Raw genomic sequence first — 144,179 nt, 5'->3', positions numbered from 1 at the left:
CTCATGTAAAAACACACTGATTCCCGGACCATACTTGGGCTGGATTTAGAAGGCGGTTGGGCCGGATCCAGCCCCCGGGCCTTAGTTTGCCTACCCATGCTGTAGACAGCCCCCTGCTGGAAGTACCCTAAAGCAGATCACCTGTTGACATTGATGAAGGTAGCTTTGCTACCTTCACTTACAAAAAAAATCTAACACATGGGGGATGACTGCCTCTGAGCATGGGCCAAGTTCAAGATAAAGAAGTGTGTGTTTTTTTTAAAAAAGGACCTAAAGGCAAAGTACCTCAAAGCATGCACAAAGTGCCGGGGGGGGGGGAGAGAAACTTGTTTTCTCACCTGTCTAAGGTGTGCTGTGGAAGCTACTACCATGCACTGCTCTCCAGTGGTGTAGCATGGGGGAGAGTGTTACTGGGGTGATTGCCCTGGGTGCATTTTTTAGGGGTGTGCCTCTGAAGCTGCCGCCCCAACAGGAAATGCTCTCCATCCTACCCCCCACCTCACCTGAGCAGCGCACCGAGCAGGAGTTAGGAGAGAATTGGCCCTTGCATCCCTTGGCCACACGGCGTCCTGTGGCAATCACACAGGGTCCCCGGATGTTTGACAGTCTATTGATCCCTGTGCCACCACTGTGATTGCCTCCTCGCTGCCACCAACCCGTTTCTCTCTGTCTGGACACGGAGTCCAGACAGTTGTTAACATTAACAAATAATCAAGTTTATTTTATAGGCACGAACAAGTTTGTGGCTTCAGATAATTTTTCTTGTCAGATTCTTAATCTTAGTTTCTTTACTGACCTATACGTTCCTACCAACTTCAAACTGATTATCCCAACTATCTATCTGACTCCACCTAACAGTTCCTCTCACTCTCTCACAACACAACTCGACCAACCCACAGACTTATCTTCCCTCTTACTTCTCCAACTCCCAACTCTCAACTGACTTTCCAACAACTCCAACTCTAACTCTAACTCCTCCCCTTGGGTTTCCACTGGCTAATCACTTCACACCCATTTAACCCTTTCCTTATGACCCACCTAGGAGGCAAACGCCACAGTCCTCTGCTGGTGGGGGGAGTTGGGCAGACGGCGAGATTTGTGGTGGCAGTGCCCCAGCCTTAGGGTACACAATACTTTCCTTGTCCTGGGCACTGGCAACCCATGCTATACCACTGCCTCTCTCTCTGTCCCTGCTTGCTTGTCTAGGGTGGCAGTGGCCCCAGATGCAGCACGGCCTGAGGCCCTCTTTGCTCACACTTCTGACACCACCCCGCACCGTTCCCTCCGTGCTGAAGGCACAGCTGTCCCATCCCTTCGGTTGCTGGCATCTGTCTGTCTCAGGAGACCATGGAGGAGTGCGCCTTTGGGGGTGAAGTCAAACTGTTGGAAGGTCGCAGCACCTGCTGTGGCTGTAGAGACCGATACAGGAGAGACATGTTTCGTTGCAGCTGGGGCAGTTGAAGGTGTCCGGTTGTGCTGCTTGCAGATGGATCATGGCCTTTCTTCTTTCCATGCTCCTCCCTTCCGTACTGTGGGAAAATCCTAGAATCGTAGTAATAAAGATTGCTTACACACACACACACACACACACACACACACCCTTTCATTCCTGCTTGCAGTCTTTCAAGAAAAGAAATATTGAGAAAAACCAGGGGTTGAAGTGTGGGACGAAGTTGGAGGCTGAGGCCATTCCAGGTGCAGGAAGAGGAGAGAGAGTTTTGGTGTCATGCATCCATGTTAGGAAACCCACTGGAAGGGGCAATTAGCATAGACAATGGAGTATCTTTTTCAGCGAGGGAGGGAGGATAATTAAATGTTCCTTCATCAAAGCCATGACAGTTTGCAAGCTGCTCTCCCTTGTAACTCTATCACGTTCACCTCCTGAGAGGGACTTTTCAGGTGGGCCAATTGTCCCCCAGGCTGCAGATGCATTTGAGTGCCGGGGGGCCGCCTGCGAGGGGTATGAATTCTGCTCTCAGAGGTGAGCGCGAAAGGTATGACGTGCTGGGTGGCGGCGGGGGAAGGATGCCAGTTGTCACAAGGTGGAGGGCAAGAGTTTAAAGAACGATCCAGTCACGGGGGTGGGGTGGGGGGACGGACACAGGTGGTTGGTGACAACGGGAGGACTGCAAGGTCTCCAGTTCTTATTGCAGCCTAACTTATTACTCTCTGCCATTGTGAGCTCAGGTCAAAGGTCAAGGAAGCTCACCTCTTTGTCAGTCTCTGACCAGGGCATGCTAAGAATAACTAGGAAGGGGGAAACAGCTCAAATCGTGGCTCCTCCAAAGGTTTTGAAGGGACAGTCCCGAATTTTCAGAAGCCATTCTGCTTTCTGCTTTGATCCTGGAATGTCCCGATTTTCCTTAGGATGTTCCTATTTACATCAGAGCAATGTATGGAGGTAATGAGTTATGCAACCCCCAAGGCAAGGAGATGAACAACTATTTAACCTGTAGAAGACATCTGAAGTTTTATAGGGAAGTTTTATTATACGCGCGTCTGCGCACGTGCGGGTTGTGATTCGGTGTTTCTGCACATGCACAAAGTGTGACTTAGAGCTTCTGCGCATGCGTGACCGCCAAAACCCGGAAGTAACCCATTCTGGTACTTCCGGGTTTCAGTGGGTCCGTGTCTGTAACCCGAGGTATGACTGTATAGGGAAGTTTTATTATGTTTTTATATATGTTAGAAGCCACCTAGAGTGGCCCATTCAGATGGGCAGGGTATAAATAATAAAATTATTACTATTATTATTATTATTATTATTATTATTATTATTATTATTATTATTATTGAATAGGATATCCCTATTTTCATCATATCCCCATGGTTTTCCCAGTAGTAATGTAAGGAAGTGAGAGCTGGACGATAAAGAAGGCTGATCGCCAAAGAATTGATGCTTTGGAATTATGGTGCTGGAGGAGACTCTTGAGAGTCCCATGGACTGCAAGAAGATCAAACCTCTCCATTCTGAAGGAAATCAGCCCTGAGTGCTCACTGGAAGGACAGATCCTGAAGCTGAGACTCCAATACTTTGGCCACCTCATGAGAAGAGAGGACTCCCTGGAAAAGACCCTGATGCTGGGAAAGATGGAGGGCACAAGGAGAAGGGGATGACAGAGGATGAGATGGTTGAACAGTGTTCTCGAAGCTACCAGCATGAGTTTGACCAAACTGCGGGAGGCAGTGGAAGACAGGAGTGCCTGGCATGCTCTGGTCCATGGGGTCACGAAGAGTCGGACACGACTAAACGGCTAAACAACAACAACAATTTTCATCAGAGTCATGTTGCAGGGTATGAAATCCAGCCTTCACTAATCACAATATTCTGTTGTTGCTTTTTTTTGCCACATCAACAAGCCCTGGATGAAGGGGTGATGGAGAGGTGTGTGTTTGTCATGCTGAAATCTCCTTGCTGCCAGACTCCCGAGGAAAGACCTGAAGAGGTGTCTGTTTACTCAAGGCATGACAATGCAGTAAGTGCCCTAATGTACTGCTGAGGCCCTTGAAGTAATGAAGAGGAATAAAGCCATCGTAAAGAGAAAGAAGGGAGGCTTTTAAAAACGCTCATTTCCTCTTCCTTCAAGAAGAAGCTGGGATGCTAGCTGAGCCAGGGAGAACGAGGGAGGAAAACGTTTTAGCACCTGCCTGTTAATGTTTTCCCTGGCTAGGATTGCAGAAAGTGCCGTCTGCGGCAAATGATTTGTGTTCAGAAGCACCCTCACATTCCCTTGTGATAGTTTCTGTCCTCTCTCCATAGGACCTTCATGGAACACAAGGGCTAATCTTGGCTGGATTGTTAAGGAACCCACCCTTCGAGGTGGATTTGTGTAAAAGTTTCTCAGAAAAGAGAAATGTTGCTACGTGCGGTTTTCCTCTCACGGTGCTGCCGTTTTGGAAGCCAGTGCTATCGCCGAAGAATAATTTTTGTTTGGTGAGTTGAAGGGGTGTGGGTTTTTCCCACCTGAGAGAGAAATTATTTGGAGCCTTCAAACAGGGATCTTTGTTGAGAGTTTGCAATTTAATACATTTCACTTCAGCTGCTGGAATGATTGATAAGCTGTTGGAAAAAGCTGTTTAATTAAAGCTGGTGTTTTTTTGGTTGTTGTTTTTTTAAAAAGCTCTAATTTGTTTATGGTGCTGCTACAGCTGAAGCCACAGTTAAACTATGTGGCTTGTCTCATACAACATCCATTTCTCAGGCTTGGAGAACTACAGACCCAAACCCCAAATGTGACTCTTCAGAACTCCCTATCAGGCCCTTAGGACTCTCCCAAGGCCACACCCCTTCTTCTCAGGCCACACCCCTCTTCCCAAGCCACACCCCTCTCCAGCTCTATTTCACAGCATTGAGTGCTTTCACCTGTCTGGAATGTGTCCTTTGACTCAGATAAATGCCTCTTGGTTGTGTGATTGGAGGGCAGAGAGGGGTGTGAGTTTGTGCAGAAATGAGCCTGTTGAACAAAGCGTGTTCTCCATCACGGAGAGCACGTGTTGCGGTTGGGGATTCCAAGACACCTTGCTGTTTCTGGGCAGATGGTTTGGCCAACTCGTAAGCAGGGGCGGGCTGTTACTGGGGAAAAGTACATGTTGCCATTTAGTGATTGACAGCCCTATTTGTTAAATACAAGGCACGCAGCAACGGACATCCTCTTTCGCTGCGTGCTTCGGATCACCCGCCCTCCCTTCCCTAATGTTAGGCTGTTTGCTTGACCTTGCTATTGCCTGTCATGGGGTCGTCTGCTTTGGGGCAGGGGCCCGGTAGGAATTTTGCCATTTGGCTGATTAGTGTGTGCCACTTGGTTTTCGCCTACCGTGTAGCAAAGCGTCACAACTTGTAAGGTTTGCGGTTAGGCATTGGTCTGGAATTGGTTGCTGGGGGGGGTATGGATTTGGCTATGCCTGCCCCCCCAAATGCTGCTGCTGGTGAAGGGGTATGGATTCGGCTGTGCCTGCCCCTCCAAAATGCTGCTGCTGCTGCTGAAGGGTTTTACCGTTAAAGGAACCCAGGGGCTCCCCCATGCTTTTGTCCGAAAACCCCTGGCAAGGGGCTAGGGCCACGCAAGCCCCTGGGAGCATGCTGGGGAGAGGTGAGGCATGGTTCCCAGTCCCGTCTCTCTCCCCAGGTGACTTACCCTTCCTGACTTCGCGGGGGGTGCGAATGTCAGAGGTGTCCCCGTGCGGGGGCAGTTAGTGCTACCAATGCCTAAGCAACCATTGCTGTATTTGAACAAAGTTGTGGCCAAAATTATGCCAAGAAAATTAAACAAAAATTAAGTGTCAATTGTGTTTTCCTTTGGGGTGTATTGGGGACCTCGACACGCAAAGATTAAAAATTACACCCACGTCCAAGTCTTAAAACAGGAGAATCGGTTTAATATAGAAGTTTTGTCTCCAATGTGAGAAGAGAGTCCCAAATGTGAACATCCAAGTACATAATGTCTATGTGGCCTTGGATAAATGGCGCTATATCATTGATCCTGGGTTTCTCTGCGTTTAGAGTGGACAGGCTGGTATTTACTAGCCCCGCAGGGCATGGAGAGCTCATTAAAGTTTAAGAACTGCTCCAGGACACTTGGCACTTAAGGAGGCCCAAGCTACCGTAGTCTGTTGTGTGCCAATTCACCATATGGCTAGGCTGGAAATGGAGTTGGTACGCTGCCAGGCTTTTGGACAAGAGTCTCTGTTGTGCCATTAGCCACAGGAAGCGACAGAACCGAGATCACAGGGACAGCGTTTCTTTGAACCCTAGGAGATCAATGTTATCAGGTTTCATCTCTGAAAACCAGTGTGGTGTAGTAGTTAGCAGGTCAGATTAGAATAATACAAATAGCAGAGTTGGAAGGGACCATGAAAGTCATCTAGTCTAACCACTTGCGGTGTAGGAATCTTTTGCCCAGGGCGGGGCTCAAACCCATGATCTTGAGTTAAAGCATCTCAGGAGCTCCCAAAAGGAACAGACCAGAAAAACCCAGGTTCTTTGGGGGAATTATAGGGACAGAACTACCTAAATATTGCATGTTACTACAGCAGCAAGAGGGACACAGGTGGCGCTGTGGATTAAACCACAGAGCCTAGGGCTTGCCGATCAGAAGGTCGGCGGTTCAAATCCCCGTGACGGGGTGAGCTCCTGTTGCTCGGTCCCTGTTCCTGCCAACCTAGCAGTACAAAAGCACGTCAAAGTGCAAGTAGATAAATAGGTACCGCTCCGGCGGGAAGGTAAACAGCGTTTCCGTGTGCTGCTCTGGTTTGCCAGAAGCGGCTTAGTCATGCTGGCCACATGATCCGGAAGCTGTATGCCGGCTCCCTTGGCCAATAAAGCGAGATGCGCGCCACAACCCCAGAGTCGGCCACGACTGGACCTAATGGTCAGGGGTCCCTTTACCTTTACCTTTTACAGCAGCAAGAATGCTATTTGCCCCAGAGTGGAAAGAAGCAGAAGTCCCAGCAAAAGAAGAATGGATACAAAAACTTATGGAATATGCAGAAATGGCGAAACTTACCGGAAGAATAAGAAATCAAGATCACAAACTTTTTATAAAAGAATGGAAATGGTTTTATTGAATATTTACAGATAAATTGCAAACAGATAAAAACATTGGCAGGATTATTGTAATAGCCTGCAGCTTTATAGGAGTATATATTTAAAGTAGATAATTAAATGAGCAAATTAAATGAATTTGGATCTGCAAAAGATGTTAAAAAATAAATTTAAGGAATTACAGAAAGAGAAGGAAGGAAGTCAAGTTTTGAAATGTTAAAATGATTGTAAAATTAGTGAAATATATAAACCTGAAAAGCAAAAATATTTTTTTTCAAAAAGTAAAAAAACATAAAAAGCAGATTGCAGTGACTTGATTTGATTTTTTATATTACTATGCCACAATTCATTCGAATGAATCCCAAAGTGGCCTACAAATAATGAATAACAATAACATGATAGAACATAATGGAACATCGCTAGTACAGCATAAATCAGAGGGGGAAGGGAGTCAAACTTGGAAATGTTAAATTGATTGTAAAATTAATGAAATGTATAGACTTGAAAAGTCACAAAACACAACAAACCCAGGTTCAAAACCCCACTCGGCCATGAAGCACACCCAAGAGACCACATTTACCCAACCACTGAAACTGAATGTACATCAAAATACACCTTGTTGCTTGGCAGGACTATTCTGTGGCAAACTACACATGGGGGCAACAGACCCCTCTGTATAAACTCAAGCCCTCTGCAATCACATAGAAAGCAGCGGGTGGGACATACACTTCTCCTGGAAAAACTTTCCAGTGTTTGTGACTTGAAGTACAATCCTGATTGTTCAGGGTTCTAAATTGCAAGGAGAATCGGAGGAGTTTACAGGGCCATGTAGCTCACGTCTTCAAGCTCAGGAAAGGAGAGGGTGTACTGGAGAGGGTGAAATTTGGTAATGCACCTCTTCCCCTCCTACATTCATTTACACATGAGTAGGGGCGCGGATGGCACTGTGGGTTAAACCACAGAGCCTAGGACTTGCCGATCAGAAGGTTGGTGGTTCGAATCCCCGCAACGGGGTGAGCTCCTGTTGCTCGGTCCCTGCTCCTGCCAACCTAGCAGTTCAAAAACACAAAAGTGCAAGGAAATAAATAGGTGGGAAGGTAAACGGCGTTTCCGTGCGCTGCTCTGGTTTGTCAGAAGCGGCTTAGTCATGCTGGCCACATGACCCGGAAGCTGTACACCGGCTCCCTTGGCCAATAAAGCGAGATGAGCGCTGCAACCCCAGAGTCGGCCACGACTGGATCTAATGGTCAGGGGTTGCTTTACCTTCACCTAGAGCTAACGCTCATTTTTTTGCTGTGGTCAGTGGCGCAGTTAATAACGTGGTTCTTGGTGCCCCATCATTCTGCAACTCCCCTTCTTGCAATTCATGACTGCACTGCCATTATAACAGTTGCTTTTGCTCTAAAGTGCAAAGGCAAAAATGAAAACGATGGATCAATGTTTCATTCCATTTCCCCACCTCCACCAAAACACAACTGTGCAAATAAAATATAAGGAAAGAAGAATGAAGGTCCCAATACAAAAAAAAAATAATGTTTTGGTGGCTGGAATGGATGCAGGAGACAGCTGCTTAAAGGGCTTTTAGCTAAAAAATAAAAATAAAATTCTCTTGTCTTTAATCAGGACGGGTCCCTAACTCACCACATGCTTTTCATCCGGGTTCAATACTGGCTTTCCCAGCTAAATGTGAAAGACCTCTCTGCCTGGAGCCCTGGAGATCTGTTACCATCAGGAAGAGTAGACAACCTGTGTGTAATTACTCATTTCCTCAAGTGACGCAGGAAGGAACTAGTTGAGTAAATGACTAATGAAAGGACTGGTATCTGGGAAAAGCAAGAGCCACCCCTCCCTTCTCAAAACACCTAAATCCTAGCCACACTTCCTAGGGAATAAATCCCACTGAACCGATTGGGACTTACCTCTGAGTACACAGACTTAGGGTCTTGCCTCGGGCGACAGGCATGGCTCAATGGTTAACGGGGCTATTGTATTACTTTAAGCGTCAGGAGGAACTGCTTTTTTAATTATACCTCTAGCTTTCACTGTAGGAGCAGCGCCCAAATGCCGGAAAAACCTTGTCCCCAAAGGGAAAAGGGGCAATTCCCTAAAACGGAGGTGGCCAATAGAGTTACCACCCATCCCTAGAAAAACATGATCTTTTCTTTTGGAGAAAAGTATCCAGTGTCCTGTTTGGACTTCAAACGGGATGCCTTTTTTCATGTATTTGAGCTCCTGTGTCTCCTCCTCGAAGCTGCCTAGGCAGAAGATGGGTCCAGCAGCAGAGCAAGAACCTGAGCAGGAGTTTGTGCAGGCAGAGGTCCATGGGGAGGAGAGCTGAGAGTGACAGCGAGAGCTATCACAGGATACGGGCAGAGGGTGTGTTAGGGCAGGGCTGGGAGGAGAATTTTCAGAGAGAGTATTTGCGCAGGCAGAGAATGGGTCACGGAAATTGAGAGAGGGTTTTCCTGCACACAGGCCTACTGGGCTGGGGTCTCGGGTTCTGCGTGGGCAGTGGGGGCGGCCGGTGGGTCAGACTTGGAGAGTGAGGGGCGGGGGTTCCACAGCCCTGGTGAAGAACGGGGGCAAGAGAATTTTGTGTGGGCAGGGGCTGGTGGGAAAGAAGACAAAGTCCCTACCAGAGAAGAATGGCAGATCAAGTTGATGGATTATGCCGAAATGGCTAAAATGACCAGAAGAATCAGGAAGACCAAAATTTTAATAAGCAATGGGGGGATTTTATAATTTATCTTAAAAACCATTGTAAGCAGCTAAAATTGTTGGTAGGATTGGAACGACACTTGTAGTTGAATTTTGGACATAATGGAGATGTAAAAGATTTGGATTATCATAAAAGATGTAGGAGGAAATGATTAAGAATAGGACCCACAAAGTCCAGGAGATTCTTTGGAATCTTGTTTCTATGTTGTATGTTGGAAATGTGATTGTAAAATTTTAATCTGAAAAAAACAAACAAACAAATAAATTTAATAATGAGGCTGGTGGGTCAGAAATGGAGACTCTGAGTAAGACAGCCAGGGGTTTGGATTTTTTTGCACGGACCTGGTCCATCCATCTAGGGTAGAGCAGGAATCTATGAAATCATTTCTGCACCAGGTAAAGTAATTTTCAGTCATCCCCCTCCCAACCTTTCCTATATTTTGCCCAACCAAAGGTGGCAACCATAGTGACTAACCCTCCATCTGTTGTTGAACTACAGTTTGCAATAGCCCCAGCCAGCACACCCACTAGTCAGGATGGATGGGAGTTGTAGTTTGGCAACATGTAGAGACCCGCAGACTAGCCAACGCAGCCCTGAAACCTCAGCCTTGATGTCCACAGCCTCCTCCAACCAGGTCTTGTTGGCTGTGGGTGATGGGAACATCGTCTGAAACAACGTTGTGCAATGGAGGTTGGGGGAGGATGTTCTAGAGCAGCCTTTCTCAACCTGTGGGTCCCCAGATGTTGTTGAACTACAACTCCCATCACCCCTAGCTAGCAAGGTCAGAGCTCAGGGATGATGGGAGTTGTAGTCCAACAACATCTGGGGACCTGCAGGTTGAGAACTGCTGTTCTAGAGGCATGTCTTTAATTCTAGTGACTATACCCAGCAACCAAAAAAATAAAATCCCCTTCTGATCTCATCTAGTATTCTCTGCTTATGAGACTTTGAAGACTAAGAAGGAGGACTGACTGGGCAGTCAAGCCATTGCATGCCTTAGTGCTTCATAATATCCACCATTCTCCATGGTTGACTCTGCTTCTGATCTAAACCGCCACATGGCGTGTTACAGAGATGTAATTTTCTGTCCTTTGCTACGACCCCTTGCTAATGCCTCTTTCTCTCATCCTTAACTAATAGTGATGGGAGATACTCCCCCTTTTGGGGTGCTTGAATGTGGTCCCTGAGTAGATGGAAGTGTGGCTTTTATCACAAGTCCAAACCTGGTAACTGTCCCAGGCAGGGTTTTTTTTTTTCTCTTTCAACTGGAGCTCACTGGAGCTCAGCAACTGCTATCTCTCAGGTTGGCTCCATTGCCATTTGAAGAGAACAAGGGAGAAGTTCATGGTGAGCTCTGGCACCTCTGTTTCTAGAAAAATAGAACTGGTCACAAGCACCTTCAATTTGGGGGCTCTGTGTTGCTACACCAGACCCAATAACACCAAACAAGAGAAACAACTCTAGCAGAGAAATGGCAAGCTATTCTAGACAGCATCTTAAAAAGCAGAGACATCACCTTGCCAACAAAGGTCCGTATAGTTAAAGCTATGGTTTTCCCAGTAGTGATGTATGGAAGTGAGAGCTGGACCATAAACAAGGCTGATCGCCGAAGAATTGATGCCTTTGAATTATGGTGCTGGAGGAGACTCTTGAGAGTCCCATGGACTGCAAGAAGATCAAACCTATCCATTCTGAAGGAAATCAGCCCTGAGTGCTCACTGGAAGGGCAGATCGTGAAGCTAAGGCTCCAATACTTTGGCCACCTCATGAGAAGAGAAGACTCCTTGGAAAAGACCCTGATGCTGGGAAAGATTGAGGGCACAAGGAGAATGGGACGACAGAGGATGAGGTGGTTGGACAGTGTTCTCGAAGCTACCAGCATGAGTTTGACCCAACTGCGGGAGGCAGTGGAAGACAGGAGTGCCTGGCGTGCTCTGGTCCATGGGGTCATGAAGAGTCGGACATGACTAAACGACTAAACAACAACAACCATTCTTCATTTATGACTCCGGTTCTGACCTGAACCCAGGGAGGAATTCCCAAAGAGGAAAAATGAGGTTTATTGCCCATAGAGGGGAAAATAAGGAAGAGGCAGTGCTTTTTTCAGCCAGAGGGTGCCGGAGCGCCAGTGCCGGATTTATGTATAGACTAAGTAGGCTGAAGCCTAGGGCCTCTAAATCTAGAGGGCCTCACCAGCCTGCCAGCTCCCCAATGGGCAACCTCTCCTCTCCCAAAATTGCAAAGCCAAGACTTCATGCGAGGGCAGGGCAACTCAGGCCTCTGAATCTAGGGGGCCTCACCAGCCTGCCTGCTCCCCAGTGCTGCAGTCTCCCCTCTCCCAAAATAGTAAACCCAAGACTTCATGCAAGGGCAGGGCAACTCAGGCCCAGCAACTATGAGACTCAGGGCTAGCCTGTGGGGCCCAATTTGAAGCAGGAGGCCCAATGTGAATTTGTTTTGTTTTTGACAAACGCTGGCTCCCTCAGTCTGAAGCGAGGTGAGCGTCGCACCCCAAAGTCGCCTTTGACTGGACGTAACCATCCAGGGGTCCTTTACCTTTTACCTTACTTCTGAGAAGCCCAAAATGAACATTTCAAATCAAAACGGAAGCTGTGTGAGCCTATACTCTTTTTAGATCTATGACTCCACCTAGCTCCTACCCACAATTGGTCCTTTACTTCAATCCATCTCCCATGTAGGGAAAGTGGGTTTTAAGCTTTCCATTCATGTCTCTAGGGTTGCATGCATGCGTGTTTGCACGAATGCCCTTCTGAGCTGCTCTAGCCATATGCCTGAATCTAGGAGAACGAGCATTTATTTGACCTGCAGCATAACCAGGGGATACCCCACCAAACCAGCAAGGGACATGGCTTTCCATAGTTTTTAGCAGGTCATCTTCTTGTTGTTGTTGTTTAGTCGTTTAGTCATGTCCGACTCTTCGTGACCCCATGGACCAGAGCACGCCAGGCACTCCTGTCTTCCACTGCCTCCTGCAGTTTGGTCAAACTCATGCTGGTAGCTTTGAGAGCACTATCCAACCATCTCATCCTCTGTCTTTCCCTTCTCCTTGTGCCCTCCATCTTTCCCAACATCAGGGTCTTTTCCAGGGAGTCTTCTCTTCTCATGAGGTGGCCAAAGTATTGGAGTCTCAGCTTCACGATCTGTCCTTCCAGTGAGCACTCAGGGCTGGTTTCCTTCAGAATGGAGAGGTTTGATCTTCTTGCAGTCCACGGGACTCTCAAGAGTCTCCTCCAGCACCAGAATTCAAAAGCATCAATTCTTTGGTGGCCAGCCTTCTTGATGGTCCAGCTCTCACTTCCATACATCACTACTGGGAAAACCTCTACAGGCGGTGAATGCATCTGTTGTCAAACCAGCATTGGTTCAGGGCTGCTCCGATTCACCCGGTGACTTACTGTAACCATGGTGAGTTCTGGCAATATTTTTCCTTTGGAAAAGGCACTGGGGAGAGGCATGAAGGCTCTCTCTACCAGAAAGCTCTGTCTACCATCAAGACAGAGGTAAAGGATGGCAATGGGATACAACTGAGGCTTAAACTTGCATTTATATGCAAAATTCAATTGCACTATTAATCCAAGCGGGAGGGGGGTGTTCGTCTACCATTGACAACCCCAGCATTAATTACCATGGGGTTCCTCCCCCAAGACACACACGCTGACCTTCATCTAGCCCTGATCCAACTCTGCGCCTCTCTCCCTCTGGGAACCACCTCTTGGTCCTCAATAGCATTTCCCTCAGTGCCTGTAGAAGTCTGCAAAGTGTCAACCTCAGCTTAGTTTTTAACCTGGAGTGATAGCTTTACTGATTTGCCACTTTACTACTCTTGTTAATGAATTTTTAATCTTCTTAATGACATTAAACACGGAAAGTAATTAAGGAAAACAAGTTTGAAACTGCTGACTTAAACCCTTTATTCAGAACTATTTAATGTAGAATTAATTTGATTTTGCCCATTATTCAAATGAACGCATTACCTTCCCAGGCATTGGGCTTTTTCTTCTCTTCACCTCCCCCCCCCCCCCAAGCAAACTATTTTATTAAATATATCATACCACAGAGTTTGTTCTTTCCCTGGTGAGCTCTGACATCTACTGAAGGCCGGGGCAGATGCCTCCAGGGTCTCATAATCCTGCTGCAGAAAGGATTCGATCGTTGTAAGTAGCAGAGGAAATGTGCCCAGGCCAATGCCAGCTTGGCACGATCTTGAAGTGGCCTAGGCCAGGAGGAAAACAGCATTTGACGCTTTAAAATTTTATCTGGGGGAGAGAGAGAGCAGAACCAATTCATTCCAGGTGGTGATCTGCAGAGGCTCTGCGGATGGAAAAGCCTTTCCCTAAAGAGATGCAAGACTGAATGGCATTTGCATGCCTCTGATATAGACTACCAACCGTACAGTCTGTTTCGTTGAACCTGACAGCATCTTAGAAATCTCCGGGTTTCATTTTCTTTTCACCCTCCTGTGGTCGCACAGCAACAACAACAACCCTAAAATATGTGAGCAGTTTACACCAGGGCCAAAAGAAATATGTTCTTTTGAGATATTGAACGGCCCTCACTTATCCCCCCTGTATTTGTATGGGAATGTCACCGTCTGGGAAAAACAAAACATTGCTATCTTTTGAGAAAATGCCTGGGAATTGAGTGTTTTCTGCGGACGTGGCTTCACCTTTTCCACATGAAAGCGTCCAAACGTCCCCCAAAAGTAGCAGGGCAATGCCACGGACGGAGAACTATACCACTTAAAAATAATTTCTAAAGACAGAATGGAGCTTGGCTGGTTGAGGTTTCTAGTGGATAGGGGCAATTTTTTTTGCTCAGTACAGCTCTTGATCCACCTACTCTCAGCCACCAGAAACATCATAGCCAGACACTGGAGATGTGTGCTTTTATTTAAAAAGCATCTCTGGGTTATTTGTGAGGCATAGGAATTCGTTCATTTCCCCAAAAAAATATAGTCTGGCCCCCCATGAGGTCTGAGGGACAGTGGACTGGCCCACTGCTGAAAAAGTGTCTGGCTCTGTCCAGTGTGATGTTTCTGGCGGCTATGATGTTTCTGGCGGCTGAAGAAGAAGAGGAGTTCAGATTTGATATCCTGCTTTATCACTACCCAAAGGACTCTCAAAGTGGCTAACATTCTCCTTTCCCTTCTTCCCCCACAACAAACACTCTGTGGGGTGAGTGGGGCTGAGAGACTTCAGAGAAGTGTGACTAGCTCAAGGTCACCCAGCAGCTGCATGTGGAGGAGCGGAGACACGAACCCGGTTCCCCAGATTACGAGTCCACCGCTCTTAACCACTACACCACACTGGAGAGACCTGTCAGGAGTAAACATGGACCAATGGTACCAAGTAGTATGGGAAACAGCCCTATTAGAAAAAATAACCAATAAGCTGAAACTGACATGGGGACAAATGGAAGAAGATGCCTTCACCCCAGTATGGCTCCCCTTTATCACATACACAGCCCAACAAGATGACAAGAATCCACCAACAGCATATGAATCAATATGGCTAACCTGATTCAAAACTCCCAACCCCCCAACTCACACATGAAAATAAAGTTCACCACCGCCAGTCACAAACAAATAACCACACCCTAGGCCAGGGGTCAGCAAACTTTTTCAGCAGGGGGTCCCTCAGACCTTGTGGGGGGCCGGACTATGTTTTTTGGGGGGAAATGAACGAATGCCCCACAAATAACCCAGAGATGAATTTTAAATAAAAGCACACATTCTACACATGTGAAAACACCAGGCAGGCCCCACAAATAACCCAGAGATGCATTCTAAATAAAAAGGGCACATTCTACTCGTGTAAAAACACGCTGATTCCCGCGGGCTGGATTTAGAAGGTGATTGGGCCGGATCCGGCCCCTGGGCCCTAGGTTGCCTTCCCATGCCCTAGGCCAACCCCAACCTCTCTCACCACCAAAGGAACACAAGCGAATAGTAAAGAGAACCTGCACAAGCAATGCTGACACAAAACCCCACAGATACATTAAGTAAAACATCGTCACCTGACCCCAACCCCACTCACCTTGGCCCCCTCCACCTCTTTCCCCCTTTTCTTCCTAATGCAACGCTAATGTCTCAGCAAATGAAACTGATCTGTAGAAAATGTAACTTGAAAAAAGAGACATTGCGCATACTTTTGTAAACCAAGAAATCTTTAATACAAAATTCATTTTAAAAATATACAGCTCTTGATCTCCAAGCCCCTCCTCTCAGTGCCCCTTCAAACGCCATTCTTATTTGTGCTGCTCTCCATGAAAATATATAAACCCGCCCAAACTCAGAAAGCAGCAAATTATCATTATTTCATCGTTTTCTAATGTATTGTTATTGCATAAAGTGAGTTTTCTGACTGCAGATTTGCCCCGAGAGAGGCAGAACAAAGTTGTACCCGTAGGAACCAACTCCTAGGGGTAGAGGTATCTCTCTGTATCTATCTATGTGATGTGTGTGTGTAACAATACTTTATTATATATCAACTATGGCATGGGAAATATCCTTTATTTAAACAATGTAAAGAAGATGACATTTGGACATCCACTGAAAGCATTCAGTTGGCTTTGACGTTTATTGGTAAACGTCAGATTTTTTTAATTTTTAATTTTCATTTAACAACTACAACAAAAAATGACAGTAATTTAACATTTCAAACCTCAACTTCCCTCCCCCTCTTTCTGCGGTTCCATAAATTTATTTTCATCTTTACCTGCACATCCCAATTATCTCTAGTTATTCTTTTCTTCGTCTATTTACATATATGTTTTGGAAAAACTGCAAATTTTTACAATGATCTTGCTAATGTCTTAATTTGTTTGTAAAATACCAATACAGTGGTACCTCAGGTTAAGTACTTAATTCGTTTTGGAGGTCCGTTCTTAACCTGAAACTGTTCTTAACCTGAAGCACCACTTTAGCTAATGGGGCCTCCCGTTGCTGCCACACCACCGGAGCACGATTTCTGTTCTTATCCTGAAGCAAAGTTCTTAACCTGAAGCACTATTTCTGGGTTAGCAGAATGTGTAACCTGAAGCGTATGTAACCTGAAGCATATGTAACCCGAGGTACCACTGTAAACAATTTCCATTCCTTAATAAAAAGTTTGTTATCTTGATTTCTTATTCTTCCGGTAAGTTTCACCATTTCTGCATAGTCCGTTAATTTCTGTAGCCATTCTTCTCTCATCGGAACTTCTTTCTATTTTGAGGCAATTTCTATATTGTTCAGGTAGCTCTGATTCGATAATCTCTAAAAGGAAAGCTTCTGGGTTATTTATTTTTTAAAATGTAATCTTAAAGATCTTTTTCAAGTCGTTATATATCATTTCCCAGTAAGCTTTAACCTTAATGCATGATCACCGATAAATGGCAGAATTTATTGATATTACCCTCTTAATATCATAAGAGTTACTGGTAAAATGACTATGATTATCAAAAATTGGACACATTGTAACATTTACCTAATAGCCAGTTTCCACCTTTTTCTCTCATTTTTAAAAGTCCAGGTTCTGTTAAGCTCTAGCATTAAACAAGGAATACCAGACTAGAACAAGCATATATAAGTGATGTTCTGGGACTCTGTAATTAGAAGCTGTTCTGTTCTCAATAACTCTCATTGAATTCTACAGAACTGGGGACATTTCTCACCTAGCTGTTTAGTTTTGGATTGCTATCATTCATTCACTCACTTTTAATGGATAATCCAGATAATATTATTATCATCATGCTGCTTCTCTTTTTTTTCTTCTTGTCCATACTAAATCCACTTAGCTGGATTATAAAGCTGGACTATAAAGAAGGCTGATCGCTGAAGAATTGATACTTTTGAATTATGGTGCTGGAGGAGACTCTTGAGAGTCCCATGGACTGCAAGAAGATCAAACCTCTCCATTCTGAAGGAAATCAACCCTGAGTGCTCACTGGAAGGACAAATCCTGAAGCTGAGGCTCCAATACTTTGGCCACCTCATGAGAAGAGAAGACTCCCTGGAAAAGACCCTGATGTTGGGAAAGATGGAGGGCACAAGGAGAAGGGGACGACAGAGGATAAGATGGTTGGACACTGTTCTTGAAGCTACCAGCATGAGTTTGACCAAACTGCGGGAGGCAGTGGAAAACAGGAGTGCCTGGCGTGCTCTGGTCCAAGGGGTCACGAAGAGTCGGACATGACTAAACGACTAAACAACAACAAAATCCACTTAAAACTGAGACTGTTGCCTGATATAAAACAGTTTATAAATCATATAAGTTTTAGTTGATTAATCGTCCAATTAATCAACTAAATACATACAATTTTGCATATAAAAAATATGATGGGTTGTATCTAAAGGGAGCTTTTTGCCTCGGCAGAAATCACTTCGGCTCATGGAAGTTACTTTTGCAGATTCCATTACTTCCCACATTGTGCCCCCCCCCCCAAAAAAAATGTTCCTGAAGATTGGAAGATTCTATTAGGATAGGTTATGGCATAGAGGACTACAGAAAATAGGGAACTGACAAAATTTGGGTAGTCCATTTTCAACAAACAGATGCACTTTTTGCTAAGTCAAAGGCACAACTGGATACAAGAGAGTAAAAAAAATCATGTTTCAACAGTCATCATTGTGGAAGAGGCACCTCACTTTCTCACACAGGGTGGAAAGCCAAGTTTAATGTAAATTTTTGCGTAAATTTTCAGCACTTACTTTTTTCTTTAAGTATCTACTGACTTTTTAGTTGCTCAGAATGCTACCAATCCAGTAATTCTGCAGCCCAACTTAAAAAGAAGATTCTTTTGGGAATTATAGGGACAGAACTACCTAAACAGTATAGAAATGTATTCTTGTATGCAACTACAGTGGCAAGAATGTTACTTGCCCCAAAATGAAAAGAGGCAGAAGTCGTCCCAGGAAAGGAAGAATGGATACAAAAACTTGTGGAATGTGCAGAAATGGCAAAACATACTGGGGGGGGGGGAGAGAAATCAAGGTAACAAACTTTTTAATAAAAGAATGGAAATGCTTTATTGAATATTTACAGATAAATTGTAAACAGATAAGAACATGGGCAGGATTAATGTAATAACCTGCAGTTTCATAAGAGTATATATGATGTACAAATAAGATGTACATAAGATGTACAAATAAGATGTACATAAGATGTACAAATGAGCAAATTAAGTTAATTTGGATATGCAGAAGATATTAAAAATAAATTTAAGGAATTGCAGAAAGAGGGGGAAGGAAGTCAAGTTTTGAAATGTTAAAATGATTGTAAAATTAGTGAAATGTATAAACCTGAAAAGCATAAATATTTTAATAATAATAATAATAATAAACATAAAAAGCAGATTGCCGTGATTTGATTTGATTTTTAATAATAATAATAATAATAATAATATCTTTATTGTCATTGCCCCCTCTCGGGGACAACGAAATTACTTGGCTGCTCCGTCCACCCAGGTAGGGCACTCCACTCAAAATCAGAACAACTATAAAAACACTAATTAAAACAATACAGTATAATACAGCAAGGAAGATTAGATGACTTTCAAAGTCCAGGTTTCCCATTCAGGGCTGAGATCGCTCTGGAGAAGAAGCTGTTCTTGAGACGGCTCGTTCTTGTCTTCATCGTCCTGTATCTCCGTCCCGACGGCAGGAGCTCAAAGAGACAGTGACCAGGATGCGATGGATCTGTTACTATGTCCAGTGCCTTCCTATGGCACCTTGTGGCATAAATCTGCTCTAAGGTGGAAAGTGGATATTTATATTACTATGCTGCATTTAATAACAATAGCATGATAGAACACAATGGAACATCGCAAATACAGCATAAATCAGATAGAGTAATTAAAAAATCGCCAATAAGACAGTTACAATTTATAAATCACTCTTAATGAAGCAACAATGAACACATAGGCAAAACGTCACAATTAAACCAAACATCATATTATATAGGTTTTGGTATAGGGACTATAGCACCCTTAATTAGAACATTCCTGTTCACTACTGCTGCTTATAATTGCTCCCTATTCAGCATGGCAGGGGTATGAATGATGAATTGCCCCTTAATTAGTTTCCTTTTTTTATGAAACGGAGTAATTTCTAGTTTCTTTGAATAATGTATTCTTTTCTTGTTATGGAAAAGTAGTGCTGTTTTGCAATTTTTTAAAAAATAAAAAAGCAAGAAGAGGAATCCAGTAATTAAATTTTCCTCCAAGGGAAACAGGAACTGATTAATTAGAAGTCAATTCATCACTGCCTCCAAATAGCACAGAATAAGAAGCAATTAGAGGTAGAAATAACAAAGAGAGAGCTTCTGAACGTGTGTTGCAGGGGAACTTTTCAAGATGGAATTTCTTTTGATTAAAATTTACAGAAAGATCTCGGCCATCATGATGGATACTGATGGGAAATACAGTGCCATGCAGAGAGCCATATGGAACGATCATTCAAAATCTACTTCCAGATGACCAAAGAAAAGCAATGCCTCAGGTGGACAAAAGGATCCTAGTGCAGAAGAAGCCAAAATAAACATGGCTCTGTCTGGGGCACAGGAGAACAGCTCTTCTGGATCAGACCACGTTTGTTCAGTTGTTGTTGTTGTTTAGTCGTTTAGTCGTGTCCGACTCTTCGTGACCCTATGGACCAGAACACCCCAGACACTCCTGTCTTCCACTGCCTCCCGCAGTTTGGTCAAACTCACACTGGTAGCTTTGAGAACACTGTCCAACCATCTCGTCCTCTGCCATCCCCTTCTCCTTGTGCCCTCCATCTTTCCCAACATCAGGGTCTTTTCCAGGGAGTCTTCTCATGAGGTGGCCAAAGTATTTGAGCCTCAGCTTCAGGATCTGTCCTTCCAGTGAGCACTCAGGGCTGATTTCCTTAAGAATGGAGAGGTCTGATCTTCTTGCAGTCCATGGGACTCTCAAGAGTCTCCTCCAGCACCATAATTCAAAGGCATCAATTCTTCGGCAATCAGCCTTCTTGATGGTCCAGCTCTCACTTCCATACATCACTACTGGGAAAACCATAGCTTTTACTATACGGACCTTTGATGTCTCTGCTTTTTAAGATGCTGTCTAGGTTTCTCATTGCTTTTCTCCCAAGAAGCATGCGTCTTTTAATTTTGTGGCTGCTGTCACCATCTGCAGTGATCATGGAGCCCAAGAAAGTAAAATCTCTCACTGCCTCCATTTCTTCCCCTTCTATTTGCCAGGAGGTGAGTTTGTTCAGTAGCCTTTGGTAAAAGTCCAAATAAATAATTCTCAGAGTAGTGAAAACAGAGTTAAGACTATATAAGTTTAAACTATATATATGGCTGACACCTTTGGAAATTAAACCAATGTCCAGACTTTAACATTCAAAAACTTTACCTGCAGGAACTTATAGATGAATTAAAACATAATATTTACAGTCATGCTTCTCCAAGCATGGGCTTGCAGTCTCTTCTTCCAACTTCCAAAAAACTGTATTTTCTTCTCTTTCCAGAACTCAGCACTCAGTCTTCTGTATCCCATGCCTCTCAGCTCCTATGAGAAATTTCTGCTTTTGCCTTCTCCTGCAGTTTTGCTCTCTTTCTTCCAAACAGAGAAGAAACACCGCAACCCTCTATTCAACTTAGCAGTGTTCACAGTGGATCCTAAAACACGGCCATCTTGCTTCACATAAAAATGGAGGCTCTCCTTCACTAGATGTGAAGTGACCAACATTACATGTGACCAACATTAGCCGATCACATGAGAACTGCTAAAGAACCCTATAGAATTCAGTTACCAACTACTCAAATTTAAACACATCGTAATGCGTACAGGCATTTACAATTTCAGTGAATTAAATTACTGTACTTAACAATAATGTCTACCAGGCACTCTCAAGAACTCTAAAAGGTTATTGATGTACCTTTGTGGAAGCCATGCTGGTTCTTCCTCATCAAGACTTGTCACTCGAAATGCTTGATAACTTAATATTTAGTCATGCTTTCCACTAATTTACACAGAAATGTTAAGGTAAGTGGTTTTTAATTTCCTGGATTGTCCAGGAACCTTTAAATAATAATAATAATAATAATAATAATAATAATAATAATAATAATAATAATAATAATGGTGTTACTTTGTCTGGTACAGAGGCTGACCTAACAATATCTTATAGTTAGGAGTTTCTACTAAATCTGCCCCCTGGCCCTGATGAGATGAGAACGCAACTGCAGAGTCCTTCGCGACTGGACCTAACAGTCAGGGGTACCTTTAACTTTACCTTGACTGAGCAGGGGGTTTATGTAGCTGAATTTGGATTGTCTTGGAAATAATTCAAGCCATTCCCCCTGCCCTCGCCCCCAAAGTAGGTTGGCTTATTTTGAGCCAATCCAACACAAACTATGAGGTACTCACCATTTGCTACCCTGAAGTACTTTCCTATGTTCTTGCATGAGCGACTCTAGCTAGCTTGAGAGCTGCTTCTAGAGCTTTCCGTCATCTATCCATCAGCAAAAAGGGGACATGGGGCCTTGAAGTTGCCCATCAGAAGCTAGTATCTTGACAGCAGCCTGAGCAGGCAGGTTCTCCTAGACTGTTCTCCTAGTCACCATCTTCCCTCCCTCTGGTGAGACGTATTATTTTTCTATTAAAATTATAGTAATTATTTCTGAATTTGCATCTATACATATAAATTCACACCTGCAAAATTGTCACATTTTGACCTTTTTGGCATTGCATAAGTGGACAATTTCACGAAAGAGGAGAAAACTATTCGATAGAGTGTTCCATCACCTTAACGGACTGGAGAACTGGGCCAAAACAAACAAAATGAATGGGGACAAATGTCAGATTCTGCACTTAGGAATAATCAGATGCACAGATATAAGATGAGGAAGACCCAGATTGGTCTTGGTGGACCACAAGCTTAACAGTGTGATGCAGCTGCAAAAAAACACACCAGTGGCACTTCTCTATTTTCTCAGACTTTGAACTTTTGAGGATAACGTTTTAGTGCTGCTGCTTGACCTTTTGTATAATTTCTCTGATCTTTTGCTGGTTCTATTATTCTGATTACCTTGTCGATCACACTGGAAATATTCATATGGAAGGGCAGTTTACAAATCATTGAAATAAACAAACGCCTATATTGGCATTCAGAAATATCAGAGTGTACTACCTGGGAGCAGAGTTCTGTGATTCTTCTTTCAAGATTATCACACCATTCTGTCACTTAGGCCCTATTCGTATGCTTGAATTTGAGGTAGTACGCTCTTCTTTTTTCATAAGGGCACAAATGTCTCTTCAAATGAAAATGACTGCCACCAGCCCTGCTCTGCGGTCTCTCCTTAAGTGCTTTTGACCAGCTGGAAGACACACAAAGAAAGAGGTTCACTGGTGGGTATAAACCTCTGGATTTTTTGCACCTAGAATGTAGAGGTAAAGGGACCCCTGACCGTTAAGTCCAATCATGGACGACTCTGGGGTTGCAGCGCTCATCTCACTTTAGTGGCCAAGGAAGCGGGATGTGGCCAGCATGACTAAGTCGTTTCTGATGAACCAGAGCAGCACACAGAAAGGCCTTTACCTTCCCGCTGGAGTGGTACTTATTTATCTACCTGCACTTTGACGTGCTTTTGAACTGCTAGGTTGGCAGGAGCTGGGACTGAACAACAGGAGCTCACCCTGTCGTGGGGATTCGAACCACTGACCTTCTGATTGGCAAGCACTAGGCTCTGTGGTTTAACCCACAGCGCCACCCGCGTCCCTATTTCTCAAGAAACTACAGGCTATATATGGATTGTGGCTGGCACCGGGTGTCCTCAGTTTCAAACACGGGGTAGGGGGGACACACTGGAACCAAAGCAAAGGGTAATGCACAGGATAGCTCAGTCGGTAGAACATTGTTGTTGTTGTTTAGTCATTTAGTCGTGTCTGACTCTTCATGACCCCATGGACCGGAGCACGCCAGGCACTCCTGTCTTCCACTGCCTCCCGCAGTTTGGTTAAACTCATGTTAGTAGCTTCGAGAACACTGTCCAACCATCTCATCCTCTGTCATCCCCTTCTCCCCTCCATCTTTCCCAACATCAGGGTCTTTTCCAGTCTTCTCTTCTCATGAGGTGGCCCAAGTATTGGAGCCTCTGCTTCAGGATCTGTCCTTCCAGTGAGCACTCAGGGCTGATTTGCTCAAGAATGGATCGGTTTGATCTTCTTGCAGTCCATGGGACTCTCAAGAGTCTCCTCCAGCACCATAATTCAAAAGCATCAATTCTTCGGCGATCAGCCTTCTTTATGGTCCAGCTCTCACTTCCATACATCACTACTGGGAAAACCATAGCTTTAACTATACGGACCTTTGTTGGCAAGGTGATGTCTCTGCTTTTTAAGATGCTGTCTATGTTTGTCATTGCTTTTCTCTCAAGAAGCAGGCGTCTTTTAATTTCGTGGCTGCTGTCACCCATAAGACCTTTAATCTCAGGATCATGTGTTTGAGCCCACACTGGGGAAAAATATTCCTGCATTGCATGGGGTTAGACTAAATGACTGTTGTGGTCTCTTCCAGTTCTACAATTCTGTGATTCTATGGTTCTCCCTTTTCTCAGGCTTCTTAGGGTCAGCTCGCAATATCCCAACCGTTTCGTCTCCTCCATGCTAGCCATAATAACCAAAATGACAGGAGGGTACTTTTCCCCCTCCAGGAAAGAAAGCAAAATTCATTATTTTACATTTTCTTCAAGAAGCAGGTCCAAACTTCCACTCTGCAGCAGGGAAGCTTGCCTCTTCTCTGGTACTGGCACACACTGTCCCTTCTCACCCACACTTGTCAGAAACATGGAGAGGAATTAATCTTCAAACATATAGGAAACAATGAAAAAAAAAGTGAGAAAGAAATTATGTTTCTCTCCTCCGGCAAAGGGGGGGGGAGTAGGGTGGGTACTTGATGGGGCGGGGGCTTGCGGAGGGAGGAGGGTTGCTTTGTTTTATTGATTAAAAAAAAGCAGCCCCACGCGCGCACACACACACACACACACACATCCCAGAGGCGCCCAAAAGCACAGGGCAATGATTAATGTCCCCTCAGAAAAAGAAATTATATAGAATAAATTAAACTACTGTGGCAGCAAATTGAAAAATAAGGATGTAAATGAGGTTTGAATACTTAATATCTGAGAAGGGGAAGCTAGTCAGGGGCATGGGTAGAATGAGCAGATTTTGTTAGGGACTGTATATTAGTTCCTCTATAGGGAGAAGGACTTGGGGTAAGGGGAGGGGTGGGGGTGAATGGGAAGAAGACAAACCCAGTCCGTACCGACCTCAGTCCTCCTCCACCTAGGACAGAAAACCTGTGCACTGCGCACACGCAATGTTTGTTCATCACTTATCCTGGCGAGGGTCAGGGGGAACTGACATTGGTCCTAACGTTCTGCTGCAGGCGCTTCCATGTTTTCTTCAAGAGGTTTCCGTCCAGTAACTAGTGCAAGAATGAGGCCGCTGCTTCTTGGTCTGGAGAAGTTTGCCGAGAGTTTGGGGTCTGTGCGACGTGCCCACACATCCCATTGCTGTCTCCTCAGCGTCCATTTGGAAATGAACGAAACGGCTCAGAGGGCTACTCGCCCTCCCTCACAGGGAGCACTTACAAAGGAAACACCATTGTAACAGAGGGGTTACCTCTGTGCAACTGAACTCTGTGTCAGGGTGTGATGGCCTGGGACTCAGGCTCGGACTCGGAACCAGAGGAGTCTCAGTCTGCACCGGATCCTTTGCCTCAGGAGTCATCTGAACCAAGTCTGGGGCCTGATCCTGAAGAGCCCCAGTCTGCACAGGTCCCCCTGCAACAAGCACCAGCTGGGCCGATTCAGGGGCCTGAGCCTGCCCTGGCTCCAGATGCAGGGATTACCTCGTTGCCTTCAGCTGGGCCATCGCTTACAGCTGCTCCACTACCGTTTGGGTCAAGGATGCCTGAGGCGGCCCCTGGGTCTAGTAGCCCACTGACATCTCCCGAGCTGCAGAGACTAAGGTCTGAGAGGAGATACAGTGGTACCTCAGGTTAAGTACTTAATTCGTTCTGGAGGTCCGTTCTTAACCTGAAACTGTTCTTAACCTGAAGCACCACTTTAGCCAATGGGGCCTCTTGCTGCTGCTGCGTCGCCGGAGCCTGATTTCTGTACTTATCCTGAAGCAAAGTTCTTAACCTGAAGCACTATTTCTGGGTTAGCGGAGTGTGTAATCTGAAGCGTATGTAACCCGAGGTACCACTGTACCTGAGTACTCGCAGGAGGAGTGCTCGCCTTCAGGTGAGACAGGGAGGTGAGTCACCAGGGGATCAGGACCGGCCGTTACCCCGACTAAGATAAAAGGCTGTCGCACCCCACCCCAGGTTGTGGGAGCAACATTGCTGTTTGCCAGATCCTGCCTGAGAGTCTGTACCTGACCTTGCCTGGGTTCCTGCCTCGTGTCTTGCTTAGACCCTGTTGGACCGGACCTGGACTGCGGTGCTCAGGTTACCCCTGGGCCCAGCACACAGGGACTGGTCAGAGGAGGAATGATGGAGATTGCCTCCCCAGCCTGACCCTTCTAGAGAAGACGGAGACAGTTCAGGGGTTTGAGGGAGGTCACAGCTCAGAGGCAGAGGAAAAGCTGTGAAATAATGGGAAAGGAGGAGGAAGAAGCAGCACCAGGGGAGAGACAGCTGATGGACTCGGTGTCTTTAGAAAGCATTCCAGACCACCTTCTCCCAGAACACGGCAGGCCTTGAAAGTAGGAGAGCAAAGAGCTCAAAGGCAGAGGGCACTGTCCAGCACAGTGGGGTGCCACAGGGTTCTGTCTTGGGCCCGGTCTTATTCAACAACTTTATCAACGACTTGGATGATGGACTCAAGGGCATCCTGATCAAATTTGCAGGTGACACCAAACTGGGAGGGGTGGCTAACACCCCAGAGGACAGGATCACACTTCAAAACGACCTTGACAGATTAGAGAACTGGGCCAAAACAAACAAGATGAATTTTAATAGGGAGAAATGTAAAGTATTGCACTTGGGCAAAAAAAATGAGAGGCACAAATACAAGATGGGGGACACCTGGCTTGAGAGCAGTACATGTGAAAAGGATCTAGGAGTCTTGGTTGACCACAAAAAGCTCGACAGGAGGGAGAAAGGTTGTTTTCTGCTGCTCCAGAGAAGCAGACACGGAGCAATGGATCCAAACTACAAGAAAGAAGATTCCACCTAAACATTAGGAAGAACTTCCTGACAGTAAGAGCTGTTCGACAGTGGAATTTGCTGCCAAGGAGTGTGGTGGAGTCTCCTTCTTTGGAGTTCTTTAAGCAGAGGCTTGACAACCATATGTCAGGAGTGCTCTGATGGTGTTTCCTGCTTGGCAGGGGGTTGGACTCGATGGCCCTTGTGGTCTCTTCCAACTCTATGATTCTATGATTCTATGATTCTATGATTCTATGATTCTATGACCTGTAGCGATGACTCATGAAGAAGTGGGAGGGGTGGAGATTCACTCTCATGAATGAATGAGCCAGCTCCCAAGGAAAGGTTGCTGCCAACTGAAGAAAGCAGCCAAGTACAGAGAGGGTTAACTGCCCGGCAGGATGAGCATCGACTAGCGCCAACTCCCCCGCCCCTCGGAATGCCGGCTGATAAGGGAATGGCGGGGAGCAAGCGAGAACACAGTCAAAGCTAGCCGGAAGCACAAACAGGCAGGAAAGTGTTAAGAGACAGCCTCTCAGAGAATGGGGATAAGGAGGGAGGCTGAGCCACTCAGTCCGAGGTCTCGACGAATGGGAGGACTGCAAGACAGGAAGCAAAACGAAAGGCGTACGAAGCGAAAGTTCAGTTGCTTCTGGTCACACCGAAAGCAGTCTTCAGAAGGGTCGTCTTGATTGATGAGGGCAAAGGCTGTGTTAAGCCGTCCGGAGCTATCTGTTTGTTTTGACAATGAATCTTCCGTTTTAATTAACTATGCTCACTGTGTTATCAAGCGGGGGACTGGACATTCACTCAGAGCAACGCCATTATTCAGAGAGGCCGCATTCCCAAGCCTCTCTCTGTGAATATTGAATAAAAGCAGATGGTAAGGATTTTTCACTGTCCTGTCCGTTCATGGCAACCTGCTGTGGGGGTTGGTTCCTCTGCTGCCTGACACTGTGGTACCTGCACTGACCTCAGGTGCAGAATGGAGCCAGTGGTGGCACAGCGGTTAGAGTGTCAGACTAGGACCTGGGAGAGCTGGGTTCGATTCCTGACTTAGCCATGAAGCTCATTGGGCGACCTTGGGCCAGTCACTAACTCTCAGCCTAACGTACCTCACAGGGTTTAAATAAGGAGCAGGGAAACTCTGTAAGCCACCTTGAGCTTCGTGGAGGGAGGGAAAGTTGGGAGATAAATGCAACAAATAATAAATAAATAAGGTGGGTGCAGAGGAGACTGTGGAGTTGACAAGGGAGTGCTGCTGGGAATAATAATAATAATAATGATAAATTTTTATTTATACCCCGCCCTTCCCAGTTCAAAAACTGGGCTCAGGGTGGCTAACAACAAATTGAAAACACTTTAAAACACTTAATTATAAAAGCAGCATAAAATACAGCATAAAAACATGAATAACAATAAAAATCAAAAATCAATTAGATAATGCCCAGGGCTAGCTGGCTGAATTGGTCCTACTTGGGCCAGCGAGGAGGCCGGGGAGAATTAGATATGGGATCCCAGAGCGGGTGATCTTCATAAAAGGGGAGGGGGAAGGAAGAGAAGGGAAATAAAAGATCAGGCTGAATTCAAATTAAAGGCCAGGTGGAATAGCTCTGTCTTACAGGCCCGACGGAAGGAGGTTAAATCCTGAAGGGCCCTAGTCTCATGGGACAGAGCATTCCACCAGGTCGGAGCCATCACTGAAAAGGCCCTGGCCCTGGTGGAGGAATGTACTGATAGTAAGCCATATTACATTAAAATGTTTGTTCATTAGGCAAAATAAATTAAAAAATTGTCCAGCAGCACCTTAGAGACCACACTTCTTCAGATACACTGAAACAGAAGTCATCAGACTCTCCCACTATATATATAAGAGTCTGGTGACTTCTGTTTCATTATATCTAAAGAAATGTGCATGCACATGAAAGCTTTTACCCAGAACAAACTTAGTTGGTCTCTAAGGTGCTGCTGGACATTTTTTTTAATTTGTTCATTAGGCAGGCAGCATGACTTCAGATGCACTATCTCGAAGGGCTGGATGGGTTAAATTTTAAAATAGACAATGAAAACAACATTTTAAAATAAATAAATGAAACAAAACTATCTTTCAAGTGAAGCTGAAATAAATTTGTTCCTGGGGTGGGGTGGGGGAATCCTTTGCGAATTTTGATAGCGAATATTATCCGAACACTCTGCAGGCACGCAAATATTCTCCAGTAATTTCAGATTATTTCAGAGACGACATGGCAGCCACCGGGTGATACTTTGTTGTCACAACTGCAGACAAAAAGGAATGATATGTACCAGCTGCTGCTGCTGCCAGGACATGGCAAAGTGATTTTCAGGGTCTGCTCTAGAGAATAAGGAGATCAGGCATTTGCCAGATTCCCAAGTCCAGTAAAATGTTCCGTGAGGAGCCTTGCTTGCTGATCTACAAAATATTGGGTGCTGGTACAGTGGTACCTCAGGTTACAGACGCTTCAGGTTACAGACTCCACTAACCCAGAAATAGTACCTTGGGTTAAAAATTTTGCTTCAGGATGAGAACAGAAATTGCACGGCGGCAGTGGGAGGCCCCATTAGCTAAAGTGGTACCTCAGGTTAACAACAGTTTCATGTTAAGAACGGACCTCCAGAACGAATTAAGTTCTTAACCCAAGGTACCACCATATTAGGGATGTCATAACTACTCAATTTCAGTGAGTCAGTTGAGACATGAGGCCTGTAAATCACACAAGACAGACTTACGCAATAGACCCCTTTTTCAGACGTGACAGGGGAATATTATTTGATGGGTCCAAGCAGTTTTTCGTTTGTCCCCTCACTCTCCCTAGGAAAACCAGCTGTTTTAATGCTGAATAGGAACAGATGTCAATCCTACAAAACCTGATTGACGTTTATTCTGATTCAGCAGTAAACAGAAGTTTTTTTCTGGGCGAAAACAGTGACACAAGTGGAAGTCTGGATGAGACCATCAGTTAGAAGTTGCTTTGATGTGGAGCAGATACAGAAACTAACAGTTGAAACGGCCCCCAAAATGCCCAGCCCACATTCACAACCAATAACCCTCACTAATTCATATCATTCCCCCCCCCCATCCACTATATTACCTGGGTGGGCTGAGTACTTGGTTCTGTATAAATTGAAGCAACAGTAGAAAAGAAAGGGAACAGCCCTCAGGTGTAGCAGGCAAACTTGTGCAAATTAAACTTGCCTTTGGGTTACATGAAGATGCACTTTTGCTGCAATTCCTTTGCACAGAATTTTTCAGTGCAAAAAAACAAGAGCCACTCTGGCCATGTTACACAGACCTGTTTACAAAGCATGCTTTCCTTTTCTGGAATGATGAATCTGGAAGAGATGCTTCTCCTTGCTTCTCATTTCACTTCGCATAACCAAAGACAAACATCATCAGTTTATATGTTAAAGGTGGCGGATGTTCTCAAAAGAGCGTATTGTGAATGAACAAAACCTGCCCAGTCTCAAGCACAATTTATACAGTCAAGGTTCTCCTTCACACACTCATTTTTCCATGATATACAAACATGCAGATATGAGCATTTTTGCAACGATTAAAGCGCATTTTGAACCATCAACACCTTTCCATTTTGCTACAGTCACCAAGGCTATATGAAGAAGGTGATGGATGTGTGTGAGGAACAAATTAATCCATATTTATCTGTACATGCATACTTGACTATGTCTCTCACACACATTAGATGACAAACACTGCATGAATCTTTTCACACTTTTGCAAATTGAAAGTATTTCTACGTCCTTTAGGATAGTCCAGGTCACACTCACTTTTCCTACAGCCCAGCAATACAGTCGTACCTCGGAAGTCAAATGGAATCCATTCCGGAAGTCTCTTTGACTTCAAAACCGTTCAGCTTCTGGGTCATGTGGCCAGCATGACTAAGCCACTTCTGGCGAACCAGAGCAGCACACGGAAACACTGCTTACCTTCCCGCCGGAGCGGTACCTATTTATCTACTTGCACTTTGATGTGCTTTCGAACTGCTACGTGGGCAGGAGCTGGGACCGAACAACTGGAGCTCACTCCATCGAGGGGATTTGAACCGCCAACCTTCTGATTGGCAAGCCCTAGGCTCTGTGGTTTAGACCACAGCACCACCCAAGTCCCCTCAGTGGGACTTAGTTCTGAGTGAAATGCTTAGGATTGCAGTGTAAGGTGACACAGTCATTACCCAGTTACCCAGGAGTAAGCTTCATTGAATACCACAGGACTTACTTCTGAGTAGACAGCTTAAGGCTCCACTGCCAATGACAGAATCAACACTCCCTGCATTTCCTAAGAAAAGGCTGGCTGCTGGAGCACTGCAATTAAAGGAAGCAGGTGATTTATCATCTTGCCCAACCCCCTGCAATGTAGGAATATGCACTGTTCCTTACGGGGATCGAACCTGCAACCTTGGCGTTATCAGCACCATGCTCTAACTAGCTGAGTTATCCTGCATCTTTCCCTCCATTGCAACATGCAGAATCAAGCGATCCTTTAGCACTTTTGTGCAGGGCTGCATTTGACAGTTAGTGAAGATGGAAAGTTGTGTGCTTATAGAAAAAACCTCAACATCCATCCCAAGGAGAAAAGTACAGTTGAAGTTTTTGACCATTGGCCAGGACCCTCAAAGACTCCAGTTCTTGTTTAAAGAGTGATCCACGTCGTATTATATTTTATTTTATGCTATGGCTAGATAAGGGTTCACACACACTCAAAAATGGCATGTGGGGAAAATCTGACTCCCCTCCCCTCAACATTGTTGCTACTGCTGCCATCCAAAATTCTAGCTAAAGTCCCCCCCCCATATTTTTTTTATTGATTTTCCAAATTTATCACAAAAATGACATAACAAAACACACAACCAAAAAAAACACATTACACTACAATAAACTAAACACAAAGAAAAATGGTTTCTTCAAATACCTAATTCTCATTACATTGATAACTGACTTCCTCAAATCCCCTCTAACTGAATTTCATTATGTCACCTGTATAACAGTTTTCCAAATTCATATTTCTAATAATATTAACTCCTTTCATTTACTAACCTCTTCTCTTTTATTAATATTTTAATCCTTAATATTTACTACCACATATTCTTATTCTACCCCTAAGCCTATTTATTATTTCCAAGAATTTTCTATTTATCTTATATCGCAATATTTAGCTAAATATTCTTTAAATTTCTTCCTATCCTCTTGTATCTCCTCTTCTTTCTGGTCACGGATTCTTCCAGTCAGGTCGGTCAGCTCCAAAAAGTCCAACATCTTCATCTGCCATTCTTCTATTGTTGGTATTTCTTGCGATTTCCAGTTTTTGGCTAATAAAAGTCTTGCCACTAGTGGCATACAAAAACAGTCTAACATCTTTTTTGGGCAATTCCAGTCCTAGTATTCCAAGTAGGCTTCTGGTTTTTTAATAAATGTATTTTTCAACATTTTTTTCAACTTATTATAAATCTTTTCCCAGAAGTCTTTCACCTTAGGACACGTCCACCACATATGATAAAAGTACCTTCTTTTTCTTAAGTGATTCCAGTCCTTTAAAGAAGCCCAGAAGTACCTTTCCCAAGCCAAGCAAGAGCAAAAGTCCACAGCTTCCCCCATCCTTTGCTCATTCTCTTTTTAGTGAGAGAGCAGTTGCTGTTTTCAACTTGTCAATATCTGTTTCCACGTTCTTTATTTCTATGTCCAAAGAATTGCAGTAATACCTAACTGCTGTTCCAGCCTATTCGGCGAGCATAGAAAAGCGTTACTGAAGTATTGCCTTTAATTTAAAATATCCTGTCTGCAGTTCTTGACTGTTGACCACAGCTAGGTAATTTGGGATGAATAACCTGCTAATTGTGCTCCAGAGTTGCTTCTTATTCCGGGGGTAGTTAGCAGCCTTAATTTCTGGTTTCCTCTTATTATTCCCCTGTGCCCCCCCCCTGCATAGTGAAATAGTGGCTTTTGTTGTAAAAAATGAAAAGAAAAAAGTAATGCAAGAAAACCAGTAATTAAAGGTTTCCCGACCTGTCTGAGAACAAAAATTGGGGCAATTTAGTGTTGTTGTTGTTGTTACAATTACTTTTTAAATAATCTTCTAAACCACCATTTCAAGGCAATTTGCCCATAAAAACAGTTAAAAATGCAAAAACAATAGACATTTGAAACAGGAATAAAGCCCTAACAAGTAGACACTTGTGATAAATTAGTATTAGTAGTATTAGTATTAGTATTAGTATTAGTATTAGTATTAGTATTAGTATTAGTATTAGTATTAGTATTAGTATTAGTAACTCGTCTTTTCCCTGACAGGACTCAAACAGAAACAACTAAAAACATACAAAAGGAAAAAAACAATTGAAGAGTCAAGTGTGGCTGGTTCTTGCTTCTCCTGCCATGGAAAGCTGTCGAGTGCGAGAGAGGAATAGCTGTCCGCTATCTCCATCCCCTGGTTCCTCCCCAAATATCATGTGATGTCATATGCCACGGGTGTGACATCACACACAATACCACACATCACATGTGTGACATCACAAACAACACTGAGCATTGTGGCATCATCCGGCCCTCTCCATCTTTGGCACAAGTTGGTGCCTCTGGCACATATTACAGAAGATCTTAGCGTTGCTGGGTAACATAGAGCTATTATATTAAGCGATCTGTGGTACCTCTGTTTTCAATCCCAGTCACAGCTAATTGCAGAACAACAGTGCCTCAGCAGTTGAAAGGGCTTGAGTGTGGAAGCAGCCCAAGGCAGGTTCAAATAAAAACACCATAGAAGTAATCTGTTTGGGATAATTAGTCATTACATTTTTATCCCACTCCTCAGCCAAGGAGTTCTCAATTGCTTATACTGCTCACCCAGCCAACTACCCTTTTTATCCTTCAACCAGCTCTCTGATGTAGGTTAGGCTGAGAATGAATGGCCCATTTTAGAGGGTGAAACTTAAATTTGGCCAATTTCTTCAGTGAGGGGGGTCTTAAAAATAAGTTTTTAGGTCTGAGGAATTCAAATCTGCTGTTAGTTTTGTGATTGGGAAGCATTTTGCTTGGTAAGTCTACGTCTGATGAAGAAGCACTGCTTTTGGAGAACCAAATAATTTTAATTTTGCCTTCTGAATATGTCAGCTAATGCTAAATAATAATAACAACAACAACAACAACAACAACAACATACATTATAATTGCAAGTACTTGGCCATTGTTTTTAATACAATTTTTCGCACATTTCACTTACCAAGCAAAGCTAAATTATATTAATCCAAATATATTTTGAATTCCCAAGTCATATTACAGTATTTTAGCACCCTTCATTTGGGGAATGTGAAAGTAGAAAAAAAAACCCCAGCAAGTCCTACTGGCCCAACATTACCTGGTTTGCTTCATAGTGGCATGGAGATTTGAACCCATGTTTTTCTAGCTTTATTTTGCTAAAGACTTTACTACCCTGGCTCTCCTGGTTAATATGACAACAAGAGGCCCAATGACAAGACAGAAATATCTCTGCAGCCGGATGGCTGATGCGATGGTCTTCTCAGAATCATGGAATTTTTGCAGAGTCCTTTGCAGAATTGCGAAAAGCTCTGGGGGAAGAAAAGCTCTGCGTTGAGAGCAACAGGCGTCAGAACAGAAGTGAAAACAAGGAAGAATGAATTTTTAATATGTCCCCCCCCCCTTTTGTCCGTGTATCGGAGAAGAGGATGAGACTGGACAGAGCTGGTCCCAAGGGGTGTGTTATAAGGCACTTCTCCAACTCGGGGGTAGCATATTTTGTTCGCATTAGCAAAACCAAGGGGCCTTTTCGCTGCCGCCCTCATTCCAGTGGGTTACTAAGGAACAAGATGAGAGAGGCCACATTGGCTGAAACTGGAGACAACAAACAGCCATTGTGGTTTCTGGTTCGAGCAATAAGCCAGGTTGCCATTGATGGCTGAATCAGTGGGGTGTGGAGGAAGAGACCTTGCTTGCACCTGGGGAAATGGCACGAGAGGAAGGCAAACGGCAGGTTACAGGAACGAGAAGGGAGAATAGCGAAACAATGAGATGCGGGGAACCAGATCCTCCGTAAATCTGGTCCGCCTAATTGGCTCTGTGCCATGTGACAACAGCTGAGAGAGCCTGGCCCTTTGGGCAGTTTAGCAAACAAAAGGCGAAGGATAAGGCAGAAGGAGAGGGGAGGAAATGTCCCATAGAGAACATTTCGGGTTGGGCTGGGGGGGGAGAGGGGGACAGTAATTGCACAAAGCTCCTTCCTTCCGACCTTTCAGCCATCACGGCAGCTTCACCTCAAGCATGGCTTTTCCCAGTGCATTTTTTCTTTAAAATATAAAAATAAAAATGTTGAGAGGTACTCTCATTTTGACTCAAGAAAACTGCCATTTCATCATTCAAATTGGGAAAAATAAAGACAGTAAATGGACAAAAGTACAAAGATTCACAAGGGATGTGGGTGGCACTGTGGGTTAAACCACAGAGCCTAGGACTTGCCGATCAGAAGTCCGGCGGTTCGAATCCCTGCGACGGGGTGAGCTCCCGTTGCTCGGTCTCTGCTCCTGCCAACGTAGCAGTTCGAAAGCACGTCAAAGTACAAGTAGATAAATAGGTACCGCTCCGGTGGGAAGGTAAACGGCATTTCCATGCGCTGCTCTGGTTCGCCAAAAGCGGCTTAGTCATGCTGGCCACATGACCCGGAAGCTGTACGCTGGCTCCCTCAGCCAGTAAAGCGAGATGAGCGCCGCAACCCCAGAATTGGCCATGACTGGACCTAATGGTCAGGGGTCCCTTTACCTTTTTACAAAGATTCACAAAATGTTTAGGGGTATCGGTCCCCCCAGAATAAAAGCACTCAATGTTCCCCTAACCCAATGGGAAATTCACAGCTCACATTTTGCCACAGAGCTGCTGTTAACCATTGCTGTTACTTCACATCTGGCTGGGGTAGAAAATTACCTGTCTCTTCAGGTCCCGCGCCCCAGCCTTCTCCTCTCCCTCCTGTTGCGAGTTGTGTACATGCTTTCCTTCCTTGCCGCCCTTGTCTTCTTCTCTTCTCCTCCGTCGTTTTCCACCTGCATCCTTCTCTCCCCCCCGCCCCCAATACACACAAGAGAGAGACACTTCTTTTCCTCCCTCCGCCTCATTTTCCTGTGTATATTTGCATGCTCTTTCAAGCACTCTCCTCTTCTGTCTTTTCCGTTCATATATATTTAGTATTTATTTACAAGCTTGGTTTTTTCCCCCCCTGGATGTGAAGCCAGGCATGTACAGAAATCCTTAAGATGCTATAAAGCTGCTGAGGTATAAAATGGAAAGTGCTTACCCTGCCTGTATAGAAATATCTCACTGCATGGCAATGGGAGCCACCAGTGCTGGGCACAGTAAATCTCGCAGAGTTTAGCCTGTTTGTTTACACCATGACGAGGAGGCTGGGGGAGAGAGAGAGAGAGAAAGAGAGATTCTGCTTCCCTGTCAAGCCCACTGAACATGTCGGCCCTTGCATTTGGCATCGCCTTCATTGCATGCACGGGGTCCTAACTAACAGTCAGGAGAACGCTCTTGCTCCATAGCCCGTTGCATGAGAAGGGGTGTGCGTTATCCAGGTAGCAACAGTGTTGGTTTCTCTCCTCACCCTCGAACAACTTTAAAACACTCAGGGCCCCCTTTTTTATTAAAGATTTTCTTGTTTTACAGAAGTATGTGTAATGCATAACTGTCAAGCATCCCTTATTTGGTGGGACAGTCCCTTATTCCAGCACCATGTCCCACTGCTGTCCCTTATTGATGATGTCTCTTAAATAAGCTACTGAAGGTAATGGGGCCCATTCTATGTCCAGCTTGCTTTGTCAACAACAAATTGTTGCTGTTTTTTTTGTGTTGAATATATGCTATATGGTAATTTATGGACCTAATAGGTATCTAAAGCCATTTGCACGCAACAAAATATGTAGTAGCAGTATCAGTCAATTTCCTTTATTCGACTGATAGTCAGAGATAAAACACAATACAGAATTATAAACTAAAACATCATAGGGGTACATAAATAAGGTAGGGCCACAGTACTAAACCTCTCACAGATAACCCACATCAAAGCATTCAGTTATACGTTTCCGACACTTGAGTGCCAGGAAAAGGAATTTAGCCACTGACAAAGTTGTTTTCCCAGAAGACTTATTTAGCAGATATGCTGTCTGCTTTCCTCTTTGTCGGGGACTGAGCTGGGGTAAGTATGGAGTTATAAGATACTGTATTTTATCAAAGTAATTGTTGATCCCTTATTTTGGCTGCTGATCCCTTATTTTCGAGGCTGCTGGTCCCTTATTTTCAAATCTGTAAGTTGACAGCTATGGTGTAATGTCTCTCATATTTTTTCCATGTAACATTTTTACAAATCAGTTTCATTTGTTGGGACATTAGGGGGTGGAGGGGGGGGGAGAAGGGTGGGGATGGGGTTGGGTGGCGATGTTTCTATTTTGCTTAATGTATGTAGGGTTTGGTGTCAGCGTTGCTCGTGCTAACCAGGCACTGGAGAGACCTGTCTGGAGTAAGCCTGGACCAATGGTACCAAATAGTATGGGAAACAGCCCTACTAGAAAAATTAACCAAGAATGTATTAGAAAAATTATATAGAAAGGTTTATTGTTTTGTGTACATTCAAATGTAAGATAAAACATACGCAAAGGGACTTGACAGGAAGTCAAAGTTGAAGAAAAGATTTTGGAAGATAAAAGGGGGAAAATATTTACTTTCATTATTATCTTTTTGTGTGCGGGTGTGGGTATGTGGGCGTCTGCACATATGTGTGTTGTATGTAATGTTTGGGAGGAAATAAGATGGTAAATAACAAATAACAAGCTAAATATCGATGTATGTAATTTTTATTTCTTGATTATGTTTGGTGGTAGTATGGCTGTATTGTTTTTTGTGGCATAGAATCATTCAATAAAAATTATTTTTAAAAAAAGAAAGAAAAATTAACCAATAAACTGAAAGTGACACAGGGACAAACAGAAGAAGACGCCTTTACCCCAGTATGGCTCCCCTTTATCACATACACAGCCCAACAAGACAAAGACAATAATCCACCAACAGCATACATATTAATATGGCTAACCTGATCCAAAACGCCCACCCACCCCACTCACACATGAAAACAAAGATCACCACAGCCAATCACAAACAAACAACCACACCCTAGGCCAACCCCAACCTCTCTCACCACCAAAGGGCCCCCTTTTTTATAGCCGGAACTAAGTTCTGGCACATCTCCTGTGGGTGTTATTGCCATTCTAAGTAGGGCTGCCATATCCCAGGATTTCCCTAGACATTATCGGGATTTCAAAGGCGGAATTGACGTCCGGGGGGATTTCCAAAAGTCGGCGCTTTGTCCTGGATTTTAGACACATCAAAAAAACAACAACAACAATGCATTGTTTTAGGGGGTTTCCTTTTAAAAAGCTCAACAATTTTTGGGGGTGTCCCAGTCTGAAATGTGCACTGCTAATTCTAAGAAAACAAGGGAGGTGTTCATGGTGAATTCTGGCACCTCTTTTTCTAGAAAAAGTGCACACAGTGCTTTTTTCTGGGGGGACGCAGGGGGACGCATACCCCTAAACATTTTGGGAATCTAAGTTTGGCCTCATTGAGGGGCGGTATTTCAAGATGAGCAGGAGAATGAGAGTACCGCTAAACACATATTTTTAAAGAAAAAAAGCACAGCATACATACACCCTTTTTTTAAGCAGGGCACAAAAACCTCACCCAAAGTTGTGGGCGAATTCTGGAAACATTCTAGGGCCGTCGAAGTTTCACCTCAACATCTGTATGTGTCGGAATGGAACAAAGCAACCTGCATCAAGTTCTAGGAATAGACAAATCTGTCCAGTTTTGTTTCTGCCATTTTCCCAATCTTAAATGCGCTTCTCCACATTTCCGCAGCTTATTTGTTTTTGAAATCATCATCACTTTTAATTTGTATACCATTTTTCTATCTTACAATACCCAAGGTGGTTTGCAAGCTGAGGAAGCAAAGAATGTACACGCTAAAACATAACTTTAAAATACGCAACCTACACCAATTAAAGTATCATCGAAGATTCATTAGAATAGTATAGAATAATATTAAATATTGGTGTATAAAAATAAAACAGAAATTCACTCTTTAGCCATTACAATAAACAATTTCTAAACTACAATCGATAAAACAATGGCAAGCCACAGCGCATAAAATAATATTTGTTTTTGAAATCCTCAAATGGAACTGCACTTCGGAACTCCTGGCCTGTTTACATCAGGCATGTCCCTTGGCTGTACTCTTTACAGCACCTGCTTAAAGCCTTTTTGTTTAGGCAAGCCTGGGAGAGGATAGCTCAGTTGGTAGAGCCTGAGACACTTAATCTCAGGGTGATGAGTTCAAGCCCCATGTTGGGCAAAAGATTGCTGCATTACATGGGGGTTTGACTAGATGATCCTTGTGGGGCCTTCCAACTCTACCTTTCAATAATAATAATAATAATAATAATAATAATAATATTTATTATTTATACCCCGCCCATCTGGCTGGGTTTCCCCAGCCACTCTGGGTGGCTTCCAACACAACACTAAAATACAATAACCTATTAAACATTAAAAGCTTCCCTAAACAGGGCTGCCTTCAGATGCCTTATAAAAGTCTGGTAGTTGTTGTTCCCTTTGACATCTGGTGGGAGGGCGTTCCCCAGGGTGGGTGCCACCACCGAGAAGGCCCTCTGCCTGGTTCCCTGTAACTTGACTTCTCGCAGTGAGGGAACCGCCAGAAGGCCCTCGGCGCTGGACCTCAGTGCCCAGGCAGAACGATGGGGGTGATGATGCTCCTTCAGGTCCTTTCTATGACTCACATTCTATGTAGATATTGATGTGCTTTGATCTCTCCTTAGCCTGCTGTTGATTTTGATCATCCTTTAAATGTCTTTAACTATTTGCAACTGATAATTTTAAATGTTTATTCTAAACAGCTTAGGGGTTGTTGTCTTGTTTCACAGTCAAGCGGCATGTAGCTTTTCTTAAAGAAATAAAATGAAAACCCATTTCACCGCAGATTTCTCCTAAGGAATGCCATTTTGACTAATATGTACATTTTTGCAAACTGTTCTCCCCAATGCATAGCGTTTTTGCGTGTTATTTTCCTGAATGGAAGCATCTTTGTGCATTTTCCTGTACTATATACATTTGGTACATGTTGGCTGGTTGGAGAAGCACTTTGCAAAATTCAGCACGAATTTTGAAGAATAGCTGTGTTTTGTTTGCATATTGGTTCACGAAGTGTGAGTTAGGTAGATTTACAAAGAAGTGCAAACAAAGCCCAACTTCTTCCTCATCCCCTATCTAGGTCTGACAGGAGCCCAGATTCCCATTCTAGGGAAGGAGAAATTTGCAAGGAGCAGCCAGTGCAATGGATCGTGGATGTCCCACCTGCTGCTCTCAGATCCCTGGACCTGCTGAGTGGCATTTCCCATCGGGTCCTTGGCTAACATAACCTGATTCCTAACACTCCCTCATGCCCATGGTGAGCTAAAAGTTCCAGGCTGGTCTAGAACCAGTAGCAGCTGGTGAGAGGGCATGGGTAGGGCACAGTTCCCCAGTTCCCAACACAGTTGGCCATTGGCGCTTGCTGAGAGGGAAGGGGCAAAGTTTGGGGCACCCAGTGTGGGGCAATGCACCCAGTGTGGAGCATTGTGGCAGGAGTATTAGATTGCATCCACCAGACACTACACTGGGCCAGACTCCCCACACCTTGCCTCTCCCCTCTCCTTCTCAGTAAGGTAAAGGACCCCTGGACAGTTAAGGCCAGTCAAAGGCGGCTATGGGGTTGGGACGCTCATCTCGCTTCAGGCTGAGGGAACTGGCATTTGTCCGCAGACAGCTTTCCGGGTCATGTGGCCAGCATGACTAAACCGCTTCTGGCACAACAGGACACTGTGATGGAAACCAGAGTGCATGGAAACATCGATTACCTTCCCGCCAGAGCGGTACCTATTTATCTACTTGCACTGGTGTGCTTTTGAACTGCTAGGTTGGCAGGAGCTGGGGCAGAGCAATGGGAGCTCACCCCCTTGCGGGGATTCGAACTGCTGATCTTCCAATCAGCAAGCCCAAGAGGCTCAGTGGTTTAGACCACAGCGCCACCCGTGTCCCTCTCAGTAAGCAGCAGCGACTCACTGGGAAAGCAATGGTGCCTTGCCTGCACCTCCTCACAGGCTGCTACTGCCTAGAGCTCATTCTGGGATAGGGAAGAAAGGATATGCTCAGATTCAGGAGAAGATTAGAGCAGTGGGGGGGTCTAGGGGAGCCCTGAGCATAGTGTCCTCTGGTGGGGACCTTCCTCCATTAGTGGGCCCCAATGGGCTTACCCGGCCACTCTGGGTGATGCTGGCAGCTGGGTCTAGCCACCCTTTCCATTTGTCACAATGCCCCAAAGCAACACTAGGTCGGAGTCATTGCGGTAAAGTAAAAAAATGGACAGAACCAGTTGCCTGGTGCTTCAGGGAACACTGGGCCTGAAAGAAATCTAAGGAGGACCCAAGGTGGGCACTCTTTGCGAAGGACCCTGTCAGGGTGCTGGGCACCTGAGACTGCCCAAGTTTGGATTTGATATCCCGCTTTATCACAAGGGACACGGGTGGCGCTGTGGGTAAAACCTCAGTGCCTAGGGCTTGCCGATTGCATGGTCGGTGGTTCGAATCCCCGCAGCAGGGTGAGCTCCCGTTGTTCGGTCCCAGCTCCTGGTCACCTAGCAGTTCGAAAGCACCCCTAAGTGCAAGTAGATAAATAGGTACCGCTTTATAGCGGGAAGGTAAACGGTGATTCTGTGTGCTGCGCTGGTGCCGGCTCGCCAGAGCAGCTTTGTCACGCTGGCCACGTGACCCGGAAGTGTCTGGCCACGTGACCCCGGCCTCTTAAGTGAGATGGGCACACAACCCTAGAGTCGGACACGACTGGCCCATACGAGCAGGGGTACCTTTACCTTTACCTTTATCACTACCCGAAGGAGTCTCAAAGCGGCTAACATTCTCCTTTCCCTTCCTCCCCCACAACAAACACTCTGTGAGATGAGTGGGGCTGAGAGACTTCAGAGAAGTGTGACTGGCCCAAGGTCACCCAGCAGCTGCATGTGGAGGAGCAGAGACGCGAACCTGGTTCACCAGATTATGAGTCCACTGCTCTTAACCACTACACCACACTGGCTCTCGGCGAAAATTGTCAGACGCTAGGCAGCTTCCTCTCTAACCAACCCCAGAAGGAGCTACTGCTGCCTCTACTGTGCTGCACATTGAATGGGGGTTCATTCTTTTTGGGAATGGGGTGGTAAGTGGGGGCCCTCCTGGTGGGCTTTGGTTCCCAGGCAGCTTCCCGAGCTGCCAATGTGTTAAGAGCATTCCTTGAGAGAGAAAGCGAACGCCAGATTTACCCGCCAATTTCCTGGTCAAATGAGCCCGTCTTCCTCCTGCTGGTTGTCTTAGCTTCCCCTTTAAGAGATTGGGAAGGTTGTCAAGAGGATGGGGAGGTCAGGGCCGCTCTGGCATTAGGAACCAGGCCTGAGACAGCTGCAGGGAAAGGGGATGGTGCACTTCTAAATGTCCTGTGCGCTCTACATATTGTGAAAAAAGCTGTTGCATTCATCAATGTCAGGCACAGAGTTTGAATAAATTTGAATGCACTCAAGCGTGCTCCCTGCAGCTTTCTATAATATCACTTTCCAGTTTGAATATTTCACTTACTTTTTTTTCAAATTTCTTTTTATCCACCTTTTCATCTCCTTTCTCTCTCCCTCCTCCCTCCCCACCATTTTCCCAGGACGCAGAAAGGGGCCTGCAGATGCGTTTGCCTCTCAGCGATGCCCATGTGTGCCAGCCAGATTGTGTTGCCGGGGTCTCTGCGCAGCGGACTTCTTCCTACCAGGCTGTGGGGAATTAAAGCCGTAGGAGATGAAGGCACTACCTGGCTCACAGAAAGAAAGGTGCAATGGGCCACCTTCACACGAGAGGCTTTAACCTTTCATTGGCTTGTGCAGTGCTGTGAATGTAGAACTGTAGAATGTGGCCCCCATCTCTCTTCTGCGTATTCTCCCTCACTGGGAAAGGTCGTATGTGGCATAGAAACATGAGAAACTCACATGTCGTGCAAGATAACTAAAGCATTCTGGGAAATGATCTACAATGAGCTGAAATGGCGAACCTGACTGGGAAAATTAGAACCCAGGAAGAGAAGAACTTTAAGAAGGAATGGAGGAATTTCATAATGTACTTAAGAGAACACTGCAAACAACTAAAAACCTTCGCAGGATTTGAGAAATGCTTGTGATGTACAAAAAGCTATGGGAAAACGGATTACTATTCTTTTAACAAATTAGAGAAAATAAGATAAGCAGATGAAAAGAAAGATTGGTAATGGTAACCATGGAAGGGCAGGGGGGAGGGGAATCAAAGGGATTCAGAGAAGCCTAAATGAGAAGGTGAATGATATGATTGAAATTAAATTTGTTATGTACAACTTAATAAAAATATATTTTTTTAAAAAAGAGAGGAACTCACATGTCACATTTTAATCCTATTTGTGAAAATGGTCTTAGCCATGAACTGCCCATTCCACTCGGTCGGGTCACTCTGATTTCCCATCCATCAGAAGTCCTCCCTTGAAACCCCCCACAAATAAGTGCAAATTATGCCACTGCCATGTATTTAGAACGACTATCTAATTCATGACACATATTGATGCATTCAGGCACACGGCCTTATTTTATGCCAGCAAATTTTGATCTCCAGCTGATCACGAACACCCCATGGCCTGAACTTTGGGCATTGCATTGCAATGGCCCCGGCTGAAAGTTGCGTGGCAAGGGGGGAGTGACACATGGGAAACATTTGTGCAGACCAAAGCCACAGGAAAACAAGGGTCACTAAGAGGCTTACCTACTTAGCAAGCCACAGGACTCCAAAGGGATGTAAGACGGCATCGTTTTCCCTTTCATTCTGCACTCATCACATGCAACACTGGAGTTCAACTTCCACTGCAGTTCAACTTCTACTGAAAACTACTGTATTTTGCCGTGTATAAGACGAGATATTTTTATTTAAAAATAATACTAAAAATTGGGAACTGGTGACTGGGAGCGGCCGCCAAGACCATATAACACCGGTCTTGAAAGACCTACACTGGCTCCCAGTACGTTTCCGAGCCCAATTCATAGTGTTGGTGCTGACCTTTAAAGCCCTAAATGGCCTCGGTCCAGTATACCCGAAGGAGCGTCTCCACCTCCATCGTTCAGCCCAGACACTGAGATCCAGCTCCGAGGGCCTTCTGGCAGTTCCCTCACTGAGAGAAGCCAAGTTACAGGGAACCAGGTAGAGGGCCTTCTCGGTGGTGGCACCCGCCCTGTGGAACGCCCTCGCACCAGATGTCAAAGAGAAAAATAACTACCAAACTTTTAGAAGACATCTGAAGGCAGCCCTGTTTAGGGAAGTTTTTAATGTTTAATAGGTTATTGTATTTTAGTGTTTTGTTGGAAGCCGCCCAGAGTGGCTGGGGAAACCCAGCCAGATGGGTGGGGAATAAATAAATAAATTATTATTATTATTATTATTATTATTATTATTATTATTATTATTATTATTATACACAGATAGTGGAGAGTTGGCTTGGGCAATCGGTGGCTGCCGCAACTAGGAGATTGTCAGCGGCATTTTTGCGGGTTATTGGTGGGTACGTCAAGGTCTATTGACGCTATTGGCTGCTGCTATTGGCTGCTGCTATTGGCTGCTGCGGCAATTGGGCGGGCAATTGGCACTTGCTTTCAGTGAGTGTGCAGGCTATTGATGGCTTTGTTGATGTGTGAGCGATTGGCTGTGGCGGTCCTGTGGGTGAGCGATTTTCAGCAACTTCCCCCCCCCCCAAAAAAGCTCAACAAGTCTGGGCAATCCCCCCCCCCCCGACAAAAAGCTGTGGGTAATCTCCCCCCAATTTTCTCAATTTTTAGTCCCAAAAAAGAGGGGGCATGTTAAACACGGGTGTGTGTTATACATGGGAAAATATGGTATGTTGTTTGTCTTGCTGCATGCAGTTGTGAAATTGCGTAACATGTCAATTACATAATTATGCAAGTTACATTGTCATGATTCCGCCCCACACATTTCAGTGGGGGGGGGGGGATGCAGTGCAAAGTAGGGTGGGAAATAGGATGCAAAAACCGGATGCAAAATATTGTTCATGGATTGAAAGTTTCAGTCCCAGACATGGGACAAATAAGCAAACACTGGCAATTTCTGTTTTTGTTGGAATTTCCCAACAACCCCAGCTCAAGCCCAGGGAGCAGGGAAATTTCATTTTGTATTTTGATGCAAAAGTCCTTGATTCACACTTCACTAAAGAGTATGTGACCCAAAACACAAAATTCGCCCTTCTCCGAAATTTGCTACGCAAATGAAAAAAAATGTGTATACTAAAGGGAAGTGTGCATGAAAGAACGTGAAAATAATATGCAAAAATGGGTTACGTGAAGGAAAAATGTGTGCAGAAATGTGTATATCAGGATAAATGCACACTAAAATGCTGACAAATTCTTGCAATGGCTTATTATTATTATTATTATTATTATTATTATTATTATTATTATTATTCGAAACTGATGTGGAAATGCAGAGAGCCGAACTGAAGTCTGAAAAATGAGGAAACTGAAATAACTCAACATTTAAAATTTAGCCATCGCTACTGGAGAGAGAAGGGACGCAGGTGGCGCTGTGGGTTAAACCATAGAGCCTAGGACTTGCTGATCAGAAGGTTGGTGGTTCAAATCCCTGCGACGGGGTGAGCTCCCGTTGCTCGGTCCCTGCTCCTGTCAACCTAGCAGTTCGAAAGCACGTCAAAGTGCAAGTAGATAAATAGGTACCACTCCGGCAGGAAGGTAAACGGCGTTTCCGTGCGCTACTCTGGTTCGCCAAAAGTGGCTTAGTCATGCTGGCCACATGACCCGGAAGCTGTACGCCGGCTCCCTCGGTCAATAAAGTGAGATGAGCGCCGCAATCCCAGTGTCGGCCACGACTGGACCTAATGGTCAGGGGTCCCTTTACCTTTACCTTTACTGGAGAGAGAGTTGAATTGGATTTAGCAGATGATAGGGGGAAGTCATTGTTCTTAACCGCAACTTCAGATTGACAGACAACAAAAACAACAAAAGCCACCCTGGTACTATTCTGGCTGAGTGGGACGTATCAGACACCCATATGATGTTCCTGGAATTTTGTTTCGCAGCGTGTATTAACAGAATGTATTGGAAAGGGATCAGAGAGTGGTAACATGTCACAGAGAAGTTATAGATGCTGCAGCTTGGACTGAACATTTCTTTCTCTCCCTGATTGTGAAAACTCTCCGATGGTGTGCATCTCTCCCTTGCTTTCCCTCTCTCTGTTTTTGATTTATATCCCATTACTTTGCCTGTTTGTGCCTTGCAGACATGAATTTTCCCCCTGACATCCTCTACACCGCTGCCGCCACATCAAAACGTTTGATAAAATAATAGCGGCGAGGAGGTTTGTATGGCTGTCTTTATATTTTCAGGGGATATAGACATCAATTAAAAACACTTCACAAGATCTGATCCATCGTTATTAACAGCATTAATACTGCCACACCCCTCATATTAAGTGCTGTTTGCTGGGCAATGCAAGAATTGTTGGTCTCGCTGTCCACGTGAGGCTCGTATAGAAGCTACCAGAGGAACATGATTAAAAGGAAAAAGGGGTGTCTGGAAAAAACATAGGGGGCCCATGTAGGTGACGCTTGTTCACTCCGCAACAAATAAGTTTATACCGGAAGCCTCTGAGGCAAGAAAATGACTACAATCACACCATTGACAACTGGGGAGCCAGTTTCATAGTGTATACATGGCTGGCAATGTGCTTTCTGCCTTCGAGTTTCATAGCCTCATTTTAGCAACAGCTGAAAAAAGAAACATCCCATACATTCAATGTCTCGTGAATGTTACAAAATTCAGATCAGGGCTTTCAAAATGCAGAAAAATAAACGGGAGTGACTCCATATTGAACAAAATCTGATGTTAAAGACTCTTGGTGCACTTCCCAAATTTAACACATCCGCATTCTTCACGGGCAACGCTCTAATTATTTTTTCTAAAACGTTTCCAAATATCTCGAATTCGGAAATCCAAATGTTCCAGGTGTGAATTTTGGATTTGAGAAGCAAACGTTACAAAGCACAAATTTTGCATTGGACTGAAAACGCCTGCCCTCATCCTAAATTTATTTCAGCTCCAGTTCACAGCTAGGTTGATCCGAATGTGGCTGCTCTGTGCAAATGTTCAGAACTGCAGTCAAGTTACTCTTGCAGCTCAAACTGGTATTTTTGTTTGTTTTCACAGTCTGTTCTCCTGGTACAATTGTACATGTGTAGAGCCTGTTCTCATGTTTCATCCACAACATCAAGCGTGGGTCCAATGAAATTCATATTGGGGGGGGGGGGGAAGGATGTGTTTCCTGGAGCATGAGAAGAAGACTATAGACTCTCCCACTCCAAACCTGAAGAAACCTCAACATTTGTGTGTTGCACAAGCTGTATGTAACTGTGTAGAAGCTGCACTGTGGTGTGGACAGTCATATGTTGAATCTGCCTGGAAGATAGCCTGGTTCGTATACTCCCACAATGCTATATGTTGATAGAAAGCACACACACCCATATATTCTCTGCCATGGCATCCAAGCTTCTACCTTGGCAGGTGGTAAGTTCTTGGCATTAGGCTAATCTATCTCCTTTACCATTTCGCCAGATGTCCTCTTTTTCATGGTGTGTAAAATGAGAGTCGTCATAGAGGTCCATGGTTTAAACAAGAAGTCGGCAAAAGTGTCCTCATTTTTGTTGGCTATTTGCAGTTTAGTAGCGCTGCAGAGAGCTTGCTGGGGAGACCATGCATAACAAGGAACTAAAAAATAACTTTAACAAGGTTTTAATAACAAAACAAAAACTCCTTTTACACTAAAGATAACAACAACAAACATGACCCAACCACCAACCCATCCCCCAGGGTAATGGGAGAGCTAGGTGCTGCTCCTCCTGTGCCCAAATGCTGCCACAGCTTAATTAACACAACCTAGCAGCACCTGCTATGTTTCACAGCTGCAAGACTGGGTCTTGTTATTTGCCCTGGCCCTTAAAGACATACACAACTTGTGAAACAATAACGAACCTTCACATTTTACAGTGACCATTCAATATTTTTTGCTCTTCAAAATATGGCAACCCTAAAATGTTGAGCTCAAATTCTGCCCTTTCCTTCTTGCCTAAAACCTTTCTCACACAGCACTAGGGATATTTTTCATGATAGCTTTCTAAACAACAAATTCTGAAAATCAAAGCAAGCTTTACAGAGGTTCAGACATTACATTACATCAAATCAGAGCAAGAGTCCAGTTAGTTATCACAGACAAGATAACTCGGAAGATTTCAGTGGCAATAAGATTGCGCTGCCAAGAAACAAGAATCTCCTTCTAGAGCACATTAGATACCACAAACAAGCAGAACTCGTTTTATTCACAATTTGAGTTCAGTGTGTAAAATTCTCCTCTACTTCTTCCCACTGTCTTCCTGGCTCGAGCTCCCACAGCCTTTAGAGCACCCTCACTTTCCAAGCAAAAAATTTACCTGGCAATGCTGAACCTGCCCTTTGCTGAAGACGATCAGTGGTTTGTGATGAAGTCGTGTCTTTGGTGAGCATAGATGAACAGCTAGCTATTCGTTAAGACACACCCACAAGATTAAGAAACACAGTTTGAGGTGCCAGTGAGGGAGAGAGAAATCTGGGTTTAGCAATGGGCTGGAATAAGGGATTCCAAGCATATCCTGTTTTATTGTTTACTATTTAATAAATTTATATACTGCCTTTCAGCTGAAGAGCTCAGGGCAGTTTAAAGTAAAAAACCACAAAATTTGAAGAAGAAGAGGAAGAAGAAGAGGAGGAGAAGAAGAAGAAGGAGAGTTTGGATTTGATATCCCGCTTTATCACTACCCGAAGAAGTCTCAAAGTGGCTAACATTCTCCTTTCCCTTCCTCCCCCACAACAAACACTCTGTGAGGTGAGTGAGGCTGGGAGACTTCAAAGAAGTGTGACTAGCCCAAAGTCACCCAGCAGCTGCATGTGGAGGAGCGGAGACGTGAACCCGGTTCACCAGATTTCGAGTCTACTGCTCTTAACCATTACAGAAGAAGAAGAAGAAGAAGAAGAAGAAGAAGAAGAAGAGGAGGAGGAGGAGGAGGAGGAGGAGGAGGAGGAGGAGGAAGAAGAAGAAGAAGAAGAAGAAGAAGAAGAAGAAGAAGAAGAAGAAGAAGAAGAAGAAGAAGACTGGAAACTAAGCTTTATGAAGAATGGTTAAAGGAGCTGGGTATGTTTAGCCTGGAAAAGAGAAGACTGAGAGGAGATATGATAGCCATCTTCAAATATCCAAAGGACTGTCACATGGAAGATGGAGCAAGCTTCTTTTCTCCTGTTCCAGAGGGTAGGACTTGAACCAATCGCTTTAAGTTACAAGAAAGGATATTCCCAGTAAACATCAGTAAGACATTAAGAGCTGCTGGGCAGTGGAACAGTCTCCTCGTGAGGTTGTAGACTTTCCTTCCTTGCAGGTTTTTAAGCAAAGGTTGGATGGCCATCCACCATGGATGGTTTAGCTGAGATTCCTGCATTGCAGGGGGTTGGACTAGATAACCATTGAGCTCCCTTCCAATTCTATCAGGAGGAGGAGGAGGAGGAGGAGGAGGAGGAGGAGGAGGAGGAGAAGAAGAAGAAGAAGAAGAAGAAGAAGAAGAAGAAGAAGAAGACGACAGTTTGCACAATCTGCCTGAGTGCTTGGCCAAGTCTATGATGCTGATATTTTCAGTAAACAAATACCACAAAAATGCCCAGTGAGGCAGCCATCTCTTTGTCCCCAAGCAGGCCTCTGGAAAGAATTCTGCAGCATAACATAGCATTTTTGCCTTGGGACGTGGTGTCTCCAGTTATAAAGGGAATGTCAATGGGCTTCTGAGGGCAGATGAGTCACTGTCTGAAGGCTCCTTTCAGTTTGAGATCAACTATCACGTATTGTATGTATATTATATCTACATGACATCATAAATATCATACTGGACGGGCCTCTTCATCACTCTTGTTTCTTGCCATCATCCCCCAACGACTAGGCAAACCTGGCTGTCCGTGGGTTTTGCTGCCACAGAATGTACAACCCCCCACTGCCGTTGCTCAAATCACCTCTCTAAAGGAAATGAAATGCATGAGATTTAAGAATATGACTTTCTCAGTAATAGCTCCGAGGCTCTGGAATTCTCTTCCTGTCCCAATACGCCAGAGTTTATATTTGCTGAGGTTTATAAATCTGTACATTTCGGCTCATTTACACCTCAAATGTTATTATTAAAAAAACACCAAATCGCACCCACTTCTTAAATCGGCAGTAGAATCGCTCTCTCACTGTAGCCCAAACCCTGGGCAAAAAAAGAAGCACCTGTACCAGAGTGACCCCTTTTGACCTCCCCGTCAGGATTCCCCACCACCTCTGACAGGCCTCCCCTCCAAAAAGCAACGTCTGCCTTAGAAGAGTCTGCCAAAACATCTGGATATAGCTAAGTCCCTCAAAGGGATGAGGTTTGCTTCTTGACTCAATGCCAGTTCCTGGCTCCCTAACTCAGCTCCAAGCACCCCAAAAGGTCAGCTGTGCCCACGCCTCCCCTGGCACTGATTTTCCTGCTACCGCTCCTGCCTGCTGTCTAATATTTAGTGGTAATAAATCAGGAATTCCACGCAGCAGACATTCATCAAAAAGCCACTTGTCTTCGGTGGCACAGAAATCAAGAAATTCAAAAGGGGGGACATTTTCTTGGAGGGTGGGCATGTTTCAGTCTGAATATCCTCATTCGGATGTTTGGCTCTCTTTCCTTAGATTCCCCCCTTCATTAAATGGAGCCTATCTCCCCCCAAACATTTCTCCTATATGTTCGAAGCAAAACATAAACCACTGTTTTCCCCCTTCTCCTCAGCTGCAGTTTCATTCAGGTTTGAGGGGGAAGTTGGTACATTTGGTCTGTGTCCCACTTACGCACTCTGATTTTTAAGCACTAAGGTGGCTTTTTGTTGTTGTTGTCGTTGTTGTCGTTGTTGCCTGGGGGAGTTTTGAGGGAGCATGTGTCTCTCAGGCACATGGCAGCCCTGACTGGGTAACGGTGCAGAACATAAAGTGTTGTCTATTAGGTAGAGAGACTGGTTAATACAAAGAGTTGTTGGTAATAACAATGTCCTTTCAGCGTTGACAGAGATAAAGCACCTGCATGTGGTGTCTACCACTGCGTGCAGCGACTGATGGTCGCAGGGAAGCATTGGAGAGCATTTGAATTTCACATCCAGGGAGAGTCGGCCTATCATTAAAAAACCCTAATTTCAGTGTCAGGTGGAGTTCCAGGTAATCGATCATGGTGTCAGCAGACACAGCCTCTTCCTAGCTGCCTCTCCTCCAAGTCAGCCTTGGGGTTTCCAATTAAACTTATGGCACAAATCTGGAAGGAAGGCGAAGAGAAGCCGGCCGGAGAGATGTGGAACTGGAAGCATTCCGCACCGGGACTGGGAAGGTGGAAAGGCAGGTAGGCAAGCGACACAGGTATGGGCCGCACAAGGTGCTACGAAAACCCACAACCTGGTAGAAAGAAAAGTACAGCGAAAGGGAGCGGTGTTTGATAGGTGGAAGCGAACGATTCTTGTGCCCCGATTTTGCCATTCACCACCACACCCCAATGATCTTCTTATGGTTTGGCTCATATGCTGCTTGAAGCAGACTGCCACAGAATTCAATGGGATTACTCAAGAGGAGGGTTTAAACACACCTGGCAATTTCAGCATCTTGTTTTTCCAACCTTCAGTATAGTTCATTTCCAAGTCAGTTTGCGATTTGTTAGTTTGCTTACAAAAATGTTCTCACAAAAAATAGAACAGCATTGCAGGACCCGTTTCTTATAATATACACATATTTCAATGGCGGATTTATGTATAAGCTAAACAAGCTACAGCTTAGGGCTCCACTCTCTTGGGGCCCCCCAAAAAATTAAAGGAAAAGAACCTGAATGTACATTTCCAAAATATAAGATAAAAACAAATAAAATAAAACCTACATACAGCAACAGTGTTTTGTGTTGTGTAGGCTCCTGTGATGTAAATAATGGGCCCCGCCTGCTAGCCTGCTCCCTAAAATATCACTGGTTTGCTCATTTCTATATATAGGGTGCCTACATTCTGCATGTGCAAATGGCTTTAGATACCTATTAGGTCCATAAATTACCATATAGCATATATTCAACACAAAAACCAGCGATAGTTTGTTGTTGACAAAGGACAGCTGGACATATAAAGGGCCCCATTACTTTAGGGCCTCATCAAACCTAAATCCGGCCCTGACATATTTGTATGCAATTTTCTCTAACATACACATTTTGCAAGCAATTTCCCCTAATATAATTTTATATGTTATATTCGCTAATGCACGCATCTTTATACAAATTTATGTACGCATTATTTGGGTGGAGAACTGCATCACAAAATCCCGGGAAGTGTGACTTTCTTGGGATTGTAGGGATACTGTTTTGGAAAATGTGGAAAATTAGTTTGGTTCACAATCTTAGAATCTGAACTGACCACATCCCCACCCCCATTCCTTCTCAGTCCCTACATCGTACCTAATCAGCTATCTCAGAGTCTCTGACGGTGATGTCAGACAAGGTTTTTTTTCTTGAAATCAGGGGGAATATAGCAAATTCCCGCAAGTCCATTGACAGAAGGAACGTTGCAATTGTCTGATGCTTTTAGTTGCACTCCTACACCCATTTACTTGGAGGCAAGTCTTCCTGAAATCATTGGGATGCCTATCTCAGTAGACACAGGCCCCAAGTATCTGACAGATCATCTCCTTCCTTGGAGACCCATGTGGGTGCTAAGATCAGCAAAGGGAGCCCTCTTGGTGGTCCTGTGTTACGGACAGCTGAGCTAGAGCAGAGCCTTGTGGTGCAGTGCCTCAGAATTCCACCAGAGGGCTGGAGACTCTCTGTGATTGGCTACCAAGACAGCTAGTCAGAGGGGGTGGAGCCAGAACTTTGGGAGGGGATATAAAAGGAGCCATTTCTGAGAGAGCGTTCATATGGTTTGGGGAGGGAGAGCTGGTGAACTGGTTCTGGTCTGCGTGTGTAACATCCACTCTGAGGAAGATATTTGGAGCTGGAGAAAGGAGTCTCTGAGCTTAGATAGAAAGGCGGTGTGGGAGGCTGAGTTTGAGGGTAGGACTAGAACCAGTGCCTTCAATCTACAGGAAAGGAGATTCCGACTAAATATTCTCATCCACTTGGAGTGCGCTTCTCTTTTAGGGAAAACTTTGTGCAGGCAGAAATGGGTATAATTTGCTACAAAATATGAGCCTTACAAAAAAATTGACATCATCAAGTTGCTTAGCAAGCACTTCCCAGAACAATTCATGGATTGTTGCATTTTAGTCTGTTTCCTAATCTTAATTCTGAATTAATAAACCCTTATTTGCAGGGTTTTCTGAACTGTGTTTTCTCAAGTTCTCTTTAATTCAAGAAGATAGCTCCTCGCACCTCCCCAAGTGTAACTAAAACAAGCAAAAGACAGCTGTCTCAACTTTGGAAGACTATTTCAAGGCAAGCTAAACCAAAGGTGTGGGGGGGGGGAGAGAAGAGGAAGACCGTGTAGATCCAGAGCAGATTTATGGTTGAGAGGAGCCCAAAGAGAGCCCAAAGACCATGAAATTTAGGCTGTTGCCCTGTTGCCCCCAGCAATATCAATCAACAAAAGTGTGAGTTTTTTGGGGAAGGGCAGGAAAACAACTGCCCACACAGCTTCTCAAGTTGCACTGATTAGGAAGGAACGGGTGAGGGGTTAACATGGCTCCACATCAGTCAGGAGGTGGCCCAAATGCAATTGTTCCTTGACTGACAACAGTCTGCATCTGTGAAGACTACCCAGCTCACGGCTTTTGATCTACTTCTGCCTCCAGATATTGCCTGGACAGTGAAACGTAGGACGCGATGGCCACAAACTCCACCTGTATTTCAACTTTTGGTGTGCCACTTTGAAAGCCTTTATGGAAAAAAGTGACATAAAATGGAAGTTCATTTCTTTAAATATTTAAAACTTGCACATTCATCGAGTGTATCAAGGCAGCTGACGGCATATGGAATTTAATAAAAACCAACCCATAAACACCTACAAAACGTCCCTGGAAAAACATCAACAAAACATCAGTAGATGCCGGCTGGTTAGAATGATAAATTCATATTGTGAAGGTCTGTCTGTATGGTACACTTTTCAGAAGCAGTCTGAAAAGAAGGCAGGGGTGGTTTCTGCTGAACTTCTATTTGCAAGGAGTTCCACAGGGCAGAGCCTGACATGCTAAAGCCTCGGTCTCTAGTGAAGGCCAACTGAACTCAACGGGTGTGGGGAACCAACAGTATATGGAATCAGGTCCTTGGGGTACTTTGGGCCAAGGTTGTTATGTCTGTGAATTAATTGAATTTCACATTATTGCCAAGACCAGCATAAACAGTCCAAGCTAATGCAGTTCCCTGAGATCAGCAAAGCCATTGTCTCTGTTGTTTCCAGTTATTTCCAGTTTTCTCTGATGAAGATGGGTTGAACAGCTACTGCCGCCTTCTTCTTCTTCTTCTTCTTCTTCTTCTTCTTCTTCTTCTTCTTCTTCTTCTTCTTCTTATCATAGAGTTGGAAGAGACCACAAGGGCCATCGAGTCCAACCCCCTGCCAAGCAGGAAACACTATCAGAGCACTCCTGACATATGGTTGTCAAGCCTCTGCTTAAAGACCTCCAAAGAAGGAGACTCCACCACACTCCTTGGCAGCAAATTCCACTGTTGAACAGCTCTTACTGTCAGGAAGTTCTTCCTAATGTTTAGGTGGAATCTTCTTTCTTGTAGTTTGGATCCATTACTCCATGTCCGCTTCTCTGGAGCAGCAGAAAACAACCTTTCTCCCTCCTTTATATGACATCCGTTTATATATTTGAACATGGCTATATCATATCACCCCTTAACCTCCTCTTCTCCAGGCTAAACATGCCCAGCTCCCTTAGCCATTCCTCATAAAGCTTCTTCTCCTCTTCTTCTTCTTCTTCTTCTTCTTCTTCTTCTTCTTCTTCTTCTGTGATCACTCATAGCCGAGTAAGATTGTCTTCCATAAACACAGTTTTAACAAGTCCGTAAGTGACTGTGGAGGCCAATTCTGGACCCACACATCCTTCCACAGTGGGGACACTGGTTTCTGGGCGGGAGTTGATCATGGTGTGGATTTGCCAAGTGTGCCTTCCTCTTAGCATATTTCTCCCTTGCGTCCTGAGTTTGAGTGTCTTCAAAGCCCATGACACCTTTGGTAAAGGCTGTTTTCCAACTGGAGCACTCACAGGCCAGTGTTTCCCAGTTGTTGGTGCTTATACTACATTTTTTAAAAAATTGCCTTCTAGGTAGTGAGTGGCTTTGCTTCTGAGCTGTTCCTGCTCACATGAGGAATATCCCAGCCTGTCCTCCCACCCCAAGAGACAAGATGCTCTGCTTGCCTGCAGGAGTTACTGATGTGCTGCACACTTTGATGACCCCTTTCTCTCCATTCACAACATGTGGCCATTTCAGTGAGCTGGACCGGTCTCTTTCGGGAGCTCTGAAAGTCAAAGGATGTTCCCCCAGCCTGGTGCCTTCATGACCGTTCCAGAACATAGTGATACTTGGTCCTTCTGTAATTCAAGTTTCCCACCTCAGATGTCGGGCAAGAGAACCAGTGGGGCAAAAGAGATTGCTACTCTGTAGAATGCGAACTGCTCTGGTGATGAGTCAAGGCAATCCAGATGGAATCTCCTTCTTACGGGCAAATAATGGCCTTCACATTGGTTAAGAAGATGCTCGATTCCTATGCGTGCTTATCCTTTGGTCAGTAAAACCCCACCACTGTTTCTGGGTCATCTTAACGCTGCCTCAGGACAGTGAGTTTTCTTGCAACTCCTTCAAAACCGTACCCTCCAACATTTCTCCAGTGAAAATAGAGATGTCCAATTCCATTTTGATAATTTTACTATTTATACCCCATACATCTGACTGCATTGCTGCAGCCACTCTGGGCAGCTTCCAACATACATAAAAACATACTAAAACATTGAACTTTTTTTTAAAAAAAATACTTCCATATACAGGATTGCCTTCAGACGGCTCAGGGGCCGGATAACTCCATACCCTCCAACATTTCTCCAATGAAAATAGGAACATCCTAAGGGAAAGCGGGACATTCTGGGATCAAATCAGAAACTGGGATGGCTTCTCTAAATCAGGGGTGTTCCTGGAAAACAAGGGACACTTGGAGGGTCTGCAAAATTGCAGTGTGTACAACAAGTTTGCTCTACTAGGGTTGCCATATTTCAAAAGGTGAAAATCTGGATACAGAAGTTTTTTTCATTTTGCCCAAAGTTGTTGAGCTTTTCATGCAAAATCTCAAGGGAAAAAAGAGAGGTTTTGGTCTATTTTTAATGAAATTTACGGAAATCTACACTATCAACGGGATGCGGGTGGCGCTGTGGGTTAAACCACAGAGCCTAGGACTTGCCGATCAGAAGGTCGGTGGTTCGAATCCCTGTGCCGGGGTGAGCTCCCATTGCTCGGTCCCTGCTCCTGCCAACCTAGCAGTTCGAAAGCATGTCAAAGTGCAAGTAGATAAACAGGGACCACTCCGGCGGGAAGGTAAACGGTGTTTCTGTGTGCTGCTCTGGTTCGTCAGAAGCAGCTTAGTCATGCTGGTCACATGAACCGGAAGCTGCTCCCTCGGCCAGTAAAGCGAGATGAGCGCCGCAACCCCAGAGTCAGCCACGACTGGACCTAATGGTCTGGGGTCCCTTTACCCTTTACCTTTACACTTTCAACATGGGCAAGTCATACGTCCGGATTTACCAGGACATTTCAGTGATGTCCAACCAGATGCTGTTTACGAGGGCTGAATACCGGCTATGTCTGGAAAATTCTGGGCCTATGGCAACCCTAGCCTCCACGATACTTCATTTCCTTTTCTTAATGCACGTTCAGTGCCTCCAGCATCTGTCTGATGTATCTTGCAACTAGATGCACGTGGTAAACATAAACTGCAATATCACAACCACCTCAGAGGGTATGTTGTTTTCATTATTCCTGTTTTACTGATGGGGAACTGAGGCCGCAACGCTTTCCATCTGAGCAAACACAAAGGATCTGAATTGCAGATGTCCTAACCAGTGGCAGCAGGCTTGAATCGGAGATGATGGTATGGAGAGATATAATAGGAAGGGGAGGGGCCAAGGACACTGCTCACCGCAGCTCCCCTTCCTCTGAATCAGACTTTCTTTGACGTACTTCCTGGAAGATCCTGTTCAAGCAAATGAACCAAGCCTCAAACTGCACATCAAGGCCAAAAACCTACAGGGTCGCTAGTCTGAAAGTGCCAATATTTCCACCTCAATGTGTCAGTTTCTGATAGAAAACCTATGATTTTTGAACCCATTTGCCTCGCCCAGCAGGCTGCCTCTCTAAATCAGGTACATTTATTACATTTTCATGGGTCGTAAGATGTTGGAATGTGTAGTCAAAAACAGGTCTCGATATATGTGATCGCTGTGTCCTCCGACCTCGATATGAACTAAGGTGAGATTACAGACCCTCCTAGTGTCCCTATTTTCCGGGGACAGTCCCAGATTTACAGAAGCTCTCCTGGTTTATGATTTGATCCCAGAATGTCCCACTTTTCCTTAGGACATCCCTATTTTCATCAGAGAAATGTTGGAGGGCATGGAGTTATATGACCCCCGAGCCAAGGACATAACCTTTAGAAGGCATCTAAACGCAGCCCTGTTCAATGGAACCTCTACTTACAGACGTAATCAGTTCCGGAGGTCAGTCTGTAAGTCGATTCGGGTCGCTGGTAGAAGAACCATTGTGTGCATGTGCAGATGGCGGCAGCCGCTTCTGCACGTGTGCGAATGGCGGAAAACCCGGTATTTACTTCTGGGTTTGCCGCAGTCGCAACTTCGCAACTTGGGTCAGGCGGTCGTAAGTAGAGGTTCTACTGTATAGGAAACTTTTTCAACGAACACTTCAATCTCCCAGGACATTCTATACAAGATCTCAAAGTAGCTGTTTTACTACAAAGGAATTTCAGAAATAGACTGGAAAGAGAAGCTGCTGAATTACAACTTATCACCAAACTTAAAACCATGGAGAAACCTGGTCTGAACAAAGACCTTGGATTCTTATCTCATTATACATGACAAAGCCATTTTTCACCTTCTCACCCCTTGCTTTTTCCTGTAAGACCTATTGCAGTCGTTAAGAGTTGTCAACAGGCTCATCACAGCTATCTGCCAATCACCCATTCCCACCACCCTTCTGAGTAATACCCCTCCCCACCTTCTCACTATATAGAAGGGTCTGGAAACTTCTGTTTCAGTGTATCTGAAGAAGTGTGCATGCACACGAAAGCTCATACCAAGAACTGACTTAGTTGGTCTTTAAGGTGCTACTGGAAGGAATTTGTTTTGTTTTGATGTTTTATTGTTATTATTTTATATGTTGGAAACTGTCCAGAGTGACTGGGGCAATTCAGTCAGATGTTTGGGGTATAAATAATCAAATTATTGTTATTATTATTATTATGGAATAGAACGTCCCTATTTTCACCAGATAAATGTTGGAGGGTATGATAGGGTGGGACTTTTCCTCATGAGAAGTCAATGTGTGTCACCCACCATTTTCAAATATGCTGTTTGGATTGACCTCTCTTAGGGTAGATCTACACAAAGAGAGAAAAACCGCTGTAAATTAGCCATTAATTAAATTATAACCAAAGGGGGGGGGGAAACGCTATGTAAAATCACATAGAAAAGTTTTGTGCTCTACAGTGCCATCTTGTGTTGCATGTTTATAACACATTCAACCCCCCCCTTTTTTTACTAATGTAGCTGAGTCCTTACATTCATAGGTGCTGCAAGTACAGATAGAAACTTACAGCACAAATACAGATTCAGTGGACAGTGGGCCCTTTCCTTATCTGCTGCAAGAGCCACCGTGGAAACCCAACACAAAGTCAGGGTTGGTTGGTGTTTGCCCTAGACTCAGCTACATTAGTAAAGAAAAAGCGTTATGAATGTGTTATAACATTGTGACACCAGATGGCGCTGTAGAGTTCCATCTTTCATCGATGTGATTTCCCATAATGAGGTTAATAATGCATTTTCCAGAATCTTTTTTTTTTTTTTTTTTAATATGTCTAGATCCAGTCCCAGCCAGCTGCAGCAGTTTCCCTATGAGGGACCAGTGTTCACTCAAAAGGTGTTTCACATTATTTCCAATATTACGCCGCAATCCCTTCCAGCCAATTTGGCTCTGGCCTTGTTATCATTAGACTCAAATTTAGGCAATAACCTTAAATGCAGAGATTTGGTATCCCCCCCCCCCCCTAGTATCAGCTGGCCACTTAACAATAGGCCAATACTGGAAACAATTGCTGAAATAATATTTGGAATCTGCCTCTATTGGAACGCTTTACTCACCACAGAAGGGCAATTAATGACATTTCAGGAATAGAGGCATTTTACCTTCCTTCCTCTTCCTTTATAAATGAGACAGAAAATACTTTTATTCTACCCACAACACAAGAATGTCTGTGGAGAGGATATTTGAACTGATAAGAAATTTTAAAAATAAATAAATAAATTATGCCTTAAGTTTTACATTTTTTATCACAATAACATCATATCAAATAACACAAAATGCAATCCCCAAATTCCCCCCTCCCCCTGACTTCCCTCAACTTCTTCTTCTGTTTTTTTTACATATTAACTTCTCCTGCTTGCTTTATTATATCTTAATATTAAATTCTTTATATTAAGTATCTTTAGGCTCTTATCGTTTTAACATTCTCTTTATAATTTCTGCATTTGTTTTGTTAATTGTAAGTGTTTACTCAAATCCTGCTAGTGAGTCCATTTCTTTACATTGTTTCTGTAGATACAACGCAAATGGTTCCCATTCTTTTTTAAAGTCTCTGTTGTCCTTGTCTCTAAGTCTCTAAGGTAGCTTCGCCATTTCAGCGTATTCCATCAAATTTTGTTGCCATTCTTCTTTAGTTGGTAATTCGTCACTTTTCCATCTTTGGGTAGCGATATCCTGGCCGCAGTTGTAGCATACATAAAAAGTTTCTTCTTTTTTTTGGCAAGTCTTGATAAGACAAAAATAAATGTTTTTTCTTGTGCACTGTGTATTGCATATGAAACTTAATAAGAATGTACCACTGGCAAATTACTGTAGTTATATGTTGTTCTTGTATTTCCATGAAAACCAATAACAATCATTTGGGAGGAAATAGTTAATAGACCAAACACAGTGACATTCCTAAAAAGTTTTTTAAAAACGAGTAAGTTGTGTGAATTACCCGTATTTTTCACTCTATAAGACGCACCAGACCACAAGACTCACCTAGTTTTTGGAGGAGGAAAACAAGAAAAAAAATATTCGGAATCTCAGAATCCAGAACAGCAAGAGGGATTGCTGCGCAGTGAAAGCAGCAATCCCTCTTGCTGTTCTGGCTTCTGGGATAGCTGCGCAGCCTGCATTCGCTCCATAAGACGCACACACATTTCTCCTTACTTTTTAGGAGGGAAAAAGTGAGTCTTATAGAGCAAAAAATACGGTAAGTAGAGGGAGCAGCAGTGAGGTCTTGGAGTTTTCTGTGCTACACAGCCTGCCCTGCACTTGCTGATGGTCTCCTATATATATAATTTTTATTGGTTTTTACACATGTAAAACATAACATCCCATTTTAAACGACATAACAAACCTTTGGAAATCAGAGCCCAAGACTTCCAGCAACCTCGACTGATAGTTTTTTAACTTCCTTTCTAATTTTGCATTTTATTATTATAGTTATTGCTATTAAATCCAAATCCTAAATAAACTCCTCCTTAGCCCTCTTTTGCAATCATTCATATAGTTCTCCTTACAAAACTTCTTGAACCCTGCAAGCGATGTCAATGGATTACAATTGTCTTTCAAATATATCGTGAATTTCTCCCAGTCCTTCAGGAAAGGCACAATCCAGCAATTTCATCTGCCACTCCTCTTTTGTTGGCAATTCTTCCTCCTTCCAATGTTGGGCTAATAGTATTCTTGCTGCAGTTGTCGCATATAAAAACAATTTTTTATCACACTTATGAGTACCCACAATACCAAGTAAAAGGGCTTCTGGTTGTTTTTTTACAAGTGGACCATAAAGAAGGCTGATCGTGGAAGAATTGATGCTTTTGATTTATGGTGCTGGAGGAGACTCTTGAGAGTCCCATGGACTGCAAGAAGATCAAACCTATCCATTCTGAAGGAAATCAGCCCTGAGTGCTCACTGGAAGAGCAGATCCTGAAGCTGAGGCTCCAATACTTTGGCCACCTCATGAGAAGAGAAGACTCCCTGGAAAAGACTCTGATGTTGGGAAAGATGGAGGGCACAAGGAGAAGGGGATGACAGAGGACGAGACAGTGGACAGTGTTCTCGAAGCTACCAGCATGAGTTTGACCAAACTGTGGGAGGCAGTGGAAGACAGGAGTGCCTGGTGTGCTCTGGTCCATGGGGTCACGAAGAGTCGGACACGACTAAATGACTAAACAAAAACAACAATATTGCTAAGATGGTCTCCTGTCCTCTGGCGCAGCAGAGGACGTTGCCTCATCTCCAGAGCTGAAGTAAATGTCAGCTGCCAATCTGGTCAAGTTCTGTATCGTAAAAAGGAGAGGTGGCACTGGCACTTAAACTAGTAATCATAGGATGCATCAGGGAGGGATAGCATGTCTCCAGCAACAAAACTGGACAGCTTCAGACCCGGTGCTGGGAAATGGCAGTCTCCCCATAAAAGAAGTGGATAAACATCTGGATTACCCTTCCCCACATGATCTGAATTGTAGAAGCCCACCGGTGTGTATGCTACACTGCAATGAAACTGCAATTTCATATTCATTTGACTGATTGTGCACCGTGCATTAGTAATGACTGAACTGGAGCTGATATCTCATGCCGCGCACATTTTACGGCAGAAGAACCTGGGAATTGTTATTTATTTGGCTGCATTTTGTTCATGATCCTATGGAATCCAGAATATTTGAGGTGTAAAGGCGCCAAGGCCAGTGGCGTAGCGTGGGGGGTGCAGGGGGGGCCGGCCGCACCGGGCGCAACATCTGGGGGTTAGGGTTAGGGGGCGCATATCCACGGGTTAGGGGGCACAAATCCACGGGTTAGGGGGTGCAAATTACTTGCCTTGCCCCGGGTGCTGACAACCCACGCTACGCCACTGGCCAAGGTTGTCCTGTCCTGTCCCCCCCCCCCAGCACTTATTTTTGCTCTCAGATCTGCTCATAAAAACCTGTCATCCAACTTTGTTCTTATTTACATCCTGCCTTTCCTCCATTCCTGTTCCTATTTTATCCATACAACAACCCTTTGGGTAGGCTAAACTGAGATATAGTAGTATTATGAGTAGCATTTAGAGGTCCCAAGGTGGGTTACAACATTAGAACATAATAGTAGTAGTAGTAATAATAATAATAATAATAATAATAATAATAATAAATAAAAATAAAAATAAATTTTATTTATACCCTGCCCTTCCCGGTTCAGGAAACCGGGCTCAGGGTAGCTAACAACAAATTTAAAACACTTAATTGATGCTACCAAAAAAACCAGCATAAAATACTGTATAAAGCGTAAATAATAATAAAATCAAAAATCAATTTAGGGGGGAAATCCATCCAATAAACATTAGATGATCACCAGGGCTAGCTGGCTAAATTAGTCCCACTTGGGCCAGCAAAGAGACCAGGGGAGAATTAGATGTGGGATCCCAGAGCGGGTAATATTCACAAAAAGGGGAGGGGGAGGGAAGGAAGGGGAACAAAAGATCAGGCCAGGTTCAAATTGAAAGCCAGGCGGAATGGTTCTGTCTTTCAGGCCCTGCGGAAGAAAGTTAAATCCTGCAGGGCCCTGGTCTCATGAGACAGAGCATTCCACCAGGTCGGAGCCATCACTGAGAAGGCCCTGGCCCTGGTGGAGGATAATCAAACTTCCTTAGGGTCTGGGACCTCTAAACTATGATTATTCATGGACCTTAAGGTCCTCTGCGGGGCATACCAGGAGAGGCAGTCCTGTAAGTACGAGGGCCCTAAGCCACAAAGGGCTTTAAAGGTCAAAACGAGCACCTTAAACCTGACCCGATATTAACAGTGCTTTAAAACAACTTGCCCTAAAAAATATGCGCCACAAGTGTCAAATGCCAGGGCAAAGAGGTTCTTTTTCAGCATTTGCCAGAAGCTGTATAATGAAAGTGCTGGAGACACCTCTGTGGAAAGGGAATTCTGAAACCTAGGGGCCACCACCAAGAAGCCCTCTCCCAGGTGACTACCACCCTGAGCTCCTGAGGGTAGAGGAACCATGGAGGTCTCCTCTCCTGACCCCAGCACCTAAGAATATCTGAAGGGAAGGACATGAAATATCTTGAGGGCAATGGCATGGACTCCTTTGCGAACTGTGGAAGGGTTGTAACGCAACTGGATTTCCATACTAACAATCACCTTCCTCACAGTTCTTACCTGCTCTTTTACTGATCCGACCAATAAACCCACCTTCGAGCAAGGTGTAAGAAAAAAAATCATTAAGATTTTGGAGCCGGCCTGAGAAAGGTGGTGGTCTTCTTTCCTAACCCCACTGCTGGTTTTGACCCCGGTACTAAAGCAGCCAAGCTGTGTACCTGACCTTCTCGGGCTTCCATCAGCTTTTGCTACCAACTCAAAAAAATCCCCGGATCTGCGCCTGATCCGCCAGTCCTGCTTATAAGAATCCACCAAGTTCTACCCCACAGCTCTGCCCAAGGACTTGTGAAGCCGAACATTGGCAATCCTCTCTCCACCACCTTCCCCTCTTCCATCAACACCAGTGGTGTAGTGGTTAAGAGCAGTAGACTCGTAATCTGGTGAACTGGGTTTGATTCCCCGCTCCTCCACATGCAGCTGCTGGGTGGCCTTGGGCTAGTCACACTTCTCTGAAGTCTCTCAGCCCCACTCACCTCACAGAGTGTTTGTTGTGGGGGAGGAAGGGAAAGGAGAATGTTAGCCGCATTGAGACTCCTTAGGGTAGTGATAAAGCGGGATATCAAATCCAAACTCTTCTTAGCAGTCCCATGAATCTGTCAGTATTACTGCTGGCCTTTTTGGCACAGTGGGACACTGGTTTCTAAGTTGGCCATGTGGATGGTGGAAGGAAAGAAAGAAGGAAGGGGAGTCACAAATGGCTTGTTGTTGTTGTTATTATTATTATTATTATTATACCCCGCCCATCTGGCTGGGTTTCCCCAGCCACTCTGGGCGGCTTCCAACAGAATATTAAAATACAGTAGTCTATTAAACATTAAAAGCTTCCCTAAACAGGGCTGCCTTCCGATGTCTTCTAAAAGTCTGGTAGTTGGTTTTCTCTTTGACATCTGGTGGGAGGGTGTTCCACGGGGCGGATGCCACTACCAAGAAGGCCCTCTGCCTGGTTCCCTATAGCTTTGCTTCTTGCAGTGAGGGAACCGTTAGAAGGCTCTTGGCGCTGGACCTCAGTGCCCGAGCAGAATGATGGGGGTGGAGATGCTCCTTCAGGTATACTGGGCTGAGGCAAAGTATACCTTTGTGCAAAGGAGATCTTTGCAATGGTCCTCTCCAAAGGCACTATGCTTCCACCACCATACTGCCTCCTCAGGGCTGCCTCTGACAGTGAACCGAGTGCACGAGCCTCTGCCCCAGCTTCTTCCTGGAAATTCCACCCCTGAGTGGTCCATTTAGCTCCGATGTTTGTCCGGCTAAGCGAGGTCTGAGAAGGAAGCCGCTGTCCGCTTGCTGAGCTGGGATGCTGCCTGTTTGGCTGTGTGTGTGTGTGTGTGTGTGTGTGTGTGTAGCTCATGGTCAGAACTGGTGGAGGGGAGGCCCCTGCCGGCCAGCCTTCCGCACCCTTTGCTCCCCCCTCCCCACGTCCCCTTAGCACCAAGCGGAGCCTGCTGTTGGCTGGAGAGGCTCTGTTCCTGCGTTGCCACATTGTGACAGATGATTGACTCGAAACAATATCTAAGGCGATCAGGATAAAGTACCGACCATTTCAAGGCTCAGCAGAATTCAAATTCTAATTAGACTTCTCACCACATTCCAAATAAAAATTGTTCCCCTGATATCCTTTTTGCCTATCAGGTGTCTCTCCCTGATCGCTGGAACAAAACGCATAAAGAAAGTGATTAAAGCCATAACAAAGGCATAAAATTGAAATTATTGCTGGCATCACATCTGGGAGTAGAAAGTGTCACCACACACATCCCTCCCTGTCCCCTCCCCTCCCCCATTGCACCGGCTGGAGCTCCCCTCCCGAAACACACACAAAGCATTGAAACTCTTGGCCAGAGAACACCTCTGGCTTTCCTCCCATCGTTCCCAGTCCGGGTCTCTCTTCCTCTCCCCCATGACCTGAATCACACACAGGGTGGTTGTGTATTTATTAGAAGTGCTTATTTGTCTCTCTATCTTTTTTAGAACGATTCCAATTCTGCCGGCGTTTTTTTTTTTACCATCTCTATCATTCCCATCATTTCCTGCATCCCTGCAAAATGCGTCATTGTCATTATTTTATATGGCGGTGACGGAGTCTTACAGATATTTTCCACAACGCCACCAAGCGAATCCGCGGTTGAGGTAGGATGATTCTTCCGGCTGGCAGTCCAGCGTTCTGTTTAATGGCACCCACGGTGCATATTTCACCTGCAAGCCCAGTCCTGCTAAGCTGTTTGTTTCTTCTTAATAACCGTCGCCTGATGATGACATCATAAGGGGGTCATATTATGCCCAGCAACATGGTCACCTGAAGGATGAAGGTACCTCCATCAACTCGGCAAACCCTTTGAATTTGTCTTAGGGCGTCTTCATAAGCAAACGCAATACAAAAAGCACACACACACACACACACACAAACAAACAGAAAAACGCTAAAGCATTCAAGCCAAAAGCAATATTCACGTATATTCAACATTCACTAAAAAGTCCTATTTTGTCATCCAAGTCTGAGACATCTCACCTTTTGAAGGCAACTTCATCTCACAATCTGAATGCCCTATAGTGAAAACCCGCACATCTACTTGAGTTCAGTGACCCTTATTCCCAGGTAAATGTGTACAGGATTGCAGCCTTAGACTCGTTGGCACCTCTCAGTTGTCTGGATTTTGGCAGGCTTTTAATACCGAACTTTCATAAACATCACATTTCCATTGCATGTCACCTACCAAACGCTGTCAGCTAAAAACATACCATTACATGTCAGCCATCAAACAACAACTCATATCAAATATCTAAAACACATATCATTTGCTGTAAAATATGGATGCAACCTGGTGGCTATTCAGAAAATAGCTAGAGAATATCTGCAAAATATAAAACTCTTAAGGGATTTTGGTATGGTGGGTGGGATTCATTTCAGACCTACAAAATCTAAACCGTCATATTGCTGACAATAAACCCAATCGTATGTATCATTTGTATAGGAGATACATACAAAAATGTGATATTGCAAAATTCATCAAAGTTCTGCCACTAGGAAGCAATGCTCATTTCTTTAAGAGCTCCGGGGCTGGGAGATATTTTGACTATGTGGGGCTCTGAGCAACATGTACATGTACCACAGACAGAAAAAATGGGGTGGTGGTGGCCATTTTTCAACTTTTGTACCTTTAAACACATGAATTTAGCAGCTATCATTGTTGTCCATCCTTGATACTCACAACAGCCCTCTGGGGTAGGCTAGGTTTCATGGTCTCTCCAGTCTTAAGCTATATATAGATGCTGAATGAATCGTTACAGTGAGAAGGTGATTATTTTTCCTATTCGTGTTTTTCATGTATGTGCTTTTTACGGGACGTGAAGAGACTAATGTGTTCTAAAAGGAAGAGTACTCACCTTAGATACTTTGAGACCATGATGGGCTTCTGTGGTCTTGTCAAGCCACTCACTCGCAGAGAATACAGTGTTCCCCACCTGTGAAATGGGCTCAATAAAACAGTGTTCAAATTATCAGCAGTGGGGCAGTGGTGGTGGTAGTAGGGGCAGGAGGTCCCTGGATGAAAGCAACAGCTCTACCCCCTGGCCCTCCACCCCAGTTTTAACCGAATTATGTGGCCTATAAACAGCACTGCAAAAGAGAAGGGGTTGGTCTCTGCGTTCCCCACCGAGCACAGATGAAAATAATGCAAGCATACAATATCTGTTTTCACCGACTGCTCAATGTGCAAAACATAAAGCAGGTGTTTGTGTGTGAGAGGATATGTCCCAACCTGGATGCGTTCAGAGCACCACCCACATTTTCAAAATATATGCAAACATACCCATGCAACATCAATATCATAAGACTAGTGAGGCTCGTGCAACTCATAGACACACACACACACACACACTGTTGTTGCATTCGCCTCTAGCTATGTGTCTCAGGGTCCTTCTGCGCTCTGATGTGAGAGGGCATAATGCACATTATTCTCACGGGGCTGGTCCCATTTCCCAACGAAGACTTGCATACACGTTCCATTATTTCCCCAGACAAATGTAATATTCTGTGTTAGTTGTCCCTTGTTCCACTGAGGCTGCACTTCAATTCCTCTGACCTGGAAGGAAGCCATAGTGGACTCCGTGGGACTTGCTTCTGAGTAGGGATTGATCGATTGATTTTAATATTGATATCCCCCTCTTAATCCAAAATATCAGGACAGGGGACAGAATATCTTCAATAAACAACCATAAACACCAGGCATAGGATTGCATTGTAAATTCTTGCTTGCCTCTAGTGAAGTGAATTCTAGACAGAGAGAAGTTAGAGGTAAGGACTAGAGACAACAACGTCTATATCAGGGGTAGGCAAACTAAGGCCCTAGGGGCAGGATCCGGCCCAATCGCCTTCTAAATCCGGCCTGCGGACGGTCCGGGAATCAGCATGTCTTTACATGATTAGAATGTGTCCTTTTATTTAAAATGCATCTCTGGGTTATTTGTGGGGCATAGGAATTCGTTCATATTTTTTTTTCCAAAATATAGTCGGGCCCCCCACAAGGTCTGAGGGTCAGTGGACCAGCCCCCTGCTGAAAAGGTTTGCTGACCCCTGGTCTATATGCAAGAACATGTGTAATGGCACTGACTCCTGGATCTATGCCTATCCTGGTTCCTTACAGGGTACCCAGGGCTGAGAAACATCCGTACTTCCTTCATAGACCAAACCTGGCATCTTCCTACAGAGATTCTGCACATACAGAAATAAAACTAATGTGTGAACAGGGTAGTCCTGGATTTCCCAGGCTCAAGCAAGTTTCACTGAGCATAGCACTCGGGCATATCGGAATGCCTTTCTTGCCCTTTCTCCCTTACACCAGTGCCCTGAATCGATATTTCACCTCACCAGTGGCCTAGCCAGCCCTTTTAGCTAGCTGAGGGGGCACCTCCAGAAGAGAGTTAGAAAAAGAAAGGAGAGGGAGGGAAGGGGAAGGAGGGAGGGAGGGAGAAAGAGAGAGAGAGAGAGAGACTGAGACTAAAGCGATATAAAATTAAAAGGTAAAAAGCAGGAACGCAAATGGGAGCACTCTTTCAGCTTTCACATTATTAATGACTCTTCAAAAAATCGGCGAGTTTTCCAATCTTCTCCGAGAAGCGCTTGAAGGAGCTCACAGATGAAACTGACCTTCAAAATGTTCTTTGGTCTTTAGTTAAGAAATTCGCTCGCCATTATGGCATCATTAGGGAAACAAGGATAAAATTACTCCATGGTTAATGACCTATAGTATCTCCCCACCAAAATTTGTTTCAGATCTAATAAAACTGTGCTTAACACACTCGGATGAGTTATGAGGACTGTTCTGCAGGGTATTAAAATGTGGAAAATAGATTTTCCGAAGCTGGGGGGACTGGACTTTTCGAATCAGATAGCAGAATGGAATTTTCTGGGCAATAAATTCTTCCATGTCTCAATTTCATCTCGCTCGCTCGCTCGCTCTCCCTGTCTCTCTCTCTCTCTCTTTCCCTCTCTCTCTTGCTCTCTCTCTCTCTCTCTCTCTCTCTCTCTCTCTCTCTCTCTTTCTTATTCAACTCTCCCCCTGAAATGCAAAAGCAACATGGAAATCTTTATAGTGCAGGCACTTATATAAACTTGGCTTGAGAAGGAAAGATCCCCCTTTCTGCTTTTATGTTTTGTGTTCAGGTGGAAGTTATTATTGCTCCCTTCATCTAAGCAATTCCACTGCCGTTCTCTTTTGGTGTAGCAGTTTTTATTTTATTTTACCTTAGTTGGGTGTGGCATTAGAATTAAACTTGTGAAGGATATTGCGGTGGCTGGGGGAGAGGAGGAGGTGGCGTTCAAGATTTGCACCAGAAATAAAGATCCCTTTCCCTTTCTCTTCCTTTGTGTCCCGAACCAGTGAGGGTCACCCCACACCTTAAGGATTTTGACCCACACCAGTGTGCAGAATCTAAGGAGACAGGATCCAAGCTTGCTTGCCAACAGGTATGAAGTGGTGGACTGACCTATGGAGAGTCCACCAGAGAGTTCATGCTCAGCATGGAACGCACACATGCCGCAGCAGTTAGGAGCATCTGCAGAACGCAAAAAATAAATAAAAATATTGTGATGCATCTCTCTATAATTTGGGGTCACCCGGATCCCACAGATGGACTGGGGGTAGTGGATGAACCCAGTCAAATCTGTTGTTGCCTGAAGCAGGAGCCCGCGTCTCTGGTGGTGCTTCTAGGTTAGCGAGGGCTAGTTACTGCCGCTGAGAGAGGTGGCTTGTGAGGTAATGGCATTTTGCTCTCTTTAAACTTTAATCTTTCCTATTAATTCCCAGCAACTGGAGAATGTATGAGAGTTAATGTTCCATGAACGTGTTTCTCACTCGACAGTCTCTTCGAGCTAATTACCTTCAGGTGCTAAATGGAGGGAAATTGCAATCCATTTGGATGTGAAAAAATTTCGCCTTTCCAATCCCCTGTGAAACATTCTTTTTCCTGAGTGTTGCAGAAAGAATGCACTTGGGTTTTTTTTTTAATGTTTTCTTTCTCTACCAACTCCCCCCCCCTCCACACACACACACACACACACACACACAACCCAAGCAACATCCCTTCTTCCCTCAAAGACTCAAGAGTTCCTCTTTGGCAATCTGTGAGCAGTTTGCTAAGTGAAAGGAAGGAGGTATCTCAGCATAGTCACTCGGGATCCAGCACCAGCTTTTAAGAAGGGGAGCTGGAGGCACAGAGACGTAGTACACTGCAAAATATGTAGGAGAAAAATCCATTGCTTTGCAGGCCTGGAATCCAGGTGTGCGACACACGCATGATTATTACAGACATTTTCTCAACTGCCGAGTTTTGAATACAAGCATAATAGAACATCCCAGGCTATAGCAAGCCGTTTCCATTTCATATACAGCTGGGGGGGGGGCTGAAGGAGCATCTCCGCCCCCATCGTTCAGCTTGGACACTGAGATCCAGCACCAAGGGCCTTCTGGTGGTTCCCTCACTGCAAGAAGTGAAGTTATAGAGAACCAGGCAGAGGGCCTTCTCGGTAGTGGCACCCGCCCTGTGGAACGCCCTCGCATCAAGATGAGTTTTTTTTAGGGGGAGGGATTTACATCGCAAATCCCACCAATCCTATGTCCCATCGCCAGCAGAATCCGCCAATCGCCCGCCCAATTCCCACAGTGAAGGCCAATCAACAACAGCCCTTGCCACAGCCAACAATAACACACCTGATAGCCAATGACAATCTCCGACTCGTGGCAGCAACCAATCACACGTCCCCCCTATACACTATCCGTATATAAGACGACCCACAATTTTCAACATACTTTTATAATAAAAAAAATCTGAAGGCAGCCTAGTATAGGGAAGTTTTTTTATGTGTAATGTTTTATTATGTTCATTGGAAGCCTCCCAGAGTGCCTAGGGCAACCTAGTCAAATGGGCAGGGTATTATTATTATTATTATTATTATTATTATTATTATTATTATTTCTGATTTCTGACTTCCGGTCATTTTTGCCATTTCGGCAACTTGACCTGCCATTCTTCTTTGGTAGGGACTTTGTTTTCTTTCCATCTCTGGGCTAATAACATCCACACAGCCGTGGTCACATACATAAATAGCCTTTTCTGCTCCCTTTCATAAAATCCAACCAGAGAAAAATTGGCTTTATACGAGAGATGGCCTTGCCCAACACAAGTATGTTAATTTGGTACAAAACAACGTTTGTGTTTTAGTACAACAAACAGGATCATCTCTCTCTCTCTCTCTCTCTCTCTCACACACACACACACACACACACACACAAGTTTGATAAAAACAAAAACAACAAGGACAATGACTAGAGCGATGATGGTGGAAGACACTGACAGGATACAGACCAGAGACCATATTAACCTGCAGCGATGGTGATGGCAGTAACACCATCTTACTTCCTGCCAATATTTTCCTGGTAAGACCCCTTGAATCCCTCCTACAAGAATAAAGACACCACAGTCTTATTCATAAGTAACAAAAAGAAAGTTTACTCACGATCAGGCAGAGCACAGTGTGATCCCTGAAGGCAGGCTTAAGGCTCAGATTATTCTCCACCAGGGCCAGGGCCTTCTCAGTGGTGGCTCCAACCTTGTGGAATGCTCTGTCCCATGAGACCAGGGCCCTGCAGGATTTAACTTCCTTCTGCAGGGCCTGTAAGACACAGAGCTATTCCACCTGGCTTTCAATTTGAACTTAGCTTGATATTTTATTCCCCTTCCTTCCCTCCCCCTCCCCTTTTTATGAAGATTACCCGCTCTGGGATCCCACAGCTAATTCTCCCCTGGTCTCCACGCTGGCCCAAATAGGACTAATTTAGCCAGCTAGCCCTGGTGATCATCTAATGTTTATTGGATGGATTTCCCCCCTAAATTGATTTTTGAATTCTGAATTTATTGTCATTCACGTTTTATACTGTATTTCATGCTGTTTTTTGTTGCATCAATTAAGTGGGTTTTTTTAATTATTATTTATTTATACAACAAGAAAAAAACACACAAAAAACACGAATACTAAATTACACACAAATTACAAAAATAACCATAGACACATAATTTTCTTGGCAAACAATAAAACATCTATTGGTCTTAACACTAAAGACCCGACTTCCCGTCTATTCCATATTTCAAATTCATATTACTTATTGCCAATAAACATTTTTTTCATAATTAAACTTATTCTCAATAAATCTAATTTCTTCTATCTACCTAGCAACTATTACTGAAGTTCCTCGAATGCTGCAACAGAATTTAAACTACTATATTTATTTTTCAGATATTCTTTGAAAACCTCCCATTTAGAAACAAATTCCTGTTTTGATTTATTCTTTATTTTTTCTGATAAACCATCTAATTCGGCATATTCTGTCAGCTTTTGGATCCAATCTTGTATAGAGGGGATTTCATTACTCTTCCATTTTGCTGCGATCAATTAAGTATTTTAAATTAGTTGTTAGCCGCTCTGAGCCCAGTTTTTTGAACTGGGAAGGGCGGGGTATAAATAAAAAATTATTATTATTATTAAAGTTACAAGCATATACAAACAGATTTACCCCATATGTGGGTTGACCTAGCGACTGCAGTTAGCAGTCCGGGAAGTTTGCAGGAAGATGGAAAGGAAGATGAAAGGAAGATGGAAAAAAGAAAGATTGGCAGCATGTCTTGGCCTTTTACCAGGTCTGGAAATGTCACGCCCACCCACTAGTCACATGCAAGGAAAGATGCTCCAGGCCAGGAGGAACAGGAGGTTTCGACTGGCTGGACCAAACATTCCCTTATATGTCCACTCTAGCAAAACAAGGAATGTTGTGTTTGACTGCTCCCAGTGGATTACATGCCACAAACCAGTGGTAAAGTTTTCCTGGCGAGATAATAAATTATAATAATAATTTATTTATACCCTGCCCTTCCCGGTTCAAAAACTGGGCTCAGGGCAGCTAACAACAAATATAAAACACTTTAAAACACTTACTGTATTTTTTGCTCTATAAGACTCACTTTTTCCCTCCTAAAAAGTAAGGGGAAATGTGTGTGCATCTTATGGAGCGAATGCAGGCTGCGCAGCTATCCCAGAAGCCAGAACAGCAAGAGGGATTGCTGCTTTCACTGCGCAGCGATCCCTCTTCTTTTCTTGTTTTCCTCCTCCAAAAACTAGGTGCGTCTTGTGGTCTGGTGCGTCTTATAGAGCGAAAAATACGGTAATTACAAAAGCAGCATAGAATACAGTATAAAAACATGAATAACAATAAAAATTAAAAATCAATTAGATAATGCCCAGGGCTAGCATCAGAGCAGTTGGGAAACTGCTCAGATCTATGCCTAAAAAGAATCGGACAAGCAGTAAACCTCTTGGACCCATGTTTTCTAGGTGCAGGGCACACGAAGTAAGGATGAGCCCTGGTTTTCAGAGGAAGAAATGTTTGGCTTGGGGAGGGAAGGGTGCTGTGATTTGTGGTGGTGATGGTTTTGCCTTCCTGCAGTTGTGGCAAAAGCACCTCTCCCTAGGGGTGTGGGCAGTGATGAATTTCCCGGACAGACAGTGCGCCAGCCAGGTGGCAGCGGCTGGCTGGCTGACTTGTTCCAAAGATGCTCAGTGTAAAACATTTTTAGAGCAAGCTGGTTGGCAGTTGGCCAGACAACAGCCACTTCTTGGCTGGCCAGCTTGCTTTAAGGACAGCCAGGGAGTCCATAGCCTCTCCCCTGCCCTATGGACAAGGGGGTGCTATGAAGGGGGAAACCCACACACCCCACAGAAATCTAACAACAACAACAAAAAACCCTTTCAGCCTTCTTCCCCCACCCCCCCACCTGAAACAATAAGTTTTTGCCCCCGCCACCTGAAAATCAAAAGGGACTAAATTCACCCTTCGTGGGTTTTTTTTTTTTTTTTTGCCAAATCGTTTTTATTGATTTTCCAAATTTTACCAAACCATCCACAAATTAAAACAATTTCCCCCAAAATTGGTTTCCCGCACTCTGTTCTTGATGCGTCCAAGGTTTTCTCTCGTTGCTGCTTTATTTTCCTAGTTGTTTCTAGTTTGCATACTATTCCTTAACGTTAGCCTTATACAGTGGTACCTTGGTTTACGAACTTAATCCGTTCCGGAAGTCCATTCTTAAACCAAAGCTTTCTTAAACCAAGGCGTGCTTTTCCATAGCAGTGGGGGACCCAATTTACAAATGGAACACACTTGACAGGAAGCGGAACATGTTCTTATTCCAAGGCACTTTGTGGACTAGATTGCATGGGTCAGCCAATCCCATGGCCTTTGGTCATGTGGGCTAGATTGGCAAGCAGGATCAAACCCTTGGGAGGAGGGCGGATCGGGTACAGAAGAATTCTCCACCTTTCCCTTAAGCTTCACCATTCAGTGGAACTTTGAGCTACCCCTTTGAGCTATTCCAACACTGAGATTTCCACTAATGGCAATAAAAAAGAGGAAGATAATCTTTTGTTTTGGAGTACATATGAAAAAGTAAATAAAAGCCTCAACATTAATCTCTCATGTACAGGGACATTTTTTATTCTGTTCCCTTTTTCCTGTCACATTTTCGCATGGATTTCCTTTTCCTTCCTTCCTTCCTTCCTTCGCCTTCCTTTCTTTCCTCCTCCTTCCTCTTTCCTTCCTTCCTTCTCTTCCTTTTCTTTCTTTCTTTCTTTCTTTCTTTCTTTCTTTCTTTCTTTCTTTCTTTCTTTCTTTCCTTCCTTCTTTACTTCCTTACTTCCTTCTCTCCTTCACCTTCCTTTCTTTCCTTCTCCTTCCTCTTTTTTTCCTTCCTTCCTTCCTTCTCCTTCCTTCCCTTCCTTCCTTCCTTCCTTCCTTCCTTCCTTCCTCCCTCCCTCCCTCCCTTCCCTTCCCTTCCCTTCCCTTCCCTTCCCTTCCCTTCCCTTCCCTTCCCTTTCCTTTCCTTTCCCTCCCTCCCTCCCTCCCTCCCTCCCTTCCTTCCTTCCTTCTTTCCTTCCTACCGTCTGTCTTCCTTCCTGTTCACCTGTCAGTCCTCTTCCATTTGCCCTCGCCATCCCAGATGATTCTCTCACTCCCTCTCCCCTTCTCTGTCCTGCCTGGCTCTGCCTCTCTCTCTTTCTTTCTTTCTTTCTTTCTTTCTTTCTTTCTTTCTTCCTCAGCCTCATTTTCCACCCTGCGCCTTGCCCTCCCCTAGCTATGGTGCAGCAGCCAAATCTGAAACAGGATGCCTCGCTGAGAAGCTGGGATGTTTTCAGAGGTCACCGCGGGGTTAACAGGTGTGAGTCCAGACAAAAGGCCATTTCATAAGTCTTTGAAGGGAATGAATTATTTAAGTGCCAACACATTTAATAGGCTAATGCAAGCAGATATCTCACCTGCTCCCGAAAATGGCAGAACAGACCCACCTTCTGCAACAGAACGTCACATTCAAATTGTGCAACTCACCTTTCCAGAGTTTCTCTTTCCTCCCCCCCCCCCATATGCAGGTGAAGGTGTTCATCTGGTCCGTCCAGCACCTGGCATTCTAATTCCAAGTCAGTTCTCCGAGGGCCGTCACATATTTGGCCAAAATGACAACAGTCGCACACAGTTAGCGCGGCAATAAAACTGCCAGCACATTTGCAAAGCTAAGCAGGGTCTGGTGTGGTTTCAAATTGGATGGGGACCCCCTTGTACCTACGGGACCGCCTCTCCTGGTATGCCCGGTGGAGGACCTTAAGGTCCACAAATAACAACACTTTGCAGGTCCCAAGCCGCAAGGTGGTTAGATTGGTCTCAACTAGGGCCAGGGCCTTTTCAGTACTGGCCCCAACTTGGTGGAACGCTCTGTCACAAGAGACTAGGGCCCTGCAGGACTTGACATCTTTCCTCAGGGCCTGCAAGATGGAGCTGTTCTGTCTGGCCTTTGGTTTGGACTCAGTCTGACCCTTATGTTTCCCTCCCCTTATGGTTTTGATTTATGTGCCTCTTTTTCTCATAATCTATAAGGGACACACTGTATTCGGCAGTGTCATTTTAGGGGGCAAAGCTTAATCTTTGCAAATTTCTTCACTGAAGGGTCCTTAGAATAAATTTTAGGGTGATAGAAATTCAAATCTGCAATTATTTCTTGCGACTGGACAACATTTTGCTTGGTAAGCCTGTGTTTGATGAAGAAGCATGGAAACTGCTTTCATAAAACCAAAGAATTTTAATTTTAGCTTCTGAAAATGTCAGTTAATGCTCAGTGCTTGTTTTATTTTATTTTAAAAAGAAAAATAAAGTGCTGGTACACACCATGAAGTTGTTAAAGTAAGTGTCACACTTTAAACATTGGGGGGGGGGGTTGGTATTGCACACCTGTGAGTTACCCCCCCCCCAAAAAAAAGCACTTATAATGCTTAATATTAGTAATAATAATAATATAATATACTATATCTGCAAGTGCTAGGCAGTCATTTTTAATGATTTCAAGGCAATTTTACACACATTTCACTCACCGAGCAAAACTCAATATTAATTTAACCAAAATAGCCTTTGAATTCCTTTTTTTAAAAATGATCTTTATTGGTTTTACAAATTTCGCCATCATAATACGTAATTCATACCTTACTTCTTTTAACCTTAATACTTTAACTCTAAATGAATTTGTACTTCCCTCCCTCCTTCTTCTGGTTTCTCTATATTTTCTTTATATTTACGCATTTGTCATGTTTACATTCTATGTGTACTTAACACTATGGAATAATACTGTCCAAAATTTCATTCATGTACATCTTTCAATTGTTGTAATATGTTTGTTCGATATTCTTAAATCCAAAACGAATGATTTTTAATAAACATTATGAGGTCTATTTCAACAAAATAGCCTTTGAATTCCTAAGTCAGCTTACAGTTTTTTAGCGACCCTCATTTGGAGAAGCTGAAAGCTGAAAAATTCAACACACCCTAACACTGCATGTCACTTCAGGTTTTGAGCCGCTAGTCTACTTCTATTTCTAAAACAGTTTTGGCACCCTGCCCTTTAGTCTAGATTAGACCATGGCATGTGGGAGAGTTGACCCCCAACAAACAGGGGCCCTAGTCTAGATTTAATCTTGCATGTCTTTCTGACCCTCCCCGCTGAAATCTTCAAGCACAGAACTGTTATATAACATATAGATTGGTTCTCAGTGCAGTGTGTTTTCCTCCACTTCTGTCCTGCTTCACATTACAGTGATACCTTGGTTCACAAACTTAATCTGTTCTGGAAGTCCGTTCCAAAACCAAAGCGTTCCAAAACCAAGGCGCCTTTTCCCATAGAAACTAATGCAAAATGGATTAATCCGTTCCAGACTTTTAAAAACAACCTCTAAAACAGCAATTCAACATGAATTTTACTTTCTAATGAGACCATAAAATGGTCACACAATCAATCAATCGGTCAGTAGCTGAACTGGGTTCCACACAGCCACAAAAATAAAACAAAAAGAGCCGCAAAAACAAAAACGCAAAATAAATAGCAAAAACAGACAGACCTCAGCGTAACACTCAGCACAGAAGTGTGGCACTCAAAATGGAAGTGTGGAACTCAAACTGGAAGCGTGGCACTCAAAACGGAGCACGTTCGGCTTCCGAAAAATGTTCACAAACCAGAACACTTACTTCCGGGTTTGCAGTGTTTGGGTTCCAAGTTGTTTGAGTACCAAGGCGTTTGAGAACCCAAGTGCCACTGTATTGCCTGGCAGGAGGGCATAGCACGGCATAGCATGCTGATAACATGCAATGGGTAGTGTTAAACCAGGTGTTAGGAGAAATAAAGGAGGGGAAGAAGGTTCCTTTGCCCTTCAGCCAAAGGAAAACATCCTGCCTTTCCACTATCGCCCGAATCTCTTCCCTTGTTGTCCTTTATTGAGGAGTCTGGGCCAAGCGCCTCCTAGTTATTCTTAACCTTGTTTAAATATCAGCACAAGAGTTAAGAAATGTGAGACATGAGGCTGGTTCAAGCATCAGCTGATTCTACTCATTAATTTCCAACATAAATCATATTCCCGCTTTTTAAAGCAGCAAGGGTGATAAAGCACACAGTAAAAGGGAACGGAGGGAAGGAGACTGAGGGAGATCAAAATGTTTGAAGAGACAATTTGCTGCCGATAAAACAGAATTAATCTGCATACGAGGAATGCAGCCAATCCCACTTTGCAGGCATGGCTTGAACCCCCAAAGACCATCTGGCGCCCCCATTTAGGCCTAGCTCAGGGTGAAACTAGATGCGCTGGGCTCTTGGAGCCTTGGCTGTTGCCTTTTCAGTGCAAAGCTGCAGGGGCTACAGGTTGCAATGGTAAGGTAAAAGGGTAAAGGACCCCCTGGATGTTTAAGTCCAGTCAAAGGCGGCTGTGGGGCTGTGGGGCTCATCTCGCTTTCAGGCTGAGGGAGCCAGCGTTTGTCCACAGACAGCTTTCCGGGTCACGTGGCCAGCATGACGAAACCGCTTCTGGCATACCTTCCTCCAAAAAAAATTACACATCACTTGGGAAGATAGGCAAACTAATGCCAGTGTACTGGAAGAAACAAAGATCACCTGTATTGAAGCAATGATTTTTCAACATCAACCTCATTGGACTGGTCATGTCATGTGGATGCCTGATTATCGTCTTCCAAAGCAACGGCAGTCATACCTCGAGTTGAATACGCATCAGGTTGAGCGCTTTTGGGTTGCGCTCCATGGCGACCCGGAAGTAACAGAACACGTTATTTCTGGGTTTCTCTACTCGCGCATGCGCAGACAGTCAAAATGACATCACACGCATGCGCGGAAGCGGCGAATCACAACCCGCACACCCACAGATTCGCAGTCGCGGGTTGCGTTCTCTTCAGGATGCGAACGGGGCTCCGGAACAGATCCCGTTCACATCATGAGGTACCACTGTACTCTATTCCAAACTTTAAAATGGAAAGCGTAATCCTGGTGGTCAACAAAAAACGGTTTAAAGACTCTCTCAAGGCAAATCTTTAAAAATGTAGTATACATGCCGACAACTGGGAAACACTGGGCTGCGAGCGCTCCAGTTGGAGACCAGCCTTTACCAAAGGGGGCATGGGCTTTGAAGACGCTCAAACTCTGGATGCAAGGGAGGAACATGCTAAGGGGAAGGCACACTTGGCAAACCCTCATCGTGATCAACTCCAGCCCGGAAACTTATGTCTCCACTGTGGAAGGACGTGTGGGTCCAGAATTGGCCTCCACAGTCACGTACTGTTAAAACCGTGTTCGTGGAAGACAATCTTAAATGGCTACGAATGATCGCCAAAAAGGAAAGAAGAAGATGTGTAAGGTATGGGTAAAGGTAAAGGTAAAGGTAAAGGTACCCCTGACCGTTAGGTCCAGTCGTGGATGGCTCTGGGCTTGCGGTGCTCATCTCACTCTATAGGCCAAGGGAGCTGGTGTTTGTCCGCAGAAAGCTTCAGGGTCACCACCCACGTCCCATAATTATATCAAAAATGACAGTAGTACATGTGGTTAAAAGGAAAGCCAACATGTGGACGAAACTCTGCAAAATATGGATTAGTGCTACACACATGTTGAATGTTCTCATGTCATTGGGCTGCTTTGAGCTGCCTAGCAGCTCCGTGGGATCAGAGAGTTAGGGCAATAAAGTGAATTATTAAAATTTAGCTGGAACAATTAAAAAAAACCTCAAGAGTGAAAGAGAAAATAATTTATTAAAAAAGAGAGGAATAGAGGGGTAGGAGCATTGACTCTTCAACTCTATTATCATACATCTAAATTAATATTGATGTTGCCTGGCTGGTCATCAATCTCTGACACGAAATGAACAACTATGTAGTACCTCCATTGATCTGGCTTTTAAAAAGAAGAGAGATGAGAAGTATTATATGAGTAGTAACTTCATTGTAAAAATGGCATTAGAAACTGAGAAGAAATACTATATGAAATGGGCATCAGGAATATGGCCTTTGACAGCGGTAATATGAGAGGGGAAGCTCAACTCCAGTCAACATCTTGTTAGTGATAAGCTTTGGGAAGTATCTGATATTGACATACATAAAGACGTGATTGATAACATTATAGTCAAGTCATATGCTGAGCTTATGCAGTTATTACAAGAAAGAAAGATTACCAATATGCCTTTTTGATCAAACAGAAAATAAATACCAAGTCTGAGAATTAACAGAATTTGGTTCTAAAATATTACTGTTTACGTTCGTTGACGAAGATCAGGAACAGAGAGAGATCTTGAAACTATTGTTACTCTAGTATTGGAATTTCACATGCAGTACAATTGCATTGGGTGCACAATTTCAACCTGACGCAGTTGAAAGCTGGCCGGTTTGAACTACACAAATTAACTGCACGCAAGGAAGAGAGCTTTAGAGGTCTTTTTGAGCCAGGTTTTCCTGGCATGGAAAGAGCTTTGAAGCTGTCTGTCTCATTTACTGCCTTGCTCAAAGGGCTCTGGGATGCTTTCGCAAGATCTTGCAGGAACTTGGAGAGCCCTGCGACATTCATGAGAGCATCCCAGAGCCTGTACGCTGAGCGTGACTTGCCCAATAAGCAAGGTGGAGAGCTCTCCACCTTGCTTGGGGGATAGATTTTGCTTGGTACTCTGGTCCAGAATAAAGGATGCCCATGCCAGAAGCATTTCCAAGGAAGCAGTTTGAATATGTGCATTTTTGCATGTACATGCCATTCCCGGAATACAACCCCAACACAAGATGTGACCGTACTGTATATATGTATAATATATATGAATCACAATTCTCTTTAAATATGAGACAACCGCAGACAGGGCATGTGGTCAATGTTAGTTTCTGTTTCTCACTGAGCAGCTGCGTGGAGTCACAGGACTCTGTCTACATTCCAGAGACCTTGCAGCCTCATGGGAAATGTCCAATCCAGGTTTATCAGGACAACAAAGCATGTTTGGCTTTGCTGATAAACCTGGATTGGACATTGGACAGGAATTCTCACGTCTTTACACAACTGTAATAACCATTCACAATTCACAAGTGAATAAGACAGTGCATTCAGTTCAGCTTCACACTCAATACAGTGGTACCTCTGGTTGCGAACGGGATCCTTTCCGGAGGCCCGTTCGCAACATGAAAAGTGCGCAACCTGAAGCTCCGTATCTGCGCAGGTGCACGGCGTGATTTGGCGCTTGTGCGCATGCGTGAAGCATGATTTAGCGCTTGTGCGAATGCGTGAGCTGCGAAACCTGGAAGTAACCCTTTCTGGTACTTCCGGTTGCCGCAGGATGCAACCTGAAAAAACGTAACATGAAGAAAACATAACATGAGGTATGACTGTAGATCTCTCTTGCTGGGACCCAGCACCTGGTGTCTCTAACTGCCAGGCAAGAGAAATGGATATGCAGGGGTATGTTTCCTTACTTAATATTATTATTATTTATAGAATTTATATACTGCTCTATACCTGGAGGTCTCAGGGCAGTTCACAGGAAAGATCAACATAAAAACCACAATATATATAATCAAAATAAAAACAGCAACCCAATAACCCCCCCCCCCAAGGGCATAGGATGTCAATCAGATTAACCAAAGGCCTGTGGTTTTTTGATTGGCACCTAAAGGTGTATAATGAAGGTGCCAAACTTCCCTGGGGAGAACATTCCACAGGCGGGGAGCCACTGCAGAGAAGGCCCCGTTCTCGTGTTGCCACCCTCTGGACCTATCAAGGAAGTGGCACACGAAAAAGGGCCTCAGAAGATGATCTCAGGGTCTGGGTAGGTTCATATAGAAAGAGGCGGTCCTTGAGGTATTGCGATCCTGAGCCATTTAAGGCTTTATAGGTCAAAACCAGCACTTTGAATTGAGCCCGGAAACTCATTGGTAGCCAGTACAGTCAGACCAGGATTGGTGTAATATGCTTAAACCGTCTTACTCCGGTGAGCAACCTGGCCGCTGAATTCTGCACTAGCTGGAGTTTCTGAACCGCCTTCAGAGGTAGCCCTACGTATAACGCATTGCAGTAATCAAACCTTGAGGTTACCAGAGCATAGACAACAGTAGTTAGGCTACCCCTGCCCAGATAGGGGCATAGCTGAGCCACCAGTCGAAGCTAGTGGAAGGCACTCTGAGCCGCTGAGGCCACCTTTTCAGGATTTTACACAAGACCCCAAATCTCTGCCGAGCACTTGCAAGATTCGTGTGGGTTCCAGTCACTGATCGACGGTTGTGTTTTCGTTGGAAATTCAAGGAACAGTGGAGTCTACAGAGTCTTAGAAATATGGTTTATTCACACATATTTGTACCTGAAGTCTTCAAAGGAGGGGATGCAGAACAGCAAACCCTCCAACATTTAACCAATGAAAATAGGGATGTCAATAATAATAATAATAGGCTTCACCCCATCATTCAGCCCGGACACTGAGGTTCAGCTCTGAGGGCCTTCTGGTGGTTCCCTCACTTCGAGAAGCAAAGCTACAGGGAACCAGGCAGAGGGCCTTCTCGGTAGTGGCGCCCGCCCTGTAGAACACCCTCCCATCAGATGTCAAGGAAATAAACAACTATCTGACTTTTAGAAAACATCTGAAAAATTAATAATAATAATAATAATAATAATAATAATAATAATAATAACCCGACCATCTGACTGTGTTGCCTCAGCCACTCTGGGCAGCTTCCAACATATATGAAAATGCAGTAAAACATTACACATTAAAAAACTTCCCTAGACAGGGCTGCCTTCAGATGGCTCATAAAGGTTGTAAAGGCTCAGGGGTCCCATAACTCCATACCCTCCAGCATTTCTCCAATGAAAATAGGGACCTCCTAAGGCACTGTGGGTTAAACCACAGAGCCTAGGACTTGCCAATCAGAAGGTCGGCGGTTCAAATCCCTGCGACAGGGTGAGCTCCCGTTGCTCTGTCCCAGCTCCTGCCAACCTAGGAGTTTGAAAGCATGTCAAAGTGCAAGTAGATAAATAGGTACCGCTCTGGCAGGAAGGTAAACGGCATTTCCGTGTGCTGCTCTGGTTCCCCAGAAGCGGCTTAGTCATGCTGGCCACATGACCCGGAAGCTGTACGCCGGCTCCCTCAGCCAATAAAGCGAGATGAGCGCCGCAACCCCAGAGTCGGCCACGACTGGACCTAATGGTCAGGGGGGTCAAGGAAAAGCAGGACATTTCGGGATCAAATCAGAAACTGGGATGGCTTCTGTAAATCCGGGACTGTCCCTGGAAAATAGGGACACTGGGAGGGTCTGCAAAACTGAAAAGAGTGGCAGCGGCGTCACCAATCATCCAAAGGCAAACTAGAATTTTTTTAAGGTAGCAGGGCATTACCCCATTTTTCTCATGCAGGAATATGGCGCTTTTGCATCACTTCAGCTCATAGGATCTGCTCCTTTATCGTCCTTGCTTCTGCTCTCGGTTAGCATCGGAGGCCCAGGGTGGTTGTGGTTGGCACTGCCTTGCCAGCGGCTCTCCTCTTGCCAGCTGGCAGGGAGACGGAGGGGCAGTGATGATGGCCTCATTGTTGAAATGGAACAGCTAAACATTAACACCTCTACAAACAGCAGCCGAGTTGGTCGCTTTCCAGAAGCCTTTATCTTTGGTAGCTGGGGAGAAAACGGAGGCTTAGAACAGGACATCCTTCTCACAGAAGGAGGCAGAGCAAGACAACAGGCCAAGGATTCTGCTGCCGTTTCAGAGAGTGGAAGCCATTCGTATCTTCTGTGGGAAGAGCTGAGAGCACACGTACCCATCAGGGCCGGCCCGAGACATTGTGGCGACTGAGGCGAACCACAAAATGGTGTGCGCCCAAAAACACACTCTACCAACATTTCTCCATTGAAAATAGGGGTGTCCTCTTTAACAACAACAACAAACTTTAGAAGGTTGTATAATAATATACAGTGGTACCTCGGGTTAAGTATTTAATTCGTTCTGGAGATCCGTTCTTAACCTGAAACTGTTCTTAACTTGAAGCACTACTTTAGCTAATGGGGCCTCCCGCTGCTGCCGCACCGCCCCTGCTCAATTTCTGTTCTCATCCTGAAGCAAAGTTCCTAACCTGAGGTAATATTTCTGGGTTGGTGGAGCTGTAACCTGAAGCATCTCTAACCTGCAGCATATGTAACCCGAGGTACCACTGTATAAGCTTTAGAAGACATCTGAAGGCAACCCTGTATAGGGAAGTTTTTAAAAATGTTTAATGTTTTATTGTGTTTTTATATATTTTGGAAGCCACCCAGAGTGGCTGGGGCAACCCATTCAGATGTGCGGGGTATAAATAATAAATTTATTGTTGCTATTACTGTTATTATTATTGAATAAGATGTCCCTATTTTCATCAGGGAAATGTTGGAGGTCAGGAAAATGTGTGTTGTTACTCCACGTACCATAAATGAATGAATGAATGGTTTATTGATTTCATTGCCTTTCTGCAATGAACTCAAAGTGGCATGTATGTTTCTGCCCTGATCTTTTCTCCTAACAACATCCCTTCAGTGTAGATTGGACTGAGAGATGTTGACTGGCCCAAGATCACCCAAGTGAGTTTATAATTGAGGAGAGAGAGAGGGGGGGACTGATTTATTCCCCGGCAGGAATATTTTTTTAAAAAAACAACAACAACATTTCTTCATGTCCAGAATGAGCTAAATAAATTAGGAACATTTCCCAAATTGCAGCCATTATTATTTGATCAAATTGCAATGCAATCAATCACAATCAGAAGCCACCTGTGTCACAGATATGGTACATTCCAGGTTCTGGTGACAGCAACTGCTACAAACACTTTCACTACACTTCATATTGTTGCAAAGCTTGAGGGCCGGGCAAGATGACCTCCAGGGTCCATTCCAACTCTGGCAGGTATCTCCTTATTTCTAGGTAAAGGTAAAGGTAATGGTAAAGGACTGGACGGTTAAGTCCAGTCAAAGGCACTATGGGGTTGTGGCGCTCATCTCGCTTTCAGTCTGAGGAAGCCAGCATTTGTCCACAAGACAGTTTTCCGGGTCCTGTGGCCAGCATGACTAAACCGTTTCTGGTGCAACGAGACACCGTGCCATAAGCCATGGGGGCACGGAAATGCTGTTTACCTTCCCGCCATAATGGTACCTATTTATCTACTTGCACTGGTTTGCTTTCGAACTGTTAGGTTGGCAGGAGCTGGAGCAGAGCAACGGGAGCTCACCCCATTGCGGGGATTCAAACCACCGACCTTCCGATCGGCAAGCCCAAGAAGCTCAGTGGCTTAGACCACAGCACCACCCACGTCCTAGGTAAACTCAAGGTGACATGTTGCCATGGGAACTAAATAGGGACTAACAGTTCTCAGTGTCTTCTGTTGTTGTTGTTGTTTAGTCGTTTAGTCATGTCTGACTCTTCATGACCCCATGAACCAGAGCACGCCAGGCACTCCTGTCTTCCACTGCCTCCCACAGTTTAGTCAAACTCATGCTGGTAGTTTCGAGAACACTATCCAACCATCTCATCCTCTGTCGTCCCCTTCTCCTTGTGCCCTCCATCTTTCCCAACATCAGGGTCTTTTCCAGGGAGTCTTCTCTTCTCATGAGGTGGCCAAAGTATTGGAGTCTCAGCTTCAGGATCTGTCCTTCCAGTGAGCACTCAGGGCTGATTTCCTTCAGAATGGATAGGTTTGATGTTCTTGCAGTCCATGGGACTCTCAAGAGTCTCCTCCAGCACCATAATTCAAAAGCATCAATTCTTCGGCGATCAGCCTTCTTTATGGTCTTCTGAGAAGCCAGCAAATATCTACATAAATATCTACTGGAGTGCTGAGGGATGTTCCTGTAAAAGAGAAAAACAGGCAATTCTAGTGTTGGGCTGAGGCAAAAGACAATGGGAGAGCTAAGTTTTGGATCCTGAAAAGTTTAGAGTCCTTAGAGGTTCTGCTGGAGATCTGAGTGCTCTCCCTGTAAATTTGTAAATAAGCTCAAATATTACAAAATGAGAGAAAGGAAGCAAACCTGGGTAACTGCTACAACCCACACACTCAGAGAAGTGGTGTATGTGTAACAATACTGTACTTGGCCCTGAGCAAAACATGGTTACAGCCCTGACTCTGTATATGCTCTTTTGGAAGTTAATTATCTGTGGTATATATACTGGGCTCCCAATAAGATAGTTATCAGGATGGCTCGCAAAGAGAAAATGATAAAATGCAATATTTTAAAAATATAATTAAAAATGATTGAAGCATTTACATCTCCAGCAGAGAGAAACCTAAAGCTAAAGTCACAGTACAGCCGTACCTCGGAAGTCGAACGGATTCCGGTCCGGAAGTCCGTTTCACTTCCAAAACATTCAGAAACCAAGGCACGGCTTCCAGTTGGCTGCATGGAGCTCCCACTTCCCTAAACAGGGCTTCCTTCAGATGTCTTCTAAATGTCAGGTACAGTGGTACCTCTGGTTACAGATGCTTCAGGTTACAGATGTTTCAGATTACAGACTCCGCTAACCCAGAAAGAGTACCTTGGGTTAAGAACTTTGCTTCAGGAGGAGAACAGAAATCACGCACCAGTGGGGCGGCGGCAGCAGGAGGCCCCATTAACTAAAGTGGTGCTTCAGGTTAAGAACAGTTTCAGGTTAAGACCGGACCTCCAGAACGAATTAAGTTCTTAACCCGAGGTACCACTGTATTGAGAATATATGGTGCACGCACGCACCCACCCACCCACACATATAATATACTCTCTTTCTTTCTCTTTCTCTCTTTCTTTCATCGGTTACAAAATCCTGAAAGGGCAGCCTTTCTCTTAGCCATCTGCATGTTGAAAAGACACCAGCCTAAATCCACAAATTAAGGCAAAACCCTTATTGTATTTAAATCACATTTAATTAATTGCCTGAATAGGCCTAAAACCTATTGCGTTCTCTCAAGCAGCTTGTCGATTGGGCTGTCTCTTTAAATTGCCCCGTCTCTCAAAGCATGGGCTAATGTCCTGGTCTCCTTTTTCAGAGGTAGCCCTGGAGAATCAGCATCTTCTTTGATGCAAGGTGAAGGACCTCTATTTTGGGGGGCCCTGAAGCTTGAACTGTTATCGGCGCCCCTTTACAACCAGGAACAAGGTCTGGGCAACTGCTGTTGTGTGCTTCAAAACGGTTTGTTCCATGACAGATATCTCTCTCTCTCTCTAATATATATATATATATATATATATATATATATATATATATAGTGGTACCTCGGGTTACATACGCTTCAGGTTACAGACTCCGGTAACCCAGAAATAGTACCTCGGGTTAAGAACTTTGCTTCAGGATGAGAACAGAAACTGTGCTCCGGTGGCGCGGCAGCAGCAGGAGGCCCCATTAGCTAAAGTGGTGCTTCAGGTTAAGAACAGTTTCAGGTTAAGAATGGACCTCCAGAACGAATTAAGTACTTAATCCGAGGTACCACTGTATAAACTACTACATCTCAGATTTTGATTTAAATTGCTATACTGGATTATCTCACATGCCAAAGTCACTGGTGTGAATAAAAAATTCCCAGGGCTTTTTTCCAGCCGGAACTTGACGGAACTTAGTTCCAGCACCTCTCAGGTGAGCCTCATTGCCACTATAAGAGAACAAGGGAAGCGTTCATGGTGAGTTCTAGCACTGCTTTTGCAGGAAAGTTGTGGATAGTAGGAGAGGTAAAAGGTAAAGGGACCCCTGACCATTTGGTCCAGTCGTGACCAACTCTGGGGTTGCGGCGCTCATCTCGCTTTACTGGCCGAGGGAGCCGGCGTACAGCTTCCGGGTCATGTGGCCAGCAAGACTAAGCCCCTTCTGGCGAACCAGAGCAGCACACGGAAACACCGTTTACCTTCCCGCCGGAGTGGTACCTATTTATCTACTTGCACTTTGACGTGCTTTCGAACTGCTAGGCTGGCAGAAGCTGGGACTGGACAACGGGAGCTCACCCCGTCACAGGGATTCGAACCGCCGACCTCCTGATCGGCAAGTCCTAGGCTCTGTGGTTTAACCCACAGCGCCACCTGCGTCCCTTATCCATGTGGATAGTAGGAGAGGATATATTGATTAAATATTATCCTTCCTCACTCACGCTAGCGAGTCAGTAGCAGAGCACATTCCCAGGTAGATTTGTTAGAATCTCTTGAGTTAAGCAATCCAGTCTGGCTTTTGGAGTAGCCTCGGGTCTTTCTTCATCAAAATCCGGCCCTGGTCTGGGGCCTCCTCTAGGATTAGGAGCCCTGAAGTTTAAGCTTTGTTAGTTTCCTAACAGATCCACCCCGCTTGGCTTGATCCTTCCAGGTAGCTTTCATCCATAGCTCAGTGTTGCGCTAAGCAGCAGATGGCCAGACAACATCTCTGCATTATCTTCTAAAGGCCTCGCAGCCTGCACACAGCTTCCAAGATCCTCTTGGCTGACCAGCAACCACCTAGTAGCCAACCACTCCTGCCCCCTCAGCCTTGCTCCCCACCTCAGACATGTCATCACTAGCTAATGGGATCAGCAGTCAGGGGTGATGGGGGTTGTCGTCTAGGGAACTGTAAAGTGTTGCTTGTCCATTTTGTCCTGCCCTGAGCGAGAAGAAGGATAACGACAAGCTGGAACGTGGTGCAGAGGAGGGCAACCAAGATGATCAAGGGACTCAAAACCATGCCTTATGAGGAACAGTCGAAGGAACTAGGTATGTTTAGCCTGGAAAAGAGGAGACTGAGAGGAGAGAGGAGAGCTCAAGGGCTGTCACGTGGAATGGGAAACAAACTTGTTTTCTCCTGCTCTGGAGGGTGGGACTCGAACCAATGGCTTCAAGCTACAGGAAAGGAGATTACAACTAAACATGAGGAAGAACTTTCTGACAGTAAGAGCTGTTTGATGGTGGAATGTTCTCCCTAGGGAGGTTGTGGACTCTCCACCCTTGGAAGTTTTGAAGCAGAGGTTGGGCGGCCATCTGTCATGGATGCTTTAGCTGAGATTCCTGAATTGCAGGGGGTTGGAATGGATGACCCTCAGCACCCCTTCCTACTCTACAACTCTATGATTTTACGTACTGGGGCCTCCCTGGATGGTGTGGTGTTGATTTGAAAGGTACCCTGGGCCAGAAACTCTCAGAGAGGAAGTCACAATGTTCTACTGCTGAGGTTCCTTTCCAGCATTGGGTCAAAGCAAGGGGCTCCCTACATAGGTCAGTCTGAAATGTAGGTTCAGGTTTTTTTAAAAATGGTGGGTTTCTTTCAATGATGCAAATAGAAGGCAGTGGAGGGGGGGTGGAATGGAAAATAACCCAAACTTCCTATCTTTCTGCCTGCTCCTTGCCGCCCCCCACTCCTGCCTGCAACAGACAGAGCTGGCCGCAAGCACACTGTGTTGACACGCATCGCTCTCTGTTCCTTTTCCTGCTCCTTTGCCAAAACATCTCCTGCTGTTTATTTATTTATTTCCTCCCGATAATGGAGGGGATCGTGTTTCCGGAAGAGCGCCAGCAGATGATACGAGCCCCGGCGCTGATACTGCCAGCGTAGCCTATGCCAGCTTTTTCTGCCGGAAAAAATTCATTTTTTCCAGAAGGAAGCCATGAGTGTGAAGTGGAATCCAAATTCGATTTCTCTGCACTTTCAACCCTCCCCCCCCTTCCTCTTATATTTGTTATCGCACAGCAGCCCACCAGGTGGGGCAATGGAGGAGCTCATTCAGCTGCAACTCAGAGCCTTAATCCAATTTACAGTTTCTCTCAGAGAGATAATTACAGCCGTTAAACCAGTTAGTGCGCCACAAAGAAGCTCTCCTACAAAGTTCTAGTCCTGTCTTTCAAAATCTCACCTAAAGTATTAGGGAATCTCGGGAAAGTGTGGGGCAGCAGGGACAGATGGGGTCTGCCTGCAGAAAACCTGAAGGTTTTCTGTTTAAAGGTAAAGGGACCCCTGACCGCTAGGTCCAGTCGCAAACGACTCTGCAGTTGCAGCCCTCATCTTGCTCTATAGGCCGAGGGAGCCGGCGTACAGCTTCCGGGTCATGTGGCCAGCATGACTAAGCCGCTTCTGGCGAACCAGAGCAGCGCACGGAAACGCCGTTTACCTTCCCGCCAGAGTGGTACCTATTTATCTACTTGCACTTTGACGTGCTTTCGAACTGCTAGGTTGGCAGGAGCAGGGACTGAGCAATGGGAGCTCACCCCATCGCGGGGATTCGAACCGCCGACCTTCTGATCAGCAAGCCCTAGGTTCAGTGGTTTAGACCACAGCTAAGTGTTAGCTTTCCTTTATAAACACTTATAACAGACCATCCAAGTGTTTCCCTTATTTACATTACTCATCCTGGCTTCTCATTTGATCCCAGAATGTCCCGCTTTTCTTTAGGACATCCCCATTTTTATCAAAGAAATGTTAGAAGGTAAGGCAGGACATCCTTATTTTCATTGGCAAAATGTTATGCAAGCCCCGAGCCAAGGAGATAAGTAACTATATAACCTTTAGAAGACATCTGAAGGCAGCCCTGTCTAGGGAAGGGTTTTTTTATGTTTAATTTTTTATTGCGTTTTTGTATATGTTGGAAGCTGCCCAGAGTGGCTGGGGCAACCCAGTCAGATACACAGGGAAGAAGAGGAGGAGGAGGAGGAGGAGGAGGAGGAGGAGGAAAGGAGGAAGACGAAGACGAAGACGAAGACGAAGACGAAGAGGAAGAGGAAGAGGAAGAGGAAGAGGAAGACGAAGACGAAGACGAAGACGAAGACGAAGACGAAGAGGAAGAGGAAGAGGAAGAGGAAGAGGAAGACGAAGACGAAGACGAAGACGAAGACGAAGACGAAGACGAAGGAGAAGGAGAAGGAGAAGGAGAAGGAGAAGGAGAAGGAGAAATAATATTAGAGGATATATTTTAAGTCTTACTGTGAAATGTCCCTTATTTCTCCTTTCCCGCGCTGAGACAAACATGTGAGTCACAGACCCAGCAACAATTTAACCTGTGGTCATTGCAATGTGTAGAATTATCAAATGAGATAGGTGAAATTAGCTCCAGGCCATACGACGGACAATGAGGACTTTATCCACACTTAACTTTACCCCCGTGCTTTCCAGGCACAGGAATGAGTGCTTTAAGGTCTCAGCGCTATCCCTGCCCTGCCCCCTCCAGAACATTCCTCACAAAAACCCGCTTTTTAAGGCTGCAGCACAACATGTCAGGGGCATGTGAGGAGTGCCCATTCAACACGCCAGACAGTTCTAGGTAGGGCCAGTTCCTTGACTGGCAGAAGAATGCAGTTCCTCGGCTTAATAGGTTACCTATAGCTGGTTTGCAGCACTTGGACATGGCACTATAAGCATGGACCATGTCTGGAGAGCTTGGAGGAAAGGGAATAAGCCCCGATATGCAGGTGCCGCTGTGGGTTAATCCACAGAGCCTAGGATTTGCCAATAGGTCGGCGGTTCGAATCCCTGCGACGGGGTGAGCTCCTGTTGCTAGGTCCCTGCTCCTGCCAACCTGGCAGTTTGAAAGCACGTCAAAGTGCAAGTAGATAAATAGGTACCACTCTGGCGGGAAGGTAAACGGCATTTCCGTGCGCTGCTCTGGTTCCCCAGAAGCGGCTTGGTTATGCTGGTGGACAAACGCCAGCTCCCTCGGCCAGTAAAGCGAGATGAGCGCCACAACCCCAGAGTCGTCCATGACTGGACCTAATTGTCAGGGGTCCCTTTACCTTTATGATGATATTAAACATCTTTTTTTATTGAATCTGATATCATTTCCCAAAATACCTTTGCTTTCTTAGAAGTCCACCACATATGGAAAAAAAGGGTTCGTGTGTCCTATTTTACAGAGAACAGTCTCCTCTTCGAAGGATTGTGTGTCTATGTTTGGTTTAAGGTGAGAGAACCATAAGAAGGGAGGAGAATCGGGGCCTTGAAATTGTTCATCAGGGGTTAGCACAGGCTTCCTCAGCCTCGACCCTCCAGATGTTTTTGGCCTACAGCTCCCATGATCCCTAGCTAGCAGGACCAGTGGTCAGGGATGATGGGAATTGTAGTCTCAAAACATCTGGAGGGCTGAGTTTGAAGAAGCCTATTCTAACTCTTGATGGACAACTCCAAGGCCCTGATCCTCCTCCCTTCTTATGGTTAGTGTTGTGTATTGAGTCAAAGGATTTTATATCTGTATTATTATTGTCTGTAATTGCATTAGGGTAAAGTAACTGCCTTTTGGTTCCAGAGGGTACAGCTACTATTGGTTCATTTAAGCTGCTGTATTTGGATCCTCTGTCTTATTGGTTGCCTCCAAAAGGCAGGACTGTGATTGCCTGATATTGTTCCCTCCAAAATGTATCCCTTCTAACTAGTTCCCTGTCCCTATAAATGTAGCTCTCCCCTCCTCAAGTTTTAGTCTTGTTGCTTTTAATAAAGAAGTGTTACTAGAGAACTGACTCCAGCATATTATGTCAAGAGAGCTGAAATCACAAACCCCACGTCACAACAGTTAGCACCTAGAAAGCAGATTGAGCAGACACACAGATGACCTGGCCACAGTCTTTCTAACTACGGTAAGATGTATTTCTGTTTAAATTAATCATTTCTAAATTTGCAGTTAAACATATAAATTAGGAAATGCATTTTTTTTAATCCTTGTTTTACCTCTCTCTCTCTCTCTTGGTGTTGCATAAGTGCCTCCCCTAATACTATAGAAAGATGCAGACACACTTGCTAGGTCTAAATGTACTAGAAGCCAGCTGAAGGAGGAATAAAACGCCAAATTTGCTTTGGGCGTCATAGCCAAGTCCAAATCGACATGGATCTGCAAAGAAGGGATCTCTCCATCTCTCTGCCTTTGGGCAGCTGCCAATGGAGCCTGCTGCACCAGGGCTTGCTGTGACGTGCTGTGGGGAGAAGTCCAAAATGCGGCAGCAATTTGACAGCCTGTGTGATGCGTAATGGCACAGATGCTCCTGTGTTAATATGGGCTCTTGCTCCCATTCTGATTACAGGCATGGGTGTTGCTGGCTGAGGGATCGCCTCAACTTGTTCCAGCAGATTCATGAGGCCTGTGAAGCAACCCTTCCTAGGAGGGAAAGCTAGGCAAAGGCATTGGGTAGGGTTCAACCAAACATTTGTTCTAGTGCAATGACTTTTGGCTCTGTAGCGTAACTTCTCTGCCGTCTCCTCTACCAATGTACTCCCCCCCCCAAATCTGCTCTGGGGTTTTCCCCAACCCACTGAATCAGATTTAGGAGGTACATGGAGAGAGGAGAGGGTAGGGAATTCAGATTGCCCAGCTAAAAGTTATTGCACTAGCACAACTAGATGGCTACCCCCATGCAGTGGCGTAACATGGGTTGCCAGTGCCCGGGGCAAGTTGACTATCCTCGGCACCACCCACTGATAGGCTGGAACAAAGGGACAATAGCTCAGAGAGCTCCCCCAAGTGGCAGCCGTGGCAGCTCATGAGCAGCAAACACGGCAGAGAGTGGGACGGGAGATTGGTCGGGAATGGGTACTGTTCTAAAGTCCATGCAGAGGACATCTTAACAACTGTCCGTCAGCCAAATCTGCTCCTCAGTCTGCCCACACAAACATTGGGAGATTTTCTGTGTGAGCGGGAGAGAGTGCTATTTTTTTATATATTATAACTACTTACTTTTTGTTTTGAAATTTTGCGCCCCGAATAATTTTGTGCCCAGAAAAAACCACCCCTGTGGCCCTGCCCATGCTATGCCACTGCCACCACGCACTCTGAATGTAGGGTCCTCTAGATTTACTCTTCCCATTCGATTAAGAGTGCTTCTGAGCATCATGGTCAAATTGGGCAAATCTAAGAATAATAGATCTTAGTCCAGGGGATGGGACTTGGATACAGCCCAGCTGTGCTCTGCTGTCCCTGCATCCTTGGCATTCGGCTTTCTCCCAACATAGCCATTGCCACACCTTACCCTTGGCAGCGCTGTACCTTCGTTCCATCTTTCCTTCCCTGGGCAAACACCTCTGTTTGCACCTCAGCCCAGTTTCCCCTCTTCTCTCCTTGAGATCTAGCAAAATGGCTGGGACCAAAGCAGTTCTGTGACTGGCAACCTCATCGTCGGTAGCAGATATGAAGGTCTCTGGTACTTGCTTTGCTTCTGTAGCCATTCACAGTTCTGGCCACTTTTCTTCTGACTTGCTCTTTCCCAGTGGTGATGGAATAGGCCCCAGGCAGGGTTCTGTGCCTTCTGAGAGGGTTGGCCACTGTGAGAACAGGGTGATAGTCTTCATGGACCATTGGCCTGATGGTTTTCCCAGTAGTGATGTATGGAAGTAAGAGCTGGACCATAAAGAAGGCTGATCGCCGAAGAATTGATGCTTTTGAATTATGGTGCTAGAGGAGACTCTTGAGAGTCCCATGGACTGCAAGAAGATCAAACCTCTCCATTCTGAAGGAAATCAGCCCTGAGTGCTCACTGGAAGGACAGATCCTGAAGCTGAGGCTCCAATACTTTGGCCACCTCATGAGAAGAGAAGACTCCCTGGAAAAGACCCTGATGTTGGGAAAGATGGAAGGCACAAGGAGAAGGGGAAGACAGAAGACGAGATGGTTGGATAGTGTTCTCGAAGCTACCAGCATGAGTCTGACAAAACTGCGGGAGGCAGTGGAAGACAGGAGTGCCTGGCGTGCTCTGGTCCATGGGGTCACGAAGAGTCGGACACAACTAAGCGACTAAACAACAACAACAGCAGGTTCCTTTTGTGTTCTTAGCAATATAGCGCCACTCCAGAAACTGAGGGATACCTCAGTTGGTACAGCATAAGACTCTTCATCTCAGGGTTGTGGGTTTGAGCGTCAAGAAAGATCCCTGCATTGCAGAAAGTTAGACCTTCCAACTTTACAATTCTATGATTCTATGACTTCACCCACTCCTTTGTGGATACTGGGGGTGATGAAAGAGGGAGCTGTCCTTTCCACTGCCATAAGGCTCTGAGCCCCACACATTTCTTTCACAGTACCCACTTTGTACTGTGTGCCCTCCTGCACATCATTGGCAAGAGGCGTAGCAAGGTGAAGTCAATCACATCTGCAGAGCAACCTCCTGAAAAGCAAATTCTGTCTCTTTAAATGTAATACAAGTTTTTTTAAAAAAAAAAAAAAAACACACCAAGAAGAAGAATTGACAAGCTCCCTCACTCTCTCAGAAGAGTGAGAAATTTTCATTGATTGATTTCTTCATGGCTTCTTAAACAGATAATTAATTCACCACGAACCTCCGGACACTCCGTAGCTAGTCGTTAATATTGTAAATTCAGATATACTTCAATAATCGCCTGACCCCCCCGTCACCCTGTAATAGATAGCCACGGCGTTATGCTGATGTGCTGCTGGGGGGGAGCAAATCAATTTGAGAAGACATGAAGGGATCACCTAGTGAAAGGAAGCTATTGATTCTCTCTTATAAGCCACTGCTATAATATTTATTCTTTTGTAAACAGAATTAACCCGGCACCATGGGTCATTCCTATTGAGTAGCATTCTTCGTGTTCATATAGTAATACAGATTGTATCAGACAAGGTGGAAACAACAGACAAGACATCAAAACCACACCACTTACTTCGAACATGCTTGTCACGGGCCTGTTGCTCTTTGAAGAGGCCATTCAGCAACCACAGAAATTTTACCAAATTAACCACTTCTAAGGTTTGGGATCTGTACGCATATGAAGCTGCGGGGGGGGGGGGAGGGTGTTGCATGCTGCTGAGCGGACGATTGCACAAGGATGATGTATCACCAAAGCATGGATGTGTATCCAAGCCGATAGATCTTGAAGGCGGGCCAGTGCAACCATTGAAAAGCCACAGACATCCAGCTAGGGCTCCTAAGGGATCTCAGTGTGAGGTAAAAAGGTAAAGGACCCCTGAACAGTTAAGTCCAGTCAAAGGCGACTATGGGTTGCTGCGCTCATCTCGCTTTCAGGCCAAGGGAGCCAGCATTTGTCTGCAGACGTCTCCACCCCCATCGTTCAGCCCGGACACTGAGATCCAACGCCGAGGGCCTTCTGGAGGTTTCCTCGTTGTGAGAAGTAAGGTTACAGGGAACCAGGCAGAGGGCCTTCTCGGTAGTGGCACCCACCCTGTGGAACACCCTCCCTTCAGATGTGAAGGAAATAAGCAGCTATCCTATCTTTAAAAGACATCTGAAGGCAGCCCTGTTCAGGGAAGTTTTTAATATTTAATGCTGTACTGTTTTTAACATTTGATTGGGAGCTGCCCAGGGTGGCTGGGGAAACTCAGCCAGATGGGCGGGGTATAAATAATAAATTAGTAGTAGTAGTAGTAGTAGTAGTAGTAGTATTGTTATTGTTATTGTTATTAATAACAGCATGACTGAAGCGCACAGAAATGCCGTTTACCTTCCCGCCACAGTGGTACCTATTTGTCTACTTGCACTGGTGTGCTTTCAAACTGCTAGGTTGGCAGGAGCTGGGGAGAGCAATGGGAGCTCACCCCGTCACAGGGATTCGAACCGCCGACCTTCTGATTGGCAAGCCCAATCTCAGTGGTTTACATCACAGTGCCACCAGCGTCCTTTATCTCAGTGTACAGTCTTCCTGTGCCATACATAACCTCCTCCCCATACATTTTATTTAATAGCCCTTCTTTCTGCTTCCTGCTGCCTTTACGTACTCAAAGCTTGAGCTTGAGGCAGGCTGAACACTCTGCCTCACACGGCACATTTTGGAGCACACTGTTATTTTCCAACATGGCCCGGCTCTAGATGAATTGCTGAGGGAAAGGCAGAATGAGGCCATTGTGAGATGATCCTCACCATCACCGCTGCTGATCAGACCTGTCTGGAGTGGCGTGCTGTAGCCATTTCCAAACATGACTACAGTGGTACCTTTGTTCCCAAATGGCTTAGTTGTCGAACAACTTGGCTCCCGAACACCGCAAACCCTGAAGTAAGTGTTCCGATTTGTGAACACTTTTCAGAAGCTGAATGTCCGGCGCGTCTTCTGCGACTTTCAGTTGAGTGCAGGAAGCTCCTGCAGCCAATCGGAAGCCGTTCCTTGGTTTTCAAACAATTTTGGGGGTCAAACAGACTCCCAGAACAGTTTAAGTTCGAGAACCAAGGTACCACTGTACAGTGATACCTCAGGTTAAGTACTTAATTCGTTCCAGAGGTCTGTACTTAACCTGAAACTGTTCTTAACCTGAAGCACCACTTTAGTTAATGGGGCCTCCTGCTGCTGCCGCACCGCCAGAGCACGATTTCTGTTCTCATCCTGCAGCAAAGTTCTTAACCTGAGGTAATATTTCTGGGTTAGCGGAGTCTGTAACCTGAAGCGTATGTAACCTGAAGTGTATGTAACCCGAGGTACCACTTTGCTGTATTGTGGTCACTTCCACAGCATGCATTTAAAGCACAGGCGTGATTTCCCCTCAAAGAATCCTTCGAACTGTAGTTTACCCCTCACGGAGCTACAATTTCCAATGCCCTTAAACAAATTACAGTTCCCAGGATTCTTTGGGACTTTATATACTTTAAAGGAATGTTGTGGGTGGGACTGATGTGGCACTATCTGAAGACAGCTTGGAAATTTCGGTCATCCTAGCTGCCATAACCGAGGAGCAAAGACTCTCCCAAAGCTAAGGAGATGGAGGAGGATGCATGGCAACTGCTAGACCCTTGCAGAACATGTTCCCCAAGCATGAGACAAGCCTGAGGGGACAGGAAGGAGGCAGCAGGCTTGTAAGGATGAGCTGGCATGGAATGCGGCAGTGAATGCCAAAGTCTGGCCCTGATCTTTGGAGGAGGCCTTGACCGTCAAGGATGTGTTCCAGAACTTTCCTGCGCTGGCTAGTTCCTCATCCCTATGAAGGGCCAGAGACGTAAGGTTCCTTTCTGCTTGGCTCACTTTCCTTCTTCCTTCCTTCCTGCTGGAAGTCAAGGAGAAGACTGTCAAATTGGGGCAGAAAATTGGAAAGGAACAGAGAACGCTACAGAGAGGCGAAGGAGCCTGGCCTGTGAAGGGCTCTTGCGCAGAGCGAAATCCCTAATTAAAAGACAGACAGACCCATTCAGAGGGAAGACAATGAGACAGTCTGTCGAGCAGAACCAGGAAGCCATGAAAGGAGGCTGGAGCCGCCGCAACTCCCCTTGGAGCCTTGCAAAGGGCTTCACTTCACGGGGAGACCCCAGCGGCCCACCTTGGCTTGCCGCACTCTCCGCACCGAGATGCGAAGTCACCTCCATTCAAAGAGATTTGCATCTTCCCATTTGCGCGGGAGAAGGTGGCAGAGGTCAGAGGCAAAGCCGGCTCAGCAATTCCTTTTGTGCTTCCTGCTAATTTTTGTTGTCGCTGCTGCTCAATAGTTAAACTCTCTTTACCCTTGGAGGGGGCACCTAGGGTCAGGTAAATGAAAGCAGCCCAGAGGGCAGCGTTTCTATGGCTGTAAAGAAGAGCAAACCTGACTTGCTGGGAGGGGGAAGAATGAGATGCAGACCTGTCTTTTTCCTGGGTCAGTTCCCCAATCCTTCTCATCAGACAAGCACCCTCCTGGCCTTTCTGCTTGAGCAGAACCCCTGAATGTGTTAATTAGCCGCAAGCCGGTGCCCCGAAAGGGCAAGGAGAGGAAGTGCAGTGTGAATCATAAGACAACTATGGAAAACTTGGCCTCTCTTCACACTTTGCTTGGCAAGAGGTGCGGTGGGAGCAGGCAGGATGCTGAGTTCTTCCAATGCCCCTCCTCTAAAGGACTCTTGCTGGCTCACGGCACTCCACAAACACAACCTTTGGCTGGGAGAAGCCAGGGCAGGAGGGGGGAATGTTTGCCAGGCCTGGTGGTTCCAGGAAGGGAATTCTGAGCATGTCAATCTCCTAGAAAAGGCTTCCCGATTGACGGACGACAGCGGGATTTAAGACAGGGCTCTCTCCAAAACACAATTTTCAGCATCTTTAGGCAGCAGCCCAAAGCAAGATCCTCTGTAGTTCAAGCATTCTACTCACGAGTAAGTCGAACGCTCAAGCAGGGGTGAGCAAGCTAGATCTCCACCCCACTTTAGATTTCCCTTGCTGTTGGACAATCAGGGGAAAACTTTTAAACTGGTTGCTATATACAAGACTAACCGAGTGACGGGAAACTAATTGTGGAAGGTCACTGGCGGTTTTTTTTAATCAGTTGCTGGGTTGATTTTTCTTCCCAGAAAGCCTGAAGAAACCTTATGCTGAGTTGCATATACTGGCAGAATCAGTAATTAGGCCTGAGTTACATGTTATATGTGGGACGCGGGTGGCTGTGTGGGTTAAACCACAGAGCCTCTGGCTTGCCGATCAGAAGGTCAGCGGTTCGAATCCCCGCAACAGGGTGAGCTCCCGTTGCTCGGTCCCTGCTCCTGCCAACCTAGCAGTTCGAAAGTGCAAGTAGATAAATAGGTACTGCTCCGGTGAGAAGGTAAACGGCATTTCCGTGCACTGCTCTGGTTCGCCAGAAGCGGCTTCGTCATGCTGGCCCCATGACCCGGAAGCTGTACGCTGGCTCCCTCGGCCAATAAGGCGAGATGAGCGCCGCAACCCCAGTCGGCCACGACTGGACCTAATGATCAGGGGTCCCTTTACCCTTTACCTTTTTACAGGTTATATGGCCAACCAGCTAACTAACTGCCATATGCGCAGTCCTGTTTCTATTCCTCTAGGGTTGTTTTCATCCGTTGTCATCAAAGCCATTGCCGCTGTTTTGATCTGTAAGTTGTCTTGAGTCCCGTCGGGAGAAAATGTGGTATATAAATAAAGATGATAATAATAATAATAATAATAATAATAATAATAATAACAACAACAACAACAATAATGTACTCAAGGAAGAAGAAGAAGAAATAGCCACTATGATAATGAGTATAGTGAGTGCTTTAAAAGAGTAAAGGGTAACTTAGGGTAGATATTTTTTTCCAGTTTACTTTAAGTTATCTCTTTATTTCACCCTTCAGCAATAGGCACCCAATTCTGCTCTACTTATCATCATAATTGCACAGTTAAAAGACTCATTTCTTCTTTCTGCAGGCACACAAACAGGCAACTTTATTGCTGACTTGGTAGAGAATGCAACTGAAACTGAAAAGCAAAGGAAATTTCAAGTAGTGGAGTCACACTCTAGCCCAGAATGCAACATTCTAATATTTAACTCTTCAAGGCTGTTGTCTTTTCAGGCTCGCTTACAGGGTGATTGGGATCATGAGGAATCCACTCTCAGTCAGGGAAAGTCTTGAGTGAGCAAAATTTAAGGGGCTCTTCCCCCAAATGGCTTTCGTTGTGTGCTCACCCTACTTTATTAACTGAATTTTTCAGAGGCCCCCATTCTTATTTCTCTCCCGTCCTTAAAGCAAGCTGTCATTCATTAAACGGAAGCTGGCATTATCAAATATGTCACAAATTAAAGAAGACGTTTCCCCTTTAAAAAGTCTGGATTAAAGTGCAATATGAGCTGCAGAGATGCTCAGATATCTAATTCAGGTATATATTCATTTTCTCTTTTTTTGCTATTAGCATTTTATTGATTTTTTTAATACTCGTACAATTACCCTCTTCCCCACCCCCGCTCCAGTACATACATATTCCATACATTTGGGAAGTGAACAGAAATGCCGTAAATAGCAGCTTCAATGTTACTTTGTCCCCCAACTCACTCTCTTTTTAATTTAGTTTCTCCCGCTTGCCTTATCCCTTTCTTTTATTTTTATTTTTAAAATAATTTTTATTAAATTTTCCATTTTAACAGTCCAATCAAATCACATTGAATATTCCAAATTATACAAATACCTATCATATAGTCCAAATATTCTGCCAAATTATAAATTTTGTTGGGACTTCCCACGCTTCAAGTTTGGGGGGGCTCTGATCATCTCATATTTCTGCTGCCTTGAGTTTCCAATAGTTCCTTTAAATCTTCCTGTTGTTAACCTTCCTGCCTTACCTTGGGCAAAGTGGGCAAAAGGACCGTGTAGAGCGGACAGTTCATTTTACTTACTTTTCACTCTACTGTGAATTCCCTTTTCCATATGTTGTTGTTTAGTCGTTTAGTTGTGTCCGACTCTTTGTGACCCCATGGACCAGAGCATGCCAGGCACTCCTGTCTTCCACTGCCTCCCACAGTTTGGTCAAACTCATGCTGGTAGCTTCGAGAACACTGTCCAACCATCTCATCCTCTGTCGTCCCCTTCTCCTTGTGCCCTCCATCTTTCCCAACATCAGGGTCTTTTCCAGGGTGTCTTCTCTTCTCATGAGGTGGCCAAAGTATTGGAGCCTCAGCTTCAGGATCTGTCCTTCCAGTGAGCACTCAGGGCTGATTTCCTTCAGAATGGATAGGTTTGTTCTTCTTGCAGTCCATGGGACTCTCAAGATTTCACCGGATCCTGTAGAGAAAGTATATCACTCCTGGTTCCTGCTTGTGCACTTCCAAAGACATTGGCTGGCCTCTACTGAAAGGAAAGTCCACCTGCTGCAGTTGTGCTTGGAAACTGATGGTCTAGATCAGTGGTGACGAACCTTTTAGAGACCGAGTGCTCAAACTGCAACCCAAAACCCACGTATTTATCGCATAGTGCCAACATGAAAATTTGCAGTATTTTTCCACATACTTTAAGAAAATGGAGGGAGATGGTCCAGGGTTGTGGAGCTTTTTTGGTGCACTATTGGGTGCCTTCTCTGCTCACAGCGCTGCGGGTGGCAAGCACTCTAGGGAGCGTTTTCTGCTGGGACAATGGTGCACCTGCCCACAGAGAGGGCTCTGAGTGCCCACTTTGGCACGCATGCCATAGGTTCACCACCACTGGCCTAGATAGACCCAGGGTCTAACTCATGGATAGGCAAACTAAGGCCCGGGGGCCGGATCTGGCCCAATTGCCTTCTAAATCTGGCCCATGCACGGTCCGGGAATCAGCGTGTTTTTACATGAGTACAATGTGTCCTTTTATTTAAAATGCATCTCCGGGTTATTTGTGGGGCCTGCCTGGTGTTTTTACTTGAGTAGAATGTGTGCTTTTACAGTGGTACCTCGGGTTACATACGCTTCAGGTTACATACGCTTCAGGTTACAGACTCCGCCAACCCAGAAATAGTGCTTCAGGTTAAGAACTTTGCTTCAGGATGAGAACAGAAATTGTGCTCTGGCGGCGTGGTGGCAGCAGGAGGCCCCATTAGCTAATGTGGTGCTTCAGGTTAAGAACAGTTTTAGGTTAAGTACAGACCTCCGGAACAAATTAAGTACTTAACCCAAGGTACCACTGTATTTAAAATGCATCTCTGGGTTATTTGTGGGGCATAGGAATTCGTTCCTTTTCCCAAAAAAATAAAGTCCGGCCCCCCACAAGGTCTGAGGGACAGTGGACTGGCCCCCTGCTGAAAAAGTTTGCTGACCCCGGTCTAACTCAATAAGCAAGGTCTCATGCTGGTCTTTCGAAGTGAGAAGGTATAGCTCTTACTGCTTGTTAGTACCACCGGGGGTCACTGCAGGAAAAAGCATGGTTAAAAAAAAGCCTTTTCTCCACTATTGCGATAAGAGGCTGTTGTGGAAAGCCATGTAAGGTACTGGAGTTAGGGAGTTTTGATCTGGCAGCACAGAATGCCAAGGCAATAATGAATGATGTTGCGTGATCTGGAAAAACAAGTCTCTGTGGTCCATAACGTTTGCCTCAACTATAAAACAAACATTACCTCCATCTCCTCCTCATTCTTCTTCAGCTTGGCTTCGAATCTAAGCTGGAGAAGAATTATTCTCCTATTCAGAAAGCCCCCCAACCTCCTCCAGCCCCCTCATGTTCCTGTTCATACAGCCTGGGGAAGGAAAGTTTTTCATTTCGCAAAATATTTTTACAGCTAGCCCATTCCCTAATACAGTGGTACCTTGGGTGAAGAACTTAATTCGTTCCGGAGATCCGTTCTTAACCTGAAACTGTTCTTAACCTGAGGTACCACTTTAGCTAATGGGGCCTCCGCTGTGCCACCACCATGCAATTTCTGTTCTCATCCTGAAGCAAAGTTCTTAACCTGAGGTACTATTTCTGGGTCAGCGGAACCTGTAACCTGAAGCGTCTGTAACCTGAAGCGTCTGTAATCCGAGGTACCACTGTCTCACAATTTGTCCAGGGTTGTCAATCTGCATCCTCCCATTAGACGATAATCAGTGTGAGGCTCCTGTCACCAAAACACCACAACAGTGCTTCTTACTTAAGAGTCCAGGAGTCAAGATCGCAAGATTCATGAGCAACGCAACATGTTCGCAACTAAATGAAAGCAACAAAGACGTCCTGACAATTGGCACAACCCACCCACCGAGCTTTCAAAGGCAAGGCAAGGCAAGCTCACTCACAGGACTCTCGCAAACAAACTCTGGCCAGCCGGGTGTGTCTAATGCCACCTGGCTCTTGGAAGCAATTCTGTGTCTTGACCCTCTGCCTCCAACTCTACTGCCTTCTCCTCCTCTTCAGCCCCTCTCTCGGGCTGGTAAAATCCTTCCTTCTCCCCGATGTGGTGCTCTGCTGGAGGGAAAGGGGAGAGAGCTGCCAGACAAGCTTACCTCTCTCTAATATCTACTGTCACAAGAACAGTCCCCCCTTCACCCCTGGGTGACAGTCTTCCAGCCCCCATTTCCTCCTCCTTCCTCCATCTGGGTCAGATCCAGGAGGTCATGATGATCAACTGGATATGGGAATACAGTCGAACCTCCGTTTACTTAACTCTCTGGTTATGTAAACTTTGGGATGCGCGTGGGGCAAACCCGGAAGTATATTACCGGGTGTTGCCACGTACGCATGCGCAGAAGCGGTCTGCACATACGCAGAAGTGGTCCTCGGGTTGCGAAAACCTCAGGATCTGACCGGACCTCTGAAATGGATCCCATCTGCAGCCGGAGGTACCACTGTATGGGAAAGAAAGGAAAATTATGCCCGATGGGTTTTCTAAGCACTTCTCAATCAATCCAGAAGTGTTCAGGTCTTGGGCAGGATTTTCTGTGAGTCAATCAGCTGAGAATGCAAGGATAGCCAGCACATTAGTGTCTTAAAGGTAAAGGTAAAGGGACCCCCTAGGTCCAGTCGTGGCCGACTCTGGGGTTGCGATGCTCATTTCGCTTTATTGGCTGAAGAAGCCAGCATACAGCTTCCTGGTCATGTGGCCGGCATGACTAAGCCACTTCTGGCGAACCAGAGCAGCGCACGGAAATGCCGTTTACCTTCCCGCCAGAGTGCTACCTATTTATTTACTTGCACTTTGACGTGCTTTCAAACTGCTAGGTCGGCAGGAGCAGGGACCGAGCAACGGGAGCTCACCCCATCACGGGGATTCGAACCACCAGCCTTCTGATCGGCAAGTCCTAGGCTCTGGGGTTTAAGCCACAGCCCCATCCATGTCCCAATCCATTAGTGTCTTACTGGACATATAAACTCTAAGGTGTGTGCATTGCATTGGAACAAATTCTGGCCTGTCAGAGATGAAATGGGATCTGTAGAAGGTGGGATGATGATGATGATGATTATATTATTATTATTATTATTATTATTATTATTATTATTATTATTATTATCATCATCATCATTAATTGAAAATAAAATCAAAATATAAAACCACAAAATACATACTAAAAATATAAATAACAACCCAATAGCCCCCCCAATGCACAAAAACCACATTTTAAAAGGTCATAGGATGTAAATAAGATCAACCAAAAACCTGGTTAAAAAGGAACATTTTTGCCTGGTGCCTAAAGTTGTATAGTGAAGGCGCCAAACTTCCCTGAGAAGAGCATTCCACAGATGGGGAGCCACTGCAGAGAAGGCTCCGTTCTCGTGTTGCCACCCTCTAGACCTCTCAAGGAGGAGGCACATGAAAAAGGGCCTCAGAAGATGATCTCAGGGTCCAGGTAGGTTCATCTGGAAAGAGGTGGTCCTTGAGGTATTGTGGTCCTGAGCCATTTAAGGCTTTATAGGTCCAAACCAGCACTTTGAATTGAGCCCGGAAACTCATTGGTAGCCAGTGCAGTCAGACCAGGATTAGCGTAATATGCTCAAACCGTCTTACTCCGGTGAGCAACCTGGCCACTGAATTCTGCACCAGCTGAAGTTTCCGAACCGTCTTCAGAGGTAGCCCTACATATAACGCATTGCAGTAATCTAACCTTGAGGTTACCAGAGCACAGACAACAGTAGTTAGGCTACCCCTGTCCAGATACAGTGGGGTCTCGCAAGACGAAATTAATTCGTTCTGCGAGTTTTTTCGTCTAGCGAATTTTTCGTCTTGCAAAGCACGGCTATTAGCGGCTTAGCGGCTATCAGCTGCTTAGCGGCTTAGCGGCAAGACGTTTCTGTCTTGCGAAACAAGCCCATAGGGAAATTCGTCTTGCGAAGCACCTCAAAAACGGAAAACTCTTTCGTCTAGCGAGTTTTTCGTCTTGCGAGGCATTCGTCTTGCGGGGCACCACTGTAGTTGAAACAGGAAGTCCTGAGGCATTTGTGGTGCCTCAGTGATCCAGACCTTTAAAAAAATGCTGCAGACAAGCATCTGCTAAAAGTAAAAGTAATGTTTTTAAGCTTACCATTTAAAGGTAACACAAGGGTAATGGAGGAAGTGAGAGTAAACACCATACAGTGGAAAGGACAGAGGGAAAGCATTCTTGTGACTGGCAGGTCAAGCTTGTAATTAGAGGGAGGGGATTTACATCTTCTTTCTCACTACCCCCTTAATCATCTTTGAAGGTGCCTGGTGCAAACGTTTTTAGACCCATTTGTCTGCAATTTGGCAGGTTTATTGTTGTTGTTTAGCCGTTTAGTCGTGTCCGACTCTTCGTGACCCCATGGACCAGAGCACGCCCGGCACTCCTGTCTTCCACTGCCTCCCGCAGTTTGGTCAAACTCATGCTGGTAGCTTCGAGAACACTGTCCCACCATCTCATCCTCTGTCGTCTCCTTCTCCTTGTGCCCTCCATCTTTCCCAAGATCAGGGTCTTTTCCAGGGAGTCTTCTCTTCTCATGAGGTGGTCCAAGTATTGGAGCCTCAGCTTCAGGATCTGTCCTTCCAGTGAGCACTCAGGGCTGATTTCCTTCAGAATGGATAGGTTTGATCTTCTTGCAGTCCATGGGACTCTCAAGAGTCTCCTCCAGCACCATAAATCAAAAGCATCAATTCTTCAGTGATCAGCCTTCTTTATGGTCCAGCTCTCACTTCCATACATCACTACTGGGAAAACCATAGCTTTAACTATACGGACTTTGTTGGCAGGTTTATTAGCCAGGGACAATTTCTTAGCCAGGGGAAATTGTGTGCAATTCCACGCAAAACGCTAGGGTAGATTAAGTTATTCCTTTTGTACCCACTCTCCCTTGGCCAATAAAGCGAGATGAGCACCGCAACCCCAGAGTCGTCCGCGACTGGACCAAATGGTCTGGGGTCCCTTTACCTTTACCTTTTTACCCGCTCCAAAACTGTAATAGCTGCTCTTACCGTAACAATCGTTCTGAAACTTGAGGTACAGCCCCTCAGGAGGCGTGATACTGCCAGCAAATTTCACCCAATTCTGCCTCAAACTTTTAAAAAAGCCAACTTTAAATGGGTCCAGCACAAAAACTTCTGTACATATTAACCTGTAATGTGGCAGCCACTATCTATTTTTGGAAGGGCTACTACTCTATCTGCAATCCCCCCCTTTTTTCTGTTAAAAGGCAGAACAACCTCAGTAATGAAATTGGGGTTAGGGTTAGAGCAGTAAAATGGAGTCAGATAGACCCAAAGCCAAACTGGGCAGCCTTTAAAGCACCTCGGACTGAGGTACGTCAAACTAGGGTCCAAACTGAATCTTGTCATTGGTGCACGTAGCTGATAAACCATTTTGAGGCACAGGAAAGGTTTGCAGGAGTACTCAAATACTTCAAAGCATAACACGGGGTCTAGGACTGTCAAATAAAAGTTTAAGAATTAAGGAGGACATCAATTCTGCAGTGCTAGAAAGAAGAGGCCTTCATCATAAGTTTGAAAAGTATAAATCTGTGACACTCGTTAGGTTGTATGTATTATTTTTAGGACTGCAAGGTTTAATTGATTATTTGGTTCATCGACTAAAAGCAGGCCCCAAATTAATCAGGCTGTAGCTGTTATATACAGAGATAGACAGTTTTTAATGAAAGTGCTTATAGAAATTGCAGAGGCAAAAAACCATCTTAATAGAGGCATCCTTCCTTCTCTAATACACAGGAGGGAATGCCTCTCCTAAAGAAGGTACCTGCAATGACATAATCCAAAATTCTACCTTCTGAAATAGTGTTTGTACCTACAGTGGTACCTCGGGTTACATACGCTTCAGGTTACAGACTCCGCTAACCAAGAAACAGTACCTCGGGTTAAGAACTTTGCTTCAGGATGAGAACAGAAATCGTGCTCCAGCGGCGCTGCTGCAGCAGGAAGCCCCATTAGCTAAAGTGGTGCTTCAGGTTAAGAACCGTTTCAGGTTAAGAACGGACCTCCAGAACGAATTAAGTACTTAACCCAAGGTACCACTGTTATCAATTAACCGGCTAAAATTTCTTCGCTGCATGTTCTTTTGCTGCTTTGATTCTGTTGCTGCAGGTTTTGTAACAACTACACAACTCCTGATTTAGGTGCGTCTGAATGACACGCGATCACACAGGCCCTGAACCTGGAAGGAACCCCAAAATGTCTTAAAGAAAAGGGGCAGAGTGTGGACTGGGCAGCCTTACACACACTCCATGAACGCACATGAGAGTCCAGGACAGAACCCCTGCGCAAAATGAGGATTGTCTGTATCACTAAATGCCACACCGCAGAATAGGGGACTCTGCCGCTCCGCCAATACAACATAAACATTGGGAAGATTTCTTTTGAAGCTGAAGTCCCCAAGCCCAAACATGGCCATCTTGTGGGATGTGAAACACAAGAGCAGTCAAGTACAACATCCCTAGAGTGAACATAAAATGGGATGTCTGGACCAGCCAGTCGGAACGTCCTGTTTCTCCTAGGCTGGGACAGACTTCCTCTGCATGTGACTAAAGGTGGGCGTAACCTCACCTGCCCAGGTAACAAAAGAGCAGGACTGGTCAGCCATCTCTCTCTCTCTCTGACCGCATTTGTTGAAGAAGCAACATCTGCTTAGCCTAAGATGCTCTCTTGGCTTGCAGCCAAGAGAGGACAAAGGAGCTGTCTCCTTATGGGATAGTTTCCAGGTGTATATTACTTACATCTGCCTTCTGGAGTCCATTTGTGAACAGAATGTGAGTGAGTAAACTCTTTTTATACTTTTATAGAAGACTGTGTCATGTCTATCTTTTTATGAGTGACTAAATGGGGAATTTAGGGACGCGGGTGGCGCTGTGGGTAAAAGCCTCAGCGCCTAGGGCTTGCCGATCGAAAGGTCACGGTTCGAATCCCCGCAGCGGGTTGCGCTCCCGCTGCTCGGTCCCAGCGCCTGCCAACCCAGCAGTTCGAAAGCACCCCCGGGTGCAAGTAGATAAACAGGGACCGCTTACTAGCGGGAAGGTAAACGGTGTTTCCGTGTGCTGCGCTGGCTTGCCAGATGCAGCTTGTCACGCTGGCCACGTGACCCAGAAGTGTCTCCAGAGAGCGCTGGCCCCCGGCCTCTTGAGTGAGATGGGCGCACCAACCCCAGAGTCTGTCAAGACTGGCCCGTACGGGCAGGGGTACCTTTACCTTTACCTAAATGGGGAATTACCAAGAAAATGTGTTTTAGAGGCTTTAGCGAGCCTGAGCAAACGCATCCGCTGTGCAAGTTTAGAAAGGGGAATGTTACTCTGCTAAATTGTAGAACACAAGTTGGAAAGGACATAATCAAACAACATATCCTCTCCTGCATCCCTGAACATTCCCACACATCTTTCCGTCAGCCTTATTCTGAACTGCCTGACAGGGATCTTATCAAGAGATTGTTGAGGCCCTGGACCAATAGAGCCACATCTTGCTTTGCCTTGGCAAAGTGTATCATCCCTCCTGACCTAATCTCTTGCCAGTGATATCGTCCCCTGGAAGAAGACTCCTGCTTTTACTGGAGCACTGCTACAAAGGAAGTGCTTACTAATCTATTGATCGTGGGCCACACAAGCACACACATATTAAAGCTACATTTTGGTGACAAATTGATAAACTGCATCTTCTCTGGGTTAAAGATTTGATCTCATTCACTTAATCCACTATCAATAAGATATTAATCGTGCACCGACCCACCGTGCTCCTCATCCGCCTACAAATCCAATAATCATTTCAGAATTCACAGCTGAGTAGGACACTTGCTTCAAACAATTAATTTTAGGGGAGTCTCATTTATTTTCCCTATAACCCTGTTCTCCCTCCCTTGGCTTGTACACACAGAGACACACATACACATACACAAACACAAACACTGCCCTGCTGATGCTTCCACTCAGCCATGTTTATAAGGAAGGAAGGAAGGAAGGAAGGAAGGAAGGAAGGAAGGAAGGAAGGAAGGAAGGAAGGAGATTTTCCCCACGCTGCGGGACACAGGATCTTTTGTTACCCAAGTACTTCCTTGCTTGCTGACATTCTTCTGCCACCGTTGACAAACTCCACAAGCTTTCTGAAACAGAAACTGATGAGCTTGAGATACCTTCCATGCTAAAGGTAAAGGTAAAGGGACCCCTGACCATTAGGTCCAGTCGTGGCCGACTCTGGGGTTGCGGTGCTTATCTCGCTTTATTGGCCGAGGGAGCCAGCGTACAGCTTCCGGGTCATGTGGCCAGCATGACTAAGCCGCTTCTGGCAAACCAGAGCAGCGCACGGAAACGCCGTTTACCTTCCTGCCGGAGTGGTACCTATTTATCTACTTGCACTTTGGCGTGGTTTCGAACTGCTAGGTTGGCAGGAGCAGGGACCGAGCAAAGGGATTCAAACCGCCGACCTTCTGATTGGCAAGTCCTAGGCTCTGTGGTTTAACCCACAGCGCCACCCGCGTCCCTTACATTCCATGCTAAACACTGTATAAAGGCAAAGTGTGTTCTTCTTCATGGAGAGCATATGTTGTGGTGGGGTCTAACAGGACACCCCCTCTTGCTTACTGGGTGGGACCATTTGGATGGCCATGACTGTGATTGGGCCCATTTGGGTTGTTGGGGAGATTTTGATGTTACCATTTAGAGGATTGTTCCGAAGTTTATATATTCCTGGCACGCCGCTTTTTTCAGTCTCTTTTGCCACGTGCATCGGATCACCCGCCAACCCTCCATAATTTAGGGCTGTTGCGTTTGACCTTGCTATGCCTGTCATGGGGTCATCTGCTTTTGGGGCAGGGGCCCGGTAGGAATTTGGTCCATTTGGCAGATTGGCTGGTGCCATTTGTTTTTTGCCTACTGCGTAGCAAATTGTCACAACTTGTAAGGTTGCGGTTAGGCATTGGTTAAAATTTGGTTGGTGGAAGGGTAAGGGTTGGCTCAGTTGGTGAAGCACTCTTGTTCTCAGAATTGTGGGCTCAAGCCCCACGTTTCTGCAAAAATATCCTTGCACTGCAGGGGTTGGACTAGATGACCCTTGTGGTCCCTTCCAACACTATGATTCTATGATTTTATGCTTGGGTTAAAGGGGGGTCACATGCCTGAAGGCTGCTGGGCTGTAGAAGCTTTTTTGATCAGAGCTGACGGCCTTCTCGGTGGTGGCGCCCATTGGAATGCCTTCCCATCAGATGTCAAGGAAATAGACAACTATCTGACTTTTAGAAGATGTCTGAAGGCAGTCCAGTATACCTGAAGGAGCGTCTCCACCCCCATCGTTCAGCCCGGACACTGAGGTCCAGCTCCGAGGGCCTTCTGAGGGTTCCCGAGAAGTGAGGTTATAGGGAACCAGGCCTTCTCAATAGTGGTGCCTGCCCTGTGTAATGCCCTCCCATCAGATTTTAAAGACATAAGCAACTATCAGACTTTTAGAAGACACCTGAAGGCAGCCCTGTTTAGGGAAGTTTTTAATGTTTGATGTTTTATTGGGCTTTTAATATTCTGTTGGGAGCCGCCCAGAGTGGCTGGGGAAACCTGGCCAGATGGGTGGGGAACAAATAATAAGTTATTATATTATTATTATTGTTGTTGTTGTTACTAGTTGAAGCATGTAAGAAAAGGTGGCAAGCTCTTAACCCACCCTCTGAACGCGAGGAGACGAAAGCAGAAAAGCTGAGCAGAATCTCCTAGTTCTGTGCTGGACTCTGGAAGAACAGTGCCAGAAAGCCAACAGTGAAGACACAAAATGGGTTGTGTGGGATTTAGAGAAGAGGGAGATGGAGAGAGACTCCCCCCAAAAAACTCACATGTCTGCCTTTTTTTTGACAGCCAGAGAGATGAAGCGAGGGTTTCACCCTGCCCACAGTTGGTGAGAGTTTTCGTCAGGGAAGGGGAGTGAAATTCCCTGCTGCGGGCAGGGAGGAGAAGCTGGCTCCAGAGAAGCTGCGACACCAAAGTGTTTGAGCAACAAAAGCCGCAGCAGAACAAACACACTAATCCCTTAATGAGGCGCCTCATCTCCTCTTCCTTGTGCGGGAGGTGGCAGTGGGCAGATCCCTTCGGAGACACCCTTTTAAACTCATTCAAAGAGCTCGCCAGGGTCCAACCCAATTACCCTGTATCCCGCAGAGCATCCCTGCATAGAGCGGTCAGGGCACACACGGCCCTTTCAGAGCCGCCTCTTAGTGCTTGTTAATCCTCCCCTCATTAAAGGCCTTTTACCTCCTTCCCGGAGGACTCCATGCAGCAGGGTCTTTCGTGCCGCACAAAACTTACCTGCCAAGACTTACCGCCAGTGGCAGCTCAGAGGGACAGCCAGCCTTCCAAAGGGGAACGATGGGAAGGGAGGCGAACCAGTTTCCAGCCCTTTCAAAGGATACCCGTAATCTTCTGCAGTGTCTCATTGGCTCTGGGCAGGAGCTCATGGCATGGTTTTGCTGCTGCCAACTTGGCAGGCCACCCGGCTGTTAAAGCAGAGGACAGAGGGAGTGGGTGGGTGTTGGAGGTTTCTCATACAGTTCACAATCCTGCTTTATGGCTAGTGGCAGAAACTCCTGCGAGAAAGGGCACCCAGAGTCTAGCTGTTGTTTTCAAAACAAAATTAAAAAGTACCCTCCAGTAGCACCTTAGAGACCAACTAAGTTTGTCATTGGTATGAGCTTTCGTGTGCATGCACACTTCTTCAGATACACACAAAAGCTCATACCAATGACAAACTTAGTTGGTCTCTAAGGTGCTACTGGAATAGGGTTACAGTGGTAACCTTGGGTTACATACGCTTCAGGTTACAGACTCCGCTAACCCAGAAATAGTACCTTGGGTTAAAAACTTTGCTTCAGGATGAGAACAGAAATCGTGCTCCGGCAGTGCGGTGGCAGCGGGAAGCCCCATTAGCTAAAGTGGTGTTTCAAGTTAAGAACAGTTTCAGGTTAAGAACGGACCTCCAGAATGAATTAAGTACATATCCAGAGGTACCACTGTAACAGACATCCCCGGATTTGCAAATCTATCCCCAGACAAATTCCATCCCCGGAATGTCCCCAGATTTGCAAATCTGTCCCCGGGAAACATGGCGGCAGCAGCCCGGAGCCAGCCTGTTAGCGCTCGTTGCTGCCGTGGCGCCTACCATTTTTCCTGTGCCATGGCAGTGAGCTGCTCCTGAAGCCAGCCAGAGCCAACTGCACTACCAGGCTGGCCCCTCCTGGGCAACGGCCACCCGCCCGTGACTCCCGAGCCTCCCCTGATCTGTCAAAACAAAGGGGGAAGGGGGAAAGAGATCGGGGAAGGCTTGGGAGTCACGGGCAAGTGGTGTGCCGTTGCCCAGTTTTTTAAAAACTCTGCACATTTATGTTTCACAGGGTGTGAAAGAAGGGCTTTGCACCTTTATACAATATGCATGTGTGCTTGGGCCCAGGGTCTTTTGCCTCACCATTCCCACTACTGACTCCCTGTTGCTACTCAGCTTCAAAAAGTGTCTCCAGATTCATTGAAAAAAATCTGGTGTTTTTACATGACTGGAATATGTCCTTTTATTTAAAATGTATCTCTGCGTTATTTGTGGGGCACAGGAATTTGTTCTCTTTTTTTATTCCAAAATATAGTCTGGCCCACCACATAGTCAGCCCACGGCTGAAAAAGGTTGCTGATCTACAACCTTGATGTGACAGATCATGGCCTCACTAGATGTAATGGGGCAGCAGTTGATACCACTGCTCTATTCATGAATGTAGCAGGTGTGTGTATCTGTCAGTGTTTTCTCCCTTTGTTTGCACAATACTGTGTTGCTTTAAGCCCTTTCCCCCCTGCTTGACTCCAGCGCTGGAAGTGAGCCAGGCTGGGAAGTAGTTGCTTGAAGTAATGAAGTGCAGCAAGGCAAGGCCGCGAAGGGCTTGCTCCCCTCTCTTGCACATTCCTTCCTGAGATAACAATAAGCCCGATCCTCACTTACCCACCCCGGCCTCATGTGAACACAAAGCAGCTACTCTGGAAGGCTTAAAGGTAAAGGGACCCCTGACCATTAGGTCCAGTCATGGCTGACTCTGGGGTTGCGGCGCTCATCTCACTTTACTGGCCGAGGGAGCCGGCGTACAGCTTCCGGGTCATGTGGCCAGCATGACTAAGCCGCTTCTGGCGAACCAGAGCAGTGCACGGAAATGCCGTTTACCTTCTCACTGGTGCGGTACCTATTTATCTACTTGCACTTTGAGGTGCTTTCGAACTGCTAGGTTGGCAGGAGCAGGGACCGAGCAACGGGAGCTCACCCCGTCGCAAGGATTCGAACCGCTGACCTTCTGATTGGCAAGTCCTAGGCTCAGTAGTTTAACCCACAGCACCACCCACATCCCTCTGGGCAGCTTACAGCATACCTAAAAAGATAATAATAACACCAAGCATCATTACTGAATAGGACATCCCTATTTTCATCTTAAAAAGCAGAGACATCACCTTGCTGACAAAGGCCTGAATAGTTAAAGCTATGGTTTTCCCAGTAGTGATGTATGGAAGTGAGAGCTGGACCATAAAGAAGGCTGATCACTGAAGAATTGATGCTTTTGAATTCTGGTGCTGGAGGAGACTCTTGAGAGTCCCATGGACTGCAAGAAGATCAAACCTATCCATTCTGAAGGAAATCAGCCCTGAGTGCTCACTGGAAGTACAGATCCTGAAGCTGAGGCTCCAATACTTTGGCCACCTCATGAGAAGAGAAGACTCCCTGGAAAAGACCCTGATGTTGGGAAAGGTGGAGGGCACAAGGAGAAGGGGACGACAGAGGACGGGATGGTTGGACAGTGCTCTTGAAGCTACGAACATGAGTTTGACCAAACTGTGGGAGGCAGTGGAAGACAGGAGTGCCTGGCGTCCATGGGGTCATGAAGAGTCAGACAGGGGGAAATCATAAGTTCACAAAAAGAAAGAAAAAAATCACTCGCCTTTTTCTTTTTGGTAGGTTTGCTCCGCGTGAAACTCAGAAAAAGTGCAAGCGTTTTGTAGTTTTGTTGTTGTTGTTGTTTAGTCGTTTAGTTGTGTCCGACTCTTTGTGACCCCATGGACCAGAGCACGCCAGGCACTCCTGTCTTCTACTGCCTCCCGCAGTTTGGTCAAACTCATGCTGGTAGCTTCGAGAACACTATCCAACCATCTCGTCCTCTGTCATCCCCTTCTCCTTGTGCCCTCCATCTTTCCCACATCAGGGTCTTTTCCAGGGAGTCTTCTCTGTTCATGAGGTGGCCAAAGTATTGGAGACTCAGCTTCAGGAGCTTCAGCTTCAGCTTCAAGGAAACTTTCATCCATATTTGATGGGAAGTTCACCCATTTACATACAGTATATGTTATATAGTTCTGCAATCTTAATTATATTTTACTGTCATGTTGTTATTGCTGTTTTCCTGTGCCTTTTAAAATGCTTTATGTATTCTTTTTCTTTGCTTTTTTAAAATTTTAACTCATTGTAATGTTCCTAATAATCTTTTCTTAAAAAGCCGGACATTAAAAAAATGTTTGTAGTTATGTAATTTTAAAAATACGCCGTAAGGCGCCTTGAGCATAGTTTCAATGTTGGAAAGATGGTATACAAGTAAAATGATGGATGGGTGAATTGGGATCTCTCGTGCTTTGTGAAGACGTACTTTGAAAACCTGCTACTGGTGATCATCTAATGTTTATTGGATGGATTTCCCCCCTAAATTGATTTTTTAATTCTGAATTTATTGTTATTCACGTTTTATGCTGCTTTTTGTTGCATCAATTAAGTGTTTTAAATTTGTTGTTAGCTGCCCTGAGCCCGGTTTTCTGAACTGGGAAGGGCGGGGTATCAATAAAAAAATATTATTATTATTATTATTATTTATTTTTACTAACTCCACCAGCCTCCACCAGCCTCATCCACCAGAACTACTGCAGTTACCCTTGTAGAGCACTGTGGGAATGCACAGTTCTTTGAATTCAAGCCTCTTGCCGCAGAAGACACTGCCCAAAGACTGGGTTGGGGACTGCCCCAAATTCTTCCAGCCTGGATGCTATTCTTTATCTAAATTTATGGGACATATATCTTTGGAAGAACCATCGTGCTGATGGATCGCCTCCAGGCTTCCTTGCCTCCATCTTCCTTGGGGACTGGAAGTTTTCATGCCGTTATGTGGGGCCTCCATGGGGGGTACAACAGACCCTCCAAAGGTCCCTATTTTCCAGGGACAGTACAGGATTTACAGAAGCCCATCATGGTTTCTGATTTGATCCCAGAATGTCCTGATGTTCCTATTTTCATTGGAGAAAACGTGTTCCCCTTCATGGAGAGCATATGTTGCAGTGAGGGGTGACAGGACACTCCAAAGTTGTGGGGCGGGCTAATTAATCGTGGCCACTATTGTGATTGGGCTTCCCTTGTTGTTGGGAAGAAGTTAATGTTACCACTTGTTGATTGACAGCCAGAAATGCTAAAACTCCTTGCACGAGGCTAGGGCTTCCTCTTTTCGCCCGTGCATCGGATTGCCCGTCCCCCCCTTCCTATATTTAGGGTTGTTCACTTTGACCTTACTATGCCTGTCATGGGGTCATCTGCTTTTGGGGCAGGGGCCCGGTAGGAATTTTGTCCATCTGGCTCATTGGCTGGGGCCATTTGGTTTTTGCCTACTGCGTAACAAATTGTCACAACTTGTAAGGTTGCAGTTAGGCATTGGTTCTATGGTTTGGTTGGTTGAGGGGCATGGATTGGCTGTGCCTGCCCCTCTAATGCTGCTGCTGCAAGGGATTCCGTTAAAGGAATACAGGGGCTCACTATTGCTTTCGTCCAACCCTGTCAAGGGGCTAGGGCCACGCAAGAGCCCCTGGTTGCATTTGGGGAGGGCAGGTTCCCTGCTCTGTCGCTACCCCCAAGTGTATTCCCCTTTTCTGACTTTCGCAGGTGTGCGGAATGTCAGTCTGTCCCCCACTGGCGGGCAGATAGTCGCAACCAATGCCTAAGCAACCATTCACATTTTTGTATTTTAATAAAGTTGTGGCCAAAATTATACCAAAAACCTTAAACAAAATTTCTGTGTGAGTTATTTGGGGTGGCCCTGGGGACCTCGACACATAAATGTTGGAGCGTATGGAGTTATGCTACACCCCACTCCAAACCAAGGAGATAAGTCACTATACAACCTTTAGAAGACATCAGAGGGCAGCCCTGTATAGGGAAGTTTTTTTCAATTTTTAATGTTTTGTTTTGTTTTTATATATGTTGGAAGCCACCCGCAGTAGCTGGGGCAATGTCGTCAGATGATGATGATGATGAAATAGGACATCCCTATTTTCACCGGAGAAATGTTGGAGGGTATGAGACAGGGGAATCGGGTATGGGTTTTTAAAAGCATTATAGTTACCAGAGGGAAGGCAGTTCTGGCCCCATAAATCAGAGGCAGGCAGCAGTAGGGCTAGCATACTTGGAGTGTGTGAACAAACTTCATTTCCTGGGAGACTGCCGTTCAATCACCCTCTGTCATACTTCACTGATCAGAGGTGGACATGAGAGGAGTTCATTAAGGGGGAAGAAAAATAATATAATAGGCCCTCCCTTGTGTACGCACTATTCACGACCCCAGCTTTGGGAAAGACACACTCTTCCCACCGTTCAAGGAAGCTCCACAATGTGCTTAAGGGAAAGAAGTTGTGTCCCTTCTTCGAAGGACATTTTCTTTGGGAAATGGCACGAACGTGGCGCTTTGTTTTTTATTGTTGTTTTCCCCCTGGATTCTGCTTCCCTCTCGTTTCTGTTTTCTATTTTCTGTTAGAGGCAAACTAGACTAGATACAACAGTAGATCCAGAAACAGAGGGGTGTTTTTTAAAAGAAGAAGAAGTGTTAATAAGCAGCTATGGTGGGGCAGGATTTGGCTCAGAACTTTGGCACTGGGTGGCCCCTTCACCTTTTCTCTTCAAGTTGTTTTCCAATTTAAAACCAATTTCCCTCAAAGCTGCTCTTTGCCCTGTGAGGCAAAAGTTTGCAGGTACCTGTGTGAGATGTGCATTTTCCCCACATGGGGCAAATAGAAGTTCTGGGTGGTAGTGCTGGGAGCAACCCCCCCCCCCTTTATTTCTGTCATTTTGAGTTGTTTTAAACCAGGGGTCAGCAAACTTTTTTTAAAAATGTGTTTTTTTTTAATGTATTGAATTTGCCATAGCTCACCTCTGACATCTAGTGTCAACATTTGCATAACGCACTTTACAACACACTTAAAATGTTTTATTTGCCGCTGTATAGCTGAGTCCTAGATGACCCTTGTGGCCCCTTCTGCAATTCTATGATCATATGCTTAAAATGAAAACAACTAAAAAAAATTCTTCCATCTACATTAGGCGTCAACAAACTTTTTCAGCAGCGGCCGGTCCACTATCCCTCAGACCTTGTGGGGGGCCGGACTATATTTTGAAGGGGGGAAATGAACGAATTCCTATGCCCCACAAATAACCCAGAGATGCATTTTAAATAAAAAGACACATTCTACTCGTGTAAAAACACGCTGATTCCCGGACCGTCTGTGGACTGGATTTAGAAGGCGATTGGGCTGGATCTGGTCCCCGGGCCTTAGTTTGCCTGCCCATGTTTTAAACTGTTGCTCATATTGTGTAATGTTGCATTTTAATATTAATGTAGCATTTAAATTGTTGTTTGGGCAAAGGGTGGGTAATGCATTGTAATACGAAATGTATAACAACAACAACAACAACACAGATTGGGAAATCAAGATGAAATCTCTTCAACATCAGGAGATTGCAAACAACTGTAAGAAATTATTCTCATGTCCGCTGTGGCAATATTCCAACTTGCATATTCTTATTCTCATGAAGACATTGAGGCGGCAGGCCTATACGAGAACCTCCAAGCGTCCCTATTTTCCAGGGACAGTCCTGGATTTACAGAAGCCATCCTGGTTTCTGATTTGAACCTGGAATGTGCCGCTTTCCCATTATGATGTCCCTGTTTTCATTGAATAAATGTTGAAGGGTATGGAAGGACGTCCCTATTTACATCAGAGAAATGTTGGAGGATATGGAGTTGTGTGATCCCCAAGCCAAGGAGATAGGTAACTATAAAACCTAAAGGTTTTAAAGACATCTGAAGGCAGCCCTGCACAGTGAAGGTTTTTTAAAAAAACATTTAATGTTTTATTGTGTTTCTTTATATACAGTGGTACCTCAGGTTAAGTATTTAATTTGTTCCGGAGGTCCGTTCTTAACCTGAAACTGTTCTTAACCTGACACACCACTTTAGCTAATGGGGCCTCCTGCCACTGCCATGCGATTTCTGTTCCCATCCTGAAGCAAAGTTCTTAACCCGAGGTACTATTTCTGGGTTAGCGGAGTCTGTAACCTGAAGCGTATGTAACCCGAGATACCACTGTATATATAAACTTATTTACTTGGTTTTTCAGATTACAATTTTACAATCACATATCCAACATACAACATAGAAACAAGATTCCAAAGAATCTCCTGGACTTCCCTCCTTCCCTTTATGGGTCCTATTGTTAATCATTTCCTCCTGCATCTTCTATGATAATCCAAATCTTTTACCTCTCCACTGTGTCCAAAATTCACCATTAAACTACAAGTGCTATTCCAATCCTACTAACAATTTTAACTGTTTACAACGGTCTTTAAAATAAATTATAAATTATAAATTTCCCCCCATTCCTTATTAAAATTTTGGTCTTCTTGATTTCTGATTCTTCCGGTCATTTTAGCCATTGTGGCATAATCCATCAACTTGATCTGCCATTATTCTCTGGTAGGGACTTTGTCTTCTTTCCATCTCTGGTGGAGGCTAGTGGAGTTATCAGCAGGTTTTCAAAGTAAAGGTAAAGGGACCCATGACCATTAGGTCCAGTCGTGACCAACTCTGGGGTTGCGGCACTCATCTCACTTTATTGGCCGAGGGAGCCAGTGTACAGCTTCCAGGTCATGTGGCCAGCATGACGAAGCCGCTTCTGGCGAACCAGAGCAGCACACGGAAACATTGTTTACCTTCCCACCAGAGCAGTACCTATTTATCTACTTGCACTTTGAGATGCTTTTGAACTGCTAGGTTGGCAGGAGAAGGGACCGAGCAACGGGAGCTCACCCCCTCGCGGGGATTCGAACCACCGACCTTCTGATCGGCAAGTCCTAGGCTCTGTGGTTTAACACACAGCGCCACCCGCGTCCCTATCATCATTGACTAGGATGCCCCTATTTTCATCAGATAAATGGGGGGGGGTGCTGTACACACTTCAAGGAGTAAGTCGCATTGAGTAGGCATTTAGAGAATTACAATCTGTCTATGTTATTTTGCAAAACCAAGGATGGGAAACTTTGACTGTGTAGATGTTGCTGGACATTGTCAGGCTTCCAGTTCCCATCATTTCTGACCTATAAGGAAATGACTTGAAATATTTTCAACAGGTGAATTGGGGAGTAGCTGCAAGAGGAGAGGAGAGGAGAGGAGAGGAGAGGAGAGGAGAGGACAGGAGAGGACAGGAGAGGACAGGAGAGGAGAAGAGAAGACCTGGATCTCCCACTTCAGGTGTCCCAATTTCATGGATTTGCCTTAGCTAAAATGCTCTTATTGACTTCACAGGACTACAAAATCAAGGGACTGATGCATAAAATATGAACAGGTAAGTGTCAGAAGTACGTGAGATATTGTTGCTCAATTCTTAGGTACATCTTTGGCCAAAAGGACAAATACCCCCACATTTTAAACTATTGCCGAGTAAGTAGACACAACAGTGTGGGGAATAGACAGTTGCACAACAGTCACAGAAATAAATCTGGCTTTTAGAAGACATCTGAAGGCAGCCCTGTTTAGGGAAGTTTTTAATGTTTGAAGTTTTATTCTGTTTTTAATATTCTGTTGGGAGCAGTCCAGTGGCTGGGGAAACCCAGCCAGATGGGCGGGGTATAAATAATAAATTGTTGTTGTTGCTGCTGCTGCTGCTGTTAATAATAATAATAAAAATAATAAATACAATGATCTTTGGAATGAGTTTGCACAGAATATGTTAGGTTATTGGCAATTATATGTGTATTAGGATAAGAAAAATACACACATTTGCACATGAAAGTCTTTTTTTCATCCTCACTTTTTTCTTTCTTCCCCCCTCACTCTTTTTAAAATGAAATTCTTCCAATAAAATACACACTTTCTTGAGCCACTGGGGTTCGAAGCAATCCCTTGACTCATGCAGGAAACTCTGGCATGGCATTCTCTTCTTCTTCATGCAATATGGTGCGGTTATGGTTTAGGGCAGGAATCAGATGGGCATGAACTAGGTGGATTCTATGAATTTTGGGGGGAGGCAGGTGATTTCCCCCTTCCATCTCCCAGTCCCTGGGACCCCTTTCCCATTGCCATTGTTGCTGTTGTTGTTTAGTCATTTAGTCGTGTCCGACTCTTCGTGGCCCCATGGACCAGAGCACGCCAGGCACTCCTGTCTTGCACTGCCTCCCACAGTTTGGTCAAACTCATGTTCGTAGCTTCAAGAACACTGTCCAACCATCTCATCCTCTGTCGTCCCCTTCTTCTGCCCTCCATCTTTCCCAACATCAGGGTCTTTTCCAGGGAGTCTTCTCTTCTCATGAGGTGGCCAAAGTATTGGAGCCTCAGCTTCAGGATCTGTCCTTCCAGTGAGCACTCAGGACTGATTTCCTTCAGAATGGAGAGGTTTGATCTTCTTGCAGTCCATGGGACTCTCAAGAGTCTCCTCTAGCACCATAATTCAAAAGCACCAATTCTTCGGCGATCAGCCTTCTTTATGGTCCAGCCCTCACTTCCATACATAACTACTGGCTTTAACTGTATGGAGCTTTGTTGGCAAGGTGATGTCTCTGCTTTTTAAGATGCTGCCTAGGTTTGTCATTGCTTTTCTCCCAAGAAGCAGGCGTCTTTTAATTTTGTGACTGCTGTCACCATCTGGAGTGATCATGGAGCCTTTGTAGGGAGCTCAATTGGGCACCCCAGAGAGCTTAGCACATTCAGCAGGCTCTGTCTTGCCTTCCGCACTTTCTCCTCCATCAGTGTGTGGTTCTCGGCAACTTCTCATGCTAGTTCTTTCTAATCTCTGTTTGGATCATTAGTGCCTCTTTTAATTTATTTATCCAATTTTACCGCTGGAAACACTTCATGATTTACAGTCCTTTCCTAAGTGCACATATTAATAAGGCTTCTCCCCATTTCCTCAAGAGACAATTATCATGTCCCCATGATGGGAAATGACGGCAAGAACCTAAAGGAGGCAGCTAAGGCCAGATAAATTTGAATAAATTCTAGCTGCTGCTGCTCTTCAGAGAGCAGAACTCAGACTGCCTTTCCAGACATTTGCGTATCAAGAAACATCGGGGTGGGCAGACCCGAGGACCGCGGAATGTGTTTTGTTTCTTGCCAGAACCCAGAGACTGGTGCAAAATAAATACATATAAAATTAAAGAATTCTGAGTCCGGGAATTAATTCTGAGCAGCACAACTGAACAGAACTCACAGTCCCACCCACCCACCCCCTCTCTCTGACCCACAAACACGCAATTCTGGCTACCCAAGGCTTCTTAATTCAGCAGTATAATTTATGGCATGGGAAGCAATTTTGTTGTTGTTGTTGTTGCTATTGTAAAGCAACCAGGAGTCAGAAAGAATAGAAGTTACTTCAGCACTGATGATGGAACAGAGTCTTCTACAGCACCTGAGGGCAAAAGGCTAGATTGGGGGCTGCAGGGCAGACCACACAGCACAGACTTCTAACCATCTTCTGCCCCACAGAATTTGCCACTTGAGGCAGCTGCCTGACTCTGCCTCCTGGAAGTGCCGGCCCTGAGATGGGCACATTGTATTCTGCATTTGCATTTAGATTCTGTTATGTTTTCAGAGTGACAACAGGAGACTAACCTACACTCATCGTTTAAAACGTTATAAATGTGTTCTTAAAATGTGACCCCAGAGGGGGATGCAGAGCTGCGAGCCTCCAACAATGGGAAACTCCGATTAAGCTTTATAGACCGTTTAATTTAAAACGTTTAGAACATCAGTGTAGATCCAGCCAAGGCCTTTCTCAAACTTCTGTTACATACTGTCCAACACTTCGCTGATGAAAATAGTGACATCCTATTCAATAATAATAATAATAATAATAATAATAATAATAATGTTATTTATACCCTGTGCATCTGATTGGGTTGCCCCAGCCACTCTAGGCAGCTTCCAACACACACACACACACACACACACACAGAGAGAGAGAGAGAGAGAGAGAGAGAGAGAGAGAGAGAGGTACCTTGGTTTACAAACTTAAACCGTTCCGGAAGTCCATTCTTAAACCAAAACCATCTCACCAATGGAAATAGGGATGTCCTAAGGCAAATCAGAAACTGGGATGGCTTCTGTAAATCCAGGACTTTCCCCGGAAAATAGGGACACTTGGATGATTTCCTGCTCTGCTCCTGAACTTTTGTTCAGGTGACCAAAAACTTTGTTCATCAGAGAGGCAATCGCAGCAGAGCCCATCTCCCTTCCCCTCCGTCAATCAGAATTAAACTTGAGTTTGCTTATTATACGACTCTTCTTAACTAGGAGAACACAAATATTTAACAACTTAAAAAAACCACACTGATTTCCTGCTTTCATTTTTGCCGGAAGAAGCCTTAATGGTGTCACGTGACTCTCATTGGAAGTGATAAAACACAGGTCATAAAGCAAAGCTTTATCACTCTGCGCAAGGAGTATAAATAACAGCTATTACTCAACCTCACTCTGCCTGCTAAGCTCAGAGAGTTTCTATATACACTTCTGATTCTTAAGAAGCTAATATTCATTATCATTTCCCCTTGCGTATTATGAGCCCCCATCTGAATGCCTTTGTCCACAGCCGGGCCTCCAAGCCCCCTGTACAGCCTACCTGATTTATGGGGACAATGGTCAGGGCTGACACCCTAATGAAATCCATGACACCACATTAATGGGGTTGTTTGTTACCACCAGAGTGCACCCTCTGAGCCACGCTTAGGAAGGCACACAAAGGCAGTCTATAAAGGCCACTGGGTGAGGGACAAACCCACACAACCCAGTCACACCATGGAAGCTGGGAAAAGACAGGGGGATTCGTCAAGTCCACAGGTGGAGACATTCTTGGCCACAGCCCGTGACTCCTTGATCTAGGTAAAGGTAAAGGGACCCCTGACCATTAGGTCTAGTCATGACCGACTCTGGGGTTGCAGCGCTCATCTCGCTTTTTTGGCCGAGGGAGCCGGCGTACAGCTTCCGGGTCATGTGGCCAGCATGACTAAGCCACTTCTGGAGAACAAGAGCAGCGCACAGAAACGCCATTTACCTTCCCGCCGGAGCGGTACCTATTTATCTACTTGTACTTTGATGTGCTTTCGAACTGCTAGGTTGGCAGGAGCAGGGACCGAGCAATGGGAGCTCACCCTGTTGTGGGGATTCGAACCGCCAACCTTCTGATTGGCAAGTCCTAGGCTCTGTGGTTTAACCCACAGCGCCACCCGCGTCCCTACTCCTTGAACTACCTTAGCGAAAAGATCATTCCTAGGAACATAAGGGGACCGTAACCTGCCCCTAGCATGATTAGTTGGGCTATTCTTGCCTGTGGAGGTGGGAACCCCAAAGACTGAGTTATGGCTGCCAGGGGGGTGCCATTGGAAAGAACACCGACATGGCAAGATCTCCAGTGAGCCAGTGTGGTGTAGTGGTTAAGAGCGGTGGACTCGTAATCCGGTGAACCGGGTTCGATTCCCCGCTCCTCCACATGCAACTGCTGGGTGACCTTGGGCCAGTCACACTTCTCTGAAGTCTCTCAGCCCCACTCACCTCACAGAGTGTTTGTTGTGGGGAAGGAATGGAGAGGAGAATGTTAGCCGCTTTGAGACTCCTTAGGGTAGTGATAAAGCGGGATCTCAAATCCAAACTCTTCTTCTTCTTCTCCAGACCAGGGCCATAATGCGTACAGTACCTTACTGCATCGCATGGAGCCAGCATGTTGTGCGTTTGGCACCCTAGTTGCTGTGGCAACCCAGGGCAGGGTATAAATAAAACAACAACAACAACAATCCCTGCCCATCACCACTAGTGATAAGGGTTGAGTCATGTGGCAAGAGATTGTGCACATCATAGGGGTGCTGTCCACCCCCCAAAAGCTGAAACACTCAGCCACAAAGTTCACGGGGTGACGTGGTGTGTTGCAAAGTGCATTATACAAATGTGACACTAGGTGGCGAAGGTGAGCTAGGGCAAATTCAATATATTTTTCAAAATGTGTTGTTGTTTTTAAAAGCATTTGCACAACCTTTTTTTATATGTGTATAGATTCCACCCTAAGCTGATGGTGACAAGGGCTGATCTATCTCCCTGTTCGTTCTAGGGTTTTCTCTACTTTGCACTGATCAGTTTCCTCTGCATGTGACCTTGCCGTCATGTCTTCAGCGAAATTTCTCACATCCTCTGATGAGAATTTGAGATATACAGAAGTTTATGGTTGGGAAGAGATGAGCTTCTGAGTTTCAAGGCAGAGTTCTGGCAAGGTGTCAGGTCCTCTCTGAGTTGGTTCACTTGACAGTAAGAATAAGAATAAGAATAAGAATAAGAATAAGAATAAGAATAAGAATAAGAATAAGAATAAGAATAATATATTTATTCATATAGGGACACAGGTGGCGCTGTGGTGTAAACCACAGAGCCTAGGGCTTGTCGATCAGAAGGTCGGTGGTTCAAATCCCTAGCAGTTTGAAAGCACGTCAAAGTGCAAGTAGATAAATAGGTGCCGCTCTGGCAGGAAGGTAATCGGCGTTTCTGTGCGCTGCTCTGGTTCACCAGAAGCAGCTTAGTCATGCTGGCCACATGACCCAGAAGCTGTACACCAGCTCCCTCGGCCAATAAAGCGAGATGAGTGCACCAACCCCAGAGTCGTTCACGATTGGACCTAACGGTCAGGGGTATCTTTACCTTTTATTTACCGTATTTTTTGCTCTATAAGACGCACCAGACCACAAGACGCACCTAGTTTTTGGAGGAGGAAAACAAGAAAAAAAAAATCTGAATCTCAGAAGCCAGAACAGCAAAAGCAGCGATCCCTCTTGCTGTTCTGGCTTCTATGATAGCTGCACAGACTGCATTCACTCCATAAGACGCACACACATTTCTCCTTACTTTTTAGGAGGGGAAAAGTGAGTTTTATAGAGCAAAAAATACGGTATTCATATACACCATGCATTTAAAGCACCGCCCCCCCAGGGAACTGCAGTTTGTTAAGGATGCTGGGAAGTATCATTCTGTGAGCAGTAAACTGTAGTACTTTACATGCCTGGTGTGCTTACAGCCATGGTGCAAAAACCTTGACTATGTGAGTTCATAAACAAAAGAACATACATTGATAAAGTGTGACAGGTATGTGGAATATCTGAATGCTTTCACTTCCATTGTGCCTTTACAAATGGGTGGCATTGCTTGATGATGATGATGATGATGATGATGATGATGATTTATTTATTTATACCCCGCCCATCTGGCTGGGCTTCCCCAGCCTCTCTGGGTGGCTCTCACAGAATATTAAAAGCACAATAAAACATCAAACATTAAAAACCTCCCTAAACAGGGCTTCCTTCAGATGTCTTCTAAAAGTCAGATAGTTGTTTATTTCCTTGACATCTGATGGGGGGGGTGTTCCACAGGGTGGGCGCCACTACCAAGAAGGCCCTCTGCCTGGTTCCCTGTAACCTCACTTCTTGCAGTGAGGGAACTGCCAGAAGGCCCTTGGCGCTGGACCTCAGTGTCTAGGCTGAATGATGGGGGTGAGACACTCCTTCATTTAGGGCTTTAAAGGTCAGCACCAACACCTTGAATTGTGCTCAAAAACGTCCCGGGAGCCGATGTTGGTCTTTCAGGACTGGTATTATATGGTCTTGGCAGCCACTCCCAGTCACCAGTCTAGCTGCCGCATTCTGGATTAGTTGTAGTCTCTGAGTTACCTTCAAAGGTAGCCCCACATAGAGCACATTGCAGTAGTCCAAGTGGGAGATAACCAGAGCATGCAGCACTCTGGCAAGACAGTCTGTGGGCAGGTAGGGTCTCAGCCGGCGCAGAGCTGGTAGACAGCCGCCCTGAACACAGATGGCAATCTGGAGATTCCACCTGCACCTTTTTGTACCCCAAGCACTCTCCCTTCCACCACAGAACAACTTGTCAAATGCCATGTTCTCATTCTCTCATTGGTACAGAATTTCCCAGAAGGAGCAAAGCAGATTCTACCCAAACTCAACAGCCACGGTTTAGTATTACTTGTCATTGTTGAAAAGGCCCACCTCTCAGGGTTGTTGTGAGGAGAAAATTGGAACGAGGAGCTCCACAGAAGGGGGAAATAAGGGCCAGGATATAAATCCCAGAATATCAGCCAAAGGACCAGAACTACTGGACCCATGAGAAGCAACTTGAAATGAGCGCACTGCATTTGAGTAGTTAATTAGCAGAGTTACACAAAATTGCAACAAGGAAACTAGATGGATATAAATGTGGTTATCCTTAATTAAAACTTAAGTTAAGTCTAATGGAATTGTCATGATTGTGAAACTTTTCATTTTTTAAAAGAACCAAAAACCTATGGTTCCAAGCAGCCTGAGACTGTATTTGCCAAGTGCAAAAGTATATCCCATCTTACCCACCCACCCAAAAAAATCCAAACTCTGCCGCTATATACACAGACATTTCAATTACTTCAGAAAACATTGGGTTGTATCCAACTAAGTGCACTCTATGTACATAGAAAGGAGCACATTCTTCACACAGGAACTTGCTTTTGGTACCAGAGCTGAGTCCTGTCACTCAAAAATCTACCAATAATACTTTGTTTCAGCAACCTGGATTAGAAAGGGGGGATCTCTTTTTTGGTGGCTATTTTTAAACAACTGGGAATCAGAATCCCTTGCAGATCCCTTGAGCTCTACCAGTAGATCCCAATCTACCTGCAGTCTATCCCTGCACTAATATCAGTGTACTGGAAGAAGCAAAGATCACCAGTGTTGAAGAAATGATTCTTCAACATCAACTTCGTTGGACTGGTCATGTCGTGCGGATGCCTGATGATCGTCTTCTAAAGCAACTACCGGTACTCTATTCCTAACTTAAAAATGGAAAGCGTAATGCTGGTGGTCTGCAAAAGAGGTTTCAAGACTGTCTCAAGGCAAATCTTTAAAAATGTAGTATAAACACCAACAACTGGGAAACACTGGCCTGTGAGTGCTCCAGTTGGAGAACCGCCTTTCCCAAAGGTGTCATTGGCTTTGAAGACACTCAAACTCATGGCCCAAGGGAAAAACGTGCTAAGAGGAAGGCACGCTTGGCAAATCCACACCGTGATCAACTCCCACCCGGAAACCAATGTCCCCACTGTGGAAAGGACATGTGAATCCAGAATTGGCCTCCACAGTCACTTATGGACTCATTGTTAAAACCGTGTTTATGGAAGACAATCTTACTCAGCTACGAGTGATCGCCAAAGAAGAAGAAGAAGAAGAAAGAAGCTGTTAGCCATTTAATTAATAATTGTTCTGAGCCGAGTAGTTGATTTGGTGTAATCAGCAGCAAACTGAAGTCCAGTTTCCTACTCCCTCCCAATGGATGACGGCAGTTTTTGAAGATTTTATATATGTGCAGACAGCTGGCTGGCTGTCAGCTCGAAGAGGGGCACTCCCCGCACTGAAACCTTTCGTCGCAGTTCCCACTTGTGTCTAAATAAAACTGAAACAATGACACACTTGAGATAATTATCTCGAAATGTCTATAAGAACAAATCGGCATTTGAAAAAAGCTTGATGGGTGGAATGAGAAATTGTGAGAATGGACCAAAGGTGCACAGCAATGTCAGATTTCCCAATCCATAAATACTTTGTGCCATTGTGTTTTTGATGCTTTCTTTACAGATTGGAAGCCGAGATATGGAAAGGGAGCCTAAGTTTGTTTATCTTTCGCTTCGTCATGTTGCTAAACCAATCCCAACGTATTTTTTTAGGAAACTGCAAAGTCTCTACAACTCCAAAGTAGGCACGCAGACCACCAGCAATGAGGCCATATGGAGTAACTAAAACAGGTTCCAAAACAAATTCTGAGTGTCTGTAACATAAGATCCTTCTGTTGTAGCTGATACCCAGGGCCTGAGTTTTCCAATACTAGGACAAACCTGCACACAACTCTCATTGAAACATAGGCTGAATCTCCTGCGCTGCTTTTTGAAATCTTAATCATAGTCTATGCAACAATGATCAAATGTATCAGTTGCACCATAGAGAGGATCCCTTCTGAAGAGCCTTTTTCTAATAAGCACACACACCTGTGAGGACGAAAGGAAGAGGTATTATTATCATTCTCTCTGCAAAGGATGGATGTCACATAATCAGACCCTCGGGTGATCTTTTTTTTTCCCTGAGGCAAGACACACAGAGAGTTTGGAAGGAAGCACTAGTAGACTTCATACCACCCTTTTCTCAGATCTTTTCCAAAGCAGGTTAATATCTTTCATCATAGCCCACATAGACTTGGTCCCAACGGATCGCTGCCACTCATGCAGGCTGCAGTCATACCACAGAGACAATGGCAATGCTGGTAATTTGGGCATGCAGCAGTAGAGCAATAAATGGCCTCAGCCCAGTATACCTGAAGAAGCGTCTCCATCTCCATTGTTCAGCCCGGACACTGAGGTCCAGCTCCGAGGGCCTTCTGGTGTTCCCTCCCTGTGAGAAGTGAGGCTACAGGGAACCAGGCAGAGGGCCTTCTCGGTAGTGGCACCTGCCCTGTGGAACACCCTCCCATCAGATGTCAAGGAAACAAACAACTATCTGACTTTTAGAAGACATCTGAAGACAGCCCTACTTGGAGAAGTTTTTAATGTTTGAAGAAGAGAAGAAGAAGAGTTTGGATTTGATATCCCGCTTTATCACTACCCTAAGGAGTCTCAAAGCGGCTAACAATCTCCTTTCCCTTCCTCCCCCACAACAAACACTCTGTGAGGTGAGTGGGGCTGAGAGACTTCAAAGAAGTGTGACTAGCCCAAGGTCACCCAGCAGCTGCAGGTGGAGGAGCGGGGAATCGAACCCGGTTCACCGGATTACGAGTCCACCGCTCTTAACCACTATACCGCACTGGCTTGATGTTCTATTGTGCTTTTAATTCTGTTGGGAGTTGTCCAGAGTGGCTGGGGAAACCCAGCCAGATGGGTGGGGTATAAATAAAATAAAATATTACTACTACTACTACTACCTAGCATGTTTTGTTTATGTATGGAGGTGCTTTTTATCTTATGCTGGTCTATGACCGTAATAAAGATTTGGATTGGCAACAGAGGGAGGGGTCCTGGAGCTCTGGCACTTTCTCCCACTGCCTCCCTCGCATGTTGCCCCAGCACTCGGTTGTGATTCCTGAAGATGGCGAAGGTCACTCCTTATCCCATGCTCCTCCAGTCAATGTGAACCAGAAAGAGGACTGCATGCTTAGGCGATAGACTATCCTCCTGCTGCCAGCATAAATCGAGGCAGTGCAGTGTCTGGCTCTTGAAATGTCATGAGCATTCAAACTGATGGCCACTTACCAGAAGTCGCACAGAGAATCTGGGGCAGGATGAGAACCAAACCTTTTACCGTTGGCCACCCCTGGTCCAGTTCCCATTCCTTGGAAACATTCCTGGAGAAACAGGAGGGCTCTGTACCCTTGCTGTCATATTTACAGGAAGGCTTTTGTGTTTGTGTCTGGAGGGCTGCCTCCCCCCAAAAAGTTCTCCTGTTGCTTGGCCGTTTTCTTTTTCTCTCCCCCCCCCCTTTCTTCCTTTCCCCCCACATAGCTGCTGAAGTGCTCTCAATATGTTTAATGGGCCGTTAACTAGCTCTTTCCATGCTAGGGTTGGAATGGAAAAGAAGTGCTGAGTTCTGTAGAAACACCCAGAGAGAGAGAGAGGGGGGGAGGGAGGGAGGGAGGGAGGGAGCACCTTTGGGGAGGGAAATAAGTGGGGGGAGGTGTCCACACTCCTTTAAACACACACACACACACACACACACACACACACACACACACACACTGAATTAGCAGAAAGAGAGAGAGAAGATTGTTAAGGATTCAATGAGCTGTGCCAAAAAGACTGGAAAGGTGCTTAAGAAATGGCAGAAATGGAGGACCGCTCCCCACCAAACACACAGAGAGAGAGAGAGAGGAAGGAAGAAGGAAGGAAGGAAGGAAGGAAGGAAGGAAGGAAGGAAGGAAGGAAGGAGGGAAAGAAAGAAAGAAAGAAAGAAAGAAAGAAAGAAAGAAAGAAAGAAAGAAAGAAAGAAAGAAAGAAAGAAAGAAAGAAAGAACCACATTGTTTGTCCCTCAGCATAATAATAATAGTCATAATTTTTGTATTATTTATTATGTATTATTATTATTTGTAGGGACGCGGGTGGTGCTGTGGGTAAAACCTCAGCGCCTAGGACTTGCCGATCGTCAGGTCGGCGGTTCGAATCCCTGCGGCAGGGTGCGCTCCCGTTGCTCAGTCCCAGCGCCTGCCAACCTAGCAGTTCGAAAGCACCCCCGGGTGCAAGTAGATAAATAGGGACCGCTTACTAGCGGGAAGGTAAATGGTGTTTCCGTGTGCTGCGCTGGCTCACCAGATGCAGCTTGTCACGCTGGCCACGTGACCCGGAAGTGTCTCCGGAGAGCGCTGGCCCCCAGCCTCTTAAGCAAGATGGGCACGCAACCCCAGGGTCGGACACGGGCAGGGGTACCTTTACCTTTTATTATTATTTGTATTATTATTTGTATTATTAGTTGTAATAGTTTTTATCATTTGCAAAACTTCAGACGTTAAAAACTTCCAAAGGCTGTATACTTATCCATCTCCTTGACATCTGATGGGACGGCGTTCCACCTCTCGCCACTACCAAAAACACCATGGATAGGCAAACTAAGACCCGGGGGCTGAATCTGGCCCAATCGCCTTCTAAATTCGACCTTTGGACGGTCCAGGAATCAGTGTGTTTTTACATGAGTAGAATGTGTCCTTTTATTTAAAATGCATCTCCGGGTTATTTGTGGGGCATAGGAATTCGTTCTTTCTTATTTTTTCCAAAATATAGTCCGGCCCCCCACAAGGTCTGAGGGACAGTGGACAGGCCCCCTGCTGAAAATGCTTTCTGACCCCTGGAAAAGACCCTCTGTCTGGTTCCCTGTAACCTCACTTCTCACAGTGAGGAAGCCACCCCTCAGAGGCGCAATTGATGCTTCGGCCGGACACAGGGAAGAAGCGTCAGAACAGAGCCACCAACCGTGGCTCTAGGGAAAGAAGAGTGCGGCCACAGACCCACAAGAGGTTTGAAGCCCAGGGCAAAGCACAGAGAAGACGAAAAGGTGCAGGAAAGGACATTTCAGGTGTCATTTCAGGCACCTGTTGAAGTTTAAACAGAATCCTTCCTGCCACAATGCAGGTGTGCATTACAGAAGCCCTATAGTACAGCCCCGAGACCTGTGGGAATAGGGCGGTATAATAATAATAATAATAATAATAATAATAATAATAATAATAATAGTAATAATAATAATTTATTATTTGTACCCCGCCCATCTGGCTGGGTTTCCCCAGCCACTCTGGGCAGTTTCCATAGAAACAAAAAATACACTAAAATATCACAGATTAAAAAAACTTCCCTGAACAGGGCTGCCTTAAGATATCTTAAGTATACAGATTTAATAAATAAAATAACTAAAATAAACTAGGGTTGCCATATTGTCAATCTTTTTTGGGGGGGGAGGGCACAGTGGGTGGACATTTTTATTTTTATTTTGCAAACTCTCCCCCCAAAAATGACATTTTGGAGCTATTTTTAAGGAAATTCACCAAAAAATATTCAACACTTCCAACCTGAGTTGCAATTTGCCCGGGTTCGGCCTTTTTACTAACTTTTGGAAATGTTGAGAATATGGATATGTGTGGTAGCTGCAGTTTTTTTTTTCTATAAAAAAATATAATGCTTAGGGGTACTCTCATTTTCCTACTCATAAGAAAAGTTGTTGTTGTTTAGTCATTTAGTCGTGTCCGACTTTTCGTGACCCCATGGACCAGAGCACGCCAGGCACTCCTGTCTTCCACTGCCTCCCGCAGTTTGGTCAAACTCATGCTGGTAGCTTCAAGAACACTGTCCAACCATCTCGTCCTCTGTCGTCCCCTTCTCCTTGCGCCCTCTATCTTTCCCAACATCAGGGTCTTTTCCAGGGAGTCTTCTCTTCTCATGAGGTGGCCAAAGTACTGGAGCCTCAGCTTCAGGATCTGTCCTTCCAGTGAGCACTCAGGGCTGATTTCCTTCAGAATGGAGAGGTTTGATCTTCTTGCAGTCCATGGGACTCTCAAGAATCTCCTCCAGCACCATAATTCAAAAGCATCAAAAATCTCTCACTGCCTCCATTTCTTCCCCTTCTATTTGCCAGGAGGTGATGGGCCCAGTGGCCATGATCTTCGTTTTTTTGATGTTGATCTTCAGACCATATTTTGCGCTCTCCTCTTTCACCCTTATTAAAAGGTTCTTTAATTCCTCCTCACTTTCTGCCATCAATGTTGTGTCATCTGCATATCTGAGGTTGTTGATATGAAATTTCCATATGAAATACTGCCCCTCCATGAGGCCAAACTTAGCTTCACAAAATGTTTAGGGGTATGTGTACCCCTGCGTCCCGTCCCCCCCCCCCCCCGAAAAAAGCACCGGGTCGCTGGGTATGTGTGGTAGCTTGCTGGCCTGCGACGTCCATCTTTTTGAAGTTGTTTTGCTTCTCACACCCCTGCCCACCCTCCTCATAGCCTCTTGTCCATCGGAAAGTCTTTGAGAGTGAGAAATCGAGCAGCAACCTTCAGAACGTCGAGGCAACTTGAGAGAAACTGTGCCACCCTGTACAAGTACCAAGTTCCTCAAGCCAGAGGCCTGGGAAAGTTTAGACAGATACCTGACTGGCTCGTTGACAATCCTTCACAGAGTTGACATTAAAAAGTGCTGACAGCGGTAAGGAGAGAGGAACACTTTCATCTCGCGACAGCCTCCTCCTAGCCCAGGGGTCAACGCTTGTCTCCACAGCCTTCCCCTGCCCATCAAAGCCTTCTTTTTCTCAGCATTTTATTAAATAGGGTCACAATCCATGTTACCCATTCCACCTCCCACCACAAGCGAGAGCAAAAACACTCCCTTGCCAGGCGGACCCCAGGCTCGAAATGCAAGGACCTCATTCCTGCCGTCACCTTGAACTTTCTCTGCCAAACATCAAGGCAGAAGAGGGCACTTGTATGTGGTCTTTTCCTCCCTACATTAATTATCTCCTTGAGTTGAAAGAAAAGTTTTTAAGACGGAGCCAGTCGCTGGCAATTGGCAGCGCTGGGGGAGCAGAGCAGTAATCTGCGGCTCGGCCCAATTTGTTTAGCCCCCACCCCCCCACCCCCCGTCTTCATAGACACAAAAATAACAAGACGGGAAGGAAGTGTCAACCTGGAGTCATCGCAGCAGTTAGTTACCTGCTTCTGAGCAAGCTGGGACATAATTCACAGGCAGGGTGGTGAAAAGGGCTTTTCAAATTAAAGTTAAACATTAGAGAGCTGTTCTCTGGCACTCAGAGGCTCCTACGGAGGTAGAATAAATGCAGTTATGAAAATTGGCTTCTCCATTTCAGGAGAAGAATGTGATGGTAATAAAACAGCAGGATTGTCAGGCAAGGACTGAGACATGGCCAAGCTAAATAAATATATGCTGTATTTATTTCACAAAGGCAAGCCTACTTATCCATTATCCCATTAAAATCAATGGAATCTTTGCCATTTAATGTACTATCTACAGATTACATACCCAAAGCCCAATGTCTTGTGTGGCACACAATTTGGGCATGTGGGTCTAGCCTTTGCGTATATGCAGGGCCGGCTCTGTCATTGGGCAGAGTGAAGCAACCTACCACAGGCTGAAAAAACTGCTGTACCATTCACACTATAGGGCAGCAAACCAGCCTACATACCCGGCTGCAGAAGCCAATGATTCTCAATGCAAATGAGTGTGAAATATCTACCTGGCCAAGATAGAAGGGCCCAGTTAAGAAACAAAGTTGTCCTGACACTAAAATCCTCATGATCTATATGACATGAAGCCATTCGCGCAAAAACCAGCTCAACTAATAAACCAAACCATTGTCGTGTGGGCAAGTGGGTTTTCTAATGCTGCAGCCCCCTTAAAATAGGACTGCTATGTAAATGAAAACCAAAGACTCACGCTATAGGTCCAGGCTCTTCAAACTTTAGGTACAGTACTTTGTTAATAATCTCTTGTTTTAGTGGTGGCCCCAGGGTGCTTTTGTGTCGGGCAGAAGACAAATTCAGGTGACTCCACACTTCAGACAGCTGCTCTTCGTGAGTTGGAGTGTGACAAGAATAGCGACCTTTTCTCCAGCTCTGGAATCAATCCTGATTTTCTACCGAAAGACAGTTGTCAGAGCCACCCGTGGTCCCAGCTCACAAGAGACCAAAGCCCAGTCCGGCTTATGTACAAAAGCTTTTATTGAAGAACATTCTTAGCTTTACATCCGAGCTCCGTGGCTCTACGTCTGTTACGCTTAGACCGCTGAAGTCCCCTCTGAGTCAGTCCCGCCTCTACACCAGTTTAAGAGGCTTGTACTGGTCCACCTCTTCCTCTCCTTCCTTTTCCGCAGGGTCTTTCTGCCCCCCTGTGTTCTCTCCCTTCGGGACTCTCCAGAGGCTGAATCCTCTGGCGCCTCCTCCCCCCTCCTTCGCGCTTTGGGACCAGGCTCCTCCCCAGGACTCTCTTCACTTCCGCGCGCCTCCCATTTTGAACTTGGCGCGCGTACGTTGCTTCTGACCTTCCCTCCGACAGTTACACTGCTCTCGGTACTACTCTCCGCCCCTTCCGGCAGGACGTCTTCCCCCGATCTCCTTCCCCTCTCTGCTTCCTGTTCTGCTCCTTCTGACACACTGGCCACTCCACCCCCTTCACTCCGTTCCGGCGGAGCAGCCGGTCCCGATCTCCAACTCCCCCTGGGGGTTCCCCCTTCGTTCCTCTGCTCCTGACTGCTTCCCCCTCTAGCTCCCCTTGGCTTGCCCAGGGGGGCTCCCTTTTGGGAGTCCTCCGATTCACTGGACGGACTCATGGACAATCTTGGGTCATTGTCATCCTCTTCCTCGTCACCCTGGAATCCTTCCCCCTCGCTCTCTGTCTCCTCCCTCATCTGCGCCTCTCTCCCTGAACCCCTGACAACAGTCATAAGCATTTTTACCTTTCCTATACCTTTTCTATTACTGTTTCATTATTGGCTTTGTTGCTTTCCTTTCCTTTGTTTTAAAATTAACTGTGGCTTCTGTTTCAAATGCTGACACCCCCCCCCCCCATAGGACCCAAATCCTAGGGGCTGAGATCTCTTCGCCCAGCCCAATAAAATATTTGAGGGGGCTGGGGGTCCCCAAAGTTGATGGACATTGCCATTCAAATGGGTGGGTGGGTGCTGCATCTTGTGATTGATTATATGGGCCGGGGCGTACCTGCCCCCCCAAAATTCAAAATACTTGCCCCCTCCCCCCCAAAAAAATACTGTTTGATACAGGGGTGTTTTTGTATTGGTTTTTTATATTAGTTACTTTCACGGATCTGTGCAAAGCACCTTTTGGGGGCAGAAAGGCAATAATTTAAAAAATAAATAAATACAAAAACAAATGTGAAAATGTTACAGTTCATGTAGAAGACCACAGAAGACCAAAGGAGGACAGCAATGTGTTACTAGAGGAACAAGACTTGTAAAAATGAACGGAGAAGATGAGATTACTCCTGACTGTTAAATGCTCTGTGCAGAGGAAAAGAAGGGTCTTCAACAAATCATGGCAAGCATTAAATAGTAATTGAAATCTATGTATTTTATACTGCTTTAATTATAAACCCAAGCTTTTCATAAATCTTATTGTGGTGTGTTTTATGACTGTGTTCCAATCTCGTTCGCTGATGTTTTTCAAGTTCCAAGTTTCTGGAGAGTCGTGATTAAAGGAAAACTGGGCGGATCAGAAGAAACTGTTTTTGTCTCGTTTACTTGCCAGAAAGATCCCAAACTTGGATCCAGTGTACTTCGTTCAAGATCCAGAATGCGTGTGGAAAATAGCATAATCCTTGAATGAAACATGACCTCCGATTTTCAGTGCTGTCTTAATGAGAAGGCCCTAGGTGCTTTCCATCATAGCGTAATTTTTTTAATGTTGGGCCTGTTGAATCAACATGACTAATATTTTTATTTCATTTTTATTTCTTGCATTAAAATCCCGCCTTCATGCTGCACAACTGTCCCGTTTTAAGCGGGACATCCTGGTTTTGACAGAAACCACTCCAGCTTCTAATCCTAATCCTAGATGTTTTGGCTCTGGTGCTCTGGCCGGCCAGTTTGGCCGAGAGACAGTGATTCCCTCAAGGTCACCAACCAGGTTGAGTAGGGATTTGAACTTTGATCTCCCAGGTCCTAGTCCAACACTCTAACCACTACACCAAACCACATGGGGACAGTGGTGATCCCTGTACTGGTTGCTTCTAATCCAAATGACAAGCATGATAAACATGGTTGAAGAATGCACAAAGCGCTGGACTTCCGGGTTAGCGCCATCAGCAATGGCGGAGCTCCTCTGACCGAGAGGAACCCGCTCTGCGAAAATCGGGTCTTGCCGCCGCGGCGAAGGCAGAGACCCTTCAAAAATCCCAGGCGGAGGAAGCCTGGGAATGTCGGGAAAAACAACAACAAACTATCATAGTTGTCAGTTCTTCTTCCTGGATGTGCTATTCCCCTTGCCACCGCCACCTCCCACTCTCTTTCATAGCTCCAGTAACTGATGCAAATGCTAACTGGGAACCAAAATACCAACAGATTTCCAGCAGAAAGAGAATCGAGATATAATGAGAAGTCTGGCGGGAATGCAGTCTGATTTAAGTGTACTGTAGAGTTCAGAGGCCTGGACTTTTAGGCGGCATGCACACCTCCAGTTACCTTGCTGCTTCCGCCCGGGAAAACCTGCTCTTTGGCGCTTAATTGGAACAAACAGCCATTGGGTTTTCCGGGGATTAACGTTTGTTCCAATTTATCACAAAAAACCATGTTTTCCAGGGGAAGAGGCGAAGCAAAGGCAAAACAACTCGGACCCATGCCAGGAGAAGCAAAAAACCAATTGTTCCCATGGTTTCTAGATACAGTACAAGCAAAAGTGTGGAAGAGCCCTTAGAAACAATAACCTGGACTGAGGCAACAATTGTTAAATGAAGATGTTTATTTTGGAGTGCCTTCCTTGCTCACAGTCAAAACAAAATAAAAAAATTCCTTCCAGTAGCACCTTAAAGACCAACTAAGTTAGTTCTAGGTATGAGCTTTCGTGTGCATGCACACTTCTTCAGATACACTGAAACAGAAGTCACCAGACCCATGGGACCCATATCACCCCTGCCATGGGATGTCATGATTAAGGAGCTGGGCATGTTTAGCCTGGAGAAGAGGAGGTTAAGGGGTGATATGATAGCCATGTTCAAATATATAAAAGGATATAAAAAATATATAAAAGGATGTCACATAGAGGAAGAGGGAGAAAGGTTGTTTTCTGCTGCTCCAGAGAAGCGGACACGGAGCAATGGTTCCAAACTACAAGAAAGAAGATTCCACCTAAACATTAGGAAGAACTTCCTGACAGTAAGAGCTGTTCAACAGTGGAATTTGCTGCCAAGGAGTGTGGTGGAGTCTCCTTCTTTGGAGGTCTTTAAGCAGAAGCTTGACAACCATATGTCAGGAGTGCTCTGATGGTGTTTCCTGCTTGGCAGGGGGTTGGACTCGATGGCCCTTGTGGTCTCTTCCAACTCTATGATTCTATGATTCTATGATTCTATGAGGATACTTCCCCCCCCCCCGTATTCAAGCTCAGCCAGCCCAAAATGGCGGCTGTGTCACTGTTGGTGTGGCTGATGGATCCCAAGACAAGTGACCATAGGGAGTAGGGGGAAGAAGTGACCTCTCTCCCTCGCCTCTTCCTTCCTTCCCTCTCGCTGGTGCTTCTCCTCAGCCACCACAGCTGGTCTAGCATGGTGTGGGTCCAATGCTGTTTGTCCCCTCCACCACCCTGACCTGACCTCTCCTCCACCCCCCACCCTCTCTATGCTCAAGTCTCTTCCAACACCAACATGGCCAAGAGGCTAAATCTGTGAGAATGTTCAGAGTGGCAGGAGAGGATATATTGTTTATTAATATCCTTCCTAACTTGTGCTAGCATTCCTTTACTTAGCAGAGTTACATTCCCCCTTTTTTTATATGCACAGCAGATAGCTGGTTGCAGGCTCGTGTGAGCCTCTCACTATTACTTTAATTGTTTGTTTGTTTTTCCTATTACGTTTTATTGTAATTTATATTTAGTGTTAGCCGCCCTGAGCCCTGGCCGGGGAGGGTGGGGTGGGGTGGGGTATAAATAAAATTTTATTATTATTATTATACAATTAAGTCTGTCTCAGATTCAATTGTACGTTCCTGGTAAGTTCCCTTGAATCCCTCTTAAAAGAATAAAGACGCCACAATCTTATTCAATGTCAATAAAAGAAATTTACTTACATAAGTTCTCAGCTGGATTCCTGAAGGCAGACACAAGATTTACCCACCCGGGAAGAATGGCAGATGAAGGTGATGGACTATGTGGAACTGGCGGAAATGACTGGCAGAATCCGAGACCAGGGAGAAGAGTTGATGGAGGAAGATTGGAGGAAATTTAAAGACAATTTACAGAAACATTGTAAAATTAATATCTGTTAGAAGGATGTTGGAATAATATTATAGGATTTTAGCAGGAATGATATAAAGGATTTGGGAATAACTGACTGTTAATTGGTGAAAGGAGGAAAAGTAAAATTACATTATATTAAGACAATTTACAGGACAAAAATTTTAAAAGAGGGAAAGGATTTGCTGAAACAGATAATTGACCTAGAATACAAAAAAGGGAGGTGTGAGGAGGTCAAGGAAATAAGCTAATGAAAGAATAGTAATGAGGAGATCTGATACATTTTCTTTTTTGCGTTTTTGTTTTTGTTTAATGGGTTTTATTTTTCTGGTTTTTTTTCTTCTTTTTTATATTGTGGTGTGTTGTTTTGTTTTTGTTTAATGTGGTATGTTTATTTTTTCTTTCTGTAATTGTTGAAACTTTAATAAATATTATTCAAAAATAAAAAAATGGATTCCTGAAGGCAGACTTAGTTACAGAAATGTACATGTGGATCTACCCCATATGGGGGAATAATCCCAGTGCTTCTGCTAGCTGAGAGCTAGCAGAGCAGTCCTAGCTAAAAGCTGGTCAAACGAAGAAGGAAGTTAAAAAAAAGGAAGGGTGCTGCATCACTCGTCCTTTTGCTACCTGGACAGGTTAGGTCACACCCACCTTCTATCGCATGCAAAAGGAAGGATGCTCCAGCCAGGAGGAACAGGAAGCTTTGACTGGCTGGACATTCCCTCGCATGTCTTCTCTAGCATTACAAGGAATGTTGTACTTGACTGCCTCTCATGGATCACATCCCACAAGAGCTGCGTCTGAAGTCGCCCATAAGAGCCCGCCATCTACCCCTAGCCCCTCCAAGGGGGAGAGCGGGGCTGGGATGGTGAGGGAGATGGGAGGCTTAATGCAGGGAAACCCTCCATAAAAGGGGGGCAAGGATTCAGTGTCATGAGTGCCCCCCAATTCCCGACCCACCCGACCTGTCCCGCATTTTGCCTGACCAAATGTGGCAGCCCTAGCCCTCATCCAAATCTGCGCTGTCTCTATTCTGTCATTTCTTATGAAATGCTGTGTTTTGATGCATTCCCCCTGCTCCCAGCCAGTTTCGATCCAACATGAGAAAACAAATATCCTAGCTGTGTGTATATCACTGAAGACTCTCCCCTCTTTGCTCTCTCTCTGTTACCTTCCCCACTGTCAAAATTTAGATTTCTAGTCTTTCCCCCAGAAAGCTTCTGAAGCGCCACGTAAATTAATGGCACTGGATAAGCCTGCGTTCCCCGACTTGGTGCCCTCAATATGTTTTTGACGGCAACTCCCTTCAGCACCAGGCAACACTGCACCCTGGCTCCCCCACTTTCGCCACTTTGGCAGCTTTTTTCAAGAGACAAAGATATTTCAAAAGCCCGTTTTCCTTTCCTTCGTTGTCAGTTTGCACGCATTGTGTTTTATGTGCCTCGAAAATGAATTTTCATGTCAGGAGAAGAGAGCAATTATCTCAACGAAGGCATGCCAAATTGGCTCTTTTAAAGAGAAAATAAAGTTTAGAACTTATTTGATCAACGAGATTCCTTCTAAACCTCAAATGGATTTTTTTAAAAAAATATCTCCACTGGGAAAGGTGAGAAACAAGTTCGAAACTGGCACACATTCATTCACACATAACGTTTGACTGTTTTATATGTGAACAACTGGTAGATGGGGAGAGCTGACCCCACCCCCACAATGCACATCCAGTTGGAACAAGCTGTGAACTTTGGACATTATCACTGTATTGACTTTGGTAGTGGGTCATTAGACGTTGCATAAAATGTGGCGTTTGGGTGTTGGCCGGACGAATGTCTGCAAATGAAAGGGAATGTAGCCATTATCTTTCCATGATTCTCCCAGTACGTTTCCGAGCACAATTCAAAGTGTTGGTGCTGACCTTTAAAGCCCTAAATGGCCTCGGTCCAGTATACCTGAAGGAGCGTCTCCACCCCCATCATTCTGCCTGGACACTGAGGTCCAACTCTGAGGGCCTTCTGGCGGTTCCCTCATTGCGAGAAGCAAAGCTACAGGGAACCAGGCAGAGGGCCTTCTCGGTAGTGGCGCCCTCCCTGTGGAACGCCCTCCCACCAGATGTCAAAGAGAAGAACAACTACCAGACTTTTAGAAGACATCTGAAGGCAGTCCTCTTTAGGGAAGCTTTTAATGTTTAACAGACCACTATATTTTAATACTTTGTTGGAAGCCGCCCAGAGTGGCTGGTAAAACCCAGCCAGATGGGCGGGGTATAAATAAATTAACCCAGAGATGTGTTCTCAACATATGCTCTTGAAGCACTTGCAATGTCTGTGCAGCATCTTTTGTTTGCCCTTGGTGGCTATAACTTTTATTCGGAAGTAGAAATGGTCACAATTACATCAGCAAGTTGTGTCACTCCCAAATTAGACTAGATTTTCTTTTCATTTTAATGCAGATCTGCTGTTGTAAAGACTGACCTTTTTAATGTCTGCAGTTTGTTCAGTTTTCTTTTACTATCTGTATTATCATTATTATTATTATTATTATTATTATTATTATTATTATTATTGAATTGATTTTACATACAAAAATTCAAAAAAGAAAAACTTAACAAGCAAACTATTTATCATATATTTCTTATTTCGACTCCCCTCCTCCTCTTTCTGAGGTTCCTTGTTTTTATAATATTTTACTGCATTTCCAAATTAAAAACAATTTATTATTTATCCCCTATGTTCCATATACATTTTTTATTTTTACTACTGCGCGTTTTTATATTAAGCCTGCTAACGTCTGTATTCGTTTACAATAATTTTGCATACACTCTATAAATGCTTTCCATTCTTTCTTTAAAACTTGATCAATCTGATTTCTTATTCTTCCGGTAAGTTTCGCCACCCATTGGATTCAAAAGTTGGGGGGAAAACACACCTCACCAAAGATTTCAAAGGAAATTGTTCCTAGTTACACAAACTGACAGGACAGAACTGCATTGTGGGACATTCCAGACTTGCTCCTGCTTCAGAACATAAAACACCAAAACGGGAGCCATTTTCTTCCCAGAATGCCCTGAAACAATGCTACATCCAGGGAATTTAGAGTGGGGTGGGGGTTAGAGTTGTTCAGCAGAATCCCTGATCTAGATCTTGTGTAGAAATGAATTCTCTCCCCACAAAAATGCACTTTGAAGCATTACTGCAAAACAGTCTTAAACACTAGTTACAACAACGACAATTTGTCTTTTGTACCCCGCCCATCTGACTGGGTGGCCCCACCCACTCTGGGTGGCTTTCAACATAATATACAGAAACACAACCACCACCACAACAGAACACGGCACATTAAAGGCATCCCAAAACAGTGCTGCCTTCGGTTGTCTACATAATTATTTATCTCTTTGACACCTGATGGAAGGGCATTCCACAGGGCAAGCACCATTACTGAGAAGGCCCTCTGCCTGGTTCCCTGTAGCTTCACTTCTCACAGTGAGGGAACCACCAGAAGGTCCTTGGAGCTGGACCTCAGTGTCCGGGCTGAATGATGAGGGTGGAAATGCTCCTTCAGGTATACAGGGTTGAGGCCATTAAGGGCTTTAAAGGTGAACACCAACACACTGAATTGTTCTCGAAAAGGTATTGGGAACCATATAACCAGTGTTATATGGTCCCAGTGGCCACTCCCAGTCACCAGTCTAGCAGCCGCAATCTGCATTAAGTGTAGTTTCTGTGTCACCTTCAAAGGTAGTGAGGGAACCACCAGAAGGCCCTTGGAGCTGGACCTCGGTGTCCGGGCTGAATAATGAGGGTGAAAATGCTCCTTCAGGTATACAGGGTTGAGGCCATTAAGGGCTTTAAAGGTGAACACCAACACACTGAATTGTTCTCTGAAAGGTATTGGGAACCATATAACCAGTGTTATGTGGTCCCAGCGGCCACTCCCAGTCACCAGTCTAGCAGCCGCAATCTGCATTAATTGTAGTTTCTGTGTCACCTTCAAAGGTAGCCCCACGCAGAACACATTGCAGCAGTCCAATAAGATGAACATTACAAAATAGCAAAGCAGCACATTGAACACAAGCAATGAAGTTCCCTCCTTTATACAATTCTCTAAACTTTTCTCTCTCTGGTCCCAGAGAGAGATTGTAAACTTGTTCATCATTACAGAACTTCCCTGCAAGTTCTGTTGTTGTTGCTGCTGTTAGTCTTCTCCAGCAAGCACACATAGATTTCCCTAGTTTCAGCTTCCTGCTATCAGAGCTCTGATGAGTCACCAGGTAGCTTCTCTCACTCTAATGGAAAAATACCAGCCTTCTCTGACCCTTTTGCCAGAGTGGAACCTTTCTGCCTAAGGTGAACTTCCAATTACCGCACTGTAAATACAATGCCGGAGAAGGCTGATCGCCGAAGAATTGATGCTTTTGTTTTTTGTTGTTTTTTTTAATGATATTTATTCAGAGTTTAAAAGTTACAAAAAGAAAAAAGAACAATACAAAATACAAAAGAAGAATACAACAACAACAAAGAAAGGAAAATAAAATAAAAATGAAAATGAAAAATACATTCACTTAAAAATATAAAAAGAACTGATTAAACCTTTACATAACTTTCTTCCTTTATTTATTTCCTTGACCTCCCCTCACCTCCCAATTTTGAATACTAGTTCAAATCGTTATTTCAGCAAATCCTTCCAACCTTATTTTCATTTAAGTAATTTAATTTATTATATTATAATTTAACGTCCTCTCTTTCATCAAGTTCATCAACTCATTTTTACTTAATCCTTTATATTATTTCTACCAAAACCACCTAATTTTCTTTTTCCAACATCTTTCTAACATTCCTTAATTTTACAATATTTTTGAAGATATGCTTTAAATTTTTTCCAATCTTCTTCCACCGACTCTTCTCCTTGGTCCCGGATTCTGCCAGTCATCTCAGCCAATTCCATATAGTCCATCACTTTCGTCTGCCATTCTTCCCGGGTGGGTAGTTCTTGTGTCTTCCAATACTTTGCAATGAGTATTCTTGCTGCTATAGTAGCGTACATTAAAAAGGTTCTATCCTCCCTTCGCACCAGTTGGCCGACCATGCCAAGCAGAAAGGCCTCTGGTTTCTTCTGGAAGGTATATTTAAATACCTTTTTCATTTCATTATAGATCATCTCCCAGAAGGCCTTAATCCTAGGGCCTAGAATTGATGCTTTTGAACTATGATGCTGGAGGAGACTCTTGAGAGTCCCATGGACTGCAAAAAGATCAAACCTATCCATTCTGAAGGAAATCAGCCCTGAGTGCTCACTGGAAGGACAGATCCTGAAGCTGAGGCTCCAGTAGTTTGGCCACCTCATGAGAAGAGAAGACTCCCTGGAAAAGAC

The sequence above is a fragment of the Podarcis erhardii genome (genome assembly GCF_964252035.2).
Source record: "Podarcis erhardii genome assembly, chromosome: 5".
NCBI classification, from domain to species: Eukaryota; Metazoa; Chordata; class Lepidosauria; order Squamata; family Lacertidae; genus Podarcis; species Podarcis erhardii.
Note: the sequence above shows the minus strand (reverse complement) of the source record.